The 136,855-nt window shown below is 39.0% G+C and overlaps 22 protein-coding genes and 1 non-coding gene across 32 annotated transcripts in view; 12 read left to right on the plus strand and 11 right to left on the minus strand.

Annotated features, from left to right (window-relative positions):
• Positions 1–236: 236 nt before the first annotated feature.
• On the minus strand, positions 237–2,457 carry LOC140773940 (lecithin-cholesterol acyltransferase-like 1). Its single transcript, XM_073116731.1, has 2 exons — positions 2,016–2,457; positions 237–1,245 (listed from the first exon to the last, which is right to left on the minus strand). The coding sequence occupies exons 1-2, from the start codon at positions 2,396–2,398 to the stop codon at positions 327–329; spliced, it is 1,302 nt and encodes a 433-aa protein (XP_072972832.1). The 5' UTR covers positions 2,399–2,457; the 3' UTR covers positions 237–326.
• Positions 2,458–4,991: 2,534 nt separating this feature from the next.
• On the plus strand, positions 4,992–9,846 carry LOC140774553 (serine carboxypeptidase-like 7). The gene is made up of 14 exons (XM_073117591.1): positions 4,992–5,321; positions 5,393–5,538; positions 5,697–5,773; positions 5,864–5,986; positions 6,141–6,243; positions 6,618–6,655; positions 6,872–6,973; positions 7,051–7,134; positions 7,213–7,362; positions 8,181–8,252; positions 8,995–9,113; positions 9,224–9,337; positions 9,419–9,464; positions 9,570–9,846. The coding sequence occupies exons 1-14, from the start codon at positions 5,143–5,145 to the stop codon at positions 9,651–9,653; spliced, it is 1,437 nt and encodes a 478-aa protein (XP_072973692.1). The 5' UTR covers positions 4,992–5,142; the 3' UTR covers positions 9,654–9,846.
• An 8,901-nt stretch (positions 9,847–18,747) lies between these two features.
• LOC140774153 (serine carboxypeptidase-like 17) lies at positions 18,748–23,176 on the plus strand. Its single transcript, XM_073117027.1, has 14 exons — positions 18,748–18,926; positions 18,999–19,144; positions 19,494–19,570; positions 19,654–19,776; positions 19,861–19,963; positions 20,439–20,476; positions 20,734–20,835; positions 20,920–21,003; positions 21,222–21,374; positions 21,507–21,578; positions 22,327–22,445; positions 22,553–22,666; positions 22,781–22,826; positions 22,907–23,176. Exons 1-14 carry the CDS (start codon positions 18,772–18,774, stop codon positions 22,988–22,990), a joined length of 1,416 nt encoding a protein of 471 aa, XP_072973128.1. The 5' UTR covers positions 18,748–18,771; the 3' UTR covers positions 22,991–23,176.
• Positions 23,177–24,490: 1,314 nt separating this feature from the next.
• On the plus strand, positions 24,491–28,890 carry LOC140773558 (serine carboxypeptidase-like 2). The gene is made up of 14 exons (XM_073116177.1): positions 24,491–24,829; positions 24,945–25,090; positions 25,547–25,623; positions 25,732–25,854; positions 25,979–26,081; positions 26,245–26,282; positions 26,510–26,614; positions 27,020–27,100; positions 27,201–27,356; positions 27,516–27,587; positions 28,029–28,147; positions 28,240–28,353; positions 28,489–28,534; positions 28,646–28,890. Exons 1-14 carry the CDS (start codon positions 24,675–24,677, stop codon positions 28,727–28,729), a joined length of 1,419 nt encoding a protein of 472 aa, XP_072972278.1. The 5' UTR covers positions 24,491–24,674; the 3' UTR covers positions 28,730–28,890.
• A 113-nt stretch (positions 28,891–29,003) lies between these two features.
• LOC140773559 (UDP-glycosyltransferase CGT-like) lies at positions 29,004–30,625 on the minus strand. The gene has a single exon (XM_073116178.1). The coding sequence runs from the start codon at positions 30,488–30,490 to the stop codon at positions 29,105–29,107; it is 1,386 nt and encodes a 461-aa protein (XP_072972279.1). The 5' UTR covers positions 30,491–30,625; the 3' UTR covers positions 29,004–29,104.
• A 3,946-nt stretch (positions 30,626–34,571) lies between these two features.
• LOC140773060 (serine carboxypeptidase-like 2) lies at positions 34,572–39,103 on the plus strand. Of its 2 annotated transcripts, none has more exons than XM_073115403.1 (15): positions 34,572–34,725; positions 34,805–34,905; positions 35,004–35,149; positions 35,274–35,350; positions 35,463–35,585; positions 35,686–35,788; positions 36,162–36,235; positions 36,831–36,932; positions 37,379–37,459; positions 37,528–37,686; positions 37,842–37,913; positions 38,183–38,298; positions 38,411–38,524; positions 38,642–38,687; positions 38,778–39,103. In XM_073115403.1, exons 1-15 carry the CDS (start codon positions 34,657–34,659, stop codon positions 38,859–38,861), a joined length of 1,467 nt encoding a protein of 488 aa, XP_072971504.1. In that variant the 5' UTR covers positions 34,572–34,656; the 3' UTR covers positions 38,862–39,103. The 2 variants fall into 2 exon arrangements, with proteins under 2 accessions (XP_072971504.1, XP_072971505.1); XM_073115404.1 differs by having other exon boundaries at positions 34,573–34,725; positions 36,162–36,199.
• A 715-nt stretch (positions 39,104–39,818) lies between these two features.
• On the plus strand, positions 39,819–43,535 carry LOC140773061 (uncharacterized). 5 transcript variants are annotated; one of them, XM_073115406.1, is made up of 6 exons: positions 39,819–39,960; positions 40,262–40,328; positions 40,400–40,633; positions 41,094–43,022; positions 43,125–43,171; positions 43,253–43,535. In XM_073115406.1, the coding sequence occupies exons 4-6, from the start codon at positions 42,782–42,784 to the stop codon at positions 43,388–43,390; spliced, it is 426 nt and encodes a 141-aa protein (XP_072971507.1). In that variant the 5' UTR covers positions 39,819–39,960; positions 40,262–40,328; positions 40,400–40,633; positions 41,094–42,781; the 3' UTR covers positions 43,391–43,535. The 5 variants fall into 5 exon arrangements, with proteins under 5 accessions (XP_072971507.1, XP_072971506.1, XP_072971508.1 ...); XM_073115405.1 differs by having other exon boundaries at positions 40,403–40,633; XM_073115407.1 differs by lacking the exons at positions 40,262–40,328; positions 40,400–40,633.
• Positions 43,536–48,659: 5,124 nt separating this feature from the next.
• LOC140773862 (calcium uniporter protein 2, mitochondrial-like) lies at positions 48,660–50,102 on the plus strand. The gene is made up of 2 exons (XM_073116635.1): positions 48,660–49,360; positions 49,485–50,102. Exons 1-2 carry the CDS (start codon positions 48,797–48,799, stop codon positions 50,004–50,006), a joined length of 1,086 nt encoding a protein of 361 aa, XP_072972736.1. The 5' UTR covers positions 48,660–48,796; the 3' UTR covers positions 50,007–50,102.
• Positions 50,103–51,251: 1,149 nt separating this feature from the next.
• On the minus strand, positions 51,252–52,499 carry LOC140774248 (pathogenesis-related thaumatin-like protein 3.5). The gene is made up of 2 exons (XM_073117163.1): positions 52,258–52,499; positions 51,252–52,184 (listed from the first exon to the last, which is right to left on the minus strand). Exons 1-2 carry the CDS (start codon positions 52,298–52,300, stop codon positions 51,391–51,393), a joined length of 837 nt encoding a protein of 278 aa, XP_072973264.1. The 5' UTR covers positions 52,301–52,499; the 3' UTR covers positions 51,252–51,390.
• A 1,146-nt stretch (positions 52,500–53,645) lies between these two features.
• Positions 53,646–60,993, minus strand: LOC140775070 (4-hydroxy-3-methylbut-2-enyl diphosphate reductase, chloroplastic-like). Its single transcript, XM_073118319.1, has 10 exons — positions 60,644–60,993; positions 60,358–60,554; positions 59,081–59,260; positions 58,849–58,980; positions 58,672–58,746; positions 58,459–58,564; positions 57,702–57,796; positions 54,600–54,785; positions 54,403–54,489; positions 53,646–53,886 (listed from the first exon to the last, which is right to left on the minus strand). Exons 1-10 carry the CDS (start codon positions 60,909–60,911, stop codon positions 53,821–53,823), a joined length of 1,392 nt encoding a protein of 463 aa, XP_072974420.1. The 5' UTR covers positions 60,912–60,993; the 3' UTR covers positions 53,646–53,820.
• Positions 60,994–61,460: 467 nt separating this feature from the next.
• LOC140773305 (serine/threonine receptor-like kinase NFP) lies at positions 61,461–63,324 on the minus strand. Its single transcript, XM_073115780.1, is given in 2 exon segments — positions 61,461–61,545; positions 61,547–63,324. Coding segments are annotated over 2 exon segments (1,863 nt in total).
• Positions 63,325–73,880: 10,556 nt separating this feature from the next.
• LOC140773321 (BEL1-like homeodomain protein 4) lies at positions 73,881–79,029 on the plus strand. 3 transcript variants are annotated; one of them, XM_073115808.1, is made up of 5 exons: positions 73,881–74,167; positions 74,284–75,503; positions 76,637–77,016; positions 77,692–77,752; positions 78,510–79,029. In XM_073115808.1, the coding sequence occupies exons 2-5, from the start codon at positions 74,418–74,420 to the stop codon at positions 78,927–78,929; spliced, it is 1,947 nt and encodes a 648-aa protein (XP_072971909.1). In that variant the 5' UTR covers positions 73,881–74,167; positions 74,284–74,417; the 3' UTR covers positions 78,930–79,029. The 3 variants fall into 3 exon arrangements, with proteins under 3 accessions (XP_072971909.1, XP_072971910.1, XP_072971911.1); XM_073115809.1 differs by having other exon boundaries at positions 74,296–75,503; XM_073115810.1 differs by having other exon boundaries at positions 74,304–75,503.
• A 399-nt stretch (positions 79,030–79,428) lies between these two features.
• On the minus strand, positions 79,429–81,970 carry LOC140773322 (type IV inositol polyphosphate 5-phosphatase 11). Of its 2 annotated transcripts, XM_073115813.1 has the most exons (8): positions 81,816–81,970; positions 81,447–81,606; positions 81,198–81,337; positions 81,000–81,076; positions 80,770–80,895; positions 80,409–80,599; positions 80,060–80,197; positions 79,429–79,949 (listed from the first exon to the last, which is right to left on the minus strand). In XM_073115813.1, exons 1-8 carry the CDS (start codon positions 81,845–81,847, stop codon positions 79,791–79,793), a joined length of 1,023 nt encoding a protein of 340 aa, XP_072971914.1. In that variant the 5' UTR covers positions 81,848–81,970; the 3' UTR covers positions 79,429–79,790. The 2 variants fall into 2 exon arrangements, with proteins under 2 accessions (XP_072971914.1, XP_072971913.1); XM_073115812.1 differs by having other exon boundaries at positions 81,447–81,951.
• Positions 81,971–82,651: 681 nt separating this feature from the next.
• Positions 82,652–82,725, plus strand: TRNAE-UUC (transfer RNA glutamic acid (anticodon UUC)). Its single transcript has one exon. It is a non-coding gene; the product is annotated as a tRNA-Glu (tRNA).
• A 362-nt stretch (positions 82,726–83,087) lies between these two features.
• LOC140773323 (agamous-like MADS-box protein AGL29) lies at positions 83,088–85,035 on the minus strand. Its single transcript, XM_073115814.1, has one exon. The coding sequence runs from the start codon at positions 84,439–84,441 to the stop codon at positions 83,758–83,760; it is 684 nt and encodes a 227-aa protein (XP_072971915.1). The 5' UTR covers positions 84,442–85,035; the 3' UTR covers positions 83,088–83,757.
• Positions 85,036–93,042: 8,007 nt separating this feature from the next.
• On the plus strand, positions 93,043–97,004 carry LOC140774835 (probable E3 ubiquitin-protein ligase ARI2). Its single transcript, XM_073117979.1, has 7 exons — positions 93,043–93,381; positions 93,618–93,650; positions 93,760–94,042; positions 94,560–95,040; positions 95,560–96,108; positions 96,181–96,350; positions 96,498–97,004. The coding sequence occupies exons 1-7, from the start codon at positions 93,169–93,171 to the stop codon at positions 96,611–96,613; spliced, it is 1,845 nt and encodes a 614-aa protein (XP_072974080.1). The 5' UTR covers positions 93,043–93,168; the 3' UTR covers positions 96,614–97,004.
• A 717-nt stretch (positions 97,005–97,721) lies between these two features.
• LOC140774584 (lycopene epsilon cyclase, chloroplastic) lies at positions 97,722–104,523 on the plus strand. 2 transcript variants are annotated; one of them, XM_073117636.1, is made up of 11 exons: positions 97,722–98,210; positions 99,173–99,344; positions 99,573–99,708; positions 99,801–99,911; positions 99,981–100,083; positions 101,753–101,896; positions 101,975–102,082; positions 102,604–102,700; positions 102,783–102,911; positions 103,877–103,966; positions 104,254–104,523. In XM_073117636.1, the coding sequence occupies exons 1-11, from the start codon at positions 97,899–97,901 to the stop codon at positions 104,292–104,294; spliced, it is 1,443 nt and encodes a 480-aa protein (XP_072973737.1). In that variant the 5' UTR covers positions 97,722–97,898; the 3' UTR covers positions 104,295–104,523. The 2 variants fall into 2 exon arrangements, with proteins under 2 accessions (XP_072973737.1, XP_072973736.1); XM_073117635.1 differs by having other exon boundaries at positions 97,724–98,210; positions 103,877–104,009.
• A 640-nt stretch (positions 104,524–105,163) lies between these two features.
• LOC140773982 (conserved oligomeric Golgi complex subunit 8) lies at positions 105,164–112,026 on the plus strand. Its single transcript, XM_073116785.1, has 12 exons — positions 105,164–105,470; positions 105,554–105,706; positions 106,590–106,738; positions 107,163–107,240; positions 107,365–107,458; positions 107,678–107,752; positions 108,612–108,908; positions 110,067–110,134; positions 110,235–110,289; positions 110,621–110,759; positions 111,030–111,214; positions 111,310–112,026. Exons 1-12 carry the CDS (start codon positions 105,285–105,287, stop codon positions 111,583–111,585), a joined length of 1,755 nt encoding a protein of 584 aa, XP_072972886.1. The 5' UTR covers positions 105,164–105,284; the 3' UTR covers positions 111,586–112,026.
• Positions 112,027–112,240: 214 nt separating this feature from the next.
• Positions 112,241–113,106, minus strand: LOC140774289 (STS14 protein). Its single transcript, XM_073117216.1, has one exon. The coding sequence runs from the start codon at positions 113,054–113,056 to the stop codon at positions 112,508–112,510; it is 549 nt and encodes a 182-aa protein (XP_072973317.1). The 5' UTR covers positions 113,057–113,106; the 3' UTR covers positions 112,241–112,507.
• An 853-nt stretch (positions 113,107–113,959) lies between these two features.
• Positions 113,960–123,570, minus strand: LOC140773752 (zinc finger BED domain-containing protein RICESLEEPER 2-like). The gene is made up of 2 exons (XM_073116471.1): positions 123,355–123,570; positions 113,960–116,263 (listed from the first exon to the last, which is right to left on the minus strand). The coding sequence occupies exon 2, from the start codon at positions 116,152–116,154 to the stop codon at positions 114,127–114,129; it is 2,028 nt and encodes a 675-aa protein (XP_072972572.1). The 5' UTR covers positions 116,155–116,263; positions 123,355–123,570; the 3' UTR covers positions 113,960–114,126.
• Positions 123,571–129,772: 6,202 nt separating this feature from the next.
• On the minus strand, positions 129,773–130,885 carry LOC140772895 (uncharacterized). Its single transcript, XM_073115137.1, has one exon. The coding sequence runs from the start codon at positions 130,803–130,805 to the stop codon at positions 130,353–130,355; it is 453 nt and encodes a 150-aa protein (XP_072971238.1). The 5' UTR covers positions 130,806–130,885; the 3' UTR covers positions 129,773–130,352.
• A 1,895-nt stretch (positions 130,886–132,780) lies between these two features.
• Positions 132,781–133,594, plus strand: LOC140774712 (pterocarpan synthase 1). The gene has a single exon (XM_073117801.1). The coding sequence runs from the start codon at positions 132,781–132,783 to the stop codon at positions 133,327–133,329; it is 549 nt and encodes a 182-aa protein (XP_072973902.1). The 3' UTR covers positions 133,330–133,594.
• A 2,262-nt stretch (positions 133,595–135,856) lies between these two features.
• LOC140772894 (uncharacterized) overlaps positions 135,857–136,855 on the minus strand; it is a 2,258-nt gene continuing 1,259 nt past the window's right edge. The window contains exons 3-5 of the mRNA XM_073115136.1: positions 136,738–136,837; positions 136,504–136,637; positions 135,857–136,380 (exon numbers count right to left, since the gene is read on the minus strand). Coding sequence (XP_072971237.1) covers positions 136,153–136,380; positions 136,504–136,637; positions 136,738–136,837 — 462 coding nt within the window. The 3' untranslated portion in view covers positions 135,857–136,152. The remainder of the gene's footprint in view (positions 136,381–136,503; positions 136,638–136,737; positions 136,838–136,855) is intronic.

The following is a 136,855-nucleotide window of genomic DNA, read 5'->3' on the forward strand; positions in this document are numbered from 1 at the left end:
TAATATCCATAACAAAAAAGAAATAGCACACACCCCACAAGTGGAAGATTATTTGACTTTGCCATTGGAGAGGGGTGCCCTGCCATTTGCCAAGATTAAGAGCATACTTACAGGTGCAGCTGTGGTTTGTGTTAGAATTGGGTCAAATTTCTCGAGCCATAACTTTCCAAATTCATTCGATATTAATTATCCATACAGTACGCGAGGGTGACACGTGTATCACGCACGCATTTAGATAAGGAGGTTAGGCCCGTGGTCTTACTATCGGCTCAAAATTAACAGATTGAAATGGGCCACAAACAAAGTTGTTATTGTTTGAGTAGGCATTAGGAAGTTGTTGTCATGCCGATAGAAGATGCTTCATAAACTTGTTTAATCACTTCCCTCAAGGCCAAATCATCAGTGAGGATGCCTTCGTGGGAGACATTTGGGAGCTTGACCATCTTCAACTCCTGCTGCGGCAAATTAGACCACTCTTTCTCCAAAGCCAAGAGGCTAACCAAATTAACCAGTCCATCACCGTCGCCATAAATAACCTCCTCTGGACCCGCATCGAATCCACCTTCCCCATATACCACCGTCTCATGCGTTTGGATCCCAAACCCAACGACGCACGTAACCGGAACTCCAGGTGCAGCACCCAAGTACTCCCGAACCAAAGGAAGTATCCGAGACTCGTAAGGCCCAACTCCCTCACTAAACCCGATTCCTCTCAGGAAATCCGCGATGTCGGATGCGGAGTATTTCTTATCTTTTGTCATCACGAGTAGTGTATCTTCTCCAAATACTTTGGGAGATGGCAGTAGCCAAAGGTTGCTGTCGAAGCTCCTCTTCTCTTCTCTTACTAGCAGGGGATCGAGAAAGGATAGCCCAAGTGGCGAGGCTCCAGATGCGAGCACACGCATCTCGACGACGGTGCCTCCCCACGGCGCGGATAACGCGATGAAACGATGAATAAATTTGCGACGCCAGGATAAGGGGCTGCAGTTGAGCATTTGAAGCGCAAATAAGCCGCCCAAGCTATGGGTCAGGATAATTACCGGCTTGTTTTCATTCCATTTGCTTGCTTTCTCGACGAGCTCTTTGAGGTCGTCAAGGAATTGAGAGCCTACTTTGGAGTTGTGGCCTTCAGCAGCTAGCCCATATCGGAAATCGTAAGGGGCACCGAAGAGGCTTTTGCCTTCTTCGTACCCGATTGCTTCCAACTGTTTCACCAATTTTTCCATGTAGATAAACTTACTCGTCCTGTAGAAGCAGCATATTAATTACTGCATTTATAATGCTGTTGTTAGGTGTTATGTATATACATGTATATGTTTGTATGTATCTAATATTCATAATTTATAACACACAGTTAAAAATAAATATTTTAATGTATTTTTAAAAATTACAATTTTAATCCAACGGCTATAATAGTCAGTTTTTATATCATTTTTCAGTACCAGATCCAAAATTACATCAACTAAAAAAAAAGGATATTAGTTAAGAAAATTTAATTAGGTATGCATATATACTCTTGAAGATCTTAACAATTAGATCTTCATCAAACTGATTGATAAACAATTAACTTTACGATACCGAAGAAGTGCTTATTTTTTTTTCTTCCGTTAAGATTTCTCTCTTAAATATAATTATACCTTAATCATAAGAGATATCATTTAATATTAAATCATTTAAATTTGATTATTTGAAGATAAACTTCAATTTAAGTATAATTCTCTTTCTCTATCTATTAAAATTTAATTTAAATCAATATTAAACTAATAAGAGATATATATAGATAATAAAAAAGAAAAAATATAATTAAATTTTTATTAAATTAATTATAAAAGACATCAATACCCCCTCGTGACTAAAATAATAGTCAAATCCAATTTAACAACCGGACACTCTATCTGGTTGATATTGTGTTGACAGCTGGCTTGTTTAATGTTCAATGAAGGCAAATACTTGCTACCAATTGTTATAAGAAAACAAAAAATAAAAAACAAATCTAATTTGACAATTGAACTTACTTGTGATCCGGATCGCGATAGCGAAATCCTCGGGTGGAGCCAAAGAATGGGGCTCGGGTGACGACGCCGGGTGCGTTGGAGTAGTCGTCCAGGTCGGGGCCGTAGAAGATGGTCATCTGCTCAGCGAAGCAGGGCCGGGCGAATGGATCCTCCAAGAGATTCGTGTAGTTAATCCAGAGCCTAAACCAGCCTTTTCCCTTGGCGGCTTCGCAGTTTGGCGCGGTGGACACGTAATCGTCGGTGAGACGTGCCATGAGCTGGTTCCCTCCTTGGCCCGGGATCAGCACGAGGGGGTGGGGGTCAAACGGAGTGGGAAGAATGCATTGTATCGGCAGGGGAGAGAGGAGGTGGAAGAGAAGCGAGGCCCAAAAGAAAGCTTTCATTGCTAGTGGGAGAAGGACTTCCTTCTTGTTGGGAATCCATCATATATATTTATTTGTTTATTTACTGAGCCGAGTCAGTGAATTCTATGACGAACATGTCATACACAGTAAAGCTATTAAATGCCTTTAGAGCAGCGGGGGCTTAATGGGACAACTTCCAGCGTCTCTGAATTTTTTTTTTCTTTGAGAAAGTCTTAAGAAAAAAGAAGAAGAGGGTGATCTGTGACGCCCCATCGAACGGTTAAGACCTTGACAGGTATCTATTACAACGGCCCACAATTAAATCCTCGCAATTTGTCGCTAATAAAATGCTGCAAACCATGGTTACAGATGATCCGCTCTTTCTGACAGCGGAGTTTTAGGCTTTTAGTTTAGACCATGCGTTGCAAGGAAATTAGGGGGCACATCCACATCCACATCCACATCCGGGAGTTATAGGATGGAATCCAATCATAAATAGTAATTATGGAGAAAAATTATTTAATAGATGATTGTTTAGTGGCTCGGCACAGGTACTTAATATGAACACGATCTGATTACTAAACACTAAACGTGTTGCATTTAATAGACATGAACATCAAACTAGCACAAACTTGATTACTAAACAAGTTGCATTTGATAGACATAAATATGACATAATTATTAATTGAGTAACATGACACGACCTGTTTAGTAACACAACAGTTTTAATAAAATGGGTTAATGTTAACACGACATGATAACACAATCCGTCTAAATCGTTTACTCGATATAAAATTTAAATTTTTCTTAAATTTTCCTATAGAAATAATATATTAAACAAACAAAATAACTTATTTGCAACTTAAAACTCATGTAATATAAAAATTACAATTTTAATAATTCACCATAATACAAATCCATACGATAAAATTTAGAGTTTAGAACAAAGTTTCAACTCGTAAGCCCAATTCTACAAATTGTATGAAACAAAATTTAGAACAAATCCATATAACAAGTTTTAGTTCCAACTCTCAAATCTAAATCCCATGATAATTAGAATAAAATTTAAAATTTATAATCTATTACAAATTACAAATAGTTTCAAATAAGTAAACAATAAAATTAAGCTTCTCATTTTACCGTCCAAAAATCTTAACCCTGTCAAAACGAACAAAAGAGAACGTAAAATTTTAAGATAAAAGAAATAGAGAAAGACAAAATTAAGATTCTCATATTCTTAGTTTAAATATGAAACTTGTACTTTAAATATAAAATTCTAATAATAATTTAAAGTTTTTAAAGTATATATTATAATTTACTTGTAATATTAGATTAAGTTATATTTTTGAAACATTGATCGAGGAGTTTTTATTTATATAAATTATCTCTAATTTATTTATATATAAATAATAATAATAAAATATGTAAATTTTGTAGTGTAAAAAATAATGAAAGTTATTAAAAATTAATTAAATTTGTTATTATATTTACGAAAGTAACTAATTACATATACTTTTTTCTATATAAGTCTCTCTGACCGCTCTTTTATTAATACAGTAAGAAACTGATTAGAGATACTTTAAATGAATAAAAGCTCTTTAATTAATATTTTAAAGACATAACTTAAACTATATTGTAAATAAATTATAATATCTACTTAAAAACTGTGAATTACTATCAGAATTTTATACTTAAACTATAAATTTCATACTTAAATTATGAATTATTCGTTCAGTTATAGATAGATTTCGAATCAGAAGAAACTTCGAATATAAAAGTTTTAGATTATGATGTTACAGATTTTATCCAATAGATTTTATAATTTTTGAATATTAGATGATTATCTTTTGAAATTTTTTTCAAAATTATGTCAAACTGAATTTTATAATTTAATTACGTAATTTTTATTTAAACTATGAATTTCATATACTTAAACTACGAATTCTAATTCCACGTAGCTTTGAGAAAAATAATCTCTTATATATTTGATAGGAATTAACATAGAAATAAATAATAATCACATCGAATTATGTTTTTAGTTATTTAACTAATTATAATTATATCATAATTATCTCATATTAATTTTTTATTTTATTAATTAAAGAGTAATTTAAGATTTGTATAAAAGAAAAATTAAGAGATAAAAAAATGAGTAGTAGTAAAAGAAGAAGATGATAATGAAATAGAAGATAAAAAGAAGAATTAATAGGGGCATATGAAGTAGAAGATGAAGATAAGTACGGGATCATTTTTCTCACTTTTATAATGTCCTGTCAATATCTAATGAAGCACTAAATAATAGAAAAAATACAATAGGAAGAAAAATAAGAAAAAAAGACTTAAATGCAAAGCTTGACTCGTCAAATCGAAAACTAAGTGAATTTTTAATGTAAAGAACTCTAAAATTATATGTATTTCATAATATTTTAATTATCAATGTCAATAATTTAATAAAAATAAATAATTTTAAAAAGTATTAACCTAAATACTCAAACATGAATATTTACATTAAACATTCTTAATAATATAAATCGAATACAATAAAAATATATTTATAAAATATCTTAGTAGTTAAAATACTTTTTATATGCATCACTCATTCAAGAATTGGTGAGAAGGGTCAGCATACTTCTGTTATGCATCACCCATCTGGACATGCACCATCGTTCAGCCATTCATTAATTTAGGGGCAGTCGGAGGTAGGTGGCGACGAACTTCTGCCCTCTGTATTATTAAAAGGGTGAAAAAGGTAGTATACAGCAAGCCTTCGATTCCATTGGAGTATGCATCTTCTTCTTCTTCCTCTTCCTCTTCCTAAAGCTAAACCATCATGGCTTCCTACTACACTAGTAATTGCGCTTTTCCTTTGCTTCTACGATCTCGGCACTCCTGTTGTTTCCACGTCGGTCGTCACCCATCTCCCCGGATTCCATGGCCGCCTCCCATTTCATTTGGAAACTGGGTGAGCTCTCTGAGTACTTCGCCCATAAACTTCTTGTTCCTAATATTGATAATTCGTACATATAAATTTAGGTACGTGAGTGTGGACGATGTGAAGGGTGTGGAGTTGTTCTACTACCTGATAGAGTCGGAGAGGAGGCCAAGCGAAGACCCCGTCCTCCTCTGGCTCACCGGTGGCCCCGGATGCTCCGGATTTAGTGGTCTGGCTTTCGAAATAGGTTATCGCGCTAGCTTATGCCATTGTTATATAATTCCAAACCTGCATGCGTCTCAAATTGAATATTAATTCTTCCGATGTACTACAAAGTACCATAAAAATTATTAAAAAAAATATATTGGAAAGTTGATTCTTTTTTCTTTTTTTTTTCATATTTAGGTCCTCTGAAGTTTGTGAGAGCCAAATACAATGGGAGCGTACCAAATTTGGTATACTTCCCACATTCTTGGACCCAGGTGTGCTTTTGATCCTCAATCGCTTCCTCTTGCTTTGGTTTTATATAATCTTATGTCTTAAACTAATGATCTGATGCTCGTGCCCTTCAGGTAGCAAACATTATATTCCTGGATTCGCCTGTTGGTACTGGCTTCTCATTCTCAGCATCTCCCGAAGGTTACGACGTCGGGGATATATCTTCTTCTATTCATGTCTATCATTTTATCATAAAAGTAGGTGCACATTCCAATTTGTCTACATCCCAATGAGTTGAGAATTTTACAGCTCGATCACTATCTCTTTTATTATTATTATTATTATTATTATTATTATTATTATTATTATTATTATTATTATTAATATTTTATTATTCAATTCGTATTCTAGTGGTTCATTGATCACCCTCAGTTCCTCTCCAATCCTTTCTACGTTGCCGGTGATTCATACGCTGGGAAGGTCGTTCCGGTCATTACACAAATAATTTCAGAAGGTATCTTTAGCACCTCTGTTTATGTCAACAGTGTAACTAGAATATTTTACCTTTTCATACTAGCAAAGTTGTATAGATTTGATACATCATTACCGAGCACATTTCTCAGTAATTTACTAGTGTTGATACTTCATGCTTCCGGACATAATGTCTTGTGAATCAAGTCGGTAGTTTGTCCTTCTAAGCTTCCTTTGTATATAACTTTACTTTCATAAGGCAAAATTTAGAATGGAAATTTATTAAAGCTTTAACGAGGACAACACAAGGCATAGTATGGAAGATCTTTATTGTTTCTATACATTAGGAGATCAAAACAGAGGACTTTTTCCTTTGAAGAGTATGCTAATGGTTTTCTCATTGTACTTCCTGTCCAGGTATTGAATATGGGAAACAACCCATTCTTAATCTCAAGGTAAGCTTTAGCCTGCTAGGTTTGGGTAAGAAGTTGAGTAAACGTCTGTATTCACCGTATTGTGATGTGGAGTAACTGATACATATTTATCTGTGTGCACCCAAATTGCCTGAATACATATGGGCAATTTTCTTGATGTCTCAAGAATTTTCTTCCTCACAGTAGAAAAAATGTGTGTATTTTCTGTTTGGAGCAATGATCCGTGCCTTCTTTCAGGGTTATCTGGTTGGCAACCCTGTAACAGGTGAAAAGATTGACAAGAGTTTTAGAGTCCCGTATGCTCATGGTGTTGGAATCATATCGGATCAAATATATGAGGTGATCATACTATTCTCATCAGCAGCCACTTTATGTTGAACAAAGAGTATTGTAACAAATCCTTTCTTATTTTGTAGTTGGCGCAGAAGCATTGTGAAGGAGAAGATTATGAAGAACCTAGTAGTGCACCTTGTGCTGAGGTGCTAGATATTGTTAAAAAGGTTAGGAAATCGTTTTTCACCAAACTCCCTGTTATGTCAAAGTTATGGTATCAAACTATTAATTTCACTCTCTTGTAGCATGCTTCAAAAATTCAGCCGGCTTCTATCTTGGAACCTGTATGTCCCGAGGACATGCCTAAACCAAAAGATGCAGCAGAAAGAAGGTCCTTAAAGGCGGACTACAAAGATTTGCTTCAACCGCCAGAGACTCCTCCCTTTAAATGTAGAGTAAGTGGATCTCTTCAGGCCACCCTTCTTTTGTTTGGTTTCGATTTTGGACTGTCCTTTACATGCACACTTGTCTTAGACTTAGACTAGCTAGTATTTTTCAGTTGGAAATTAACAAAAAAATTCAGATACGGATTCGGATACGGGTCGGATAAATTTTTCGGATTCGGATACGGATATCGGATATCCGTTTACCCGTATATTTTTTAAATGATTTACAGTTTTTAATTTACTTATTTAAATAGTAGTATTAATATTATTACTAATAATACATTATATATTATTTATAAAGATTAATTTCTCTAATTTTATATATTTGACATACAAAAAAATTATTTGTTGTAAAACTCTTAATAATTTTGTGTTAATTATATTTAAATAAAATATTATAATTATTTTAAATTTAATCAATATCCGTTTAAGATCCGATCTTTTATCCGAAAATTATCCGTATCCGTTTAGTTAGGATATGATTTTAAATTTTGCTATCCATCCAATATCCGTATCCGAATTTGCATCCGAACTAAAAATACAGATACGGATATGGGTTGAGCACTATCGGATCCGTTTTTACCCCTAAGTGAGTGTCATCTTGGCAAGATATTTTTATGACTAAACTATAGACTTCTTTCAATCAAACTATAGCCAAGTGGACAAACACATTGGCTTTTAAGTATCTAGTTGTTTTTATAACATAGAATATTCTCAAATTTGTAAGATTCGATCGCACATTTATTGATCTTCAACTTACCTTACAGATATATATATATATATATATTATCTAATACTCCACTAATGGTTGCTATATTTAATTGCAGAGTTATGTACATTGGCTATCCTATTACTGGGCAAACAACAATTCTACACAAGAGGCTCTTCACGTAAAGAAGGTAAAACTCTACCCTTTTGACCTAGAATAAAACAAAATTCAAAATACTGTTACTAGTCTCGAACTACCCATATGGCACATGCCAGCTCTTTGCCCGCTTGACCTGGCTCGAGAACCTTCCTGTTCGGCTCGCAACTAGGCTCACTCGTTCTACTACCGTTTTATATAGTTTTTTGCACACCTTTAAATCTTTTTAATATATTATTATATTTTTAAAATAGAGGAATATAAATATTTTTATAAAAATATGCTAATGGTAAAGATATTTCTAAAAATAGCTAAATGGTGGATCGGGCCGGGCCGGCCCGGCTAGCCCGATCTCTCACGGGCTGACAAGTGGTAACAGACTAGACTATTCTAGCTCAATCCGAATCCAGTCCGATCCGAATAATTGATAGATCGGATTGTGAATAAATACTTAAGTTCAATTAATCTGAAAAGTCTGACCTAAATTCAGCCCGGCTCAAATCTGGCGACTCGAGGATCACATCTATGGCAATGCCTTGCTTTGATATATATATTATTGGTCCACAACTACTGGTTATTTCTATTTAATCCCTAATTTTTTTTTTGTGACCAACTGTTGTGTCCTCTTAGCTTTAGTATATTCACGTGCGGTGTATAAGGGGCATGTGAAAGGTACTTTTAAAGGTACAGTGTACTTTCTAGTGGTTAAATTAAATATTTTGTGTACTATAATACTTGTTATACTGTCTGATATTATTGGTAGTTGTTGAAAACAGGGAACGGTGGAAGAGTGGCAGAGGTGCAACAGAGACATATCTTATACATATGAACTACCAAGTAGCATTAAGTATCACTATAACCTTACTAGCAGAGGCTACCGTGCTCTTGTGTACAGGTAAATCCACAAAACCAGACTTTTTATGAGATAGCTGTAATCACATTACTATGTGAAATACTTTCTACTTAATTCTGATAACATTTCATGTCATCTTCGATTCCACGCAGCGGAGACCATGACTTTGGCGTTCCATTTCTGGGAACAGAAGCGTGGATAAGATCCCTCAACTTCCCCATTGTGGATGACTGGAGATCTTGGAATTCCGGAGACCAGAGTGCTGGGTAAGCTTTCTCTATTCAGTATACATGCTGCATTGCTTGCTCTTTTCATGACTAATTTGTTTTGCTCTTTTTCTTTCATAGGTTTACTATTACGTATTCAAACAATATGACATTTGCAACCGTAAAGGTGAAGATACTTCAGTAACTATGCCTGTTGTATAATGTATATAGAAACTAATAACTATGAAAAGTGCTGTCATTGATGCAGAGTTTTTGGTTCTTTAAAATGCAGGGGGCGGGTCACACAGCTCCAGAGTACCGTCCTAAAGAGTGTCTGGCTATGGTTGATAGATGGCTATCTCATAAGCCCTTGTGATCTTCAATGTTTATCATATATAATTCTCATGTTCTATGGCAATACTAACCAACCTTGCCAGTTTAGAAGACAGCACTATCATAATTATGATCTTAATATAGATCTAGTTAAAAGGGTCTGAAACCATCAGGTTTGGAGTATATATATATATATACACACACTTAGACAGAGTGCATTGCAGTTAATTATTGGATATGCTTGATGTACGTGGAAACATTTTGCATTGTCCTCAACTCTCAAATTCCTCCAATTAGTTGCTCCGTATGAATCAGCAGACAAGCCGTGTTGAAAAAAAAATAAAACTCATTACATAAAATCTATGCATATATTCATATAAATATAAATTATATTTTAATAAAAACATATTAAAATATATAAAATATAAATTATATTTTAATAAACATATTTACTTATCATAATTTATGCATATATTCATACATAGAATCTAAATATAATATATAAATATAAATTAGCATGAGATTGCATGAGACCCATGGTTTTCAAAGAGATGCTTCTAGTCATTAATTTTACCAATTATATAAGTATTAATAAACTTAACACATATTTAGACTGTGATTGCAGGCCCAGGATGCATCCTTCCATCTTTCTCCAGTTATTTTGTCTTCACCTTTGGAATCAAAAGTACATGGTCTTAATATAAGGGTTGAACACGGATCGAATCGTGTGCACAATTTATATTCGTATTCATAATTTTATTTCAATATGGATATTAGACGAAAAATAAAACTTAAAATCATTGCATACCTAAATGAATACAAATAGAAATCGAATATGAATGGGATATTAATGAATACAAGTTAAATCTTAAACAAATGAAATCTAATATGAATAAAATCTTAATTAGACATGAATATAAATTAGATGAGGAAGTCGCCTTTTTAGAAACGGTACGTACTAATAGATGACTTAATAATTAAAGCTCTATTTATAAGCAATAATAATAAAAATATATAATGTTTTTTTTCACCTTAGATATATGAAAATTTTCTATTTTATTTGATTTTTTTTAATATATAGAAATTAAGTGTATACTTAAACTATATATTTATAAAATATAGAGCTCGAATTATAAATATTATAATGACGGAATGTAAATAAAAATGAATAAATTATTGAATCAAGAACTACCTCTGTTTACAAGCTAATCTAGGCTTTTATAAGTTACCCTCTAACAAACTAACTGCCCAATGAATGAGAAAAAGGCAGCTCTAATAGCCTAACTAACTTCATCTTAATACAGCTATAATAGCCTAACTAATTTCATCTTAATACTCCCCCTCAAGATGAACGGTGAAGATCAAGCACAACCATCTTGGATAAAAGAGAAAACAAAGTAGAAGCAAGTAATGCTTTGGTGAAGACATCGACTAATTGATGTTAGGAGCGAATAGGAAGAAGCTTGATAAATCTTTCAACAATCTTGTCACGCACAAAATGGCAATCTATTTTAATATGCTTGGTGTGTTCATGGAAGATGGGATTAGTAGCTATATGAGCAGCAGCTTGATTATCACAAAAAAGCAAAGCTGGAGCAGTTGGAGGAATATGAAAGGCTTGGAGTAACTGATGGTTCCAAACAAGTTCACTAGCACTCTAGCAGTTGAAGCAAGAGCATGATATTCTGCCTCGGTAGAGGACCAAGACAAAGTAGCCTCTTTCTTTGCTTTCCAAGAAATTAAAGAATCACCAAGGAAGATGCAAATATGTTAAAGAAAAGAATCTGATATGATCCCTTAACTGATTCTGTTAGTCAGCTATGATTATGTTAATAGCTATTAATAGATATCCGTATATGGTGGGATTTAAATCTCAAGCCATGAATTATGGATCTAATGTGTACACATCCTATATAAAACATGTAAGCTGATTTATTGATGAGATAAGAAGGAGAAATCTCTTTATGGTATCAGAGCGAAAGCTCTTGGAGGCCTAAAATCCTACACAAACACAATACTCCATGGCAAGCGAGGAAGAACAAAATCTTGCTGAACATGGCAGATCTTTGTCCTCTTCGAGAGTCTCAGAATCGTGGCAAAATCCCAACCATCCTTTATTTCTCCATTATTCAGATCAACCTGGTGCAGTACTCGTATCACAACCGTTGATGGAAGACAATTATACAACATGGTCTCAATCCATGAGTATGGCGTTGACAATCAAAAACAAAAAAGGGTTCATAGATGGATCCATTCATAGGCCAATTATCAGGCTTGAAGAACAACAACAGTGGGATCGCTGCAACACTTTGGTTAAGACATGGCTGCTAGGATCAATGTCAAAAGACATCTCTAGCAGCGTGATTCACTGCAAGGATGCAAGAGATATGTGGCTCGAGTTGCAAGAGCGCTTTTCCCATACAAATACTGTTCAACTATTCAACATAGAAAATAAGATCCATGGCTGTGAACAAGACACTGGCTCAGTCACATCATTCTTCACCAAACTCAAGAGTCTTTGGGATGAGAGAGATGCACTTTATGAGATTCCACCTTGTAGCTGTGACGCGGCCAAAGAGATCAAGGTGTACATGGAGAACCAAAAGACCATGAAGTTCTTAATGGGACTCAATGACAACTATGCTACAATCCGAAGCAACATAGTGGCAATAGATCCACTGCCAAGTGTGAATAAGACATATGCAATGGCATTGCGCCATGAAAAGCAAGCAGAGGCTTCGAATGGAAGGACAATTACTCAACCAGAGGTGGCAGCTTTTGTTGTTAAGAAGGGAGGTCGTGATTATGATGCAGGAAAGTTTGAAATGAGATGTGAAAAGTGCAACATGACTAATCATAGAACCAAGAATTGCAGGACTCATCTCAAGTGCACCTTTTGTGGTGGAAAAGGCCATACCTATGATTTTTGTAGAAGAAGAAAGGCTGCTATGGAAGGAGAACACGGAAGCTCAAAAGGGAACCATGTGGCTTCCTTGTATGACAAGAAATTTGATGGAAACAATTTTCCATTCTCACAGGAAGAATGCAAGGAGCTGGTCGAGTTGCTAAGTAAAAATAAGGCAGCCAAGGTCAATCATGTTGGTAATGTCCCAAACTATGATGAGCTCTCAGGTAAAGCTTTTTCCATCACTCAAAATGGCAAAGACAATGTCTGGATATTGGATAGTGGTGCAAGTGATCATATAGTTTATGCTCATTCTCTTCTCACTTCTTTAAAACCTGTTCATAATCGTCTTGTCAAACTACCAGATGGTACTATGGCTTCAGTCACTCATATTGGCAAAATAGTTTTTACTCCTGATTTCGTTCTCCATAATGTCCTATGTGTGCCTTTATTCTATTTGAACTTAATCTCTATTAGCAAACTGGCACTTGATTCATTCTATATCACCATCTTTCTTAGACATTTCTGTTTCATACAGGACCTACGATCGGGGAAGATGATTGGGACGGGAACTGAATGGGAGGGACTGTACTGCCTCAATCCAATACAGAAAGGAACATGCAACTCGGTTCACCGCCCTACACCCAACCTTTGGCACCAACGCCTCGGCCATCCTTCCACCAAAGTTTCTTCCTTATTTCCCTTCTTCATAAATCAATCTTGCGATGCAAGTCAGTGTCCTATTTGCCCTTTGGCTAAACAAACTAGGATGTCTTTTCCCTTACGTATTATTTCTAGTGTGTCTGCTTTTGATCTAATATATGTTGACATTTGGGGTGGCTATCATGAACCTTCGCTTACTGGTGCAAAATATTTTCTTACCATAGTTGATGACCATACTAGGAGCACTTGGGTATACTTGATGAAGCATAAGTCAGAAACACAAAACCTCCTAGTCAATTTCATTCAGTTGGTTGAAACTCAATTTAATCAGAAAGTAAAAATTGTGCGTAGTGACAATGGTCCTGAGTTTAAGCTCGAATATTTTTACTCATCAAAAGGAATAGTTCATCAAACTAGTTGTGTCAACACACCACAACAAAACGGTGTCGTTGAACGCAAACATAGGCATCTGCTGAACGTTGCTCGAGCGATTCTTTTTCAAGCCAACTTACTTAAGCATTTTTGGGGAGATGCCATACTCACTTCTGCATATCTTATTAATAGGACTCCCACACCACTTCTTCAAGGCAAAACCCCATTTGAAAAGCTTTTTCATAAACCACCTAATTACTCCCACTTACGAGTTTTTGGTTGCCTGTGTTTCATGTCAACTCACCCTTCCAAACCCACAAAATTTGAGCCGCGTGCAACTAGATGTCTCTTCTTAGGTTATCCTCATGGTCAAAAAGGTTACCGAGTTTATGATCTAACAGAAAACAAAGTCTTTGTTTCTAGAGATGTTGTATTTTTTGAAGATATTTTCCCATTTCAGTCCAACTCTCACTCGACTTCTCCAACTAATGTGCCTATCTTTCAACCCCAAACACAGTCACACTCCTCTGATATTGAACTCTTAGTTCCATCTTTTTCCAACTCTAGGGTCCCACTACCTGAACATACTCCACCAGATCCAGCTTCCGCTACTAACTCACCAATTCATTCTACTAGTGAATCCCTTACACCATTGCTTCCACTAACTCAAACAGCAGAACCACCTATCTCACCACCACGCCGGTCGACCCGCCCTACTAAGACACCAACCTTCTTGCAGGACTTTCATGTTGAGGCAGCCCTCCCTTCAAGACCTGCACCATCACCTTCACTGACCAAAGGTATAGTTCACTCCCTTTCACAAGTCTTATCATATGATCGCCTTTCTCATAATCATAGAGCCTTCACCACTAAACTTTCTATCCAAAAAGAGCCTACTTCTTATTCACAAGCTGTCCAAGTCCCACAATGGAGAGAAGCCATGCATACAGAGATTCAAGCTCTTCAAGCAAACCACACTTGGAGTTTGGTCCCTTTGCCATCTCATAAACGATCAATCGGTTGCAAGTGGGTGTACAAGCTCAAATTGAATCCAGATGGGTCACTTAATCGTTACAAAGCGAGGTTGGTGGCTAAGGGTTATAGCCAGGTTGAGAGGGTTGATTATAGAGAAACATTTGCACCAGTTGCCAAGTTAACGACGGTACGTGTGCTTCTTAGCCTTGCCGCACTACAAGATTGGCATTTGCATCAACTTGATGTTAACAATGCATTCCTCAATGGGGATCTTTCTGAGGAAGTATATATGAAGCTTCCACCTGGTTTCGGACGAAAGGGGGAGACTCGAGTCTGCAAGCTTCACAAATCAATTTACGGTTTGAAGCAAGCCTCACGGCAGTGGTTTCTTAAACTATCAACAGCCCTCAAATCAGCTGGATTTCACCAATCTTGGTCGGATTATTCATTGTTCGTCCGAAATCGTTCAGGTAGATTCACGGCATTACTAGTTTATGTTGATGATGTGATCTTGGCAGGAAACAATTTGGAAGACATCACTGATACCAAGCAATTTCTTTCAAGCCAGTTTAAACTAAAGGACATGGGGCAACTAAAATACTTCCTTGGCATTGAGGTTGCAAGGTCTAAGCAAGGTATTGCATTGTGTCAGAGGAAATATGCCTTAGAAATTCTTGAAGACACAGGTTTTCTTAGTGCTAAACCCTCACGTTTTCCAATTGATCAGAACTTGTCATTAACACAAACAAGTGGTGAATTATTGCATGATCCATCCCAATATCGGAGACTTATAGGGCGGCTAATATACCTCACAATTACGAGACCAGATCTTGTGTACGTTGTTCACATATTAAGTCAATTCATGGACAAGCCTAGACAACCTCATCTTGAAGCTGCACACAAGGTCCTGCGGTACATCAAACACACACCTGGCCAAGGGATTCTTTTACCTTCCAAAGGACCACTAGAGCTGAAAGCATTCTGTGATGCTGATTGGGCTCGCTGTAAAGACACAAGAAGATCTTTGACTGGATATTGCATCCTACTTGGACATGCACCAATCTCTTGGAAGACAAAGAAACAAAGTACAGTGGCGCGTTCAAGTGCGGAGGCAGAATATCGTTCCATGGCTACTACATGCTGTGAGGTAACTTGGTTACAAAGTATATTAAAAGATTTGAATGTGTGTCAAGCTCAACCAGTTAAGCTGTTCTGTGACAACCAAGCTGCTATACATATAGCTTTGAACCCAGTTTTTCACGAGCGCACGAAACATATAGAGATTGATTGTCATGTAGTTCGTGAAAGGGTGCAGAGAGGAGAAATTAAGACAGCATACATCCGTACCGGTGATCAACCAGCGGACTTATTCACCAAGCCATTGAACTCTACACAGTTTGAGGCATTGCTCAACAAGTTGAATGTAATCAATATACATTCCAACTCGAGGGGGAGTGTTAAAGAAAAGAATCTGATATGATCCCTTAACTGATTCTGTTAGTCAGCTATGATTATGTTAATAGCTGTTAATAGATATCCGTATATGGTGGGATTTAAATCTCAAGCCATGAATTATGGATCTAATGTGTACACATCCTATATAAAGCATGTAAGCTGATTTATTGATGAGATAAGAAGGAGAAATCTCTTTAGAATCACCAAGGAAGATGCAAAAACCAGTGACAGACTTTCTAGAGTCTAAACAAGCTCCCCAATTAGCATCAGCAAAGGCACGCAGCTAAAAACTAGAATCAGAAGAGAATAATAGACCCTGTCCTAAAGTAGACTTGATATGTCGAAGTAGATAATGCACGACATCCAAATGAGGTTGGCGAGATTGAGAAACAAATTGACTTAGTTTGTGCACAGCAAAAGTAATGTCAGGTCGTGAAATGGTAAGATATAAAAAGCAACCAACTAATCTTCTATAAACTGTAGCATCAGGTAGGAGATCACCTTCAAAAACGCTAAGCTTAAGCTTAGGATCCATTGGTAAAGAAGCTGGTTTAGTAGCTAAAAAACCAGTACCCTCAAGAAGTTGTAATGAATAATGTTGCCGAGAAAGAACAATTCCCTTCTTGGACCTAGCAAGTTCTAATCCAAGGAAATATTTGAGATTGCCAAGATCCTTCAATTTGAATTGGCTATGAAGAAAGGTCCTTAAAGAATCAATAACTTGAGAATCAGCTCCGGTGATTATGATGTCATCTACATACACAAGTAAGGCAACAAAGGATTTGGCAGATCCTTTAGTAAAGAGAGAATAATCAGACTTACATTATTGAAAACCATGGAGAATAAGAGTAGTGGAAAATTTTGAAAACCACCTTTTAGAAGCCTGTTTCAGTCCATAAATGGACTTATGTAAACGACATACTAATTTCTCCCCCTTAAGAGTAGAGCTATCTTGAAACTGTTTTCCATACCCCAGAGGCATATCCATATACACTTCTTCAAGCAGATCTCCATTTAAGAAGGCATTGTTCACATCAAGTTGAACAAGAGGCCAATTATCCTTAGCAACAATTGCAAGGAGAACTTTAACAGTAACCAATTTAGCAACAGGAGAAAATATTTCAATGAAGTCCAAACCCTTGTTGAGTGTAACTTTTTGCTACTAAGCGAGCTTTGTACCTTTCTATGATGCCATTAGACCGATACTTAATTTTGTAGATCCATTTACATCCAATAGAATGTTTGCCTTTAAGCAATGGCATGACAGTCCAAGTCTTGTTCATTTCCATAGCATTTAACTCATTGATGATCATGGCAGCTCTCCAATGGTCAAACTTAACATCTTGATAATAAAATTGTCGTTCAAAATTAGATGAGATGCTGCAAAGCAAAAAACTGTGTTGGGAGGTAAATGAACTATAAGATATGGACTGAGTAATTAGATAAGTTGAGGTTGTGGCAGGTAAAGGTGTATTCTCTAAGAGATTGCAATGAAATTCTCTTAGGTAGGATGGAGGCTTAATAACTCAAGAGATTCTCCTAGGAATAGGAAGAACTCGAGAAGAATCAAGAGCCAAGGATGACTCAGAATCTGGTTCAGTAGAAGAACTTTGAGGTGCAGTAGGTTCAGCAATAGAGGGAATTGGAAAATTTGTAGTCTCAGATAAGGTGGAAAATTGACCTCGAACTTGAGCAAAATTGTCAGACAATCCTATTAGAAAAGACATAACGTATTCCATGTGGTACTGATCAACAAGGGCTTTAGTACCTCCAGAGGAACATATAGCACAAGTACAAGCTGATCTATTGTTGCTAAGTTCTTCCCAAATTGTCTTAAGCTTAGTGAAATAGGCACTAACAGTCAATTGACTCTGAGTAAGATTCATTGGTTCACGTCTAAGCTGAAATATACGAGGTCCATTTCTCTGCTGAAATCTTTCTTTGAGATCAATCCATATTTCATAAGCAGACTCAGAGTATATAATAGATGCAGAAATGTCTTTGGATACAAAATTAAGTGTCCATGAAATCACAATATTATTTTTTCAAATCCAAGAATTAATGAGAGGATCAGTACTTACTGGTTTTGATATAGATCCATCGACGAACCCTAGCTTGTTTTTAACCGATGAGGCAATCAACATAGCTCTCCTCCATGAAGCATAGTTGTCGCCTATGAGATGTTGAGAACAAGCACTACACCAGGATTGTCTGAATGATGGAGAAAATTAAGGATTTGATCCATCTTAATGGTAGAACTACTGATCAAAGTATCAGTTGATTTGGATTGAAAAGGCGCGTCAATCGTCATAGCTAGAAATCTCCAGAATCAGCAGCAGAGAAGACAAATAAAAAAAGCAAGCAAGCTTGAAGAGAAACTCTAGAAGAAGAACGCAGGAAGAAGCACTCTAGTGCTCTAAATACCATATTGAATCAACAAGATATTAAGAGAAAAACTGAAAATTCTGTATTCGTTCTACCTTAACCTTCTAGCAAACTAATTGCCCAACGAATGAGAAAAAGGACAGCTGTAATAGCCAAACTAACTTCATCTTAATATAAATAACGATTCGTTCTGACAAACCTAGAAACAGAGTAATAGTATTTTATTTTATTTTTAATAAAGTTAGGCCTGGTTGACAACTGTATCACTAAAAAATATTAAGAACTAAAATAAAACAGTGGGCGACAAATTGACGCTTTTAAATCACCTGTTTTATTTTGAATACATTGAAGTTTAATAGACTCTTAAATACCCCGTCCCACGGCGATCAAAGTATAAGTCAACACTATGCCTCCTCCTCCTCATCTTCTCAAAATTAATTTGTCATGGCTTCCTCTAGTTCTGCTACTATTACTTAATCTCTTCTCTCTTGCTCTCTGCGTTTCGGTCATCACCCATCTCCCAGGCTTCCGGGGACGCCTACCATTCTATTTAGAAACTGGGTGAGCTCTCTCTCTCTCTCTCTCTCTCTCTTAACATTTTCTAATTCCTCATCTTATTTGGATCTGGCATAGGTATGTGAGTGTGGATGAAGAGAAGGGTGTGGAGTTGTTCTACTACTTCATAACGTCGGAGAGGAGTCCAAGCGAAGACCCCGTTCTTCTCTGGCTCACCGGTGGACCCGGATGCTCCGCATTTAGTGGTCTGGTCGACGAAATTGGTCAGTCTTCTCGATCTCTCTCCTAATGGAAAATATGAGCAATGAGACGGGATGGGAGTCCAAGATAAAACCATCTAAATTAAACCTCAACTCTGCCATCGTCTGGTTCAGTCATTCAGACTTATTTCCTTTCCTCCACTTTCCTCTCTCTCTCTCTCTCTCTCCCCCTTATTCCCGCATTACATATATATATATGTTAAATTTTAATTTAAGGCATGAATATATATATATATATATATATATATATATATATATAAATAATCCAGGTATGCTTTTCAAATATTTATGGACAAGCAAAGTGAAAGACAACCAAGGCACTTAAAGAAAACTCTCCACATTTGAAACGCAGGTCCACTGAAGTTTGTGAAAAGCCCGTACAATGGGAGCTTACCAAATTTGGTATATTTTCCAGATTCTTGGACCAAGGTGTGCTGTTCCTCTTCTACTTGCTTTGGTGTTGCATAATCTTTTGCCTTCAACTATATAATGATCTGACTGATCCCCTTCAGGTGGCAAACATTATTTTCCTGGATTCGCCTGTTGGTACTGGATTCTCATTCTCAGCGTCCCCTGAAGGTTATTATGTTGGAGACCTATCTTCTTCCATGCAAGTCCACTCTTTTATCATAAAGGTGGGTGCATATTTCAATTTTTGTCAAACTCCTAAATGAGAAATTTTTGCGGCTTACTAATTCTTCTCCTAACTCGTATTGCAGTGGTTCATTGATCACCCTCAGTTCCTCTCTAATCCTTTCTATGTTAGTGGTGATTCATATGCTGGGAAGTTAGTTCCGTTGATCGCACAAATAATATCAGAAGGTAGCTCTGTTCAAAACCTCTGTTTATGTCAATAGTGTAAGTACAAGAGATTGACTTCCATAGCAGCGAAAATCTTTTTGCCTACAGATCTGATACATTGTAACGACGGACATATTTCAATCATTTTTTGATACATCATGCTTCAAGATGCTACGTCGTTTTTTTTTTTCTTAAATGAAAGGAAAAATAAACAAAATACATGTAGTGTCTTCGGAGTCAAGTTGTTGTCTTGTTGATATGTCCTGCTATGATTTTGGATATGTATTAAGTAAATATGACAACAGAGAAACTTGCACTTCCTTTGTAGAAAAATTTACCAAACACATGGATATACACAAATTTCAATATACTTGCTTTTACTTATTTCTCTGTCACTCACTTATTATATAGCATATTCTTATTATCTAGAAAATTGAATAATACTCTCTCTTGTCATAGTTTTTCCTAACGAATTTCTAGTTGTACTTCCATCCAGGTACCAACTACGGGAATGATCTGGTTCTTAATCTCAAGGTAACTGTTATTATAAATTGTTTTTGTTGTGTGTTGCACGCACACCCAGTTGCCTATATACCAGACTTCTGTTTAGATTTACGTAAGATAGACACATTAAAGGGCGTCTTTGGGTTGCTGGCTTGCTGCCGATGTTGAGGTTCTTGTATGGTCTGATTTTCTTCATGGTTGCAAGAATTTTATTCTCCTCACAGGAGAGGAAGGAGATGCACTTTCTCTGTCAAGGAATAATAATCTGTTGGTTTGACTGCTTTCAGGGTTATCTGATTGGCAACCCTGCAACAGGTGAAAAGATCGATCAGAATTCTAAAGTCCCATATGCTCATGGTGTCGGAATCATATCAGATCAAATATATGAGGTGATTCAATTCTCACCAGACAATTGATTTTTTGAGAGTTAAGACAATTTTTTGTAGCGCACCGATCCTTTCTGTATTTTGCAGTTGGTGCAGAGGCATTGTGAAGGGGAAGACTATAAACATCCTTGTAATGTACTTTGTGCTAAGATGCTAGATACTGTTGAAGAGGTTAGGAAACTGTAGTCACCAAACCTCTACTATGTTAAGGATTATACTATCAGCAAAGAACAGCATGTGATAGAGTTAAACCTCGTTTGGTTGGTTGGTGTATAAGCGAAAGTATTATTATTTATTTATAAATAAAAATGTGCATAAATGTGGTCAATATACACTTATTCATATTAACAACTTATACACTTACTATTTTTTTTTATTCTCTTCTGTAGCTTATTTCAAAGGTTCAGAAAACTAACATTTTGGAACCTAAATGCCCTAGAGCATCTCCTAAACCAAAAAGTAAGGTCGAAAGGATGTACGTAGGAATCAGGTATAGAGAATTGCTCGGACCACCGGAGCCTCCTCCATCTTTCAAATGTAGAGTTAAGTCAAATCTTTCTCTCATCCCTTTGTCTTCTGCGGCTCTGCTCATTTTCATGCATCATTGTTTTAGCTATTTGCAGATTTCTCCTTATTCTCTATAACGCTATTAATGGTTGTTATTTTACTTGCAGACTTATGTTCATTTGCTAAACTATTACTGGGCAAACAGCAAGTCCACACAAGAGGCTCTCCATGTTAAGAAGGTAAACTCTGCCTTTTTGAGATATAACAAGAATGCAATAGATAGAGGAAGGGAAAAAGGAGAATAAGGAAATAATTTATTAGAAATAACAATTAGTGGGTTAGTTAAAAATAGTACCAAAGTTTCATGTACAAGCGCCTTGGAATCAGCATATCTAGCTAGAAGGTTGGTTGGCACCATCTGGAAAGAGCTCTTTCATAGCAATTAGTGAAAACACTTCTCATTGATATGCTCAAGAGGGGTCATAAATGTGTTTAAAAGAAGGCCAGACAATTTTAGATCACAAGGATATACGGAATGCTTATTTCTGAGGATAAAGATTTGAGGTGTATAGAAGCTATATTATAAAGGTTTGGGCATATTACATGTAGAAAATATTCAAACTGACTCTTTGTCTTTAGACTCCTTGGAATGTCTTGATGAACATAGAGAGAAAGATTGAGGAAGAAATTGGGAGGAAGAAGATGCTAAGTTCAAAAGAATTAGCTCTCTGATTGAATTAGGTCTATGAGATATTTTGTTTTATATTAGGCCTATGTTCTCTCCCACTCATTTGAACTGACTGGCCATTGGCGGAAGATTTTAACTTTATAGTAGGAAAGTGAACATTTGACGTATTAATCAAAGTTAATGTCCTGATTTGTGAACCAGCTTTGTCTATGAATAAGTAAAATGAATGGATATAAGACTTGTCGTATTGTCTGATTTTGTTGGTGACAAAGCCCTTAACAGCAGAGTCTGAAAAGCAGGGAACTGTGAGGGAGTGGCAGAGGTGCAACGATGACTTACCGTATACAAAAGACCTTCATAGTAGCATTAAACACCACTTAAACCTTACCAGCAGAGGCTACCGTGCTCTCGTATACAGGTAAATCCACAACCGGGCTTGGTATTGTATAGCTGTAATCACATTGTTATCTGTTTTTTTTTTTCTCTATCCTGATGTGGCTTCATGTATTCTTTTCTTCTTCGCAGTGGAGACCATGACTTAGTTGTACCGTTTCTGGGAACACAAGAATGGGTAAGATCCCTCAACTTCCCAATTGTGAGTGACTGGAGATCTTGGAATTTTGGAGGCCAAAGTGCTGGGTAGGCTTCCTCTGATGCAATCTACTATATATATATATATATATATGTCCAGCATTGCTCTTCCTGATATTTTCATGTAAACTTATCCAATTTGTTCTTCTCCTTATTTCATAGGTTTACCATAACATATTCCAACAATATGACATTCGCCACTGTGAAGGTAGAGATGCTTTGCTTCTTTTGCCTGTTTGTTTGTAGAATAGCGTCTCTGATGCAAAGTTTTTGGTTCTATATATGTAGGGAGCGGGTCACACAGCTCCAGAGTACCGTCCTAAGGAGTGTTTGGCTATGATTCGTAGATGGCTATCTCTTAAGCCTTTGTGATCTCGTCTCACGAGAACGTATTTGTCACCATTGTCATGTTCTACTGCAATATAACTGGGTGCCGTTCTATCAATGAACGGCCTTTGGCTAGCAATGAATGTGAAGAATCTTTTGAACCGGATAAAGGCTGTGTATGAATAAAATACACAAACGCACATATCTTTTTCTTATTGATTGAATTGCATACCCTCTTTTTATTTTTATTTATTTTTTATTGATATAGATTGAATTGCATATCTGAATGGGTTAACATAACATGTTCAGTCTTGAAGAAATGAACAAATAGAGGTGATAATGGCTTACAGATATCATTTCCAAACATGGAGAAATACCGGTGATACAAGAGGACAACATTACCACGAGGACTTCCTTTGGAATCGAGAGATAACATTGCATATTTTCCGTTGCATTTCAGTGCATCATCCTCTATTTAGTTGGAGCCGATCTACTTAATGTTCTACTGGTCCTATAATAGATTTTGCTGATTTTGCCTCCGGAATAAGTTTTGCATGGTTACCAAGTAAAAATGAAAAAGTAGGTATCAGAATTAGCTATACTAATATTTGATTTATTCTAATTTATTACTATCTTATTTTTTTTATAAAAAATATTATGAATTATGTTATGTTATGAGTGACTGAGACCATCTCTTGGATTATTGCACGACAGACACCTTCAATCTGCTTAAATGGAACGTTGGACGACAGTCGACAGAGGCGTTATCGCATCGCCATCATGTACTAGGTGCTCTTAATTATGTTTCCGGAGAATTGAGAGGTAGTTCGCTACGATTTAAGGATAGTCTGGAGTGTTTTTGTCCGATTCCAAACTTTTTTAAATAAAATAGGCTATACCGCAAAAAATCATATTTAAGGTTGTTTGTTTCACTGTTAGATTTTGAAACTCTAACCAATTAGCATTTATATAGTTAAATTAACGAAATAAAAAAAAACTAATTTTATTTTAAATTATATATATATATATATAACTCACTATTATTTTATTTTAAAATTTTAGATCAAACGCTAACAGATTTAGCTAAGTAGTCTTAGATTTTTTTTTTTAATTCATTTTTGTTTGTTGCATAGATCAAATGCGGATCAGAAAAAAGACAGTCGATTTTTTTATTTTTAAATTTCTATATTTTTAGATAAAATACTGAATAATTCAGTATTTTATTAACACTTATTTAATCTTAAATTTAATAACATGGTTCGCCGTCTAGATGGCAACACTTTTATCCCTCCATTAGTCTACGGACTTTACCATCACGGCAAGACAATGAACTAAAAGACGAGCAAATTAGACATCTCCGTCTCGTTCTCACCAACGCTTTCGTAGCGAATGATGTCATAAAAAAATGCAACGAACTCATTTGACATATGCAGCTAATGGAGGGTAACGATCAGTCATCCAAATATCCTAGAAATACAGAGTTACTTCCGTTACTTGCATAAATTGGCTACGACTTTTGGAACTTCGTTTAACCCTACATTTCCTTCTGGATCACTAGTGACCGCCGTAGTCATGTTATCTTCTATACTTTAGTTTTTGTGACCCCAAGTGCTTCCCAGCCAATTAGAGTTGTCCTTTTATATGTGAGTAATTTCCACACACAAGCAATATTTACTTAAATTGCTTCCGATCGACTACTCGGAGCTAGAGGGGGGAGACGAGAAGAATAATGGCGGCAGTTAAAGAAAAGACAAAGCTTTCTATGATCTCTCTGCTTATGAATTTATTGTTGTGTTCCTTACGGCAGAGACATGTGTCAGCTCTGAACACCATCGCAACTTTGCCGGGGTTTGAGGGGCCTCTACCTTTTTATCTGGAAACTGGGTACGCAAACGTTTTATTATAGCCTTGCTTACATCTCATCCATCGTGCATGCGTTGGTTTTGTGCTTTGCGCGGTGGTGATGATCATGTAAATAGATCTTCCTTCATATCTTAAGGTACGTGGAGATTGATGAAGAGAAGGGCGTGGAATTGTTCTACTACTTCATAAAGTCGGAGAGGAGTCCGGAGGAGGACCCTCTCATGGTATGGATCACTGGTGGACCCGGCTGCTCCGCCTTCTCCGGATTAGTCTTTGAGATTGGTAAGTGGAAAATTTCTTCAGAGCTCTTAACTTGTTCGAATATTCTATTTCAGTTTCAATTTTTCTTTTTCTTTTTTTTTTAAAAAATATTTATATTCATCAAACGTGAAAACTCGCTGTGTTAAGTTATTACGTACTATCATCGCATTTGCCCGGCTAGTTGGACCAATCGATATTGTGTGTGTGTGTGGTTGGGGGAGGATCTCTGAGTCTTCACTCAAGTCCAAAGGCTAAGAGTCCTGTGGTTCCTGCAAATTTTAAATCGTTATCGGAGTTGACGTAGCTATTTGTACCACAAGAAACATTTTGTAAATGTTTTTTTTATTTTATTTAAAAAAAAAAAAAAAAAAAAAAGAGTTGAGGAATCGGCGTGCGTTTCAGTTTGTGGGACAAGGAGTGGTGCAATATGCTAATGTCATTCCTATATCCTCCTAAAAATCAAACAATGTTGTGCAGGTCCTCTAAAATTTGACGTCGCAGGGTATACAGAAGGTCTCCCAACATTGATTTACAACCCATCCTCCTGGACCCAGGCTAGACTTCTCCTCTCAAATTAATTCCTACATATATTCATCCGATCGAGAAATAATTAAAAAACAATTTTTTTTAAAAAAAAAACTTATGTCGATCGTAATCCTTAGGCTAGCAACATCATCTTTCTTGATTCGCCAGTGGGGACGGGTTTCTCTTATGCCAAGGTGGAGGACGGCTACAAGACGAGTGACACCAAATCAGGACGCCAGATCCTCACGTTTATTACAAAAGTAAAAAATAAATAAAAAAATCTATCCCTTTACCATCTTTTTTCCCTCTCTATCTCTCTAATCACTCAATGGCGATTGATAGCTAGCACTAACTCTAATTTTATCTCCTCTCTTTGGTGTGCAGTGGCTTGTTGATCACCCCGAATTTAGGTCAAATCCCCTCTACATTGGTGGCGATTCCTACTCCGGCATTACCGTACCAATTGCTACAGTTGAAATCGCGAACAGTAATTTCTCCTCTCCTATGTTATTTGGTGATTGAATTGGAATTGGAGGACTCTTACGAGCAAGAAATTCTATTAGTTTTATTAATTAGGATTATCGTTAAAATTATTCTTCTGTTCAATATGTTCCATCCTTTCTATAACTATGTCACCTTTTTACGTGCAGGTTTCCAAGCTCGAGATGAACTGCATCTTAATCTCAAGGTCTGTTTAGACTTCCTTTACCTTTCATGGAATTTCGTGTACTCTAGTAAAAGAAGACGTCAGAGGAGTGGCCCAAAAATTGGCATCTCTGGCCATCTGTGCAGAATTATACTCTACTCAGATAGTTCAATTTCTTCTATAGTTATTCTTCATATATATATGCATGCTTTTTTCCTATTGTATGTGCATTACCCATTTGGGTTGTTTAAATAACATGGTTCCACCAGGGTTATCTAGTCGGCAACCCGTCAACTGATTTTTATGGATTTGATGGCAACTCCAAAATCCCATTTATGCATGGGATGGGACTCATATCTGATGAACTGTACGAGGTGACAATTAATTTCTAATGCTACCCTCTATTTTATCTCATTATCTATCCTTTGTGTACATATCTCCTTACGTACCGCTAAGATGCATCTTCAATTACCTAGATCTCTCTCTCTATATATATATTACATAATTCCGCTCCTCTAAATGGGTGCATGAGAAGAAAGAACAATTATTTCTGTCATGTATATATGTATATATATATATATATGCTAACTGATCCATCCTTAAAACTAGTGATTAACTTTTTGAGTAAAAAGCGAGATGTCTTAGATTTTTGAGGCTAGGCAAGGTAATATTTTTGTGAGCTGCTAACAACCAATTCTGTCTTCTTAAACTGTATTTATGCTCTTTTAGACTTGTGCAGTTCTATCAGTTATTTATTTCTCTCATTCTCCTTTCTCTAGTCAGCCAAGAAAACCTGCGGTGGGGATTATGTAACTCCTAGAAATGCTCCATGCTCAAATGATATACAAGCGATATATCAGGTGGGAAAGATATTTGATTCCAAAGGCATGTATATGATTTTAATTACCACGTAACTCGAATTGTTCTTCAATATATATATATATATATATATATATGCAGTGTGTAAGTGGCATCAACGTCGTTCATATTTTGGAGCCAATATGTGGCTATGCAAGTCCGAAGCCTTATGAAATTCACGCAAGCAAAAGGAACTTGATAGATGATCACATTGCACAATTGCCATTGTTAGAGTTAGGTCTCCCTGTGGAATGTAGGGTAAGTAAGGCGTAGCAAGTTTTCTACTCTCCCTGCTGATTCTTATCTTTCTTAAATTTAATTTTTTTTTTCTTCTTCTTTTCAGTTTTTTGAGAAAGGGTATCCTTCTCACCTTATTATGATTGAAAGAAAATAATTCAGTCTGACATTTTGCTACAGGATTCAGGATATAGACTCTCCTACTTGTGGGCAGACGATGATAGTGTGAGAAAGACTCTTGGGATTCACCAGGTATAATATCCTCACCTCGTGTTGCACTGAATGAAATTAAAATAGCACATAATGTAACAGCAAACTGCATGCGTACCACCCTTCATTAAAGTTGTAAATGAAAGAGAAGAAGAGCATTTTAGTCACACACACAATTATGGATGGAATTCTTCGTTTAATTTCTTTCAACCAAAATTCACTTAGGTAATCTTTTGGTAAAGTTGCAAAAATGAAAGAGAAGAATAGCATTTTAGTCACACACACACACACGCTAGGAACTATATAAAATATGATCCAATGAGAGGCGTATTTTTGCAAATATTCCTGAAGAGGGAGTCAATATGCAAATATGCCCCCAAGAGAGAGTTTTGACTAAAACGTAGGTGGCGTTATGCAGAGATAAAAACCCAACTTATAATTTCTATGTTAAGTGATTTAACCTGGAAGAAACTTGCTGTGCAGGGAACAGTACCTTCATGGAAGAGATGTAGCACTCTCCAATATTTCACAAACGATGTCCAGAAAAGTATAATATATCATTTGAATTTGACTAGCAGAGGTTACCGAGCTTTGGTATACAGGTTATATCCGTATCCCTATATGCCATTAATCTCTCGATCTTAGTGTATGCAATTCTTCCAGTTCCAATGTGTGCGTGCATTACTTGTTTCAGTGGTGATCATGACATGAACGTACCTTTTGTGGGCACACAAAATTGGATAAGATCTCTCCATCTCTCTATCATAGATGACTGGCGATCCTGGTGGGTAAACGGTCAAGTTGCAGGGTGAGCTCCAATAATTAATTGTATTAAACAATTTCACACATCAAGTCTCAAGCTCCAAAGAAGAATTTCAAATTTCAAGCTACTACTGACTGCCTAGAGCATCTCTAATGGATTTCTTTATCTTCGGTTTCGCAGATTCACAAGGAGTTACTCGAATGACCTAACATTTGCGACTGTGAAGGTAAAGCATACACCGTCGTTACAATTACTAGTAACAAGGAACTGTCAGCAAATTGATGCTGAAGATGATGATGCCAGTGTATTTTTGTTCTGACTTCTCATCTTCTTATAGGGCGCTGGGCACACTGCTCCAGAGTACAAGCCAAAGGAATGCCTAGCCATGGTTGATAGGTGGCTTTCTGGTCTTCCTCTTTGATGTGCTTCCCCGTTCCGTTCCCCTTTATTTTGTTGGCTGAATTTGTCACCAAACATTATAATATATATATATATATATATAGCTGCCTAATAAGCTATCCTTCTGTTCAAAGGAAAGGAAAAACTTATAATTTAATTATTCAAGTCAAAATCTAAGAGGTACGATTCTGGGTAAGAGTTCTGATGCATTGTTGTAAATAATTAAAATATTCAAAGTTCTTGTCTTATGCAATCTTCTCATGTCATTAGATAAGTTGGCTATAAATAAATTTAAGGAAAAAAAAAATCACATGACAGAAACGTAAATTTTATTATTGGAGCAACATTGAAAATTGGGGCAAAGGCACAATTGAAAGTGTTTTGTTACACTGTGGATTTAGCCATGAACCCTGAGAAGTGAGAGCCCCTCGTATGAGTTCCCACCCACAGCTACAGCCGTCAAAGCCTCCTCTCTCACCCTCCCCGCACTTGCCCGCAACTCCTCATCCTCCATCAACTTCCTTATTCCTCTACTGATCTCTTCTCCTCTCACCACCTCCTCTTCCGACTCCCAACTCCACTTCTCCATCCAAATCCCCAGCCCACTCCTCGCCACTACCTCGGCATTCACCCTTTGGTCCCCTCCTCTCGGCCACGCCAAGACCGGCACACCGTAGAAAGCCGCTTCGGTCACCGAGTTCCAACCGCAATGGCTAACGAACCCACCAATTGATCCATGTCTCAACACCTGTTCTTGCTCCACCCATTCCTTCACCACCAATCCCCTCCCCTTCACTCTCTCCATAAACTCATCGCCTAACAGAGCATCCAAGTTGTCCCCCTTATCCTCCTCTTTATCCACCACGCTGGTCTTAACCACCCACAGGAATCTACACCCGCTAGCTTCCAACCCATACCCCAACTCCTTGATCTGGTCCTTGGACATGGCCGTGCGGCTCCCGAAGCAAACATAGACCACTGACCGCCTCGGTTGCTCATCCAACCAGGGCAGCAGCGAACCACTTTGGCAGATATAACCAAGAGGTTGCAGCAATGGACCGACGGGTATGACTACGGGAAGCCCCGGTAAAACCTCCCCGCCATTTAGAGCTGTGAAGGTCTTGGGCTCTAAGGTTCCGAAACTGTTGACCAAGATGCCACTGGCTTGTAAGAGGGCTCGACCGCTTCCCACGAATTGGGTCGTGAAGAGGTGATCCGGGTTGTGGAGAGCAGGGATGATCCATGCCTTTGGTAATCTCTGCAGCCCTGGGATGTCAATGTCTCCGATGCCGGCGGTGGTTTTGGTGTCTTGGTAGACTGGGAAGTAGGCACAGAGAGAGAGCATCACGGCAGAGGAAGTGAAGAAAATGTAGCTCTTAAGTCCTAAACCAACGGCGACGGGGAGGTAGGTGGAAGCCAAGCTGATATCTATGATAAGAGCGGAGATCGGCGGCGAGGAGGAACCGAGGAGAGGAACGACGAGGTTTGCCGATTGTCTTATGGCCTCGAAGTGGACGAAGAAAGGGTCGACGGCGGCGAAGGAGGAGCTGACATGCGCGGGGAGGTGGAATTCGAGGGGATGTATGCGTGGAAAGGTGGCAAAGAGGTAGGCTACGAGGTGGGACTCGGCCGAGGACACTGTGGGTTGGAAGGAGACGAAGGAGACATCGCAACCGTTATCGGATAAAGCGACGGCGAGGCGGCAGAAGGGTATCAAGTGACCAATTCCGGCACTCGGGAGGATGACGATGTGCGGTGGCCTCTGCTCGTTCGAAGCTGCCATCTCCGGTGCTTGCCTGGCGCGCTCCCGATGGGAAGGATGGATGGAATCCCGAAGCTTTGGAGAGGAGATGGTAGTTGAAGTAATTATAAAGATATAATACGATTAATTGGTTTGACAGGTTGATGGGGAGGTAGCTGCAGCCTACATTCCAATCGGGCTCTAATTGGGCCTCCATATTTGTCCTATAATTTTTAAGTTATTTTAAAATTTTAATTTTTTATAATAATTTTTTATATATTATTTAAAATTGAAATGTTATAAAATTATTCAGATAATGCCTAAAAATATGAAAAATCTTAAAATATTGTCAATAGATTTAACGAATTGAATTAGATCGGATCACATTAAAAGGAGATTGGGCTCAATAGATTGAATATAATTATCTTATTTGTTATTTAGTTTAGTTAGAGTCTTTGTATACCAAGATTTTATTTAATTAGCTAAATTTAGCTCTTGAAAATATTCGTAGAATATTCTACACATATCCAAATAATATCAAAACAGTTAAATAAGATAGTTAACCTCGAGATCTACAACTTTAATATTCATGACTTCTTCAGATTAATCTATCTACAATGAAACAAAGAGTTAATCTGAAAAGATAAGGAAAACTGATTTTGTTGGTTTGGTTTTAACTTAATTGTTGATTTGTTAGGAGTTGTTTGAAGTTGTTTAACTTAGTGAGGAGTCCATATATATGGAGGAAACCTAATTAGAGTTTGTATGAGTATAACGATAATCATCTTATTATTGGAATTAATTTTAGCCTTATCTCATTCTCTTTATCTCTAGCCATTGACGCCCTCTCTCATCTCTGTTCTTCCACCGCTCAAGTTTTTGGTCGACTTATTTCAAGCTCTATTCTCCCTCTTATACAATAACTTCTTCCCCTTCACATCAATAACTGATCAGAGTTTTATAACCATATAATTTTAATTAAGAAACAATAACATTAAGATAATATATTAAATAATTCAAATTATAATATATAAATATATATTATATTAATTAAATAATAAAAATACAGAGTCCAGTGCTCTTTGCGCAGTGGGTAAAAATAATAATAGTAATAATAAAAATAGGTAACAATGATAATAAAGAGCAGTGGAGTAATTTATATACCGAATCATTATCACGTGTAGCATGCCTCAAACACTGACACAACCACCTACAATATTATACTGCAAATTTGTTAAGCCATTTAACCTATGTATGTTATATCACGTGTAGCATGCCTCAAACACTGACACAACCGTGTACTATACAAGATTCCGCTAGCTAAGCCATTTAACCAATGTTTGTTAAATATCATTATCCCTTTTCTTTTTATTGAACACCAGATCGATAGAGGTTCCCTATAGTTGATAATGACTTCTTTTTTAATCTCGTCATCTTACCGTTGGTTTGTATTTGTTTTTATTAGATCAAGGAATACTGCGACAGATGGATCGAGAAATTAACAGAGCTGTTTATAGTCCACATGTGATGCCTTGTTTATTACAAATTCACGTTGGTAGAAGGGTTGTCACCATCCCAATTAAAAATATCTCTGCAATTCAGCGTCCAATGATCTTTCATAATGTAAACAGAGGTAGGTATAGTGAAACGGTCAGGAGACGAAATTTCATTAGAAAATTGAATTACATTCAAAAGACAGGGTGAAACCAGCAGCCACTCCACAGGAGGCGGCACGCTTGCTAACAGCAAGCCTTGCTAGACAATGAATAACAAATCCTAACTAAGGGCTTACAAGACATCCACCTGATAAACTCTTTTTTTTTAACTATTGGATAAATTGTCCAACTAATATTTACCCGTATTCCATGCAACCATTCATTAAGCCCATACAGAGCAGAAGTGCGCTCCTCCAGGAAGATGGCCTTGCCCCCACACCTCCAGCTGCCATCCACCCAACCAATCACATCTCCTAGCTTTGGGCCAACAGATTCGTAGATTTAAATTTCGAGCCGGCTCGCTCAGGCTGGCTTTTGCCCGGTTAGAAAGCAGCCTAACTGCAGGCTATATGCATATATATATATATATATATATATATATATATATATACACACTTGAATACTTATCAGGTAATAAAGATGCTCATAGCATACTATGCCTTTGCCTATACCTATGCCTATGTATTATATGATAGAGTGCAAAGAGTTCTGCAGTAATAAATGTGATGTCAATCCCCATCACTAAGTAGAGGTCTAGGCTTGTCAAGTCTAGAGAGCACTTGTTTAAATAGCTAAGGAGCTCACCGTTCCTATTTATTTCGATGAATAATTTAAAAGAGAAAGCATTTATTAGTAATGCCCTCGTGGTTTTCCATTTCAATCTCTCCCTTCCCACTCCAAACTCCGACGGGGAGAGGAAACATTTATTGGAGCAGTGAGCAAACTTTGCATCAAAACTGAGAGCGACAGAGAGTAACGGATAGGGGTGTAAACGAGCCGCTCAGACTCGGTTCGAAATTACTTTTAAATCTCATAATGTTGCTCAGGCTCGAGAAGGTAGCGGCGTGGGCGGTGGCAACATGGACAGCGAGGAGGCGACGAGGAGGAGGAGGAGGAGGAGGCCGATGAAGAGGAAGGCATGGCGCCGTGGTGGTGGCTTGCCATCGTTGCCGATGGAGGCCGACAGGGAGGAAGTAGGTGGCGGCGCGTGGGGTGATGTTAGAAGTGGTGATCGGGTGGATGAGGATGAGGATGAGGATGAGGATGAGGATGAGGATGAGAATGAGAATGAGAATGAGGGTGAGGGTGAGGGTGAGGGTGGGTGAGGTGAGGGTGAGGGTGAGATGGGTGGGGGAATTGAGGATGGGGAAGGTGATGTGATGGGCAAGGTGAAGTGATTAATGAGGGGGGTAGGTGAGTGTGGGGGCAGGTGAGGGTGATGTGTTACGGGTGAGGATGGGTTAATAAGGGACACGTGGCAATATTTTTTTATGCCACGTGTCCTTAATTATAGGGAGTCAGGCTATTGAGCTTATCGAGCCGAGCCTGAGCGAGCCGGCTCCAGCTCGGGCTCGGTTCGATATTAATTTCGAGCCTATTATGATGGCTCGGGTTCGGCTCAGCTCTGATCGAGCTGAGCCGGACTCGAGCTTCACCCGAGCTGCTCGTCAAGCCTGACAGCCCTAGTAACAGAGAGAGGAAGAAATCAAAGAGGATAAAGAACTCAAGAGGCAAGACGTGCCTAACAAAATCTGCCTCCTCCTACTCCTACGATCTCCTCTTCCTCTATTGATCTTCTCCTCCTTCTTCGGCAAGTCGTCGCCACCGTCACCTCATCCTTTGATCAGGCTCAAACTCGGACTGACTTGGCTTGAGCTCGTTTCAATTTACAAAATTGGAGCAAGAGCCCGGTGCACTCCAAACCGGACTCCATATATATTAAAATAATAATATAATATATATTATTATATTAGCTATTTTAAATTACTTAATAGATCATCTTAGCGTTATTACTTTTTAATAAAAAATATATGGTTAGAAAACTCTCATCGAGATCTTTAAAATAAATTTTTTTTAGTTAAACGCCTTAATGTTTAATGTATTTCATATCTAATGTATTTTTATTTTTAATATTTATATTGGGGATAATTTTGAGTAATTATATTTTAGGATATATAATTTATTATACTCATTTTTATAAATAATAAAAAATTTAAAATTTAAATTACTTTAAAAATAATTTAATATTAGACTCATTTTTATAAATAATAAAAAATTTAAAATTTAAAATAACTTAAAAATAATTTAATATTATACTCATTTTAAAGGTCTCAATGAGACCTTTCCAATGATATTATTTTTATTAAAAACCGATTAGTAAAATTAATTATATATTCAGTTTAACTAACTAAATTATTTAATAAAAAATACAAATAAAATTAAAATTATTGAACATAATAATTATTAAATAATTTTATTATTTTTAGAAATTGAAACGTAAAATGGTGGGACTCCAAATTTGAAGTTCCACTATTCTCAGCTTTTAGAGTTGCTGTCGTATCTAAACTAAAATAGATAGGAACGAAAAAAGAATATCAAAATATAAACAGGGGTATTATAACTGACAAGAAGACGAACAATAATTTGAATGATGACCAATGGCAAATATTTCCTGGTTCGGTTCCCTACGTTAACGAGAGAAAGAATGGATCGATGAAGTTTTATCCCCAGCCGAAGACCCAACAGAAGTACTCATCCGCAACAACAGAAAAATCCCGAAAGGCAGCCACACCCACGACACCAATCGGAAGCGGAAACCATGGAGTCTCTTCCTTTTCTCATTTTGTATCTTCTGGTGCAGGCCTTGTTATGTTCTTCATGGCATCTGACTGTGTCAGCTGCGAAGACCATCACGAGCCTACCTGGGTTCGACGGGCCTCTACCCTTTTCATTGGAAACCGGGTAAGTTTTAGCTAGTTAGTTGTATGGTATGGTGGATTTATTGTTTGGTAGAAAAAATTTCTTAATGAATTGTACTGGTTTCATCTCATCTCTCTCAGGTACGTGGAGGTAGACGAATTGAAGGGGGTGCAGCTCTTTTACTACTTCATAAAGTCGGAGAGGGACCCAAAGGCGGATCCTCTGCTTCTCTGGCTCACGGGGGGACCCGGCTGTAGCGCCTTCTCCGGATTAGTCTTTGAGATAGGTAAGATGTGCCTCAATAATTTTCTAACAGATGAGTTCCAAGATTACAGGATCATGATCCACAACCTGCAGCTTTAGAGATTTGAACAGTCCTGAATGCTTTCTCCTGTTTGAAATTTATGCAGGACCGTTAAACTTTGATGCCCCAGGCTTCAAGGGTGGTCTGCCAACCCTACGCTATAGAAATTACTCTTGGACAACGGTTTGTAGTCTAGTCAGATCTCTCTCTCTCTCTCTCTCTCTCTCTCTCTCTCTCTCTCTCTCTCTCTCTCTCTCTGTTCTCTCTCTGGGTCTTGTACTTAATTATCTTTTAGGTGAGCAACATTATATTTCTTGATTCCCCGGTGGGAACTGGGTTCTCGTATTCCACAACGGAGGAGGGCTACAATTCCAGCGACACCAAAGCAGTGAACCACATCCTCATTTTTCTTAGGAAGGTAAGAGTAGATTGTGGACTGACCCCTTGTACATTTCTTGGATCATCCATATACAACTGGGATTAGTTTTCGGGCCGTTTGATGTTATATGTGTGTGCAGTGGTTTGTCCAACACCCGGAGTTTAAGACGAATCCCCTTTACATCGCCGGTGATTCCTATTCTGGCAAGATCGTCCCAGCTGTCACCCTTGAAGTTGCATCCGGTGATACTCTTTCTTCTTTCGTTGGTTAATCCAGTAGCTTTATTCCGATAAATCAAACTTTAAATGTCGTTCGCATCGTTAAATATTGTACTCAGTAGACTATGGCATCACATATATCTCTACGTATTTTAAGTTGTTAGACAAGTTGTTCTCTCGTGACATTTTTTTTTCCTACCCCAAAAGTGCACTATCATTTAGCAACATCTTCCAGATGTTTCAGAAAGAAAATGAAAAGCTTCATACGAATGAAACATGCTTTATGAGGTCTATGAAGAGTGAATCAAGCAAAGCGTTTATTTCCTTTATAGATAACCATAGAAACGCAAATCTGACTACTTTCTAACAGGATTTTTTTTTTTGCGTCTCTTTACAGGTAAAGCATCAAGTGATGAACCACTTTCCAATCTCAAGGTTGCAGCAACTCTCAAAAGAAAAGAAAAAACAAGTGTAGACTTGTCATTATTCATAGCAGATATAATGTGCTTTTTTCTCTACTCTTTTCTGTTATCTTGGTGATCACTTAATGGTCTGTTCTTTTTGTTGATTATCCTATACCATTTATTTCAATTATTGTGAAGAGGCGAATCAGTGACTGGTTCCACAACTAGAGTATCTCCAAAGTGTTTCACATAATAAATGATGTATGTTTCTGTGGGACTATAACATTAACATATTAATAAGACTTCTTGGCTTTCTGATCCAAAAACAGAGGTACATAATCTACCCAGATAACTGCCCGTGTAGACTTCTGCAAGCCCCTTTATGCTTAAATTTCTTTAGATTGAGAACTATGCCTATATAGCAGAGGACTACTCCAAGAATCTTTCATTAATGATTACAATGAGCGAAGTTATACTGCATTCTCTTAAGCGGTTTTATGATTTTAACACACTATAGGACTTCCCTTCTTAGTAATGATATTATTGCTCTTTCACTTTCATCTTCTAGGATTTTCTTGTGCTGTTAGGGGAAAAAACTAATATTACATATGGTTGGCTCATTCTTCTATGTTGGTGATCTCCTTTGATGAACATGATAACAGGGTTACCTGCTTGGCAACCCAGTGACTGATAAAATGTTCGATAATAATGGCAAAGTTCCATTTGCTCATGGGATGGCACTAATATCTGATGAACTCTATGAGGTGATAAGAACTTTTTATTCATTTTTAATGCATTTTTTTATTAGATACCCATTTCTGATATCCAGATTCTTGATGCTTTTTGTTTAGTATCTTGCTAAATGTCTTGAACAATCAAAATCCTAAAATTATTTGTGATTTTTAAATACATTGCTAAACCTTTCTTTTTGATTGGAAATTAGATGGAAAGGTGGTCGTGCATAACGTATACATATGCTAGTATACAGTTAAATATAATCCTTGCCATAAACATTGATTTTCCAACTGGGAAGCTGAACCCAATATAACCATAATAAGGGGAATGGTTTTTCATTAATTTCTATTTACTGGCTAGGTTTTTTTTTGCACTATAAAATATAATCATGAAGAAAATGTATTTTACACTCTTCAACTGTTCTATTACAGTACCTTTATACTTTATATTCAGGATGTGCACTTCTTTCTTGCAGTTAGCCAGGAAGAGCTGTGGAGAGCAATATAGCAGTCCTAGAAATGTGCGATGTGCAATTTACCTTCAAGCTGTAGATAAGGTGGGAAAGATCTTCAGTAGGCAAGTATCTTTTTCATATCTGTAACCAAAAGGTTTTATAATATGCAGTGTACTGAGGTCGTCAATGATGCGCATATTTTGGAGCCAAAGTGTGAATTTATGAGCCCGCATCCGGACAGAGTTGCTGCAGATAGAAGGAAATTGCGACTAGACCATAGTAATGAGTTCTCTTTATCAGAACCGGCAATTCCTCCTTTGGAATGTAGAGTTAATGCCCATCACAATCTCTCTCTCTCTCTCTCTCTCTCTCTCTCTCTCTCTCTCTCTCTCTCTCTCTCTCTCTCTCTCTCTCTCTCTCTGTGTGTATGTTTTGATGCTTTCTTGAAGAAAAACTTCTAATATCTACCATTACATGCTGCCAGAGTTTTGGATACTTGTTGTCTAAGTTTTGGGCAAATAATGATACCGTGAGACAGGCTCTTGGCATTCATGAGGTATAGCATTTTCAATCCTGCACTTAAGAATCAAGCACCAATCCATCATCGGATGTATCATGCATGCTGCTGCTATTCATTAGACCCCTTATTATTCTGCTTAATTGCAACAATTGACACAAGATATTAAATACACTGCACATTTCTTTCCTGCATAAATATATATATATATATATATTCTTCAAGTTGAATTGCTTGACACAAGAAACATGATATTTCTTATTCATGAACCAGAAGCTCAGGGACTTGGATTGATTGATTTCATGCAGGGAACTGTTCCTTCTTGGCATCGATGTTCTGATCTACCATATATAAAAGATATCCTGAGTTCCGTGATATTTCATCTCAAGCTCACCACTAAAGGTTACCCAGCTTTGATATATAGGTGAAATCCCTTGCCATTTATCTCATCTTCTTCACTGCACTTGCCATAAGAAATTGCTTTTTATACGCTATACCAAATGTCACTCTCAAGAGTTGCACATTGCCTCATGCAGTGGTGATCATGACCTTCTTATACCTTTTATTGGCACGCAAGCGTGGATTAGATCTCTTAATTTTTCCATTGTGGATGACTGGCGGCCATGGTCTGTAGATGGGCAGGTTGCTGGGTGAGTTCAAATTATGTGAATCGTTTCAGACATTATTCAGCTCCAAAAGCGAGTTTCAAATTCTTTTTTACCTTCAATTTTGTTTACCTTTCTTTCTACTTACTGTTGGATTCTCAGATTCACAAGGACTTACTCTTACAACCTTACATTTGCAACTGTGAAGGTAAGTGCTTTCATTGAGAATAACAATATAACGTAATAGCCAAATTGATGTGGAAGATGATGCTTCAAATTAAAGGTTTTTGTCATATAGGGTGCAGGGCACACTGCTCCAGAGTACAAACCAAAGGAATGTCTGGCAATGCTTGACAGATGGTTTTCTGGCGCTCCTCTATAATGGTGTTTCTTATATATGTTATTATTATTATTATCATTTCTTTTGTAATTATAAGGGGGCGTTCCTACCTTGCATATGGAGTAGGAAGATTTAAGAAGCCTTACCATTCTTTATGAACGGCTGTAATTGAAGCTTCTTCATGTATTCCTACGTAAATTTATATATCGAAAAAATAATTGTCTCCTTATCTAAGCTATAGTTTCCGAGCCCGTTCGTAATTAATGAAAAAAAATTACATGGAAGACTGGGTTATTTTTATTTTATTTTTAAGTGGTGGCAATCTTTTGACATAATTTGATAATATATTCATATTCCATTGTGTAATAAATTAGAAATGATTAATATCGCATTATTATACACATGAGATCTAAGGTTATCATGTTATTACCGGATTTCAGAGGGGAAACGAAGTGAAGGGGCAACTAGGGTGGTCACCCATGTAGGGTTTTTCTTAGCTTTCCCTCCTCTCCTCTCCTCTTATGTTAGCTTCCTCCAGAGGATGATCTCGTATCAAATTAAAATTTAAATTAATTGAAACTTAATTATTCCAAGAAAACATATAGCCCTAAAATAAGTTTATGAGCATTTAAATTTTGACGTAAAAATTTACATTATAAAGTTTGAGCTGGGAGTTTGATTGAGCCGCCTCATGATCAAACTCGGGTTAAAAATGAACTTTTAGCTTAATATCGAGCCGACATCGAGCGGTGGGGGCGGGGGAACTACTTCCAAAATCCAAACCCGAAATGAGAATGCCAAAATTGATTATAAAATATAGGCTGTTTAATTTGTAGTTATCTGATGGGCCTGCAGCCCACAACTCAGGAGTCAGGACCCAAAGAGATGGGCCGGATTTTATAATTTACAGGCCCAAAATTACACACAGGACGCGGGATGGGATCAGGATATCTCCTCTCCCTCCCTTACTTTCGACGGAATTACATCCGCCTACGAATAACTTAATAATAACCTAATGGCTCAGTAAGCGACAGGACGGCTCGTCGTTGCCTGGATGATGGAGAAGAGGAAAAGAGAGAAGCGGAGGACGAAGTTTCACGAGGCACTGCTAAATCTCTACCATCCCCCATCTCCTCCTCCTGTAAGCTCTACTTTTCTCTCTCTCTCTTTCTCTCTTGATTTCGCCGTTATTATGTGATCAGAGAAGTATTCTCCTTTATAATCCATGTGGGCGAGGATTGCGGTACCAATTGAGTTCGACTGACTGAAATATTCTCCCCACATATTAGATATATCAGGTGGAAATTTTTCACAAAGGAGGAAAAAAAGAAAAAAAAAAAAAAGGAGAGAGGGATCTTTTTATTTCATCTTTACATGTATGTTGCTGGGTAAATGAGTTGGTTACGTTGTTCTTGAAATTATGTCTGTTACGCATTGAATAGATAAACTTGAATGAAGAAGAATCAGTGCCAACTCTTTCTGAGGACATAAACCTCGATTTTGACCCAGGTATGGGAAGATATAGTAATGTATAAATTAAAAACCATCAGGAAACATGTTCTGACTAATATTTGGGGCAGAAGATGGTGATTATGTGGAAAAGGAATGTTCACCAAGTAGTGCAAGTGATTCTGATCCTAAAAAGCTCACAAGGGCTCAAAGAAAGCGACTTCGGAAAAGGAAGCTGAAGGAAACTGCGTTCACTAGAAGAAAGATTATTGGTCCACTTTTGCCGTCTACTTACCAGGGTCAGGAAGGCAAACATTCTGATAGCCAAAGGAAGCCTTTGGAGAAAAATAATTCAACTCAGTTAGGTTAGTAATCAGAATTCAGAACTTTAACTCAGTTTTCTGATGAGAAGTGTCAACATAATATTCTAATTTTGCTTGCTGTTTAGAACATAAGATAAAATATATCTAAATTCTGGGTTTGCTGGTTGGAGCTGCAATTCACTTGCAACCAATCTAATTTTGGATAAGTGATGTTTTATGCTGTTTCACTAATACCACTATTATATTACCCTAGTATTGTGTTTGTCCATGGTTTTGAGATAACTCTTAAACCAACAATAAAACAGTGGATATGTTTTTCTTGTAGCAATCTATGTTCTTGTTTGTGAAAAATTCTGAGTACTTTAAGTCATTTTATTTGCCGCAGTAACTTCTTATGCGCAAGGAAATGTGCTGTATTTATATGATCAGCAGAGTGGATTTTGTTGTATTATGTACTCTGAATTCTCCCATACATCGTATTATTTTGTGTTCTGATCTTCAGGTGTCTGAGAGGGGTTGGATGAGCATGTCCGATGCTGAAAGGTGTCTACTTGCACATGCATTGTTTGATGTTTGCAACAAGTGCTCCATCTTAATCATGCGTCCTGCATAACTTTTCACGATTACCTGCCAATACTTGAGTAGATCCAGGGACAGTTTGGGTGGTGAAGTTGATGATCTAGCCCTTTATTATAATATGAATGCAGCTCCCGAAATGGACATCACACAACAGCACAGGGTCTCAGTTGTTGGACATGCAATATTTTAACAGTGGAAAGCAAGAGATTCAAAAGGACTTGTTGCTGTGTTGCCAAAGATCATTTATTATCTGGAGTTTAAGAAATTTTGCAGGCCAGCCTGTTGTGTGCATTAGCATTATTTCCCCTTGCTGCTGACCATCAAATCACTGCATATTCTGGCTAACAGAAGTATTACTTTGGTGGATGTCAAAGGGTGGGTGCTCAACCAGCAATTTGTTGATAGTCGATGTCAATGAGACATAGACATTATTAATGAGACTTATTAAGGGATATGTTGTCCACAGATTGACTATAGTTTGGAAATATGTGCCCTCTTTGCCTAGAAATTTGGTTCTTGTGTTTTGATCCTCTTTTAGATGTAGCACTGAGTTGGCTTGGAATTTGGCTGAGAGGAAGTTAAGATGGGTGAGATGTGGCAAAGCTTTGGTCTCACTGCATCGTCGGAGATCTGCTTGGGCATTACTTTGCGAAATTATTCTCACCTAAGTGTTAGGGTCTTTTTTTTTGTGTGTGTAGACTTATTGCAAGTTTTTTTGTTGTTTCCTGGAATAGACATTTGAATCTCTCTTTCTTCGGGCATGTACTTTATTCGTCAGCTTGAGTATCATCTTTGACAAGATAAAACAGATTTTGTCCTGTTCTTTTAGAATGTGTGTTATTAACCTGTACCACAAGCTGAGATCTTCTAGGGAGTACTGGATCAGGTTTACTTCGGTTAGTTGTTTCATCATCTGCAAATGCAACTGTCTAATTTTGACATAACAGGGCCTCTATTTTGTATTCTTTCTTCTTTCTTTCTTTTTTTCTTTCTTTCTTTCTTTCTTTCTTTCTTTCTCCCTCTCTCTTTTTCTTTTATTTTATTTTTTATTTTCTCACTTTCTCAAAAGAAGAAGAGAGATGTTTTCCGCTGTTGACGTACTCACTGGGCTGTAATCTCAGTTAGTTTGAAGGTTCCAGCATGGTGATGTAAAGGAATTCGGAAGAACATAGTAGCATACATCACTTTCGAATATAGAGGCAGCCAATTGTAGTGTTCTGCCATAGAAGCTTGATTACTTCTATTGGTTTCGCTGTCTATAATTCTGTAAATAATTTTCTGTAAATTCTCCATTAGTTTTACAGACTGTTGAGAAGCTTTTTTATTATTTTTTTCGGTTGCAATTTGGAATATCTACATATTAGCAAAGAAATATTAGACAGGTCGATTCTGTGTGTCAGAAATTTTGTTTTTCTTTTATCAGTCCCCAATACGTTCTTTGTCAAAATTACTGTTATGTGAGGATTCAGAGACTCGTCTAGTAGTCTGAGATATTATTTGATACTATGGTAATTTCCTTTCTATCTGATCCACTTAAAATCTGAGATTGTATTGAATACTATGGTTGTTTCCTTTCTATCTGATCCATAAGTCTGTGGTCTAGCTTGGTGCATGCACCGATACCTTACTCTTGGTAGAAGAAAAACAAAAGTGGAGAGAGTGGAGGTGGGTGATCGATCATCCATGGCTCTGCCTCCTCATGGAATTCCACCTCCAGTAAAGGAGACAAGTCTCTGCAATCTCAGGCGACTCATGAAAGGAAATGAAATAGGCAGGAGGTGTCTGCTGCCATTATTAATATCGACAGCAGCAATCCCTGAAGTCAGCGAATCAAAGAAGGCCCTTCTCCAAGGTATCTACTGCAATCGAACAATGGCATGTTTCCAGAGTCAGTGGAGAGGAATATCGTGTGCTTGATCATACAAAGTAAACTTACCTTGCTTTTATCCTGTAGAGTATCTCAAGAGGTCTAAAGAAAATAAAGAAAGAAATGACAAAGAGGTCGGAGTTCCATCCCTTGTTTTGCATAAGATAATCAATCCACTTAGATTAGTAACTTACTGGTTGATTTATTTTTTCCAGAGGCTTGACGACTTCTACAAGCGGAACTACAAGGACTACTTTGGGTTTATCGAAGGCTCGGCAAAAGATAAGAAAGAGGAGCTGCTCTCTGAATCTGAAAAGGGCATCCTTGAGTGGCTTCGGAAGAACAAGAATTGATCCAAGTTTCTGATGCTCTCTCAGTAAATAGTTTCAAGTCAGATTGGTTCCTTTTAACAGGGAGGAGATATCTTCATTGGACTTGCGATGCGTACTCTTGTTATTGTATCTAAATGTTTGCAATAAATCTGGCTTTCTTTGTATCTTTCCCAACATCTCTCTGATTTTGCTAATGGGAAAAACCAACAAAAATGCTTTGCTCCGTCGTACATATATAGGTGGTAAGATAAACTTCAGATTCAAATGACCTTGCAAACTACACGAATTCACAGATCACATCCTTCATGTACAGCTCCTGGCAGAGAAATATTGGTTAGCAAGGTATCGTGTTATTGGAGTCAGCCAAGGAGCTCGAAGGAGCATGGAATTCCTTAGTCGATGTCAGCGATTGTGACGGAATTCTCACTCCCTTAGTCCATAAAGATACTTGCAGTGCTATTTGACATAGAGGACAACAAGCTTTTCCTTTGGTGCTGTATGAGTCAACCCTAAATAGCAGAGCAAATTGTAGAAAGTTTATATTCTCTGATCAATTAATCCTGACAGAGATATTCCCAGATCACGAATCCCAATACAAATTATTGTCATTGTATATGCTTAAGAATATAAGTTGCTGCCACTGAGGAATGTGGAGGCCAAGTCATAATCTTTACCGATTACCAATCCCTATAATGTCCAGCGACTTTGCTCCTTCACTTCCTCCGAGTTACCTCGATGGTATAGTTCACTCAAGAGTTCAAGGAGTAGATATTAATTTGCCCACATTGAAATACTTCCAACTTTTCAGATGGGAAGATGCATTAATTGATCTCAATAAAGAAGACAACACTGTAATCCATGAATAAGAATTAGCTCAGTATAGTTAGTGGTTTGCTTAGTTGCTAGAAAGTGGTGTGAATAGACTTTAATGGATTAAGTTACAGATCTTCAAATATATATATATATATATATATTGGTCCACGAACTACCTTCGTACTGCTACGCTCATATGATGATCTCAGGATTGAGTTGCAAGTCCAATCCTTTCAAGGAAAAGACAGCAAGATTTTTAGTCGAACTTGGCATGATTTCGTCCACTGCTTGTGTAACACAATTTCGGTGACAAAGTTGTCACGAAAAGGACTGCCACTTCTATTGCCACAAATTCTGGTACACTTCAATTGTCGAAGTTGTTGATTTCTCCTGCACCAAAGAGCTAGTAGCTCTTTGATGCGTTTCCGAACGAATTGGAATTTGGAAATGAGTCTATGCGCGGTTCGTCATCGCACTATAATATTAATGTAATGTAATCCATAGATGTAGGCCAAGATATCGTGGTATCCAGTTTGGCTACCCAGTCCTCTGTGTGGGCCGATCTCCTGTTCCCTTCCATGACGTGATGCAAGCTAGCAACGTAGTTAAATCACCCTTTGTATATCTAAATCTCATGAATCATTCCCCAACTAGGAGTATTACTTGAGCTTCTAACTGTTCTCGGCAAAACAAACCTTATCTGGAGTCCAACTAATAATTCCCCTAATTGTTTCTCCTGATAACTAAAGGGATTCTGGTATCATCCACTAATTCCACGTACAACTTTTCCACTTTGTTGGGAACCTGGATGCAGTAAAGCAAATGTAGTCAATTTGTATTTCCACAAGTAGAGGCTTCCAGGGGACGGTTTTAATGGCTAAGCTGTTTAGAGTTTGGGAAGGTGCCTTTCTTTAGGAAAGAACTTTAATTAGGGTATGTGCGATCTGCCAAACTTGCATTATTGAGAGCTGGTTACCCATTAATTTCGTTGGTTCTACTAGTTGATGTTTGGATAGCCAAGAAACTATATATGAACATGTAGATCTTAGTCCATGTCATAGTAGATAACCTAGCTAAGTGCTCAAGAAAATTTCCCCCTTAATGGCTTCTCTCCTCTCCCCCACTGCGTAGTCAAAGGCTATGTGGAAGAGGGAGAGGGTCTTCTTCACCGCCTTCGATGACTTCTCTATTCTTCCCTCTGTCTAGCAAAATGTTATGTGGAGAGGAGAGGGTATTTTTTTTTCTCACCCTAATGGGTTTGTTGGCTTCTTTGCCCTCTTTCTTTTTTCTTTCCTCTCTTTAGTCTCTTTTTCTCTCCGGTTACCATCCATCTCATAGCTTCTCTCTCACCTCCATCTCACCTTGGCTTCCTCCTTGGTTGTACACATCACCACTACCAAAGTCAAGCACCTCGAACTCGCCCTAATCCCCTCTTTAGTTGAATATTTAGCTTTTTCAAAACTCATGCTATTTTGTGTCGTTGACCGACAAACGAGAGAGGCTTGCTTCTAAAGCATCTCTTTTATCTCCACTATTATTATTGTGCTAAGTGCTTCTTTTAATACATGTTTTTATTATTGTTCGATTCCATTTCTTTTCTATTATACAAAGTTGTAATAAAAGTTTGAAATAAATGATAGGATGACTTTCCTTTTGTTTTATAAAAGAAAAACGTGGTTGTCATAGACATTCTAATTGAAGCATATTTGTCTTGATTCTCTACATAGTTTACTGTGGCCCGTGGATCGGCACATAATCATCTAAGATTAATTCGGAACTGCATACAGTTTCTAGCAGCTTTGTAAGCGCAGCTTATGGGGAAAGTTATGTAAAATAAGGTGAAAATTGAGCGTATTTTTAAAGCTTTTAGCATCTCCTTAAAACTCTAAATTAATCCATATGCCAAAGGATAACTGGGATGATGCAGCAATTCAAAGGTAGATGGACTTTTCATGCATAGGAATAGGATTTATTACACCTCGCACCTTTCTAATTAGCAATGCTATTTGGACTATCAGAATTCAGAAAGGGTATGAAGTGTATTTATATAATGTTATGGTAGCACTAACTAACAATGAATTATTATCGATTTGCCTCATTAATTCCTCGGGACACACTGTGAGACATTCCCTCCCTCCCTCCCTCCCTTGCCTCATGATACATATGCTCCACATATTACTTGCACAGTTAATTTGTTAAACATGCAGTTACATGTCATCTTTTAAGAAAAGTATTGAAGAACAACATAAATTAATATGATATGCCTGGTCGTTACCTTTTATTTTCATTGCCTAACTACACCTTCCCACTAGAATAAGAGAGAATTTTTGGAATTTAAGCTCAATTTTGTTTGAGAAGCGAAATGTTTATCTTTTTTTATTAACTTAGTTGTTGTCCTCAAGGCAATAAGAAGAAGAAGAAGAAAAATTAAAATTAAAATAAAAAGGCAAAAGTGAAGCGATAAATATCCGAGTAATATAAATGTATACCTCAAAAGCTGACGTCGATCGAGTTTATCGGATCAAGATCCAAATCCTATATGTACGCGTCCGACCAGGATCTGACTCAGTGGAGAAGTGAGAACTCTTCAAACTAGGATGGATCGACACGTCAAGAGGATAGACTCTCATTCACCTTCATAGTCAAAATACAACGTAGAGTTCACGTCATTACTATGTAATGATTGAGTATATAGAGTAATTAAAGCTTGAAGCGAGATGGAAGCACGCATCCCTGTTTCTTTCCTTCCGAGTTTCAGAAACCTTGTGGCTTGAAAAGAAGCTTCCTATCTATATAATTCAATTCCTATTAATTATCAAGAAAGATAAAAGAAGACACCTAGCTGGTTGTTGCATGTGATAATATTTATCACCCAACATAATTAATTAATTTTTTAAGCATTATCTGCCCTTAATTAATACTCCGTCTCTGATAGATGAGAGAATAACGGGGCATGCATCTGAAGACTAAAGCTAGCTGCCCAGTTTCTTGATAGGATTGGGTACAGCTGGGTCATCCTACCTAATAGACTATTCCTAAATGACGTGGAAACAAAGAACACACCCATACATACATACATACATATATATATATATATGCCCCTACCCACCCATATCAAAATTAGCCTATCCTTATCGAAAATATATAACTCATCAAGAATCTAATCTTATCGTTTTACATGCCCAATATATAGCTAGCTGGCCTATCCTTATCGAAAATAATAAAAAAATAAAATAGGAGTATAAATGCACTGTAAAATTATAAACAAAAATGTTGTAGGAATTACGTACGTGGTCGATGGATGGATTGGATGGATAAACCAATCGTAATATACTCAGGTACGTAGAACTCTTAGACATAAAGACACGATCTTTAAATCTTAATTGGATGGATCAGCTCTTCGAAGTGGACTCCACCAAACAAGTTCCAATTAATCTAAATACGAGTGAGCGACTAAGCATCTTATTGATCAATGACTGTCCCATAATTTTATATTCTTAATCAGTAGCCAAACCCCGTCTTCCCGTAATTTGGTTGTCATAATTCATTGGTAATCAAAGAGGGTCAAAATGTCTACTTCTCTACTCTTACTCTATTTAATAATGTATGCCGTAGGTCAAAAGTTCAAATTAGACATTGAGAGGAGAATATGATTGTATCCATCTTCTCGTTATAGTTTACAATAGAGTAGTAGTTCCATATTCGCGTTAAACACTGTTAATCGATTCATTTTAAGCCATAAAATTATACTATCAAAATCCCTAAGACCGAAACGATAATTACTCTGAAGTGTTGCGTCCCAAGTATGGCTCGCAATTAGTTAGAAGGTTGGTATTGGAAGTTTACATGACCAATCTTTGATCATCTCTAGTTCTGGGGGACGTTATATCTACGTGCCGCTGTTATTTTGAAATAACGCGTCGTCCTAGTAGGTAGTATATTATTGCTGGATATGTTCATAAGATTCCGGCTCACGAGATGTTAGAGCAATCTTTCTTCTCGCACTGAGTTCAATCGAAACGCGAGATAATACTATAGCCTATAGATAGGAAGGAAGGAAGGAACTCTTAATTGGCTTTGGTAAGTATCCTCCTATTCCTAGGTGTTTGTTACAGGCAAACACATTTTTGGCGTATATTGTAGTCGAACTGGGAGACGGTGGCAATACGCCACGTGCCATATCATAGATTAGGAAAGCAAAACTAGTGTTAGTTGGTATTATCTTAAATTCGTGTTGGAGTATTAATTCTTTGCATACTAATGAAGTACACGAGTTACACGACTCGCTAATCCCCGAGATATGCAACGAAAATAAGGTTTAATTTACCTGTGTGGCATTGTTGGCTTTTTATCGATGAGTTCTCATTGCATATAGACATATAGTAAGACCCAACCACAACCACAAAAACTTCCACTTGCTGGCCGGGTCTCTCTCTCTCTCTCTCTCTCTCTCTCTCTCTCTCCACTCGGGGTTCCAATATCTCTCCTGATATATTCGACGGATCGATCCCTAAATCCTGGAATACACTATAAATAGCCTTCCATCTTCTATCCCTTCCCAAGCAACCCCCCGAAAACTAAAGCCAAGATTAAGCAAGAGCTTGAAATCCAACAATGGCGTTCCGCAAAACCCTATCACATAGCTTCACCAAGATTTCTTCCTCCTTCCGGGCCCCAACTCTAACTCCTCGCTCATCTGGAACCAACTCCGCCCCCACATCTCTCATCAGGCGGCTCCTCTCCGACTCCGTCGCAGGCGGCGAGGACTCAGGGCTGGTCCGTCGCTTCCTCCAGCGTAGACCCTTGTATCACTCGACGGCGGCGGTTCCCGTCCCGCCAGATCGGTTCCCGGCTCTCCCGGTCGGCGACCAGTTGATGGATCGGATCCTGGAGCTTAACCGTGAGCGGATCCGCCTCGAGGGGATCGTTCCGCCGCATGGAATGCCGTCTCGAGGTATCACGGTGGTAGAGGCCAAGAAGGCCGCCAGGGCGGCGCAGATGGAGGCGGCACGTGCCAAGCTGAGGGATACGGGGAGGAGCTGGGTCTCTTATCCTGAGTTCGCGCAGATGTGCGGCAAAATCGCTGGCGCGGAGCAAGGCGTCGGCCTCGCACGTGAGCTCGACGAGTCCGGCGCCGTCATCGTGTTGCGCGACGCCGTCTTCCTCCGCCCCGATCTGGTAATCATCCCCCTGGGCCTGATCTCTTCCCAATTAGTTGTGTGTCTCGATTTTTGTAATTAATATCTGTTCTGCCTGCCATTTCAAGGTCTAAATTGGAATTAATGACAAAATCTATCTCCAGGTGGCAAAAGCAATCGAGAGCGTAATTCCTCTGTCAATGGCAGCATCGAGCGATCCACGAAGGAAAGAGCTGAGCGAGATGAAGGAGAAGAAGGCGGCAATCGACATGAAAGCGGAGGCCGAGGTGAGGAGAGAACTTTGGGCCGGCCTGGGCTTGCTAATGCTGCAGACCTTGGGCTTCGTGCGCCTCACATTTTGGGAGTTATCGTGGGACGTGATGGAGCCCATCTGCTTCTACGTGACCTCCTTCTACTTCATGGCCGGCTACGCCTTCTTCCTCCGGACCTCCAGGGATCCCTCTTTCGAGGGCTTCTTCCAGAGCCGCTTCCAGGCCAAGCAGAAGCGCCTCATGGATTACCACGGCTTCGACATCAACCGTTTCAAGGAGCTCCAGAGAGGTGGGCAAGCCCCATGGCATGCGTTGGACGAGGACTCCTCTTCCTCTTCCTCTTCCTCTTCCTCTTCCTCTTCCTACAGTGAAGATTGCCATCACCGGAACACCTTGTTTGGGACTGTACATTAACTATGTTAACGTCCATATGGAGAAAACAAATGCTTTATATTATTAACTTTAAAGCTAACACTACTAATATGAAGTTCATTCTTTTTTAAAAGACAATTAATGATCTTTGCTCAACTCATAAACAGACAGAGGATGCTCAGCTTATAACAAAGGATCGATTGACGATTCCCCAAAATTACAACACAACGATCTCTGTTGTAAAAGTCTAGAAAAATAATAATAAATCAATTCTAGAAAAGAATGCAAACCAGAGGGACTATGAACATGATCTCTGACTATAGTTGGTATCCCTAGATCATAAAGTAAAGTAAACGATTTATATAACTTTAACATTTTTAACATCTCGTCAACAAGCTAGAACTGAACAAAAGAGTCATTTTGGCATATTATTCTTTAAATGTATTGAACACCCAATTGTGATTTATCACTCTTTGTACTGTCAGCGCGTGTGCATGAGGAATCGGAGAATATTCTGCAAAAAATAATGCACAATTGTTCCTTAGACTATCTGTGACAGAAGAATACAAAATATTTATAAAATTAACCCCCCAAAAAAGAAAGACGATATGAAAGAGTAGCTAGCTAGTCTAATAGCAACTTCCCAAGTCGGTGCCTAAGCATCAATATAGGCGATAGGGGGGGCAAGAATAAATTGAGGACATTAGTGGCTTATATTTCTTCTGCCCTCTAGGCCGATAGAAGGGAATCAATTCCCAAACAAAACAGGATGAGCATTTTTCCCTCATGGATGAAATTATTTATTCCATGATAGATAGGGTGCGGCGAAACTGCTGCTGATCCTTGGACGGATGGTAGAAGGAAATCTTGAAATCAGAAAAGGTAACAAATTGACAACATCTACATTGCAATCAATCAATCGATCTACCGATGTGATGTCACAACGCGTGTGCTACATACATGCATTGCCGCCACCCTGAGGCCGAGGCTGAGGCCTTATCTCGTGACTCGTCATGCTCTTCTTCTAATTTATAAGTAATTAATTTCTGATAGAACTGCTTGGTTGATTTTCTTTTTTTATATAAAAAAAACTGTGATTCCTCTCAAACAATGCATAAACTGTGATACTTTTTATCTCTTTCGCCAGGGGAAAACCTTTTTCCACTTTAACGCCTATACTTGGTAAAAATACCAGTTAATAAATAGTTCATAGGCCTATACTTTTGGGCCTCTTCTATTGAAAGATAGGCTAGCCGGCCCATTTCGCAATTTAGCATTCTCATATCTAAACAATATATACAGACTACTATGCTTAACTACCCAATTACTTAATTAATATATTTTTTTTAAAAAAAAAAAGGTATCCCAATTGGATCCTCGTCATTTACGATCATTCATAACATAAGTCAGTTACACAACAATTAAATTAGGGATTCTTGTGGTTGCGAGGGTTGCTGGGCTGGGGGCAGAAGGTGATGAGGTACCGTGCGCCGGCGGAGCAGGTGAAGGTGCTAGTGGGGTCATCGTAAGCGTAGCTGTACGCGGTGGGGCAGGCCGCCTTGAAGAGCTGAGAGTACCTCGTCGGCCCACAGCTATTGGGCCCCGCGTGGGCCCCCGTGCAGCAGTACTCCGCCGTGCCGAACGCCTCGCACGCGCTCCGGCACGCCACCGTCTCCCCGCCGCTCCCCGCCATCCTCAACTCCGCCGGGCAGCGGTCATTCACGTCCCCCACGCACCCCGCGTATCCGCACGTCGACGTTGAGCTGTCTTCTTCCCCTTTTCTCGCCCTCAAAGACGTCGGCGCCGCCGCCGTGATCCCGATGCCGACGTTGTAGCCATCCACTAGGCTGACATCGTAGAAGTCCTTCTCGCTCGCGGAGGAAGCCAGCGTGAACTCCGCCAACGTCACCGGCGGAGTTCCGCCTAGGGTACAGCGGAGCTCGCCGCCGCAGTCGCCGGTGACGCACGTGCCGGAGCCATTGCCGCCTCCGGAGGAGGAGGCGAAGTGGCAGTTGGTGCGGGCCCAGAACCGGCCAGACCAACCAGGTGGTGCCGGGAAGGAGGAGGTGGCGTTTGGCGGCAGCTCGAATCCGCCGCCTCCGAGTAAGGCAACGCCGTTTCCGGAGAGCGTGCCGGGCCAGACGGTGTAGGCGCAGTTGTTGCGGAGGGTGAACACCGTTGTCACTGCTGAGGCCGGTATTGGAAATGTGCACAATGCCACTGCGACATAGCGAAATCAGAATATATTTCTTAGGGGGCCGGGAATTACCTTGGGAAGAAGAGTAACACTTACCGAGGAAGAGGAAGGAGTTGAGGAGAAGAGGAGAGTTGTCCATTAGTTAGGTTAGTTTAGGTTCGGTTAGGTTAGCTAGCTGTGAGTGGGTGCGTTATAAATGCTCCGATACTATACTATATAGAGATAGACGCAGCCAAACCACGTAACGACGTAAGGGACCGGATTAAAAGATACACCACCACTTCAGCATTTTCTTGACGTGTAGAGATTTTCTATCATCACTCGCTTCTAATTTCTGAATCATTGCAAAAGCATTTGAAATTCTAGAATCTCGTCCTACATTTTAAAAGCGTCTATCAATTGCACCTGCTTTTATTACTTTTACTGAACTGGACAGTGCAGTTGTAAATCTGGACGAACACACAATTCACGACTGAGGAGCATTTATTATTATTATTATTATTATTATTATTATTATTATTATTATTTTCTTTTTGGAGGTTGAGCCTTTGTTCGACGTAATTCACGTGAATTTATTTTTGTTTTTTTGTTTATTTTTGGCTGTAGTGTTGTCTCAGTCTAAGTATCAACTATCAAGTAGTAAAACAGAGATAAAGATAGATTAAGATGAGGCGAGTTATTGGAGCATGATTCGGGAGGCCTTGGTATTTGATTGCGCTGAGATGGCCGAGTGCGAGTGGTATGCCCAGGACGTACTAATTGGCAGTATGCATCACGTTCGCCCTCCTCTTCCCCCACTATTTCGCCTCACTCGGAGCGAATACTCCTTTCTCGGTGGTCTTTTCGTGACTAACATTTTCTACATATGACAACTAACAGGTCTCGCAGGTGGGTCAGAGAAGCTCAACTGCCCTCCATTTGAAATATCTTGTTTTACTTGGCTCGTCATCCGCATGCCAGCTTCTGGTAGAGAGTTCTTAAAGGTGCAAGCAAGATGGTAGGTGAGGATTGGTTGGGTACAGTTGCAAATAGCCTAAAGTTAGCCATTATGTCATCCCTTGACCCTTGTAGAGGAGGCCGTAGTGCACTCAAACTGCACCAGTTTCCTTGAAATCTGGCCTGAGTTCCTTCATACGGTTAGCATTGCTATCATTATAGAAAGTATAACGCATATTGGTTTGCACTCAACTGCACCTGGCACGTTTAGACCTATTTCTGGTAAGCAAACTGTGACTATAGCAGCTAACCAACCCCAACTTTTCCTTCAATTTGGAGTAAACTAACCTACCCAACTTGCCTAAGCCTTTCTTATTGCCACAATAAATGCGTATACCAGCGAGTCCTAGGCAGCCCCGAGTGCAAAGAAAAGGTCTTCTTCACTCCAATCTCATGCACAAGGAAGATCCAAACCCACCAATATTTTTGTAGATGTTCTTGTTCGAGGCTGATCAAGTTGAATATACTGACCGCTTTGCTCGGGGGACTACCCAAATAAGTGATCTTTCTTTCAATAACATATGCTTACATGAATTTGTATGACAATTTCAGCAGAAAGTAACACTTTCAAATACATACAATATGAAGGCATGAAGCCCTTATATCGCCCAAAAGTTACGGTATTGTACATGCAGTGTACACATTGTCATTCCCCACCTTATATTATGCGACCAGCAACGCTTCTTTACGTTTGATGTCAAAAACCTTATTCAGGACTTCCTCCACAACCTGCATCGATCAGGAGCCACAAACTTTAGCGGAAATTATGATTGCTATCTGTGAGTTGAAGGTGGGCTGTTCTTTCTTAGTGTAAATTTAAACATGCCAATTGGCCTGGTTATTATGATAAGCAAGAGTGCCGCCCATTAGAAAATCTCTTTTAGGTAATATGAAAGGGGTAAACTTTTTAAGTACATCTAACATGGGAAATGACTCTGATATCTTTCATGCATGTAATACATTTTGGCCTCATATTCTATACAATTTTCATGTATGTCCCTGAATTAACTATAATCAGAACACCACTTGGCAACAACTAACTTATAAGATATATAATTTGGCCCATAACCAACCCATCTTGGACAACAGGCACTAGGGAGTTTAACAACAGCTAAAAAGGACTATGAAATGGGAACATACAACTTCAACAGGATTATATCCCAAAACAGAATTTTTCAGATGAAAGCTATACAGAAATTCAACTATTGCTAAAAGATTATGACATTCATAGAACTAAGAAGTTACCTTATCAGGAGTAGAAGCGCCTGAAGTTACACCAAGTTTGATGGGGCCTGGAGGTAGCCAGTTTTCTTTCTCAACAAGCTCTCCATGCTGCAAACGGAATGAATCAAAGATAATTCAGGATAAAAAGGTTAAAGTGCCACATATAATAGCTACATGTTGATGACAAGAAGAGTTCATCTCAAAATTCAAAAGCTTACATTGAGCTTATAACTTATTCTATTCCCTGGTCCAATTCTGTCTTCACTGTCAATCCAATAAGATGGAATCCCACTAAGCTCTGCAATCTCTTGTAAATGTGAGGTATTACTGGAGTTCCATCCACCCACAACCAGCATAAGATCAATTTTTTCTTTCACCAGATTATACATTGCATCTTGTCTTTCCTGATGTGACATTGTCAAAGGGAAACAGAGCATCTCAGTAATACTTCTCAATGTTCTCATATAGTTGTAGAAATTACAGCTACAAATATACAGAAAAAAAAAAAAAAAAACTGTAGGCCAACAAACTTAATTATGTATACTATGTTAAAAGTAAGAAGGACGCAATAACACAAAGAGAACCACTAAAATTAAGATACACAAATCTGGGTTGCTTTATAGGATTATCATGAAAAACTATGCAGACATAACAATACTCTCAAATTAGTTAAAGTTATGAACATGCCTAGAACAGTTGCCACATGGATCAAAAATTCGCCGAGTATAAAGAAGAAAAAATGTGTTTGTTACAGTAGCAATGAGAAACAACATATTCTACGCAGAAGAGATTTTCACTACATGGCAGAAGATACTGTAAGAAGGGAATGGAGGCAGAGGGACTTATCAGATGCTGCTATTATAGCTGTGTTTAGACAAAGCAATTTCACATGGAATGTAATGTACGTCAAGATAAATTTCCTGGCATTCAGAGAAAAATTGAATGCTATAAGCATAGAGTATGTCTTAGAAAAAAAAAAAAAAGAATTGGGATCATATAGAAAGAGATCAGAAAACCTAGATACCCAAAGTATTTCCACAGATTTAAAAGTTGTAGGGATTGTCGAACCACCAAGTTTAACCATCAGGACCTAAACCAATCCCAATTATCTAGAAAGAAAAGTAATTGACAAAAAAAATTTCACGCTTCTTTACGAAACTGCAAGATTGATCAGTTGCCAACAAAGTACCTTGAGTTCCACTTCATAATAGTAATCTTAAAAGCAGGGCTGGATTCCTGTCATTGAGAAAGTGGAAAAGAAGCAAGCAGCTTGGAAAAGAAAGCTCTTGTCTTTGGGGGAGTGACTTTGGTGAATATTGTTATTAGTTCCATTAAACTGTATTATCTAACCTTTTTCACTATACCCAAGTGGGTTATCAAAAAGAATTGACCAAATGAGAAGCAATATCCTATAAAAAGGGACTAGTGAAAATGCCATTCCTATCATTTAGCTAATTGGAAGTGGGTTTGTAAAATAAAAGAGTTTGGGGTTCAGATGGTCCAAGTGTGTTATATATTTTGAAGTAATGGACATTGAACACAACTTTACTTGCAAAGTGGTGGTGGAAATTTATCAATCTATGAGAATCAAATTTTGGGTTGATAAAATTTGTCATAGATACTACAGGTATTTGAAGATGAATTTAAATTGTTGGTTTCCAATAGATTGTCACCTTTTCTAAGAGGGGCATTGCACCTTGAGACTCCTAAGGTTGGCACTATAAAGTTGTTCGGTAAATATTCTCCGGCCACTATATTTTCTAAATTATTTGTTATAATTTGGGATGAGAATGTTTATGTTTTTGAGTTGTGGAATGGAAACAATTGGGAGTTTCAATATAGGAGATTCCTTGATGATTATGTGAAACAAGAGAAGCATAAGCTTGTAATGAGTAATGAGTAATGAGTATAAGACTTCTAACAGGGTGAAAGATAAAACTAGATGGAGGTTTGATTTAGAAATATCTTTACTGTCAAATTCTTATATAGATTTCTAAAAAATGGTAACAAAATCTAAAATTATTCCTAGGTTGTGGAAGACGGGAACTACTCCCAAAATAAAAGCTTCTCTATGGCTTGTCTACAATAACGATCTTAACCAGAGATAATCGGACCAGAGGACACTGGCCCGAGAATAATTCCTCTTATTTTTGCAGCACAAGAGTGTTAAGCACATGGTTCACCGAATTGGCCGATTCCAATACAGATCGGCTAGGCCCAATCTGAACTCTCTTTCTTTCACTCTTTTTCTTTCTTTCTTTTTTTTTCTCTTTTTATCATATAACTATTGTTTTTCTTACGGAGAGATCTAGCTCTAACGAACTCTGATATATCATTTTTTAATTTATTTCTTTATTTCTCTCTCAGTTTTTTTTCATTTCTTTCACTCTCTCCCTTCTCTTCTCTTTTCTTCTTTTTCTTCACCACACTATAGTTTTTTTTCTTTTGTTTGATTTTGTTCCACTCACTCTTTTTCTAATCTCTTCTTTTCAATTTTTGTTGCACTATAATTTTTTTTCTGATTTTTGACAAACTTTTTTCTAAATTTTTAAAAGTTTTTCTATATTTTTAAATAATATTTAGAATTATACGTAATTAAATAGTTCGATCTGATCCAGGCGCCCGATATGGCCGATTTGGCCGATACGTATCATTTTTTTGAAAGGCCAATCCCAATCTCAATTTTTTGAACCTTGGTTAAGCTTTTTTTTTAAGTGTAGATATGCTAAAGAAATTCTAAAGATAGAAAACAGATCTAGGGTAGTTTCAGTCCAAAAATATTAAGGATGTTTGGACTTTATAGAAGTGTGGGACAGGAAAAAAACAGTGTAGAATGTGGATAGCGACATATTTTTGGTCTCTGGCCAGAAACTTTAAAAAAAAATGAACTCAAGCAACTTGCTAAGCTGATGCATTAAAGTAAACAATTTGTTTATTTGCTGGTCCAGCATTCAAGGGGATGGGCCGCAGAAGAAAGTCAAGCTCCAAGTCTATGGAAGGAAGAAGGATACTATTGAGTTGGATGACTAATTTGTTGATTTCTTATGTTCTGATGTTTTGTTTGAATGTGAGATTCCTACATTTCCTCATCGTTCTTTCGTTGAGTTGGATTGATACTAGGTTTAATTTGTGGTATATATGTTGTAAACGTTTGATACCTATTGCAAATAGATACTATTTTCGGTGTTTCATAATGAAACTGAGCTATTATTTGGGTTTTGTCAAAATAATAAATATAACAATGCATGCATACTTCGAATTTCACATATCATATTGGAGTTGCACAACAATATGAATAAAAAAGATTTCACTAATTTTACCTGAGTAGCATCACAAATAGTGTTGAAGCTAATGAAATGTTCATTGATATTCTCAACACCATACTTACGCATCATAGTCTTCTCAACCAACTTACCTGGAAATTAAATAAAAAAGCTCAACAGTGAGACTATATTGCATGTTAAAAAGGTCAAAAGCAAGAATCTAGAAGCTAAATTAGACTGGCTAGTTCAGATATTGACTCATCAACTGGTTACTAGCCACCTGAGCAGTTGGATAATCCAGACCGATCTAATATTAATGAACTCATAAATCCAGCTGTTAAATTGGAACTATTAACTCCTGCCACCAAAGCATACAATCTATCCATCATGGGTATGTTTTGGGCTCAAGAAAACTTTTGAGTGAAAAGAATATAAGATGAGGCAAGCAATTGATAAGGGTTCATTAAAGTGGGACAGAAGTGGTTGGACAGGATGGCAGAAGAAGAGAGCATAAGGTGAGTGAATGCAACCCAGAGTGGTCAAGGAAAAAGTGGCATCCAGATGGGAAAGCCCAAGCCTGATAGGAAGGGGAGTTTTGCAAACTGCACAAACTTCTAATTCTTACAGCAGTAACCATGGTTCTGATAGAATAGACTTTAGATTATATAAGTACGATAATAGTAATTTTTCCGCAATATGTAGTTCCACCATAATAATAACACACTTCAATTCAGATTAATTGTTGAATGGACAGCTTACTTAAGAACATTTGGTATAGAGAATCATCTAATTATAAGAAATGCATAAAGCATACCAATTTCTTCAGTTTCTCCCTTCAGCATGGTAGTTTGATTTGCAATACCTACTTTCAGTAAATCAACATCAGGGCTGAATCCTGAAGAAACCGCAAACTTGAATTTCTGCAACAATACAAGAAAAGTTAGCATATTGTTCTTTCTTTGCAGCATGTATACACAAAAAAAATTTAAAAAATAATAATAATAATAAAAGAATGGAAACACCACACCTCAAGGAACTCCTCTTTTGTTGAGCTAGATCCATCAAGATTGCCTCCAAGAATATAATCACATACATACATTGCCTGTTCATACGCAAGGATATAAAAAGAAGTTTTCACTGCGATTCCAAGATTAGTTCAAAGTTGAATATAGTCATTGGAAATGTGAATGCAACTATAATATACCTCAGTCATGTTCTTCACAACGATATATTTCCCTGCAAATGAGGCAGTGGCAACAGTTTCCTCGTGAGAATATTTACCGTGAATAATTGAAGTATAATCACCCTTCCTATGCTTCTCAACAGAGTTCCAAACCTTAAATAAGTAGTAGAAAATTGTAATTAATACATAAGACAAGTTAAATCAGGAAAATGAGTGATAAAAAATTAAAATGAATCAATATGCCTTTCTATACCTTTGACACCCATGGACAAGTTGTATCAACTATTTGCACTTTCTTTTCACTCAGAATGAACATCTCGTCCAGAGCAGCTCCAAATGCTGGCAAAATAACGACATCACCCTTATCAACAGCATCAAATTGTTTTACCCCATCCTGGATAGGAATATTTTGGACTTCCATCTCCTCCAACCTCTACATATCAAAATTAAATGCAAAAAACGTCAACAGACATATGAAACAATCCGAACCATATAGACAATTAGCAATTTGATAGTTAAGCAATTTCTAAAGGACATATTATCAAACATGAATAACTAGAACTGCAGAAAAGAAACTCTGATAATAATAAATTTCCTTTAAACTAAGAATATATAACAATAACCCTAAAATTTACATAAGGCGGTTCAGAAAACTTTCCATTTCCTTAAAGTGGCCATAATGTAATTACCGGAACTGGTAACATGGCCATCAACCGACAAAGTATGCTCCTATTCCATTTGATAGTTATTTGTTTGGGTTTCATTAGATGTTGAAGTAGTACACATGTCATAGGTGATCGGTGGTACTCTCACAATTACTCTATCATTGGAAGTGAAAGGATCTAACTATGAGCTTCAATTACGTAAAAAGCAACGACACTATATATATGTTTTACATGAAATCATTTTCATCCTAATATCAGTTATCCAGAGATGGTGTCAAGTCTTACAAAACCAAAATCAGGCAAGCAAGGGGTTTCCTGTTAGATGATCCACGTGATTTGAGGAAAAAAGTGCCAAATTGGCTATATACCTATACAATCATTAAAATCCAATTCCCACATCAGCCTTCTAATTTTCAAAGACAAATAACTTGCTTTGCACATCAGTCTGACCATTAAATCCTTTCCCTTTCAAATCAAATCCTCAGCAAAATAGCTCCTCCAAAACCTTGTCAGGTATAAGACTCTTTCGAATAAAGAGATGCCAATTTGAACCTGAGAATATTGATTGTATAGCTACTCAATTCGTCCAAAAACTACAGAAAGTTTCACACAATTACACAGTTAATTCAGACACCTACCCTAACATGTGTTTCAACTCAATTTTCTACAATTTCGTCAAGAAAGAACAAAAATAGGTACACTCTGCTTCCACGGCGCTTAATTGCTCTCCCTCTGCTGTGCATGTTGATTGTGATATCAAGAACACCTGGAGGTTGAGCTGCAATGTAACTCGTTTTTAATACTAAACATGTCCAATTTCGGATAAAACAACAAAAAGAAAGGAAGAAATTAACAATCCAAGAACCTTATTAACCGATGGATTATGAATGATTTCGTTGGTAATCCAGATCTTCTCATCTGGAAACTGCTTCCTGGCCTCGTACGCAATCTGCACCGCCCGCTCCACTCCCCAGCAGAAGCCGTACGCCTCCGCCAGCTTCACCGTCACCTCGCCCCACGTGTACTCGTAGTTGTTCTCCTTCAGCGTCTTCACCACATCGCCTGAAATAGTCACCCGAATCTAAACAAAAAAGAAAAGAGAAAGTGTAGCAAAGCAAATTCCAAAGCCTTTCAACTCCATAAGCGCTCACTCGTATACTCCTGGTTCATGAGCTCCAGCGTCTCCTTCTTGTGGCCGAAGCCCCTGCGGTTGTAGTTCTCGCTGCGTGTGAGGTTGTGGCGGAAGGCCTTCTTGTCGAAGTCGGCCTCGAGAGCGGCCGCGGAGGCATCTCCTCCGGTGGAGGAGGCGCTGCCACATCGGACGGAGACGGAGGGCAGGCCATTGGAGCGTGGCGAGATTTCGGCGGCGGAGACGAGGAGCCCCGGCGAGAAGCGACCCAATTGCATAGAAATCGCCATTGCAGTTAACGAGAGGGAAGAGTTAAGTGGAGTAGAGGGGGGAGCGGTAGCGGCGTATTTATCGCTCCCACCTCTTAGAATTCATTTTCTTGAAAATGTATTATTATTATAAATTTAAACCAGTGCATACTTTCATTAAATTTTGCAGGGTTATTGGAATCTTGCCCGAATTTTGTCGCTTTCTGATCCAGTTGATCGGATGGTGTGATCAACAACCGTAAGGCCGTAATCTTATATAAGCGTTGCATTAATTCTCATGTGGACCATATTATAAATGTGACACCAAAAACGAAGAACCGTGCAATGAATCTATAGAGCACCTCAACGGTCAATGAATTAGATGTGATCTAATAAAGGAGTTTCTTCTAACAGCAAATCGTGGAACTAATCTGCTACAGTGCAAATCTAATTCATTTATTACGATTTTTTAGTTGACAGACAAATGCATAACAAACTGAAATCTACGCATGCATCCCTACTCAATGCATCGTCGAAAAAGACTTGCTCAAACTTACCTACCTGCTTATCTACAGTATCTAATTCGCCGACTCAACGAGCTAAGATTGCATCATCTGTTATAATGTTTTCATCTGAATTGGGCATCCAAATCCTCTCAAATGAATCACTAGAGGATTTGAGCAAGAACACAAATTCTGAAGACAATCTCACCCATGCTTGGCCTTTCAGCAGAGTTCTCTTCTGTGCAGACCCTTGCTATGGTGGCCAAGCTAATCGCCCCATCAATAGGGTAACGGCCTCCAAGATTTGGATCCATCCATTTCCTCAGCCTCTCCCCCTTCTTCTCTTCGACTTGAAATACCATCTTTATCTCCTTCCGCAGCAGGACTATGTCGCCACCTTCTCTTGTTTCCATACCTCTCTTTCCTGAAAGCATCTCTAACAGGAGAACACCGAAAGCAAACACATCGCTGCTTGTTGTCACGCCAATCGTTGCAGGTTTCGCCATAGAGAAGTTCGATATCTTAGCCTTGAAGTCAGCATTGAGAAGGATGTTTCCGGCGCGAATGTCCCCGTGCACGATGCTCGGTCTCGCGTGCTCGTGCATGTATTGAAGCCCATTTGCTACATCCAGTGCTATTTTCAGCCTTTGCCTCCATGAGAGGAAGCTAACAGAGGTTGACGATGTCGGTTTCTTATACAACAACCACTTGTCCAGTGATCCGTTCTCAGCGAATTCATAGATCAAGAAGAAACCACCGTCAGAACTAGTAGAAACGCCAGCCAACTTGGTCAGATTTGCATGGTTGAACATTTGCACCAGTTTCAACTCCTCTGTGGCACCACCTTTAATGCTCTTGACAGCAAAGACGTCTCCCCCAAGGTTGGCTCTGTAAAATGAACTCCCAATTTTATAGCCGTCATCCAAATTCTTAGTGGCTTCCATTATAACACTAGTGTCGAATATAGCCGGCCGGTATATGAACTGGGAAACACCGGTCAAAAGTTTTTCTCCTGGTGCCTTTGGACTAGCGGCCAGATCATTGCGTGGTTTCTTCAACCAGAGAAGATCTCCAGTCTCCAGACTGGAACCCAGGCCAAGGAGAAGAACCTTTTTCTGGTGACTTTTACGGTAAACAAAGATTGAAATACACAACAAGATTAAGACCAAAATAACCCCCACCATACTCCACGCTATGATGATAGGCCTATGATATATAGATTTTTCTTGTACAATATACGCGGTGGTGTTGTAAAGCAGCTGCGGAAGCGACGGTGGCTTTGAAACTGGAATTAGTATTGGATGTGCCACTGCAGAACTGAAGTTTCTGTTGTTATTTTCAGTTATGATGGCATCTGCTGAAGAGTTCATTAACTTGCTCAGTTCAACGATGTCATCCCCTGCTTGCCAAACATAGGTTATGAGGAAGTTATGGCCTCGATCTAATTGGATATTTGTAGGACACTTACAATACAGTGGACAGATCACATATTGGCCAACCTTCAATTCGGTGGGTTCCAATGTTGGATTTAGGCCTTCAACGGCTTGGTAATCCGTGAGATTTTCAAACTCATGGACAGAAACTTGGTAGAAGCTATCTCCTGCCTTGATCTGGTATGTGATGTTTGCAAAAGATTGGTTCCCAGTGCAGCCACATGAAGTAGGGATGAGCAAGAGCTGATCTGGAAGAAGTATGCCTTCCTCGGACGTTAGATTGTTCGCTTGCATTATAGATAAGCGAGTAACTCCAAATAGGTCAGAGATGTGTCCAGAGTCCAACAAGTCTGGCGACCTGGTCCGATAAATAACATAAGTACTGCAGGAGGTGGATGAATTCGACGAGCACGAGAAGAGTGTGGTGTTGGTATTGGTAGCTTGAGTAGTGACTTGGAAGATGTAGAGGAAGAGAAGGATGAGTAAAGGAGCACCAAAAGAGAGAAAGACGAGTTCCATTCTGATTCAAACGAAGTTGCAGTAAAGAGGAGAGCTTGAAGTTAAGATTGATTGGGAGGCTACTCAGCTTTGTAATTGTGGTGCTTTCATTGAACATTAAAAAAATCAAAGAGGCCTAACAGCACTTTGTCCTGACATTGGCTTATTTGATTCTTCTTCCTATCCTCCTCTCCTCCCAATTAGATGCCATTACTTAGCTATCATTAGCTCGTATTGATCGTTTTTGTTGCATAAAAAAATATTTATTAATGATGGTTTAACGTAGCCAGTTTGGACGTGAGCCATCCAGAATAATATCGGAGTTTGCTTCTCTACTTTTTCTTTTGTTTTACAACGTCGTGGGAACGCCACCTCCATGGAAGGATCAGCGAATATTATGAACCCTTTGGGCATTTGTTCCAGATTTAATTTGTAAAGTTTCATGTGATTAGTAATATGATAAAAATAAGATATTTATTTATAAAAGAGTATATCTTTTTTTCTATTGTCACAAGTGTAGAAGAAATTTGGGAAGAAACAAAATTTAACTTTTGGTTCTGACCATTAAAAAAAACAAAGATCAGATCTACTTAGTTTTCTAGGGCAGTTTTGACATTTATGGAGGTGCTATAACTTGAGGTCTAACTTTAGATCATTTCTTCGGTGTTATTTCTGACTTTACTTTGAAACTGAGGAGAGATAAAGATTGCGGAGTTAGAAGAGTTCGCCACGAAATGTACTAAAATTATGTTGAGATCTAAGTCTTCGCTGCATCGATAGCATACTTGCACTTCTTTCCTAAGGAAACAAAAAACACGTCGAAGTTGTTTACAGGAAATAGCTTGAGTTGCTGTGCGAGTCGGCGGCAAGTCACATGTTCAGACAAGCAGGTTGATTAATCCAAGTCATGAAGAACAGAGCTAGGCTAAATAAGAATAAAGAAGTAGGCTGCTAACCTCGCCTCACCTCACCTCACCTCACCTTGTGTCTTCTTCTACACCAAATTCTGTGATACGTATGTAAGCAATGTTTCCATGTCATTTCCAGCGCTGACTGACTCTGTTTTCATCATATTGGAACTCAAATCTTTGTGGCCTGAACCAAAGACCCCGGCCTAAAGCCGAATTCAATCGTTGAACAATATATATATATATATATGGGGCCCAAGACTTGAAAGTCAAGGCTTGTGAGAAGAGCATCTTTGGGACAAGACGGACCTTTGCCCACCAGCCCATATATGCATATATAGTAATCGTGGGGCTGGGATTAAAAATTAGGCAGATGGGCCGTATTATGGATATAGGCAACTGCACAAGTCCAACAGGCCAGCTTTATTATTTCAGCTCTCAGGTCCTTGGGCCTTAACTGAAGCACACTTACTTATCTTCAATCAAACAATTATATATTACGAGTTGTTAACAAAAAGTAGTCACATGTAACGTCATGATCAACCGATAAAAGTGGCAGCTAGTCATGCTTGTTTAGATGACCGCATGGAATATTTTCTAAATGATAAGTTGTCTCAGTAAATACTTGCTACCTATCATCGTCATGGCACGTACGTACGAACGTACGTACTTGAGAATCCACTAATTAATCTTTAGTGCACTAAAGAGGAAGGAAGTACAGATAAGATGCAACCAATTTGATCAAATTAACTTTCTTATTACCTCGGTGGCATGGTAATTCTTATTCTTATGTAGATACTATCGCATGGCAACTCAAAACATATCCTCCTGATATTTATGAGGAGTAAGAGTAGAAGTAGGAGTAGGAGTAGAGTAGAAGACAATGAAGAAGTGGACAATTGGTTGCTATCCCGCACGACTTTTGTTGAGCACCAAATTCAGGGCTTGTCCTTTGAAAGCTGCATTCTGAGGTGATCAGTATTACGACTGATTTTACTGGTAGTGGTAGTGGTAGGGCTGGTAATTACAACAAGTGGGGAAGGATTGAAGAGAGAGGGGAGGGGCCCATCGAGGAGGACGAAGCAGAGAGAGAGAGAGAGAGAGAGAGAGAGAGGTGATGAGAAAAATGCAAGTTGTCCACAGTGCCACTGACCTGAAGACACAAGGATGGATCATCAAAAAAAAAGGGTCGGTCTTCATAGCTCATGCACTCATTAATCGCCAATATAAGGGGCCCACATGCCCACCCACCCACCAGCCTGGTGCCACTCAGCTCGAGCCACGTGTGCACGCGATTCGCCACAGCTGATCCATGGACCACGTGGCCCCAGAATGGGACCACCTTGGCCACGTGGCCTCGACCATCCCTGTCGGCGATGGGCTGCGACCTGTCGATGTTGTCCTCGCATTCATATCCCAAAGTGCTGTCAACTTTAATAATTTAACCGCCCCGCCCCCCTCTTCCTCTCTCTACGTCTCCATCGTCCACCTGCTCATTCTATCAAAGGCAGGCCATGGCTTAGGGCTTAGGGCTTAGGGCTTAGGACTCATCTATCTATCATAAACTAAATTACATATGTATATTAGGGTCGCTCCGTCCCTTTGTCAATCTATTCTTTCTCGCCCTCTCCATCGCTTTCTCCTCCTAGATATTCCTTTTGTTTCCCTTTTATATCATGGATTGGACTATGCAAAAAAGAAGAGACGAAGCACAGCAACCGAGTTACCCTTAGGCCTTAGCTAGTGGTCGGCCCCATCTATCAGGAGAATGTTGCTTGTGATTTTTATAGGTACTAGCTCTGAGTAGAAAGTGACTAACTAGAGAAGATGTTGGATCGTGCTTCGTGCATGCCACTGCCGATGAGAGACTAATTAACCCCAACATTAGATAGAAATTTTTATTTTTATTTTTCAAAAAATTAAATATAGAAAGAAGGGAGTGAGGCCCAATGATTAGGCATGGTGTATGTGGCAACACCGTAGCTCTAGCTAGCTATATATATATATATATATATATATGACTTTCTTCCTTTTGTTTGTTAAGAGTGTTTTCATCCAAGTGCAGCCGTAGACCCGACACATGAAAATAAAGCAAGAAAGCAAAGCAGGCAATGGTGGGGGCCAAATTAAAAGTGCCCTTTAATAAATAAAGTGCTACACTCCACTGCTTACTCATTCCATTTTTTTTATTTTATCTATCTATAAATCTATCTTCGGAGATGAGATGGAAGAACTGCAACTCCCGATGTGAAACTTCCACTTCATATTAATTTATATATATGTATGTATGTTGTACTGTCATGGAAAAGGTGTGCTAGCTCCATCCCACTTGCACAGTTAAATCCGTGAGACCTCAATCAATTAATTAATTAGCCTAAATTATATTGTCAAGGAGAATTGCTAATTTGATCGTGCTACTCTTTTAAGATTGCGGTGCATGGTTTTATCAACAATGAATCTTACACGTAACGCAGGCTATGTGATTGAGGACCTTAACATCGCCATATATATAATATTAAACAAATCATGAGAGATCCGTCTCAACTTTCTCCACCGTCAATGGGAGATCAGGAAGCTTAATTAGTTTAATCATACAACAAATATGTTTGGCAAGATAGATAGTCACCAACCAGCGTTAGAAAAAGAAGACATACGAAATGTGTGTGTGTATATATATATATATATAACTAACACTTGGTGATGGATAAAAGAGCAATTGGTCTGAAAAGAAGACTAATTAATTTATTCACACGCAAACAAGTAAATTAAGCAGATACGATGGATTGTGACTTATTCTAAAGTTGCAGGCAAATAACTGGATGCTCCTATTCTGACCTGATCAAAGCTTAATTTTAAAATATCCTACATTTGTGTGTGTGTATATATATCCAATAAGGATGTGCCTAATGGCACTAATCTCTCGACACAATATTCTATCTCAATGAAAGAAATTTATATTTAACATCCTATATTTTCATCTATTTTAGATTTGTAATCTATATTTTCTATATTTTAATCTAATATTATATTTTATCAAATATGTACTACAAATTTGAGTTAAGTTAATAGTAATACTATTTAGACATATGAGAATATTTTGTCCCTATAGACTATTATATTTTAAAATATAAAAGATGCCCTCATCTTTCTTTTTTTTTCTCTTTTTCTCTCTCTTTTAGGACACAATGTGGCTAATCTTCTACTTGCAACCTCAAACTTCTAAGGGAGATCAACATTCATGTGCCTAAAATTAAGGTGAGAATGTTATGAACCAGCTTGATCTGATTCGCAACGGTTCTAAACTTGATGAAATATGTAACTACCGAAGAGATTTGCAAACAATCTAACTAATGAATCTTTCTGAATTTTAGATATGTTGATGTTCTTCAAGAGAGCTCTCCAACAAATCCAAAATCACAGGATTTGGACGGTTAAATCTCAAGATATCGACTAAACAATGGCTGAAGATCAATTAAATCTTAGTTTGATAGCTCTCCAATGGCTAGATAGATGCTAGTTTAGTTCTTGGTGTGAAGGAAAAAAAAAGTTATTGTAGAAGAAGGAGGTTAGAAACTGGAGGATGTCGACCAAAGACTTAAACGGTGGAAGAAAGGAGGTGAGAGGGGGCGTCAATGGCTAGAGACAAAAGCCAAAACTAATTCAATTATTTAAGATAAACTCAAATCAAAGTTTTCTCTATATATTTATAGATGCTCACCCTGAGGATTTATCAACTGAGTTAAACAATTCTAACAAACCTTAACAAAACCCACACCTTCGTCGTAGTGCATTCAAATCTCGATTGGCGCATTCGAACACGAAATTTTAGTTCTTTATCGATGCGAACGTATGTAAGTGTCCGAACGACCGTATTCAAACGACCCGATTTCGTTCGAACGCATAATTTTCATTCTCTGTTTTTACGAACGTGTGCAGATGTTCACATCTCCGTTTGAACGCGGTTCTTGTAATTGAACGCTCCCAGCAAAATTATTTTTTATTACTTTTTAATAAACTCAATTAGATAAATAGGCTCAACCCAATAAACCCAATGCCGTGAGTGAAGCTAATATTGATCGAATCGTATTAGAAAAATCTTTTATAATTTTTATTTGTTCTATTATTCTGATCAGCCACATCGGTTCGAAAACTCATTTTCAGAGTTACTATCTTATCCATTGAGCTTGAGTTAAGTTGGTCATTGATGCATAGATTTTAGTTTGGTTAGGTAAATATTGTGAGCAGGGTAGGACAATATCCTTGGAGTTAGGCTAGAGTATTTTAATGATGTTTTTAGTATATATATTGACTAAATAGCTTTTAAACGGAGTCAAAGTGAGTAAATATGCATTGAGGAATGGAGAATTGTACCTTTGCAGGTTGAAGGCCCAAAGGAGAAATGGACAGTAGCTAGGAAAGATGGAGAGGAAAGAGGCAGTCCTGCTAAATTAATAAAAGGCTGGCGAGTTCTGAGGGGCTGACTAGCTAACACAAAATGAAAGATGAAAACGAATATGACGAGGAAATTACTCAAAGGGTACGGTCGGCTGACAATATTGTTTCAGCAGCAAATCGCTGTCTGAACACGATGTGACCTTATGCTACTCCCAATGTCAAACCTTCCAATTCCCCTTCTCCCCTACACCAAATTATAACTATAACTATATATATATAGATATATATATTCTAAACCCCAAACAAACACTGTACTATTTACTATATAATTATTCTAGTCTTATTTGATTGGCCAACTCGGTGGTATTTATATATATATATATATATGTAAATATTTTTGTTGTTTGGCAACAATTGTGAAGGTAAGTAGTACTGTATTGGTCGTTTGAGAGACATATTCCTGATTTTTTTTGATAAACGAACCGTGGACCTTTTGGACTCTTGTGGTAGCCCGATTATTATGGAATATACTGCTAGTCACCAAGGATCATCCTGCCACGGCTGCTGTTTGAATCGGAAGGTTTACATCAGATAAATTACACAGCTATGATTTTATCTCCGTAAAAAATTTAAGTAGGAGACAAAAACCCACCCTATCTACCTCTCTTTCTCTCTCCGCTCGCTCCCTACTTTTGCAGTCTGGTGCAACGCAAGGGTGAGATTACCAGATTCACTCTTAAATTTTCCTCTTCGTCATATTATTATAAGTCCGAGGGTGAAAGATCGATGTTATCCATCCTTCCACTCTTGGTTTTAAGTCGGAGTACTAATAATAATAATAATAGGCAGCCAACAAAGAAGAAGAATAGCATCATATGTGGCAGTATCCGGAAGATTAGCCGTAACGAACAAATTAAATAGTAGTTGGGCCGGGAATCTGATCATCAGAAATTAAACAACCCTCGTCAGTACCAGTGGCGAACACCCCCTCACCTATCTATCTCAAAGGCTCCTCCGACGAGGAATAAATACGGACATGCATCGTCTTCCAATCTCACTCTTTTTTTTGCTCAAACCTAGCAATCAATTAGCTATAAATTTGGATTCAGATCAAATCAATTAGTGAGTGTCTGTACATGCATTTTCCCGTTTGCAACTCCCTTCCTCCTCCTTCATTATTTTTAATTATTATTATTAATCTCTCTTTCTATTATTAATTATACTATCCATAGATTTCACTTATTTTTTGGGGCCCGCCAAGTTGTTAGGTTGCTGTTGAAAAGCGGTGTTGCATCGACACTTAATTGAGTGGGGGTGTTTGTGGGGTACGATCATGACGGCTCACCCGACGACCGCTTCAAATAACTACTGCGCTCAAATCCCATGGGCCTCAATGCCAACTCTACCAACAACTGATGCTTCCTCTCTCTCTCTCTCTCTCTCTATTATTTTTTTACTCTCTATCTTTGAAGGAATTTACAAAGTAGACCAACAAAATGCATGGCGGACATATTCATGAAAAATGGTTAGAAAGATGACATGTCTCAATCTGGACTCTAGTTCGTGAACTGTCGCATTCTATATCAAATATAGCTAAAGTAACCGGACACCTACTTTTTATTTTTATTAAAGAAAATTATAGTAAAAAAAAAAAAAAAGAGAGGCATATGAATGTGGAGATAGATAGAGAGACCTTTGCAGCATTTGGTTTAGTATGGAGCTATAGTAATTTGATGGGCGTGATTAGAAGCAAAGGCAATTTACATGTTCTGCTGCAGTGTACAAGGCTAAGGAGATATGGGCCATTGGACGCATCCAGAGGATGTGAGCCCACTTGGAACTGTTTGGGAGACCCTACCTATCCTAACAAAGGCGGTCGAAATATAAAAATAGATAAATAAATAAATATTTATATTTATATTTTTTCGCTTGCACGTTTAATCTACCGAAATGCCTTTGCGACCCCGTCATGCACCCAGGTTCTGACGCGCAGCTGCTGCTTCCATCAATCTCAGACTAGCCTCCCCTTATTACTTCATTTCTCAACTCCCCTTTCTTCCTAAATTGCTCATACCTCTCTCTCTCTCTCTCTCTCTCTCTCTATATATATATATATATATATTTATATTACTTTTTCTTAATCACAAATATCGATCCCGATAAGATAACTGCGTCTTCGTTAACTGCACGCAAAATCCAATAGTCCTCGATCTAAGTGATGCAACGTACTATTACTCAGCAAGTTACACTTAAAACATATTACAGCTGCTCGTGACCAAAAGCAAGATCTAGCGGTACTTTAAATGATTCCGGCTTTGAATAATTTAATTACTTGGATCCCATTGTGAAATATTCACCTAGCTAGGACATTGTACTACATGCAAGCACCTCCCAAATACTAACAGTGATCAATTAATAAAAAAGATGAACGCTAATGGTAAACAGTATGGAGGTGGTCCACCGTCCACGGCAGGGAGGCAAATGGCTTAGGAAAGGTGGGAGACGGCGGGGGCCGCCATTTCCGTAAGGAGGCGGCAAACGGCATCTCGCTCCTTCAAACAATGGGTCCCACACCAAACCGTGTCTCTTTCCCCCTTGTAGCTAGCTAGCTTTCTCCACCGGACCACCGAGGCATCTCTCTCTCTCTCTCTCTCTCTCTCTCTCTCTCCATCTGGGGTCCCACACCACCCATCAGCTACTCCTCATCCTCCTGACGCCGCTAAACTAAGATGGAGTTACAAACCTCGGAAAATTATGTAAAATTAAAGAAAAAAAAAAGGAAATGTATGGAGGGCTCAGTTGGAACTTGGTCGCTATCCGGAATACACGTGGCGCAACAATCGTCATACATGGAGGGTTAGAAAATTCCTCCTATTATCACGCTTTACAAGATATTTAGATGCATGCCTGTTGAAGTCAGCTTACTAACCAATAATTAAGGGAGTCGGTAAATCATCTCTTCCGCGGTAACTTCAAAATTTGCACAACTTGCCAATTTATAATTTGCCCAAATATGCTTCATTTTATTGAATTATCAAGCATCAACGACGTCAGACCAGAATAGAGTGTCTTATACATACAAAGGGGGGGGGGGAGGAAGAGAGAGAGAGTGCCCAACTAATTTGATTAATAACGATGATGTGTTTACGCAAACAAAACAAGTCATTTCAATTGTTGTTTGGATAGTTGAAGCTGATGGTTGATTTGGGGCCCCACCGGCGGAGCGGAGCAACTTGTTTAATTTCTAAGGCCCTTTTAAATTTCCCCCTTGTTATAAAATACACGGCTAAAACACTTACATATTTGGGTAGTGATAATGCTTCTTTACCCAACCATTTAAACAAACATAAAACTAATGTTGCCGTTCTGGTAAGCATACGAAAGCATATTATGTCACTTATCGTGATCACCATGGACTATTATTATTTAATAGACATTTGGTAACGCAAACAAAGTTTCAGTAGAAATTTATGGGCTTGTCGCACTTGTTCACAACAATAAGCTCCCAAGTCCGAACTGAGAACCAGTGAAGTCAGTCACGTAGAAATAAAAAAAAAAGACAAGTAAGAGCGTGGGAATGGATTGTAGTCATGGAGATTGAGAGGGCGTACGTACAAGGAGATGGGATTTTTAATGCATGGGTATAGCAGGTGGGTAGGGGAGAGAGCCGGAGAGGTCCGGTTCATAGCTAGCTAACTAGCTGAGCCTGGGTGTAATTGGTTGCCTCGATCGATCGCCTGATTTTGATGGATGGATGGACGTACTTACAAGTATTAGTAGATGACTGATTAGATGCGATAAGGCGTTAGCTACAGATTTGGCTGAGGTCCATGTGACATCACCTCAAAAGGTTGGCTGTCATCTATCAATCCGTTACTTGACATCTTTCACCACACACAAACAGTTCAAACTTATCTCTGCTCCTCGTTCAAGGTTAGTTCTCATATTATAATTCGCATAAAGGAAGTGACAAACCCACCCGGCCTGGCCTCTCTCATTTTCATATATATATATATATATATATATATATATACAAAACTTGTAGCCCTAATTCGATCGGAGGTAGCTAGACGAAGATAAGTTACTGAGCTGTATTAATTGCACTTGTTAGTGGTGTTATTGTAGAATTACAGTTTACGGATGTGATGGATTCCTCAATCATGCATGGAGCGAGGATCAGTTTGACACCATGCTTTTAAGAAAATTGGAGGGGCCACAGAGATTATATAACATGATCAAGTTAATTAGAGATCCAAGATCGAGCCATTGTGAAATCTAAATGATAACAGAGCTCAATAATTGATCAGGACGCAACTGGATCTTCGGCCCCGCCCCCTCCCCCGAAGGATTAGCCGACAAGATCGAGGATGGCCACTATCATAAAACGGGACCACTTGCATCAAACCATCAGATGCTCATCAGATGGCCAGCCTTGGTTACCATGAGCAAATCATCTCGAGGACCCAACACGATAACCCTTTTAATTATTCTAGTGACTAGCTAGTGGTGATTTGGGACTCACCCAACTTTATCTTTCCTCTTTAGCCTTCAAATCACAAAGGAATGTGACTCAATGACAGGAATGCCCTCGATCTCTTGCTCTTCTTACCCAGTTGGGCGTTAACTAAAGGAGTCTCCACCAAGTCAACATGGAAGCCAATCAATTGAAGAAGGAGAAAGGAGTGGCATCGAGTTTGCTCTTAGAATATTGCAAGTGGAGATCCGCTCCAGTCACTACTGGAGGAGTCCAATAAAACCCCAGCCGCTAACGATTTGCCACCGTACTCTATGACATGATCTGTTATCCGTGGCATGAATCTCGAGAATCCGAGTCCAGCAAGATTTGGATAATAAGTGTAAATCCAACCGCTCTCCCGATGCCACAGCATGAGACGTCCGATCATTAATTATGTAACTACGGAAGCAGGGCAGGATGATTTGGCAGTTTTACGGAGAAAAATGGTGGCCTTGTTTTCACTAATAAAGAAAGAGGAGCCACCAACCTTATTAGATTTAATAAAAGGAGTGGAGGTTTGGGCCCTTAACTCTTATTTAGAGTAAATATGAAAAAGAAGGGGGCCAGTTATGTTTAAACCATTTGGAATCGGAGTCAATTAGTAGAAAATTAAAGAAGAGATCTCTCTCTAGCTCCTCCCCTTTTATTTATTTATTTATTTATTTATCTCTATAACTCCTTGCCCCCCTTCTCCTTTAATTGCATATTGTATCTTACGAAATTAAACAAAGGAGAAGGAGCAGAACACGACAGCGACCTTTTCTTCTCTCTCTCTCTCTCTTTCCTGTCCGATATCTCCTCCCTTGTCTATATTTATAATTGCTTTTCTCCCTTCCTCTTTCCCTCTTTCCTTCCGGAAGGCGATTGTAGACGAAAGGGAGTCGAGAAGGAATAAGAGAGAGAGAGAGAGAGAGAGAGAGAGAGAGAGAGAGAGAGAGAGAGAGAGAGAGAGAGAGAGAGAGAGGTTCTTGATTTAGCCGGCGGAAGTGCAACGTTATCTTCCGGGTGTAGAGTCTACCCCCCATCTCGACCCAACACGTGACAGGTAACACACCTTCCATGACTCGTTAGCGGAGGAAGAGATAACAATTTGCTCTCTTCCCTTCAATCTTCTTTATGCTTTCATCCAATTCTCTAAAGCGCTACTGGTTTATTTCTAAGTACTACTAATAGTACCACAGGAAGAAGATAGAGTGATGTCGCCATGGAAATAACGAGGCGGTTAACTACTCCGCTCTCTCGACCCGAAGAAAACCGTATCAAGACGCGAAGCTGGGCCTAATTCGCCGAGTTCTATGTCCCAAGGCTTCGAGAGGGGAATCTACAGCTACTCCGATGGGTTTGACCGATCTAACAGCCATGAGCTGCAGCAGCAGCACATAGCCCAGCAAAGCCGGAGGGACAAGCTAAGGGTGCAAGGTTTCGACCCGGACGGTCACCCCCTCGTCCCAATAGAAAGTGACATAGAAGACACCGCCATCTATAACTCCACCCCCGCGGTGCCAAGCAACATGTTGTCCGAGATGTTCAATTTCCCGACTCCGCCTCCCTCCGCCTCCGAGCTGCTCGCCAACCAGATGTCTACCAGCTACCGCTTGGCCCCGAGGCCAACGCCGATGACCGGCTTAGCGGGAGATTGGTACACCAGCAGCCGACAAGGGGTGGTACTGGGTAGCTCTAATTTGAGCAATTTAGGTGAAACCTCGTCCAAGCAGCAAGCCATGCCAGGTCTGAACTCCGACTCGGCGTCGGCGATGCATCTCTTCCTGATGAATCCACAACAGCACCAACAGCAACATGCGAGGTCCGCTTCCCCTCCTCCCTCTCTCCAACATCACCAAGCGTTCCAAGGCTTTGGAGATGCTACCACTTCTTTCAGTACCGGAGGTGTAGGCGAAGGCCAAGGCCTATCGCTATCACTATCCTCGTCCCTTCAGCAGCTTGAAATGGCCAAGGCGGAGGACTTGAGGGTGAGAGACGGGGTGCTCTTTTTTAACAACCAGCAGCAGCAGCATCATCAGCCGACTGCTTTACACTTGCAACAGGGTCATGGTCAAGTAGGTCAAGGTCAGCAGATGCACATAGGCCACTACGGTTCCATGGGGGTTATGAATACCCTTCGCAATTCCAAATACGCAAGGGCGGCCCAGGAGCTTCTTGAGGAGTTCTGCAGCATTGGAAGGGATCAAATGAGGAACAGCCGCTTTGGCCGGCATCGCGGTGCCTCGTCAAACCCTAATCCTAGTACCGCCGGCGGAGGAGGTGCTTCAACCTCGGCTACTGCAGCGTCTCCATCTGCTAAGGACCTCCCTCCTTTGTCTCCTGCTGATAGGTTTGAGCACCAAAGGAAGAAAACCAAGCTAGTCTCCATGTTTGACGAGGTCTTCATCTCTCTCACTCACTATATATATAAGCACAGTTTTATACCAGAAACTAATTTTCTCTGCTAGCAAGCTGCTCCCTCTTCTAGCTCAACCTTTTCCAGTTACGAGATTAGCTAGGTGAGAATTCCGGCAAACCTATGAGATACTTGTTGCAATTTAGGGAGAAAAGAATCGGTGGGCAGCTGAGTTACAAGCTGTGTTTATCTGCACACCGAGGTGGTAATTAGGTTCGAGCATCTCGTAATTTTTAATTAAAAAATCTTTGCTAGTGTTTGTTGTCCTTTGGATTTCGTGGGTTAAATTACACTTAGTGGGTGGCACAATGAGATAACCATGGCCCCGTTTGATTCGGCGAAATAGCTATCGGAAAGTTCCAGTCTAGTCCTCTTCCTTCCCTTGGGCCTTGGCCAATAGCACGCAGCAAAGGGTTGTTACATGGATGTTGCTATTCCCAAGAGATTGTTTTGCTCACTATAGCAAGTAACAACAACCCTGTTGATTCCTATGTGAGTTGACCTGCTACCTATCCCTTTCTTGCCTCATTCTCGTTTCTTTATTATTTTCACAACCCACAAAGGGAATAGGTACGTCTATAGCATAATATTTTACAACACACACATGGATTCTACTCGTGTGATAGCCCGCCGTTTCTTGCAACTTCCCTCTCTGGATCCCTTGAAGGGCTCGCCACCTCCCTCATCTCATTCATGCATGCACCTAAGAGCTAACTGCTTTTCCAGTCTAACCTTGGGATCATCTAATTCTCCCCCACCTCCTCAGTGCCCCCTTTAGCTACTATAATGGGAACTACTTGGCAACTGTTGCTGGGTTTCTACAGTAAGAAATAATCATATGGTTAAGAGAGAGAGAGAGAGAGAGAGAGAGAGAGAGAGAGAGAGAGAGAGAGAGAGTTTTCCACTTTTATGCCTCCAGTTGCATCAAGATAATTCCTTTCACCGCGACCCATCCCCAGACAATAGAGAATATATCGTTAGTGGGGTCTTATTTTGTTCTATCGTCGCTACCATTATCGCAGCACCTACACACACAGCATAGTTTCAAGTTTTTGTTACGACGGTATATTTTCATCATCTTTTCTAAGGTCGGCTACTTTTGATCTGCACATGCAGGTGGATAAAAGATACAGTCGCTACTGTGAACAGATGCAGATGGTGGTGAACTCGTTCGACTCGGTGATGGGCTTCGGAGCGGCGATGCCGTACACAGCCCTGGCCCAGAAGGCGATGTCGCGGCACTTCCGCTGCCTCAAGGATGCCATCGCAGCGCAATTGAAGCAGACGTGCGAGCTCCTGGGCGACAAGGATGGCGCCTCGGGGCTCACCAAGGGGGAGACGCCGAGGCTTAGGTTGCTCGACCAGAGCTTACGACAGCAGAGAGCATTCCACCAGATGGGCATGATGGAGCAAGAAGCTTGGAGGCCGCAGCGCGGCTTGCCTGAGCGTTCCGTCAGTATTTTGAGAGCTTGGCTGTTCGAGCACTTCCTTCACCCGTACGTCACGTCTATATATTTTTCCCCAATCTTAGATATCATAACTGAGTAGCTCATCAGCATTTAATTCCTTCTATCTTCTTGTCAGATATTGTGATCGGCTAGCTATTATTGCTCTGATGATTGATGTCGTTACTGAAGTTTTTCTATTTTCTATTCTTTTCTTTTGAACAGCGCGCATTATAACAGTACTCTCCCTCCCCCCACCCCCTTCTTAGTTTGAAAGCATAAAACACAGTTTAACCAAAAAAAGAAAAAGCATAACACACTGTTTCTTACTTGCATTAGTGTTGATTAGAAGTAAAATGATTAGCACTTTTTGCAATCTGTGTTTACTTTTATCTAAATATTCTGCACCACATTGTCCTTAAGGTATTATCTTTACACCAAGAAAAGCTGCCAAAAGCTTCTCTCCTGTTCTATCCTTTTATATGGATTCCATGCTACGATTGCCATAGCCATAATATTGCGTCTTTTAATTGATGCAGTTTGTCATTCGAATTTTAATGAAAATGATCTTGAAGCCTTTTCTGGCTCTACATGATTTATGAATTGAGATAGATACTGTAGATATTTTTTCAGGCTTTATTTCGTTTCCTGAGCGTCATTTTATTATTATTGTTAATTAATATTATTGGTATTATAATCCTTTTCTTTTTTATTTTTTGTTCTCAGGTATCCAAGTGATGCAGATAAGCATCTATTGGCGAGACAGACAGGTCTATCCAGAAATCAGGTCTGTCCTCTTCTCTCTCAATAATAAAAGTGTTATCAGCTTTTTGGACACCACCAATAGTTTCTACCGGGAGAAAATAATTCTCCTTGATATCCTCAATTGGTCGTCTCTTTGTGTTCTTTTTATTCACACCTCTCCTCCTATCCTACTTCTGCCCAGAATTGAATGCACAGTGAAAGCACCCTATGGAACAGTAAATGTAGTGCTGAGGTGCTTGCACATGCAGATTACTTCTGCGCAGGAAATTACTTATCTTTGTTCTTCATTTACCCCCATTCAAACTGCGGTAATTAGTTATTTATTATTCTTAGGGTTTGGCATTTTGTTTTGTATGTGTCATTGTGGAGTAACCAGAGTAATTAACTCCATCGCCTCATTATTCTCCTGCCAACGAGCAAGTCCATTTTGTGTTTTTTTTTTCCAGAGTCAGCAATCTATCATATATTGTTCTCTCTATAACACGATTAGATGATCTATTCACCCCTATACTACTCTCCACCCCAAGCCAGAACTATACCCACCCAGTATTCAATTCCCTCAACTGTTATCATGCTCTCTCTCTCTCTCTCTCTCTCTCTCTCTCTCTCTCTCTCTCTCTCTTCATTGCATCTAAGGACGGCTCTTTTACTATCTGACGCATAATTACTTACATCTATCCAAGCTTAGATGGCATGATGATGGTGACGATGATGATGATGATGATGGTGCTGCCACACTTCATGCACGTACCTACTAATGAGTTATATATCCATTTCAGGTATCCAATTGGTTCATTAATGCAAGAGTCCGGCTATGGAAGCCCATGGTGGAAGACATGTACCAACAAGAAGCCAACGAGCAGGCAGAGAGCAGCGATGCTAACCACCAAAAAGCACACTCACCACAACAAAACCCTAATTCACAATCCAAAGACCAAACATCCCCCGCCCCAACTTCCATAGCTCACTGCGGAGGTGATGATGCCGCCCTAATCGGCATCGACTCCCCGGAGCTCCTGGATGCCGAGGCGCACGCGGCAGCCACCGATGAAATGTACCGTTATGGGACTGCGGCGGCGGCCGCTCGGATGCGGTTCAGTGCAGCCGGGGACGTGTCGCTGACTCTCGGGTTACGGCACGCCGGAGGGAATGCGCCGGCGGAGAACAGTCGATTCTCGGTTAGGGACTTTGGTGGCTAACCGTGTTAGAATGTTATGGAAAATTATAAGCTCCATGAAAGCAAAGAGTTAAAGGAAAACAAGAGAAGATTAATAACAGAGATAGATCTTCTTATCTTAATCAGCTTAATTAATATTCCTTCCGTTTGTTATACATTATGGGGAATATATATATATATATAAATACATATAGATTGTTTTCCAGGATCCTGTCTATTCTTTTCTACCTGTAAATTGGAGAGAACATACGTAATAATGTTATCTTGGATGAAAATTTGGTATGAAATTTAACCGAAGTATGACATTGTAGGCTATTCGATTCCCTCTTTAATCTGATTTCATTTTCTCGAGTCATCAATGCTAGAAAAGGTAGTTGATCGACGGAAGAAAATGACAGATGGATATAATTGTGAGACAATTAATGGCACACCATATACAAATAGCCTCTCTCTCTCTCTCTCTCTCTCTCTCTCTCTCTCTCTCTCTCTCTCTCTCTCTCTCTCTCTCTCTCTCTCTCTCTCTCTCATCTTACTTTTAAAGTCTGCCTGCGAGACCAGACCAGTCGACTTCCTCTCGGGGTCTATATGGTTGACCATGCCAGACAATACTTGGGCCAAAACCAGTACATTATGAGGCATAACAGAACATAAGCGGGCCGGTCTTGAATAGAAAGGGATCGGGCTTAGAACCAAGCCCAATCTAAATAAATGCTCGAGACTCACCTCCCTCCAACTACTATCGACGAAACATATTACCTTTTGTTGCATAATGTAGAGATATTTGAACAATTGTCTATGATCAGATAAATTTACAGCGGACATGGATAAATATATTAATTGTTACTACCTATAAGTGTCTTTGTGTACCTATTTGCGATACATTTCACATATTATTCAATTTCAAACAAAGGTGAGCTTTAACGGGCTTGTGATCAGAGCTGTGAATTTGATCAACTGATTCATACGAGTGCAGCACCGCATCGAGTCCAGAGGTTGCATCGATCTTGAATAACACTCTGTCAGTCCATGAGGGTACTCTGATCTGCCAAACACATATAAAAGAAATCCATCATTCCGCGGCGAAATAATCTTAATTTGCATACTATCGTACTATATATATATATATATATATATATATATATAAATTTCTACCTTGTAGCTTGTGTCATAATTGCTGCTCCCAACATTATACTTGTATGTAGGCTTGAATGACAAAGTCCCCTCGCAATAGCCATTGAATACTTCTCCTCTTTCTGCCTCTTGTAGCAGTTGATCTTTACTTATTAGCATCTACAGTGGTCAGAGACAATATCAATTCATTACACATTACACATTCCTCTTCTTTTTCTTTTTCTTTTTTTCAAAGTAGAAGCATCAGAGAGAATTAGTTAGTAGGCGCTACTTGGGCCTCTTGTGGATAGATATCCTCTTCATGCAATGCAACACATGTACAGTAAACAATATCAAATCTAGAGGGAATTAATGTTGCTAGCTTGCTTACGTTGTGAAGGTTTTTGTGTATGAGGCTTCTCGCAGGCAGGGTGCCTATACCATGTATTCTGTAATTGAGATCTCCAAGCCACACCGTCAAATGAGAGGGCGTTTCATATGGATATCCCATCGCCTTTGAGAACATTGCGTGAGATATGTGCCTGCACTGTGAGTTCCTCTCCTCCACATTATGTGCATGCGCTGCATAAATCAACGCCAGATAATCTCATGTAATTTAAACAATCTACCCTGTTTGTTTCCTGTCTAATGTGTACTGATCACAAAGCCAAATAGGCCAGACATGTACGGGCTAGGCCATGCTAATTGTCTTTCCTGGATGTCATTTAAAGATATATGTGACAACAACTCACCTGAAAGATGGCAGGTTATGAAGACCACGCGTATTCCATTCATGACCAAATAAATTCCCACAGCTCCCTTCTTCCTGCCTATTAATCCCCCGCATCCCCCAACAGCATGCTTATCTATTCTCATCTCTGCAAGCTATCAAGTAGGTGCAATGAGGCAGAGAACGGCTTTCTCCCAATTAAGGAAACAAACTAACTAAACTGGGGGTCGATCATGGTGTCATGCATCTCACCTTTTGCTTCAAGCTCCATGTTTTTGGGGCCGAAGACATAAAGCTGAAGAGATTGCATGGTGGATTCTCCCAGGAGACTAGAATAAAAATTCAAATTCATAAGTAAACCTTCATAATTCCTCAGTGTGTATAGTTTTCATGGAATTGTCCAATGATAGAAGACGAAGCCCATGCCCAAGGATTAATTTATTATTGAACCTGTGTGTGTCGACCAAAGCTTCCTGCAACAGAGTCGCAACGTTGTCGTTGTGTACTCTCGGGACTTCCTGCAATCCCACCGCCAGTAGATGAAACCTTCGATCCCTGCCAATTAGCTGCACCAAATCCTGCGACGAGGCCTTGGTACACGGATTCGACTATCTCAGTTTCAACTATGAAAAATATTAAGAGAAGACTCTTAAATTTTTGCCTACATTATTATCGTGATCATCATCAGATCCTGCCTACCTTTCCATTCATATTCCATGTCACGACGCACACACACACAGCGGAACTGTTCCAGAACCCGCAAACCTTTTCTAACCCGACTCGATTGATTCCTTCACGAAGTTGCTGATTATCTCCAACTCCATCCAACCTCTGCCCATCTACCTCCTCCACTCTTTTCCTGTATGCATACACACACACACACACACACACACACAAACACATATATATATATATATAGAGAGAGAGAGAGAGAGAGAGAGAGAGAGAGAGACAGCACTACTGTTTATTGGGCCGGCTTAGTTATGCTCGGTATGATGAAGAAGAGCATAAAAACAAAACAAAAAACAAACAAAATGTTCCTTTTGGAGAGGAGGAAGATATACCTACCTACTACGCGCAAGACTCGTACAATTACCCATGACTCCTTGCTCCCTTCTTCCATATAACACATGCCAACACCATTAATTATCCTTCTCTTCATATACAACTAAATAAATTATATTAAAATTAGTTTTGCCTCCGCACCGTAACAGCACTCTCATATTAGGAAAAGGCAAAATCGAACTCTTAATTTGTATGATGCGGATTATGGAGCACCAAAAACTTATATAAACACGGAAAGTGGAACAGTCCTTTGACTCGTACGTGTGCTTAACTAGACAAATCATAGTTTTTTTCTTCTTTTTTCTGGCGGTGCACATCTCCTTCTTTCCTCTCATCCTCACCAAATTTAGGTGAAGGTTGTTGACTTCAAATAAGAACAAATCAAAGTTGGAGATGGCCACATCAAAGCCTGCCTTAATTTCTTTGTAAAAGTCAGATGCTTATATATACTGGTCTCCTATTCCATGCTATTTATTAATTTGCTCACGAGTCACGAAATTAGAGGCCAAGGCGAGGCTTGGATTCATGCCGGTGAACAAACCACACGAGGGATTGATTACACTTCGTTGATAGGGATGGGCTCATGGTGTATAATGAATTGCACAATAGCTTGTCATTGTTTTGAGGTAACCATGAAGAAAATTTGATGGATACTTACCGACCATATGATCGATTTTGGATTTTGTCAATGCATGGAAAGTAACAACTTATGTTACACGTAAGAAAACCACTCTATTGATGACACTTGTGATCCGGAACTAGTGCACATTTAATTGCCTGTCTTAATTTCGTGATAGATATAGAGACAAATAAGATAATATCCTTATCGTTAGTACCCTTCCATTGTCGTCTAGTCCGGTTAGGATACCTGGCTTTCACCCAGGCGACCCGGGTTCAAATCCCGGCAATGGAATTCTTTTATTTTTTTTGCTTTGTTAACACTTTTCTTTTACATATCTCGTACCAAAGCAATCCACTATTTCGTCATTTGTGAGAAACGAATCTAAATCCAATCAGATATGGGTTTGTAGATGAGTATTTGGTAGTTTTAAAAAGAAGCTTAATCAAGATCTCAGGTTAAGGCACCCAAGTCATATTAGGCGTATCAATGACCATCAACCACTCCACTGCGTAGAAGACCTGCCACAGCAACAGATTAATTACTCTTCTTCTACATGTCCATATGGACACATATGGGTATATCCCTCTATGAGGCAGGCAGATATTGACGTCTCAACCATCCTATATCCTCTCTTCTTTCTTCAACGCTGTCCTCTCAGAGCTATTCCTCTCTACCACAACCACTTACACCTTCCACATGCACATTACTCCTTATTCCCCCTTCTTTACCGCATCTATTAGTTCACATATGTATATAATACTCAGTCTTTGTGCAGAAAATTACGCAGATCATATGAGTCTATCTAGCTAGGTGCGAATGTGATGTTGGAATGGCTCAATCAAAGCAGCAGCAGCAGCAGCAGCATGCGCATGCATCTCCGATGCAATAATCAGATTTGATTGAGCCGTGCCAATATCACAATTTTTGCTTGGCCTTGTCGCTATATATTACCACAAGGGTTCATCAGAGATCGATCCAAGGTATGTATTAACCATGCGTATTACGTTTTGACATGATTTCATCAAATTGTAGTGAGTGGTTACTACCTTCTTCAAGAATTGAAAACTCTTACAAATTTGATCGTCAAAATCTATAGTTGCATGACCTCAAACATAATCTTCATACTGAAATCAAGATTAAGAAGAAATACTTTTATGGTAGCTAGGATCTTAAGTCTTTAAACAGAAGGCGGATGATCAGATAAGAGTTTTCCTTACTGAGTAATACCGATCAGAGAATCATATATATATATATATATATATATATATATAGATAAAATATTCAAAGAATTAGGACGACAATTGATGAGAAAGTCATTATTAATTAAGACGAGGCATGATATAGACCGTGGGCATATCCGAATCCAGATCTAAGAGAGACAGAAGGGTTATTGAGCACCACTTCCTCGTTCTTAACAGGTAACTGAGCTTCTCTCGCCATGGTTGTAATAGTAGTAGTGTAGTAGTGCTTATTCCTGGCCAAGGCCTCGTGCAATAGCTGGTCGGCCCTCTTGGCTACGGTGTTCCGCAGGTTCAACAGAGCCCTCTGGTAGTCCTCCAACTCCTCGAACCCGAGCCCTTCCACGTTGGCATCCCACCAGAACGCCTTCCCCGCTCGCTCCCTCTTCATGCCCTCCTCGATCGCGTCGCGCTTCTTCTTCTCCATCTCCAGCATCCCGTGAAGTTCCATGTACTGTCGGTTCAGCTCGCGCACCGTGCCCGCCCCTCGCCGCACGTCTCCCTGGTTGCGGTGGTCGTTGGAGAATTCAGAAGAAAGGAAGCGGTCGACGATGGAGTCGACCGAGGGGTGTCCGAAGGAGAAGGCCTTTCCGGCAGGGGAGAAAACGACTACGCCAATGTCAGCGCCGCAGAGGATGGATAGCTCGCTGGCCTTTTTGAAGAGGCCGGTTCGGCGCTTGGAGAAGCACACCTGACGCGCCTCCTCGTTCTGGATCCTCTTTATCTCGATCTTCTGCCGCCCCATGCTTGGCTTCCTCCGCAGTACCATTAATTGCTTATCACAATACAGACACGATGGATCAGAGGGATTAGAATGGAGAGAGGTCGATCTAGGAAGGATGAGGAGGAGGAGTATTTTTATAGAGGTTTTCAGGAGCTTGAGACGTGACGATTAATTAAGGAGAGGTTTTAGGATGCTGAGTTGGGATGTTAATTTGGGTGTTGAATAATATATATATATATATATATATATATATATATATATATATATATATATATATATATGAGGAAACTTTTCATTCTTGGTAGGTGTTGTAATCTTGGAATTATGGACAAGGGGTTTTTATAGTGGTTTTCAAGAGAGACGATTAAGGAGAGGTTTTAGGATGCTGAGTTGGTATTTCAATTTGAGTTATGAGGAGAACTTTCACTTTTGGTAGGTGTTGAATCACATTCCTAACTGTAATGGTTCAAGAGTTGGAGGGAAAAGAGGAGAGTTAGGGAGACAATAAAATAGCTTCCTTATGTTTCACTCTCTGCTACATTGCCATCCATATATTAGCATCTTATATTGGAGCTTGATTTTAATTATATCCCGCAAATGACTTGTACATGATTCATTAATTATTTTCCCACAAGAGATCCTGTTGCTCTATAAATAATTACATACTGATTTTCTTCCACACCTCACAATGATCAAATAAATTCTTATATATACTCGGTACATTACCTTCCAATTAATTTAGAGCTATTAGGTTTCGTTTGTTTCTCTTCGAAAAAGTGTTTTGTGTCTTACAATAGTTAGTGCTTTTGTCTTTTCATTACCCAAAAGCATATTAACGAGTACAAATTCACCGTTCTTTCCATGTCATTTGTCAGATTTGTGTCATTATTGAAACGTAACATCAACAATATTAGGCATTTAAAACGGGTGAATGATCCTAATTACTGCAAGGTAAATTTCAATACGGTGAATATTTGCAGTATAACTTTACTACCATAACAAAGTTACGTTGCATCACTCTGTAATTTCCTTTGGTTTTGACTTTTTGCATGATTGGCACAGACAATCTATAAAGGAGTTTACCCTTATCACATACATTGCCACCGGAATATAAACTGCTTTAGTTTTTTTATTTTGGAGAGAGAGAGAGAGAAGCTGAGCTCAGCTTGGCTTACGAACACTCCGGCCAAGGTAGAAGCCGAATTGTCGAAAAGGAGTAGGCCACAAGGTTCCAGGGGGGTACCATAGCAGGCCCCAAGACACCTCGTTGGGCTGCCTTCAGCCCTTGGGTGGTGGCCCAGTCTGCCACCCGATTGCCTTATCTAAAAACATGGCTAACAAAGTCCTTAATGAGGCTAAAATAGTCATTTAACACTGACTTTATCCTCCACGGGCAGGATTTGCACCAGAAGTTGTGAGTCTATCTCCATTATTAGAAGTCTACACCGTGTTGCTCCTAACCAATTGAAGCCCCAGCCTCATGCCACAGGCTTCTGAAGCGAGAGCGGACTCATTTGGTGTAGGCTCCTAGGCTAACCACTAGCACTCCCCGTACCGACCTGACCATGACGCTAGCCCCGCTCTGATAGCATCCTGACGAGGCCGCCCCATCGGTGTCGAGCTTAAGCCAGCCGGGGGCTGACGGCTTCCACTTTACTTGTACCCTCAGCCTAGGGTCAGTAAGGTGATTTGTGGCCACCCCATACTCCTCGGCTAGGCATAGAGCCCTACGGACCACCAGGCTCGCGGCTTCGATAGTCCCTTCGAAAGCCATCGTGTTGTGTTGTTTCCAGATCCCTATGGCGTGGTGACAATCATCTCTTTTATCTTCACATCTAAGCTCGTATTATCACTACACGTTGCTCCCAGCCAATCCATAGAGACCTCCACCAGCCTTAGCTATAGCTAGCAGCCAGCCTCCACTGCGGCCTAGACCTCGTGGTAGTAGTGATAAGAGAAGAAGAGGTGGTCCGCCATCTCCCTGTGTATGCTGCAGAGACTGCAACCCTCCTTTGATGCAATACTAATGCTACACAGGTAAGCCTTTAGGGGAGCCGATTCTAGGCCAACTTTCATACAAAGGAATGTACCCTCAGTGCCACCTTTAGTCTCTAGAGGGTGACCTAGCCAGGCTAAACGTTAGCGGTTGGAGGGAGGAGGAACTAGTAGATTGAGCTTGCTCGTGGCTCTCCTTTTAGGTAAACCCACCAGCTCCAAGAGTCAACAATGGTGGCTTCCCCAAAGAGATAGCCGACACCTTGAATGCTAGCTCAAAACCTCCCTCCTTTAGTAGTCTTGGTGACCCACTACTAGTCCTTGGTAAGGTTCGCTACCGTGAGGTCATCCTGAAGCAGTGAGGGGTGGATGACTCTCGGCTACTAGAGAATTGCCGAGCACCATGGCTCTCGAATAGCTTCGGTGTTACGACCTCCCCCCGTCCATTTGCGTCAATCGAGTTTCAGAGTAGCCACCATCTAACAGATTGAGTACCATACCCCACGAACAGTTTGCCAAATACTTAGCCTCCTAGGGATCAAGTTCACTGTATTTAGCGCGAAGGATACGAACCCAAGGCACCTCCACCTTGTTGAATACTTTGAAGACCCGCTTCTCCATCAGTGTTGTGTGTGCCGGCTCAAGCTGCCTGACTCCTAAACCCCCAGTGGCTTTAACACTAGTAACCACATCCTAGCTGAGGAGATGAAGGCCTCTACCATTGCCCCTCTCCTATAGAAAAGCTCTAGCCAACTTCTCAATTTGGTTGAGAACGCCATTCGGCAGCCACGTGCATGCAAGCCAGTATGTGGGGATTGAGAGCAGTGCAGCATTGGTCAACGTGATGCGACCCGCAATGAAGATGAACCCCCTCTTCCAGCCAACGAGCTTGGCCGCTACCCTGTCAGGATGCCATGATGCTCAGCAACCTTGATGCAACGACTAGAGATCAGCACCCCTAGGTAGGTGAAGGGGAACTTGCCAACCCCAAGACCCAAGACCTCCTTGAGCCACCGCCTAATGCCCGAGCTAAGCCAGCTAGGTAGAAAAATCTCTGATTTGTTGATGTTGACACGTTGATTGGTGGTGTTGGAGTAGAGAGACATGCAGCTCCTCAAACATCCAATGTTTCTATCTATGGCTTGGAGAACTTTGAGGAGGTCATCTGCATATAGCAAATGAGTGAGGTGGACCTCACCGCTATTGTAGTCGATGAGGAGCCCACATGCAACCCAATTGTTAAGGATGCCAGTGAGGATTTGAGAGACAAGGATGAAAAGGTAAGGAGACAAACGGTTTCCTTGCCTCAGTCCTCGATGGGGTGTGATTTACTCTATGGCCACTCCGTTGATGAGACTGGCAAACGTCGGGGAGGCTATGCTGACTGAGATCCATCTGCACTAGCCTAGTAGAAAGCCTATCTGACGAAGCACGCTCAGCACCACATCTCAGCTAATCCTATCAAAGGCCTTCTCCATGTCTAATTTGACCAGCATGAGTAACGGCTGGTCTTTCTCTATCGACAGCGAGCGGGCAATTTGCTGTGCTGCAAGTGTGTTATCACTAATACAACTCTCGGTCATGAATGCAACCTGCTCTAGATTGACCAGTTTCGGTAGCAGGCCCTTCAATCTTCCCACAAGCACTTTGGAGATGATCCTATAGAGGACATTGCACAATGCAATCGGCCTATAGTCCTTGACTCTTGTCGGACGGTCAAATTTAGGGATGTGTTATGTAGGTGTGACCCTAGTGTATTAGTATGGACGAGTTGGTGAAGAAATGCATCACAACCTCACATATACTGGGGCACGCAGTCGACTAGAAATTTTGGTAGACCTCAGTTTGGAAGCCATTAGGGCCCGGTGCTTTCCCAAGTGGGAGATTCCACATTGCAGCCTTGATTTCCTCCGTCATGATCTATATCATCAGCCCCTCACTGTTCTCTGACGAGATGGTCTCCAAGGTTGGCCAAGTTAGCCCGTCCACATCACTGCCAGAAATTGGCCCCCATAGGTCACAGTAGACCTCCATGAAAGCTTTGGCTACCTTGTGATGATGATATGATTTGGACCTCACCGAGTCGTCTCGAGCATGAACACGTCCTATGGGAGTTTTCTCTTATTATGTCTTAGTCGTTTCTTTTAAAAAATAAAGATTCTGTATATCGCGCTCAAACATGAGAGGGTCGCGTTCGAAATCCCCTTGAGAACGCTTGCAGGCATTTATATCGACAAAGAATATAATTTGTGCGTTCGAACGCACTGACCTTATTCGAACGCCAGCATGCAAATGCCTGCATACGTTCACATCGGCAGAGAATGCGAAATCCGTATTCGAACGTGCTTGATCCCGTTTGAACGCGATCAACGAGAATTTATTATTTCTAAGGTTATTATTTATTATTTTTGGTTTGTTTGATTAGCCTCGTAAGGTGTGGATGGCAACCAAAAACATTATAATGAATGAATATTGAGTTCTATCCATTTCCATCATCTCTACCCTAATCTTCCTTCTTCTTCGTTTAAGCCTTAGTCGTGCACCATCTCGATATCGGTGATCTTCTAACCTTCCTTGTCTGTCGATCCTCCCTTCTCTTTGGGATCTCGACTCCTTTTCCGACCTCTTTCTTATCCCCTAAACACCACAATCCATCCAACCCATCGCCATTATCACCCCTCACCTCATCATCACCATCACCCGTCACTTCCAACATCACTCTCATTTTTACGTATTTTCGTCCTAATTGCAGTCAAAATCTGCGAGAGGCGTAAATTAAAAAAAACGTAGATTATGAAGTTATGGATCGACCACCACTAGTTTTATAATTTTCAGTCTACAATAGAATATTTGATGATTATTTTTGTCTGACTGTGTGGGCTACTTTCCTACATTCGATCTGGATTGGGAAATAAACGTTTGGTTCATAATATATGACCTTGCACCCATTAGTCCCCGGGCCCAGGCATCCTAGAGATCTAACTGCGTTTGTGCCTTAGGGTCTCCATGAGGTGGAAGAACTTTGTGTTCCGGTCACCATCCCGCACCCAACACAAGCGGGACCATTGGAATCATTCAGGTTCAGTTGGAGACTAAGGGTGGTCTTGGTTATAAAGACACTTGAGCTACCGCATCCTAGTATCGTCCAAGCTCATAGTGGCATTTAGGCCTTTTAGTCGTTGAATCTCCTCCCTAGCATCCTGCAAGTTGGCCTTTATGCTAATAATCTTTGTCTTGCTCCAAGTGCATAGGTTATTTCGAAGAGCGCTAGTCTATGCACCATAGCCTACATCAAGTTACTAGTGGCACGTTGAGCCCAAACCTCATCGACCACCCTTTGGCACTTGTCATAATCAAGCCACATAAGCTCAAAGCGGAAAGGCCTCCTTGTACTTGGATCGGTCACTATGAAAGGAGAGGGGTGTAGTCAAACGCCGACTGGTCCAGGTGCTTAACCTTGCTGAGGGGTAAGGAAAACATCCGATCTACATTAGTTGAAACCCTATCTAGCCTGATCCACATGCTCCGGCTACCACTTTGGTTGTTGCACCAGGTGTAGGGAAACCCTTCAAACCCAACATCATAGAAACCAGCATGACGGATGAACTCTATAAAGGTCGCAACCTTTGGCTCAAGTCTGACTTTGCTAGAGCACTTCTCCTTTGGGATTGTGAAAGAGTTGAAACTGCAAGCAATAACCCAAGGCATACTGACTGTGGTAAGCAGGTTTAGCTCCTCCTAAAGGTCCTTCTGCTTGGGGAAGAAGTTGCTAGTGTACACCGTCGTGAACAGCCCAATGCCTTCGTGCATGGGCGTAATCACCAGATGCAAATTTGGATGTAGCAATCACATCTACACAACCAAACTCGATTATCCGTAGGGAGAGGATGCCACCAGAGGCCCCCACCATCCATATGGCAAACCAGCTCCAACAACGGCCTAGAGCCCTGGCTATCACTTTGGCCTTGTCCTAATCTGTATGGGTCTTGAGAAGGCAGATCATTCCATCTTATAGTCCCTATTCATTTCCCTACATCAATCAAGGACCTACTTTTCTAAGGCTTCCTTATAGTTCCAGAAGATGACCTTGATCATCAGGACATCACAAGGTATTATATTACTCGCCCCTGCTTGGAGGAGGATGCCTGAAGATTGTCTTCTTCGTGCCCTACTATTAATGATGCCCTACCAAACAAGACAATTGTAGGAGGGCAGTCAACCCCCACTTCTTGCGCACACTTTTTTGAAATATCTCATTCCCAAGCTTTTGCTCCTAAATCTTCTTACATGTATGACTCTATCCTTAAAAATGATTTATCATGCTACTTGCACTAAGGTTATCTTTGATCGCAAGCGAATCAAACTAAGTTAAGCTGAGTGATATTTTAGCTTAATCAATAAAATTGAAATAATTTGAATTCAAGCTTGATCACAATTATGAATGTGATTTTGAGCCTTTGTTTCAATGAAGTGTATTGATATATATTTTAAGACTTGTTGCAGCCTGTGGTATTTTAGACTCTTTTTAGCTTGTATTAATAAGTAAAAATATTGAGTTTTAATTCTATATATTATTTAAAATATTGACCAACTGGTTGCATAAAAATCATATGAATTTTACCTACGTGAGAGATATATGTATTTTGAGGTGGGTATTTCAACCCCCTTTTATCCACTGTTTTTCTTTATATTTGTGTTTGTGTAGGTGTAATTTCTAACTAGCCGGATCCTTTGTGGTCATGACAAAATTATCGAAGGTTAGATCTTTTGTACTGTTACCAGCTTAGGTAGGGGTGTTAAAATAACAAGCGGCTCAGGCTCAGCTCGGGCTCAACTCGGCTGAAGCTCGGGCTTGGCTTGGTTTGACTTGAGCTAAGTCGAGCCCGAGTCTTATTTTAAGGCTCAATTTAGATTTTGAGCCAAGCCTGAGCTAAAGCCTCCTCCTCAGGCTTGACTTGATAGACTTGGCTTAAGTATAACATTATTAATATTATATATATAAATGTATATTATATATAAATTAACCATTAGATCTTATTTAATAGCCATCATTAAATCTTTGAAATTAACCATGTCTTTATTCAATGGCTACCATTAGATATTTGATTATACTAACCCTAATTCTAAATTTGATAAAAAAATTCCAACAAACCCACCCAATCTCCCCATCCTCCTCCTCCTCCTCTATCGATCGGCTACTCTAGCCTCTTTCGGCAGCCTCCTCCTCCTCTTTCACCTCATTCAGCCTCCTCGTTCTCCATTAACAAGCTGCCGTCACCTTCTCCTCTCCGTCGGCCTTGCCTCCTCCTCATCTTCCTTCGGCCTTGGCAAGCCACCGCCTTCTCTCATTAGGCCACCTCATCCTCCTTTAGCCTCGACATGCCGTCGTCCCCATCGCTCTCTCCTCCTCCTCCTCTAATCAAGCTTGGGCTTGGCCCGAACTCGATACGGCTCAATTTGAGTTGAACTGAGACAAGCCTAAATATCTTTGGAGGGCTCGAAATTAATTTCTAGCTGAGCATAAGCTAGAGCCCGCTCTTTCAGGCTCGGCTCATTTACACTCCTAATCTTAGGCTATATTCTTAGCTTATTTCTGGGTGTCATTTGGGCTTGATGCAATGTAATTTGTTGTGCGATTATTTTTTGCCTAGTTATGTGGGGCTTGTTCAAATTATTTCTCCCTTTGTGTATTAGACTTACAATCGTATGTTTGAATTAAGTAAATGAAATATCTATCTTGTGAGTTTTTTCTAAAAAATAAAAAATCAACATGCCCGTCAAATGGGCATCATGAGTAAAAATGAAAACTTGAGTAATGCAACTGGATCTTTTATTCTCTCTACGTTACTTTCTAAATATTAATTTAGAGCTATTAGTTTGATAATTTGGAGGTATCATTTATTTTTTTTTCGTTTTTCCTGAAAGAAGTGTTTGTCTTACAAATTACAATGGTTAGTGCATCCATAGATTTTCCAAATCTATATTATTTGGAAGAGAGAACGTAGTTCTCAGATTTTTCATTACTGAATAGCATATTTGCGAGTATAAATTCATCGTTCTTTCCGTGTCATTTCGTCATATTTGTGCGACTATCGAGTAACATCAACAAAAATAGATACTTTAAAAGGGGTGAATGATCCTAATAGTTGCAGAGTAAATTTCAACGCGGTACAACAACACAGTAAGATCGCATAATTGGACGTATCCTTCCGTTGCGACTTTTTGCGTGAGTGGCATGGCACGGACAAATTCAATAATGGGGTTAGCCATCATCACATACAAAATCTACACAGAATATGAACTACTTAAGTTCTCAAATGTTGTACATTTTCTATATTTTTTATGAATTTAAGAATCATGGCTGTGCACGATTATACAAGCAATATGGTTCCAAGTCCAAACTAAGCAAACCATGTTGTTATATTTGAATATGGGTGGGAGTCTCTCACTCTCTGACTCTCTCTAGTCTAGTTGTTCAGTTCTACTCGGTCGGATCTCTCTCATGATTAGTCCAGTCCAAAAAAAGGATTAGAAAATGCTATTGCTATTGGATTCGGCGACCTATTTCGGGTTCAAGGTTAAATAAGTGGTATCCACGGTCTTGGATTTCTACGTGGCATTGTCGACGAACGAATAGATATCACTCGCCCCCCTCACCCCCCACCCCACCCCGGCTTGTCTCTTCTTCTTTGGTCGGCGAACCTTGATACAATGCAACCGAATTAAATTGATCGAGTCTATATTTTTCCTTCCGTCAATTTATTCGTTTTCTCTCTAATGGCGAGCGATGACGGCGATTTCCCATCGTCGAGCGATCTTGAGGAGGAGGAGGAGGACGAGAAAGAGGATTGCTACTTTAGCCATCTGGAGGAGGAGGTGGACGAGAAAGAGGATTGCTACTTGAGCGATCGAGAGGAGGCTTTCGAGGAGACCGCCCTCCAAGTCATCGAAGACGGCGCCGAAGAAGATTGCCTCTTGTCCGTCTCATCCGTACGGCGATCCCTTCTCTTCCCCTCGTTCTTTCATTTTCTTTTACTTTCCTTTTAGTTCTTTTTATCTTTTTGGGCCTTTCGAGGGTTTCTAATGCTAAAAAGTTATGTCGCGTTCTCGTTGTTTTTGCCCTTTTTGTCCATAATCTCGTTCTAGTAATTGCAATTTCATTCCCTTCCTCCATCATTTTAAGTTTTACAGTTTTTGTTTCATCTGAACGATTTGATTGCTTGTAGGTTATCACAAAGGATTCTCTTTTGGGCGCGCAGGTAATCCAATTCTTGCCCTTTACCTGTTGGGATGAATGCGGTAATTCTTTTTTTTTTTTTTTTTTTGCTTCAATTGATTGTTTCTTGGATGTTTTCGTGCATCTTATAGAAGGAAGATTTGCGGAAGGTAATGGATTTGTTGTGCCTACGCGAGAACCACGCGAGGACGCTGCTGATTCACTTCCGCTGGGATGTGGAGAGGATCTTTGAGTTGTTAGATCAGAAGGGAAGGGAAAGATTGTTCTCGGATGCTGGTGTGGCTGTCGTAGAAAATAAAGTTCGCACCTTGTCTAGTACGTCATTGAATCTGTTCACCTGTAATATATGTTTCGAGGAGGTCCCTCCTAATGGAGTCACAGAGATGGATTGTGGGCACTGCTATTGCAATGAATGTAAGTGCTCTCTCTCAGTAATAAATCTTCACAATCTCTTGCCTACCACTTTGTCAGCTATGACTAATGTGTGTATAATTTTCACTCATATTCACTGTTACGATGTTCTTTCATGAATAAAATAAACATATCAGCAGTGTTTGACATCATTATCAGTTCTTAGTATGTGGCTGTAAGGAGGAAAATAATTGTTAATCACGCCTCATTTATCTTCCATGGATTGGTTATAGTTTCTCAGAGATTACTCATGAACTCCTACAGAAGCACAATGTTTGTGCCTGTATACCAAGCCATTATCTCTTTCCTATACCATCTCTCAGAGAACAAGAGCTGGGTCATTGTTCTGACAAGTGACAAATTAACCAATTTCTTTTACTGTACTGCCTTTTACACTGCAGGAGCTTTTGTAGGCTTTGCATGTAGACTTGAAACTTTGCGTTCATGTTACCTTCATCTATTTCCAATTTTGTGTTTTTTCCTTGAATAACCACTAATTTAGTGACATTCTGTTGCTTAGGTTGGACGGGACATTTTATTGTGAAGATCAATGATGGTCTGAGTCGGTGCATTAAGTGCATGGCCCCAAAGTGTAATGCTGTTTGTGATGAGGCAGTAGTTAGGAATTTGGTCAGTGCAAAGCATCCGGATATTGCAGATCGTTTTGAACGATTTTTGCTTGAATCTTATATTGAAGATAATAATAATGTTAAATGGTGCCCCAGTGTACCACATTGTGGAAATGCAATCCACGTTAAAGGTGATACTTATTGTGAGGTGGAATGTACTTGTGGCCTGCAGTTCTGTTTCAGATGCCTGTCAGAAGCACATTCACCTTGTTCGTGCTTGATGTGGGAATTCTGGATTAGGAAATGTCAGGATGAGTCAGAGACTGTGAAATGGATTACAGTTAACACTAAGCCTTGTCCCCACTGTCACAAGCATGTTGAGAAGAATGGTGGCTGCAACCTAGTTGCCTGTATCTGTGGACAAGCATTCTGGTTAGTCTTTTATCCTTTAGTATACTTTGTTCTCATTTTCTTTAACATAACCAATTGTATTTTCATCAAGTCAGGTATCCACGTTCCTGTGTATCTCTATCTTGATAACAGTCTGTGTTCCTTGAATTTTGATTAATAATTCCATTGTTACTGCTGCATGCTTTCCATCTTTATTATTCTTTTTGGTAAAATTGCATCATCATTTGATTCCTCTAGAATACTTCTAGGACCTTCTTAATGGATTGTGTGCCTTCCATTCAATACTACTTCGCTCCAGCTAAATTATACATATATTCTAGGTTGAAGTATCTTTTGTAATGACAATGTTGGTCATGTGCGAGAAAATGAAATTGTCTCAGTTTTATGACAAAGATAGAAAACTTCTGTTTTTAATGTCATATGCAAATATCGAACTCAAAATAGTTGTTTGCCTGGGATGCTCCAATGAGAACTGCTTCGTACTTGCTGATGCGTTGTGCATTAGGTATTGGCTTTCTGAACTCTTTCGTGTCAATGCAGTTGGTTATGTGGTGGTGCTACAGGGCGAGAACATACATGGTCAAGCATTAGAGGCCATAGTTGTGGACGATTCGTAGAAGATCAGGCAAAGAAGACAGAGAAAACAAGGCGAGATCTCTACCGGTACATGCACTATTACAACCGATACAAGGCTCACATGGATTCTCTTAAGCAGGAAAGCAATCTCAAGGAAACTACCCAGGGAAAGATATTTATTTCAGAAAACAAGGAATCCAGTGTCAAGGATTTCTCTTGGGTGACAAATGGATTGAATAGGCTCTTTAGATCAAGGCGTGTACTTTCATATTCTTATCCATTTGCATTTTACATGTTCGGAGATGAGCTCTTCAAGGATGAGATGACACCAAAGGACAAAGAAATGAAGCAAAACTTATTTGAGGACCAGCAACAACAACTAGAATCAAATGTTGAAAGACTATCTAGCTTCCTAGAGAAGAATTTTCATGATTTTTCAGATGATGAGGTCATGGACACAATGAGGCATGTCATCAACCTGTGTGGTGTTGTTGATAAGATTTGCAAGCAGATGTAAGTAAGCACTTAATAAATTACTTTCAATATGTTCATGTGTTAGTAATACTGATACTATTGTCACTGCAGGTACCAATGCATTGAGAATGAATTGCTGTATCCACTCCGTGCAACTCATAATATTGCACCATATAAATCGAAAGGCCTTGAGAGGGCATCAGAACTTTCCATTTGTTGGGATGCGAACCAGATGGTAAAAAGCAACTGTGCTCAATCAGAGTCAACTCTGGACAGAGATGGTATGATTTTACCTTGTTGCTATTGAGAATTCTTGTAAATCCCGTTTGTGTTTTTGTTTCTCTTGATTTGTTTTCTTAGTTTTTATATTCCAAGATTTTTCCATGGAATTGGAAGCTGCTAAAGAAACTTTTCAATATGCTTCACAGGGGGAACCAAGCTAGGAAAACATTCTATTGTTCCCCATGTATCTTCAAGACCGGATGAGAGCAGTCATTCTTCTCATAAACGACGCAGGAGAGGAGCTCATAGAGGCTACTATTGATCTCAACATGCCAATATATGTGTTTGACAAGATCTGAGACCACTCCGATGTTGCATCCTTCGTTATTGTACAGCTTTAACTTGAGCAGCTGCGATTACAGGGAGTAAACTTCCTGCTAGTTCTGATAGAGTTTTGGTGTTTCTTTTTTCCATTTTTACCTGGCAACAGGACCTGGAAATATAATTAGAAGCGTAAGCTTTCTTCTTTGGCATATGATGACGGGCACTGAGATATGTTCATAGCTTCTAACTTTCTATAAAGTCAATTCATATCTTCAGAAAGTGAGGAACATTTGAAACCTTGGACTTTTTCTACTGTAAGGAATGCCCGGCAATTTTGAATGCCTTGTATGATAGGCTAAGCTTATGGTAATGAATTATTTTATGTGACTGACTACTAATTTTCTTTTCTTTCTTTTCTTATTTGTTCATGAACTTATGAGTTATCTTATTTTTCTTGCTGGCTATCAGTGTTCTAAGTTGCTGTTTTTGTTTTTTTGTTGTACTTTTTGCAGACTCATTTTCTTTATGAGTTATTTTCAAATATGAATATGAGAATCATTCATCAATGAAAGAAGTGATTTCTTTCACTATTCATTTGGCAAGTTCGCCAGAAGTAATAGCTGATTTAGCTAAAATTTCATACTAGGTTTTTAGAAAGGGGTATACCTTGACTTTGGTATATGTTGACAAGCTTTCTTGATGCATAAGAATATCCTCATGCAACGTCTGGCAAATAAGATCTCCCTACCAATTTAGTCAAATCTCTCTCCACAGATTGGTTCTTGCTTTATAACGTAGAGAGGTAGCCAGTTCACCCATGCCGTTGACTCTCGCTCATATTCTGAAGAAAATTACGCTCTTATTTAGTAAAGTCTAATAAACAGCGAGACTAGCTCCCATGCAAGGCGACACTTTCAAATAAACAGCGAGCTCTTCCCTTTTCCTCTCGTTTATGTCGTGAAAAAGTCTTCATAAGGGAATCCGTTTCCCTGGGGAAATTAGGACCCGTAGTCCGATTCTGCCGAAACCGTTTCCCCAACCATATCCGGAAACCGCGCCTAAGAGGCCGTATAGCCAGTCTCCTACTGCCGCGTGTACCAGCTATGGATGGAATCAACCGCTCGTTTCCTCCTCCTGCAGACGACACTTCACCCCCTCCTCTGCTCACTCTCCTCACGCTAAAACCCTCCCCCGTCGGATCCTTCACCAGCCTGTTTTTCTCCTAGGTCTCAACTGAACCCTAACCCTAGAAGTGGAAGCGGTGGGAGGAGGAGGCGGGGACGATGGAGTGCCTCGGCCGCGGGAGCTCCGCCGCTATCTCGGTTTCGTTCGACGCATGGAGGTTTAGGAGGCGGAGAACGGCGGAAGATCGGATCCTTTACGAGAGGAGGCGGTCTTTGGAGCTCCTCCGGCCTCTTAGGGTGAGAGCAGCCAGTGGAGGACGAGAGAGCTGTGCGGCAACGGAAATGGCGAGCGTGGCGGTGGAGGAGTTCGCCGACGATGAAGATTCCATAAAGGCTGGGGGAAGTGAAATATTTTTTGTCAAAATGCAGGAGAAGAAGCTGATGGAGAAGCAAAGCAAGATCGCCGACAAGGTCTTTTCGTGTTCCCTGCTTTGGTATAACAGGCATTGGGATGCTCTCTTTATAACTGAATCATATTCCATTTATTTACACACCTGATGCTTCGTTTCTTAGATTGACCTTCTCTCTCACTAGAAATGTGAAATGTTGTCCCTATTGCATAATTCCTTGCTTCTTTTTGTGTCATTGTCTGTGTTAACGTGGAGTAGAAATTATTTTGGTTTATGCTTTTCATAGCAGATACCTGCTTGAAATTTTACACATTTTCGTATAGTCCAATCTTATCTTGGGTTTCTCTCTAATAAGACCCCTTGATGTATAAGACAATTGTATTGAGATATTGAGAAATAAAATATGGCAAGAGATTGAATCATTGGATAATACGAGAAAATGAATGATGGGCAATTAAGCAGAAATGAGCCTTGATATATCAGTTGTTTTTCACTATTTGTCAATTTATCACTGTTCGTCGTACAGAGAACTATCATGATCAAAGTGATCTAAATAGTCCTGTGGGGATCTTTGCTGTGAAACATGTTTTTTCAATTGAAACAAAACAAGTTGACTGGATCCTTAATTGCGGAGCCCTCTTGATCACTATAAAAACAAGAGGAAATTGTATTTTGTTCCTTTTGGAAACTGTTGTTCGTCATGATTTAGCAGTATTTTAGAGCTACCTAAGTTTGGGTTCCGGATATGTGCTTCTGGATCTATTAACAACCCAACAATGGCCTTGAGACCAAACAGGCATGGTATATATGATTTATATGAAATTATAAATATTTTAAAGATAGTAAAACAAAGTGTATGAAAAATGTTTGAATAGCCTTTATCTTTCCTAATTACCTTTTCTACATTATAATTTATGAACTACTTTCTTTATTTCAAGAAGTTTGATCAACAATGCTTTTGATTTGGGAATTTCAGCTAGTGTAGAGACAACCACTCTCAAATTTTATTTATCTTTCTTGCAGTTATCTCCTATATCCACTGTGGATTCCATACTAGATTTGGTCGTGATTGGTTGTGGTCCAGCTGGGCTTTCTCTGGCTGCGGAATCGGCAAAGAAAGGACTTAGTGTAGGTCTTATCGGGCCAGATCTTCCATTTACAAATAACTATGGTGTATGGGAGGACGAGTTTAAAGGTAATTTGATGATCTGCAACTGCATCCAGATATTCTGTTTATTGATGTTATATTTTATTCTTTTGTAAAAGTATATTGGAAAATATGATTGGTTGTTTTGCAATTTCCATTTACAAGTAGTACCACATTCTCATTTTACTAATGTCAATAACTTTTCATAAATTTGAGAATAATCTTTCATCCATTTTTTTCTTTATTTCTCAAGGGATTAATAAACTGTTATTTTAGATCTTGGACTAGAAAGTTGCATCGAACATGTCTGGCGGGATACAATCGTATACCTTGATAATGATGATCCTATCTTAATTGGTCGTGCTTACGGTAGAGTTGACAGGGATTTGTTGCACGAAGAGTTGCTGAGGAGGTATGTTATCTTAATGTTTACATAAGTTAGAACGGCATTTGGTCCTCATGTGCAGAGATTTGGTTCAAATTATACCTGTTTAACATTTTCAGGTGTTGTGAGTCTGGTGTCACATACCTCAATTCGAAAGTGGAAAGGATAATTGAATCAAGTGAGGGATGTAGCTTAGTTTCTTGTGAAAGTGATTGTATGATTCCTTGCAGGTAACATCAAAGTTCAGAGTTCAGAGAGCTGATAGCTTAGTGGAGACTATCTAACTGTTGTCAATACAGGCTCGCAATTGTTGCATCTGGAGCAGCATCTGGTAAACTTCTCGAATACGAGGTAGGAGGTCCTCGTGTTTCTGTGCAGACAGCATATGGAGTGGAAGTTGAGGTAGGAAGTATCTGTTCATGTTCATTGAATATGTTTGTGGTTATTGTAATGCTTCTTTACCATATCTTTTCTTCTTAAGTTGGAATTATGGTCCTTTTTGTTAATCTCACTTGTTTAGCTGGCACTAAAGTTTTCTCTACATTATGTTTAAATATTTCTTCCTCTGGTAATTCTGCTTGTTACGTAAACTCTGACTAGAATTTGTGCATAAAAGAACTTAAGATAGTTGGAGCCATTAGATCATATGACATGTTTCACTGGTTGAGAACAACATGATAGATAAACTAATGTAGATATCCTTATCTTTGTAAAGAAACCATATGAATGTTATTGAATCATTGGTATGTTGTCTTATGCCGTGATGGACTTTATAGTTTATAATACACATAACTTGACAATAATTTTATTAAAGGTGCATAATGTACATTTTTTTTTTTGCATAGATACAGATGCAGTATGAATCACAACATCCTGTCTTCATATGGGACTCACATGTTTTAGCCTTGCCCAGCATGTAGTGGAGAGTGTGTTGTTCATGCCGAGTGTGTTTCATCTTGACCTACAAGTTTTTTAAGAGGTAGCATGCTTCAATATTTTAGAAAATTATGCAACCATGGATGTATTATGCCAAATTAGAGAGGGTGGAGGGGCTGCTCAGTCTTTTCAAGATTTGGAAGATTCTTGTGTTTGAACATATAGGATTTCACTCATCATATGAACTGGACAAACTGCTGATATGTAAAAGGAAACTTCAATTTTCGAAGTTGAAAGTTGAAACATATCAAGTACTCTAGTTTTGCAAATATGGTATGTATGGCCAGAACATTCTTTCTCATTATTGGAATGCAGTACATATCTATCCATAACTATTGTTAATGCTAATGGATCATACCATGATCCACAAAACCAACTACCTCTATAGTGTAAGCTTAGTGGATGAGGAATAAAAACATGTTATTGAGATGTTGCTAGAAATTCAGTTTGTGGAATACAACTAAACTAATAGGAGATCAAGAAGAGTCGATGCTTCTTCACCTATGTATTCAATAGTTATCTAATACTTTGCTGAAGTAATGAAGAAGGGTACCTTTGCTAGACAAAATTGTATGGAGGAAAGGACCAATCTACTAAATTTCAGTATTTAATAGTTTGAAAGATATGTCTAAGTTGTTGTGGTGGAATTTTTCTTACTGAAACCTAAAAAGTTTTTGAAAACGACATTGGATTTTCTTGCTCCTTGCAGTTAGTAAATCTACTAATTGACAACTGGGTATTGCCATGCATATGAATCAAATTTATCCAATATGCCCGAGTCAAGCAAGAATACTGTTATCTCTGTGACTGCAGAAATGAAAAGGGTGAAGGAACAAGATTCCTTCTAGCACTGATAAGTGATACCTACTGTGAACATGAAGATATATATATACAGAAAAGTCTTACGCTCATTCCATTGTCTTAATCATTTTATCCCTTGGCATTGTATCTTGACTAACTATATCAAAACATGCTCTCTTCTGGTTCTTCAGTTAATTGACGATGCATTCTTGTTTCCTAGTTATATGCAAAAATAAAATTTGTAACTTATACTATTATTCCTTGAGAAAGTTTCTAGCCATTTTATTGTTGCTTTCAGCTGTAAGTTCTTTTCAGAATGGTTTTCAACTTTCAGGTGGAAAACAATCCATATGATCCCAGCTTAATGGTTTTCATGGACTACAGAGATTATGTAAAAGACAAAAAATCATGTCCTGAAGCGGAATATCCTACCTTTCTTTATGTCATGCCCATGTCATCTACGAGAGTCTTCTATGAGGTTGGTCAGAAACTAAGCAACACTCTTGTGAAATATTTTCTCTCCTATAACTAATTACTGTTTGCAATCTGATGATAGGAAACTTGCTTAGCTTCGAAAGATGCAATGCCTTTTGATCTTCTTAAGAAAAAGCTAATGTCTCGCTTGGAAGATATGGGTGTTCAAATATTAAAAGTCTATGAAGAGGTAAGCTATTGAGTATATCTCCAAGACATACGATATTTTCCTCCTTTTTATGGAATTTAACTTCTCTAATCTGAGTGCTTGCAGCAACCTAACTATCAATTAAAAGTAAAAGGGGAGACACAATGAATGTAGAAGCCAGGAATAAAAAGCTTTGGTAATGTAGGAAATAACTCTAAAGAAGAATTATACCAATTAATGCAAATACATAATTACATTTTGTCTATTGTCATTCCCTTGTCTTCTGACTGTGGTGAGATAAATAAGAATTTGGATTTGGATTTGAACTTGCCAGATCTATGCTAACATTTTACACTTGTTGGCATGTGTTACCCCAATTTGTTGGGGAAAGTCTTGACAGTGATGTTTCTCTTGATGTGATACATGTAGAAGTTCATGCCTCTGAGATGACTGACTTCATATCCCATAATACACCTAAAAGACACTTATAGCAACTTAGATTTTGTTTGTGTTGCTAGAACCATGTACATTCTGAAGGATCTGAATATTAATTTCTTTCAAAGGAATGGTCCTATATTCCAGTTGGTGGTTCCTTGCCAAACACAGACCAAAAAATTCTTGCATTTGGTGCTGCAGCCAGCATGGTCCATCCTGCTACAGGCAAGCCAATCCCTTTTCTATATTTCAATCCTTTTCATTTCTTTTAAAAGAAAATTCTAACGATGGCATAGCTGCTAAACAGGATATTCAGTAGTGCGTTCCTTGTCTGAAGCTCCCAGATATGCTTCTGTAATAGCTAATATTTTGAAGAAAGGCAACCATTCCAGACAGAATTTACTGGTTGGAAGTATTCATAGTCCCTCAATGCTAGGTATGTGAAGGCTGCTTTTTACTTGCAACAAATTGGCATTTCAAGAGTGGTTGATTTCATATAGAATTTGCAGCGATATGAAGAATCACCTAATGTTTTCTAAGAGAACTTAGAAGAGGGAAACCAAAGTATAAAAGAATTTAAAAGCACTGCAGGCAAAGAATTTACAGCAGAGAAAAGGCACCAATAATTTCTATTAATAAAGATTGAACGCTCCAATGTAGTTTTGGACCTCCTCACCCCAATCAAACAATTATGTCATCATGGAAGAAAAGAAAATAAATCCTGGTAGCAGTTCACATTTGTAAGAACAGCAATGAACTGTTTGCAAAACTTCAGCCTATGAATGCTTCATGGGCCTGAACAGGTAATATATCATGCATTTATATGATTCCTCCTATGAGGAACATGAAATGGTCGAAGGGAATAGAGGGTTCCTCCATATTAGTTCTCTATGGGCAGAGAGAAACCATCTGAATATAGTACTGGTCTAGAGTAGAGGTAAGAAAGTGATTTGTTAGTGGTGATTATGCAACTGGAAAAATCTTAAGTGACTTCAAGTGATGGACTTGGATAAGCATAAATGAGCTCATCACTGGTGGATTCTTCCACATCTTGGAAGAAGTGACGTTTGACTAAAATGTGTTTTTATTGAAGGCAGGTTGATTTTTCTTTTCTTGTCGTTTTGGTTAGTCTCACCATGAATTACATTTCTCTTATCTTAGTGAGTAAATTTAATCGGACTACCATATCTTTTAATAATAAAGAGTTGCAAAAACTTTTCTGGTCACTATAAATTGCAATTAATAAAACATAGCCTATATAATGTCAGAGCACAATACTTTTATGATAAGGAACTGAACTAATAAGGAAGTCCTGGAAGGACTGTGCTACTTATGTATAACACAACACAATTATCTAGTTGATGTTGTTATCTGAGTTTGTTCATTATTTTGGTGTTTCAGCATGGAGAACACTGTGGCCTCAGGAGAGAAAACGTCAACGGGCATTCTTCCTCTTTGGGCTGGCACTGATACTACAGTTGGATATTGAAGGCATCAGAACATTCTTCCAGATTTTTTTCCGCTTACCTAATTGGTATTTCAAATTTTAGCGCTTCCTACTCATGTTTAAAGAAATGGCTGAGGACATTAATGGAACAATGCCTGCATATCAACTTGATTAGCTTGCTGTTGATCTTGTAATGTTTGTAACTTGAAGTCTTGTAGTGAGTAAAATTTAGTCACCTGTAAGACAGTGATTATGTGGCAGGGATTCCTTTCGTTATTTTTGGCATAATAGTTGATTAATTTCAACTAACTCGGATCTCTTTCCTTCTCAGGATGTGGCAGGGATTCCTCGGCTCCACGCTTTCATCTGTAGACCTCATATTGTTTGCTTCCTACATGTTTGCAATTGCGCCAAACAGCCTGAGAATGTGTCTTGTCAGGCATCTCCTGTCTGATCCCACTGGGGCGATTATGATAAAGACATATCTTGCACTGTAATTTATTACCTCGTTGCTCTGCCAGAAAGGGAAATTTTTTCCCTAGTGTGTAAGTTTTGACAAATGTATATATTGTAGAAAGGAACTTAAGTTTGTTGGTTTAAACGTTGTTGCTTCCAATAATTGTGGGCCATTTCCATGTAGATTGAATGTAGTAGTTTGATTGTAAGAACATAGTAAATAGGAGGCCATATTCTGCATTTCTTAAGGCCATATTCTGCTTCTATGCCCTTATTATTTTAGTTATAGTCTTAAAAATGTGCTGTCTTCTGAGGTCGATTCATTTGCAAATTACAGCTTAGGTCCTGAACTTCTGTGTTTCTTTTTGCCTTGTAATGATGCATTCTTTATTAACATGGTTTTGGGCCCAACCATGGTAGGCCTGGATAGTCGGCCTAATTCGTGGGGGGTAATTGTTACCCAAAGCCGAGCCCAAAATATTAAATTCTAACGTGTACGAAAATTAATAAAATGAGCCCTACATTTGGGTGGGTGCGACTGCAGGTGCAGACTTTGAGCTATTGTAAATTTAGTTTTTTTCTAACAAAAAAAAAGAAAAAAAGAAAAGAAAAAGATGTATTGCTAATTTTAGGTAGCAACTCGGTATTTGTAGCATTCCACCACCATTTGCTACGTAGGGCCAGGGGCACCACAAACAGGCTGGGTCCAGGCCCATTCGGCCTATTGCCCCGTAGACCGTAATGGCGCAATGTATAGCAAAATGCAACCGTCCTTGGAATTACAGCAAACAGTGTGTGAGCAGGTTGGGGATATTTTTTATTTTTCTGTGGATCTTCGATTGCTCGCTAGACTTGCCTTGGCAGATCTAAATGTTCGACGAGTTTCTCAGACTTATATAGAAGGAAATGCTCGAGCCCCATATCATGGAGATCGACAGGAGGATTCCAGTTGTACGGGTGGGAGGCAGAAACGAAGAAGAAGAAGAAGAGGAAGACGCCATGGCGGCTTCGGGGCTCCTCCCCCTCGCGGGCGCTTCATACCAACCTTACGTCTCTGAACTCCTCTCCTTCTCCATCGAGCGCCTCCACAAGGTAAAGGATCCCATCCTATTCTCTCCTCGTTTCCCTCGATCCTCCTTTGTGGAACCGATCTAGATCTGTTGGTGGAACCGCAGGAACCGGAGCTCCTCCGCGTGGATGCAGAGCGCATCAGTAGACAGATGCAAGAGGTGGCCGTGGAGAATTATGGTGCATTCATTGCTGCTTCCGAAGCCCTCTCCTTCATCCGGAAGCAGCTCGAGGATTTTGACCACCATTTAGAGTCTCTGGTGATTAACAATCTTTACTTTCTGGTCAAAAGCTTTTATTTCGGATTAAATTGTAGCCACGCTGGGTGAGGAAATCTGAAATCCTGCGCGGGATGTCAGATTGGTTAGTATTTGCCATTGTATTGTTGTTGTATATGATAATAACCTTTAACAAATCAGTCATACGAGACATGGCTTTCAATCGTCATGCTAATCTGTGAAGTTACATTTCGTGTTTAATAAACCATCATAAAATTTGCACCTTGCTGTTTTAGGTCTTCTAACCTGTTCTTTTTTTAAAGTACCGCAATAAGAAACTTTTTGCTGATAAACTTTTAAGTATAGTTTTATCTCACAGTTTGCTCCTCAAGCTGTCCATCGTTGTTGTTTACTGTTTACCAGGAGCCGAATGCAAATCTGTTGGTATTACTGTCCGGAATTCTATCTTCTTTACCTTTGCTTTTGTCCATCTGGTCTAGCACAAGATATAAGGTTCATTTGAGTTAGGAGTGTTTTTTATCTAGATGGGGAAGTTATCAGCAATATGAAAAATGTGTTGACTGTTGAGTGTTCAGATGAGTTTGTACACCAAGAATCGAGTACATTGCCCTCATTCATTTTCATTCTATCATAATAAAAATACTAATGGAACTGTGATAGTTGGTAAGATGTAATACTTGGGAGTTGGGACTCATATCCTGGTGTATAATACACAACTGGATAATTAGGACATCGCTTGACCCATGGAAATTGTGATATCATCTTTCTCTGTTCCTTCTTTTCCTAATGGTTGTCATCCCCCTTAATCTCTTATCTATATTACTCATGATTATCCATTTTCGGATAGATTGTCTTGAGTGCAGCGATTAGATATTTGACCATATTTTTCTCTTTCTTATCGTAGATAGAAGAGGTTCCAAATCTTACATCTGGTTGCACCGAGTTTATTGAATCTGCACAGCAAATTTTGGAAGAAAGGAGGCTTAATCAAACATTGCTAGCAAACCACAGTACCTTGCTTGACTTGCTTGAAGTTCCTCAACTGATGGACACGTATGTGCTTGTTTCCTATACTTGAATACTGCCCAAGGAATGATATATTTGTATTTTCATGTCCACTCTATCAGTCTGATCTACTTGTTCTTGTTACCACCTTTTCTCATGGTTATACTGATGAACTTTTAGGGTAATCAGGCCTGGCATGTAAGTGGATATAAGTAAATTTTACTTTCAAAATTATATATCTGCAATATATATTTTCCAAGGGTTATCTGCATTGAAAAGCACTCTTTATTTACTAGCTAGATCATGATTGCTAATGTCCCTCATCAACACACACTTTAATCCATTTGTAACAGCCATTTAGCTTTATTTACTAGCCACTTGTTTGCTCCTATATCAGTTATCTTAGGTCTTTAATTGAGCTTTTGCGGAGTACTGATATGTTACCTATGAAACTATTAATCCTTATCTGCAGATGTATACGGAATGGTAATTATGATGAGGCACTTGATTTGGAAGCTTTTGTTAGCAAATTATCAAAATTGCACACTGAGTAAGTCCTATATGAGTAAGCTCAGTTGTCCCACTTTATTACGATTTTAAGTAGATTACTAGGAACAGTGGATACCAGCTACAGAGTCCATGTTGACAGTTTGCTTTTGTTATTTGGATTCTAGGTTACCTGTCATTCAGGCATTAGTTACAGAAGTGAGGAAGACAACACAGTCTCTACTCTCTCAGCTTCTTCAGAAACTTCAATCTAACATCCAGGTTAGACTGGTAGTTCACTATAAAAGCTGTTGTTTGTTCTGCATAGAAAATACAAGCTTTCCTCCAGTTGCTGCAGCATTTCGCTTCTGCGAAGGAGTTATATTATATACATATTGGGATGCATGCACATATAGATCATTCAGGATGTCGGTTAAAAGTGTATCTTTTATTTTTGACTGTAAAAAATTACTGACTAAATTGTGAACTGGTGGTTTACAGTTGCCAGAATGCCTTCGAATTGTTTCACATTTGCGGCGTATAGGAGTATTCAGCGAACCTGAATTGCGCTTACAGGTATATGTAATTTGTGTGCATCTTTGTGTTTTGCTATTGTCTTCCCTTTAATAGATCCATATGGATGGATTTCCTTTTGATGCCAATAAATTATACCAATTCATATATCAAGTAGATCTCTACCCACCCATACTTAACAACTCTTGTTGATTGCAGAGCATGTCATGAATACGATTTTTTCTGATTTTCAAAGAAATTTACTACTTAACTATAATTTATCTTTGGCTACTGAAGTATTTTCTTAAGATATCTACTTAACATATTCTGAAGAGTCCATTATTGACTTGACAAGTACATGATCTACATTGATAGCACTCTCTCTCTCTCTCCTCATATCATACACACACACAGTATTGTGAGTATTGTGCAAACTTGATTTAAGAATATGTTATGGATGATATAGCTGATAGCATGCTATTTGTCCTGTGGCTTTAGAGTGAATAGGTTTTCTCGTAAGTGCCAAATACTAACCCATTTTATGGTAGCTGAAACTTTATATTTGGTGGTACTATTTTGTTACTTGAAATTTTGGATTTTTCTGTTTAGGTATCTGTTTTAACACAGTACATACCGATAAAACTTTATGCAGTTGCTACTGATACATATAATGTAGTTCTAATAGCTGACAGTTGACAAGTCCCCATATCTGACCACCTTAACCAAATGCTTGCAATTGAGGGTGTCTACTTATCTGGACACGTTAAACTGAAATATAGGCAAGCTTGACTTTTGATCTTGGTGCATTTGCTAGTCTATATAAAAGAAAATGGCCATTGATTTATTTTTGCATCTGAGTCATTTTTACAGTATTTGTCACCTTCTGCATCTGCACTATCTAATGGTCTAACTAAATCTCTAGTTCTTGAGGTGCAGAGAAGCATGGCTTTCAGGGATTCTTGATGATTTGGACCAGAGGAACGTTTATGAGTATTTAAAAGGAATGGTGCATTGCCATAGGATGCATCTATTTGATGTTGTTAACCAATATCGTGCCATATTCAACAATGATAAATCTGGGAGTGAGGAGAACTATGATGGTGGACTTCTTTTTAGCTGGGCTATGCATCAAATTGAAAATCATCTAAGCACTCTTGAAGCCATGCTCCCGAAGATTTCTGAAGGTGGATCTTTGTCTAATATCCTTGATCAATGCATGGTGAGCATTATTATGTTTCTTTTCTTGTAGTTGTTCTTTTTAGTGTATTGAATGATAAGCAGAAATGTGTCAGCGAATGGCTGGGGGACGCCTTGGTGGAGTCCCTAGGCGCTAAATAGTGGGCCAAGCAAGTCAGCTCTTTGGCTCGCTAATAATCTAAGTGGATAGTTTAGCGGGTCGGGTTTTTTTAGCGGTTTGGGTTTAATAACTAACTTATATATAAAAAAATCCAACACGATCATTCCTCTCTCTAGCTCACTGCTCTCTCTCTCTCTAGCACACCAGCAAACCCTAAAAAAATTCCTTCCATGGTCAGCGACAACAAAGGCGGCAGTCAGTCTTTTGAACAACGAAGTCACGAGTGGCTGGCGACGGCGGCAACACTCTCTCTCAGCCTCTCTGCCACAACGGACGATACTCCATTGCTCCTCTCTCTCTCACTCCCTCTCTCACAGTCTCACCTTATCAGTCTATCACACCAAACGATTTTTTTCATTTTTATTTTCTATTGATCAATTCTCTCTTAATATGTTAGTTCTTAACTTTTTATTTCCTAATTGAAATTGGTCAGTATCTGTTGAAGTAATTAATTTAAGTAATTATCTGTTGAAGAAATTAATTGAAGTAAATTAGTAATTATTTATTAATCAGTATATATATATATATATATTAATTTTTTATATTAAAATGCTAGACCGCTTTGTCACCCGTCTTGTCGCCTGCCTTCCACTCAGGTGCTAGGCGGTAAGGTGACTATCGGCCACCTGCGACCGCCTTTCAAAACATTAGTTTTTTTGGATTCTAATGACATCAAGTGATAGAGCAGAAGTCGTAACTAATATGTTTTTGCTAGCTTTGCTGCTATAGTATTTGTTGAATATGCTCAAGACTTGTTTGAAGAATTTCTTTAGTTTCCTCCCTTCGACTCTCTAAATGCACATGCCATGACTGCATGCTCATGCATATCTAGCGGCAAACTATCTATATATATTGTATCAACTATCATCATCGTCATCATCATTTATACTACAGAATACTTTTGAACACAACCACTTATACAACAGAATGCTCACTCTTAAAGAATCACAGTTGTTATTAATAAGACAATCACCACCTTTTTTGTCTGTGTTGATAACTGTTTTGTTACATTTTTTACAGTATTGTGCAATGGGTCTTGGCTTGGTTGGATTGGATTTTCGGGGCTTGCTTCCACCACTCTTTGAAAAGTGAACAGCACCTCCATATTTCCATCTTTTATCTTTTATTGCTCATTGATACATGTTGTAACTAGTCAGATTGTATCTAAATTTATTTGTCTATCTCCAGTGCAGTTCTTAATTTGTTCTCAAAAAATATGAGTGCAGCAGTTGAGAATTTTCAGGTATGCATGAAGCTGCGTAACATTCCTTGTTGTATTTCAATATCTTTGCTTTAACTTCAACTGTTGTTGAGATCTCACTTCTCTATATTGTGGGCTAGTTATCTACTACAACATCAAGTTGTTGCCCTTCATGTATTATTTGTTTTATCAGTTTCTCTAGCTTATCATGGATAATTTTAACTTTCTAATGCCTAAAATGTACCTAACATCTCTTTGTTTTTCATTCTTGGCCACTTTAAATTCAGTCCTCTTTCAAAGCCTTGCTGATAATCATTGGTGATACTGAACGATTTTTAACATTTTTATAGTTCTTTCTTTATGTGCCGCATAGGTTGTCTTAGATTCACATCGTTGGGTTCCCATGCCATCTGTTGGCTTTGCAACCAATGGAGTAATTGATGAAACACAGGATGATGTGACTCCACCTTCTGTCTTAATGGAGCATCCTCCTATTGCTGTGTTTGTTAATGGTAAGAATTGTGAATTCTATATTTGATATCTATTGCAAATAATGACTAATCTGATTGTTCAACAGCCAAGGACTTGATCGATGGCCTAAGCTACAAATTAGCGAGATGTAACAATTATGCTATGTTTTCATTTTCTGTTAGAAAATTTGGAAAAGGCAGAGAGCTTTTGCTGTGTTTTATATTTTAGGCTGTTGGAGTGAGTAAAACTGTTTTGCTGTTTGGTTTAGTATCTTCCAGCTAATATGTTACTTCACTGTTGCTTCCATACAGGTGTTTCAGCAGCTATGAATGAACTAAGACCCTGTGCACCTGTAAGTTTGATGCACATTCTGGCACAGGAGGTTGTGAATGGACTACAGGCTGTTTCTGACTCTCTAGTTAGGTATAATGCTATGCGAATGCTCCGTGGGAATGAGTCAACCCTTTTCCTTTCACTTTGTCAAGCATTTGTAGAGGTCAGAGAAGCTTTGATTTAGATTTTAAGTTCTATTCACTTGATACTGATTTTCCACTGCATGACTAGTTCCCCTCCTATTTTTTGAACTTCTAGGTCGCTTATCCTTACTGTGCAACTTGCTTTGGCCGATGTTATCCAAATGGAGCATCCCTGATCATAAAATGCAGAAGCACATTTGATGGTGCCAGCCAGTTATTGACAGTCTCGCCTCTAAGAGTCAACAGCTCTGCAGATAATGTTGATGGAAAGCAATCGGCTGAAAACGGCAGTACTGAGATAGTTGATAATGGTCCTTCAGTCGATACACAAGAATCAGAAACTCAAACTGATGTATCAGTTGTGGAGACAGACACACAGAGCAGTATATAGGTGTTCGTTTGGTCTGCTGATTTCTTTACTCCTTTGTAAGGCTAGTTTTGCATCAATGAAGTTTTCCTCCCTTGAGTTGTTCAGTGCGCCATACATCTTCAAAAGGAAGCAGATGTACTGCTGAATTCAGTCTAGTAAGCAGTGGAATGATCAGAATCTATGTGGACCAACCATTTATACAGTTTTCCCTGGTTCTTTAGATAAACAAACAGTTCATACAGGATCTTTCCCTTCCCTCTTGTTAAATCAAATTAGATTATTTACATTATCATGTGCTACATCAATGAGTTTACTTGTTTCTCCAATATACTTCATCGCACACGTGGAAATTCTTAATTGTCTTGTCCAATAGTATCAATTGTAATATGACATTTGTTCCGATATATATGGTTGCCACGGCAAACGACGTTTGCTGATATTATTGGCATGGCCTTGCTACAATGCACAACCCAGCAATCAGAAAGGTGATGGATTTTTTTGGCGTTCTAGGTCTTTTAGGTTGATAGTTCGTTCGATCACAACGTCACAAAGTTTACTTTTCTTGTGCCTTAGGTATGAGAAGAATGGAAAGAACTTGTGATTTGCAAGGGATTTCATTAGTAATTTTGTGCCTTTAAAGTCAGATTATACTGAAGATTAGTTAGTCTCTTTCAAGGTGTATGACATGGAAGTAGTAGTATTTTACTGCCGAGCATCTGCCTCGCTTGAACTGAAAAGAAAGACACATAATTTTAGACCTAGATGGAACGTAGTGTTGGGCTCTTGTAGTTAACTACATACATGATGCTCTCTCTCTCTCTCTCTCTCTCCTCACTTATTAATTCAGTCGAATAATGTGATCAACCATTTGCAAAATAGAAGGAAAGGGCCGGGGGCCGGGGGTCGGGGTCGGGATCTCAGCAATCTTATTAATTCTTATAAACTAGTAGGGGCTCTGCCCCTTCACATTCCCATGGGGGTAGTAGAGACAGACGGTGATGGTGGCCCCGCCCTTGACGCACGTGGCCTGGGCGCACCCTAACTCCGCCGTCTTACGCCACACCACCTGGGTGTACGTGCCGCAGTCGTGCCCCGCCGCGCACGTGTTGTTGGCGTGGTAGTAATACTTCTCCTCCTCCACCCACGACCCCACCACTTCATCCGGCCGCGCTGGGTAGCTGCTCCAGCCCTGGTTGGCCCCGTAAAGGCTCGAATCCAAGTCTGCGAAGTCGCAAGCCTTGTACTGCTTCTGGTAGCCCACCACTTTGCTCGCCTCCGCCACCAGCTTCCCGCTCCAATTCAGGGGCCCAACCCCTACGGCGGCGCGGGCCTGGTTGTGGGGAATCAGAAACTGAGCCGTCGCGTTAGGCTGGGCTTTCGGTGGGGCGGCGGGGATGGCCCTGCTCAGCACCGGAGAAACGCCGCATAAGGCCATAGCCACGACCCAGATGAGGACGAGAAGATGCCCCAGGGATTTCTGAGAACCCATCATTCGTTGCTAAGAGATAGTAATAGCTTCGGTCACTAACTCTAAAATATGGTACAAGATATATATATATATATATATAGAGAGAGAGAGAGAGAGAGAGAGAGAGAGAGAGAGAGAGAGAGAGAGAGAGAGAGAGAGAGAGAGAGAGAGAGAGAGAGAGAGGTACGACCTTACGCGGGAAGGGTAGATAGATGGGTATTGTATATAAAGACGAGTTTAATTAACGTCGATCTCTAATTTACTGCGAGCTAAGCTGTTGATGAGATGGATCTTAGTATATATAATTTACTCTTGGATAGAGTGAGTGATGGTCAACTTGGAAAAACTCATCACTCCTCCCTCCAAGTTCCTGATTCTAGATTTAGCCGAGTACCCATGTGAAGTCATTGAGTTTATCACGAAGGCGCCCACGCTTCACATGCAATTGTTCAGCAAAAATGGAACACAGACTTCGGAGCAGACACCAATGCATCATCTATAGAGCAGAGAGTCCCATGTGATTGTGTTCCTACCAGAGGGAACACAAAACCCCTTGTTTGAAAATTTTGATCAGTCATTAGTTCTTTATTACTGACTAACAAGTTGCCCTCAAAATTCATTTAATATCCTAGAGCATATGCGATATGAGATAGGTCGGCAAAGAAGAGAGAAGAAAACAGTTTAAAGTTCTAAAAACCCGACGTCATTCTTTCCTTTCTTTCCTGGTAGCCCAGCCCATTGAAGATTAGCAAGCTTCGAGTAGCACTCATTAAGAGGGAGAGGGTGAAAGAGTGACCTCATCATGGGCCTTGATTTCCTCATGAAGAGAACAAACGGACCTTAATTGATAACGTTAGATGGACGGGCATCACGACATAAATTGCCCATTGAAGTAGAAGCATTGCCTACCATTCCATACATAACCTGTTGAAAATTAAGTTACTACATCGACATATCAGGGAAGTAGTACAGAGCTGATGTGAACATACAAAAACGTAAGTTAAAGTCCTGCTAGATAACATGACAAAAATAGAAGGAAAAGAGGATGGCCTGCAAGAGCCTAGAACTTTAATCACTACTCCAGTAAGCATTACTTAGAATTCCATTTTAACAATTGATGTTGACGGTGGCTCCGCCATGGTGGGCAGATACTGTAGCCAGTCTTTTGCGCAGAAAAGTGCCTCCACTGTTTCAGGACTCAGCGAGCTTCGATACTCATCCAGCACTCTCCCAGCTCCTGTGTCAAATATAAAAGAGCCTGAGCTGACCATGGACATTGGAATGGCTAAGACATCCCGAACCAATTTGGAGAGTGTCGGAAACTTAATAATGTTGAGCTTCCACCAGTTCAAGATATCGAATTCTTGGATCCTTGGGACAAGGGACTCTTCTAAATACTGATCTAACTCAGATTTTGTTGGCTGGTTTACAGCCATCTCAGAGAGGTACATATCAAAGTCTAGAAGTCCATCACCGCCAGAGATTGGAGTTGTTGGCTGATTATTCTCATCAACATTCATGTTGTTGGCATCACTTTGTTCAACATAAGCTGGGGTTAAAGGAAGCGGCTGGGCAACATATTCGTGATAGAGCTCATGAATGCAATCATCAACCACCTTAACATACCTTACTGCATCTGCGCCATAAATTTTTGAGAAACTGAACTCAACAAGCCTCATCTTGAAGCGAGGATCCATTACCACCGCAATTGCCAAGACAAGACTGCAGTCCTTCCAATATTTATCAAATTTTTCGTGCATCTCTTTAGCAATGGTACTTACTATAGGGTCGTCGTTCAGTGTTGCAGTGGTCAGCTCTAGCTCAATTTTCCATGCTTCATGGAAAAATATATTTGCAGTTGGATCCGCTGTTGCCACAATGACGTTTGCAGAGTCATATAAGAGCTTCAAGTATGTGCAAACAACCTCCACCTTCTTCCAGTCATCTGCTGACGGTGCTTCATTGTAGTTATCATCACGTGTTTCCAAAGTAGTAAATGCTTGTTTATATTCCAAGGCAGCCAGAAGCATGAGGTAAGTCGTGTTCCACTGAGTCGTAACATCAAGAGAAAGGGTCTTTGTGCTAGGAATTTCAAGTTGCAAGGCAATCTCAGCAAATTTTTCTTCACGAGTGGGAGAAGCCTTTACAAATTTTACGCTTTCACGGATATTATATATTATTCCATGAATTGATGCAATCACATCCTGAGCAATTACATTCAAAATATGGGCATAGCAGCGGACAACAAACAACTGACCTTTGAGCATAAGTGTATGCTTGTTGGAGAGATGGTCTCTAAGATTTGCACTGTAGATGTCATGAGATGAGCAATTATTGTCCAAAGTGATAGTGAATAACCTACTCTTCATGTTCCAATCTGAAAGAGTAACCCCAATGGCTTCACTGAGAGCATTCTCTGAATGAGGAGAAGATACCATCAAGAAGTTAAGCATTCTTCTATGCAACTTCCAATCACTATCAATGAACTGTCCAGCAAGTGAAACATAACCAAGAGTTTGACTAGTTGTCCACAGGCCTATAGTAAGGCTAATTCTTCCAGGTATAGTGCCAAGCACTTGCATCAAATTTTGCTTCTCCTTCTGGTAGACAGCTGAGATTTCTTCTTCTATTGCACTGATGTCTACCATCTTGAAACGAGGTTGTAGACTTTCAATAAAAGATATGAAAGATGGTTGTTCAACAATGTGAAGAGGGTAGTCATGCACAATTATCATTTTTGCAAGATTCATGCAACTAAGATCCTGGTCAAATGCAGCATTAGCAAAGCCAGATAGTCTATAGCGTCTTTTAGGATGATCAATGTTACTCCCATCAGTATTTCCACCTGAAGCAAGTGCAAGCTGCTGCTGCTTCTCTTGGTTTTTTATTTTGGGACAGGAACCCAAGGCGATGTGCCTCTTAAGATGGCTAGTACCTGCAACTTTAGAACCAGAACTGTATGCAAATGTTTGCTTGCACAGTTTGCAGCAAGCCCGTGTACATCCTCCAGCCACAGCTTCAATGGTGAAGTGTTCCCAGACCATAGACTTCTTTCTCCTGCGCCTGGTAGCTGGTGGAGTCACTTCTGTGTCAACTGGTTCAGTGTCACTAGCTTCTCCCATGCTGGTTACAGGGAAAGATAGGACTCTACTAAGTACTAACAATGGAAGGTTTTGTTTGACAAGTGATAATCTTCTCCCAGAATCATGCAATCCTCATGCTGAATCACAGCTGCATGTTAATCAAATGTAAAACTGTTTAATAAGTATTGGGCCATCGATTATAGGGCCTTAATGAGTTAATGGAAAATGGCAACATGATCACCTCTCATTCGAAAAAATAAGTACCGCGATTTCAGGTTATTATATTTCTAATGTATGAATGAGGTCAGAAAAAATAGATCATTTAAAAATCCAAATAAGTCAATCATAGTAATTAAAAATAAAGGAATTCTGCTTTTATAATGCAGGTATTCCGACAAAATGATAACCAAATTAACATGATAGTACAGAAAGGTTATTCAATTCTCTTCCTCTGAGAAGAAGATGAATTCATGAGACAGATAATTTATAGGCATGGAGAAAATATTTGGAAAGGACACATCTGACACTCGATGACTCACCAAATTTATTCTAGTGTATGTTTGTCTTCTTACTTTCACTGTAAATTTCATATCAGCAATGTCAACACATCCATAAAATGCTGCTTAAATTTAAATCAGTCAATCTTAATATGTTATTTCCAAATTAGGATGTCGAAGAGGAAAATATTTCAAACATATGCTAGTTTCTCCATGAGAAATGAACTAGGCTGTATCACCTTCGTATCTTTCTAAATAAACTAAAGAAAAAGCAGTTCCTAAAGAACACCAGAATAACAAATCACCAGTGGTTGATAAGGATGAAAAGGGCAATCAAATTGGCCCTGCAACTTGAAGAAATCTATGCAGCCTAACAAAGTGAAAGGCATTAATAAGTAAGGAGAAGAAAACATACTGATGTACATAAGTAACAGAAAATGATAGAATGTACACTTAAACATACAAAAGTTTATCTTAAAAATTAAAAAAAGTTTAACTACTTCTGCAGCCATTAAATGAAACTCGAGATTTCAAAAAATCATCGCAAGATGAGAACTTTTTGAGTACTTTTCTTTCTTCATCTTGAGATGTGTTGTGAATCTAGAGGTGCGCACTCAGGCTACAAAAAATGTTAGACCTTTCTTCTTAAGGAAAATAAAGTAGGCAAATCAAATGATAGGGTACTATGATTAGAACATCATTTCTAAGAAGAATAACCAAGATGAGAAAAATGGAAACTCTATTAAGCTAGTAATAAGGTAGCAAAAGATGTTTAGTTTCTGTTAGGACAGAGTTATAACAAACTTTGAAAAAGAAATCTTACGAAACAATGAAAGATTATTAGATTTTTGCATCAACACAATATAGTTTTACCCATGGTTCGCCGGATCGGCCAATCCCAATCTTGGGCCGATCCGAACTCTCTCTCTCTCTCTTTCTCTTTCGCTATTTCTTCTCTCTCTCTCTTTCACTATTTTTTTTTTCTCTTTTTCTCTCCTTACTATATAGCCATTGTTTCTCTTACGGAGAGATCTAGCTCCAACAAATTTTGATATATATTTTTTTTATTTTTTTTTAATTTTTCTCTCAGTTTTTTTATTTTTTCCACTTGCTCTTTTCTAATCTCTTATTCTTTTTAGTTTTCACTGCACCATACTTTTTCTTTTTTTATATAATTTTTAAAAGTTTACTACATTTTAAAATAATACTTAAAATCTTACGTAATTAAAAAGTCCGATCCGATCCGATTCAGGCGACTGATATAGCCGATCCAGCCAATACGTATTATTTTTAGGAAGGACAATCTCAATCTTACTTTTTTTGAACCTTGGTTTTACCCTTTCTGGTGATTTGCGTACAAGGATAAGAACATCAAAACTAAATACATGATAGTAATTAAATCAGAGAAAGAAAAATTGTATCAAAAAGCAAAGAAATATAAAACCACAATTCTAATCAATTAATTATCGCAAATACACTATGGCAAAGTCAACTTAACCAAAACAATAGATTACCAAGGAGGGTCGAGGACTAGAGCGGTAGGCAATGAGTAGGATCAAGACCAGATCTTTAATATACCTACAATGACATATTTTATGACATGCGTCTGTAACACAACATTAAGGAATAACAGTCAGATATTGCAGCAAAGCTATTAGATGTGTACAATGGCTTGGGTCTTAACTTTGGAACAAACTCCACTAGATGGCCAAGAGAGTAACATTTTCATGTGAGTCAATTTTTTTCTGAATAAGATTTGGGTCAAATTAGCAGGTTATCATGATTGGTTGCTAATCGCAAGCAATTACTTTATCCACACTCAGTATCTCATCTGATAGCCCATTGAGTTTGAAAAGTACAAAAAGAATATCCAAAACAATAGGCCCCCCTTCACTTTAGAAATTATTTTTTTTTCAATTCTGGAATACAACTCCTTATTCCAGAATAACTAAATATTATAATAGCCCTACTCAGAAATATAATTACTATTCATCAAAATTACATTTTGTACTACACATTAACTCAATATTAATTTACCCTTGATATATGTCCTATCAATCTATTTAACATCAAATCAAAAGGTATTTATCATAATTTTATAAAGGATAAAATACCAATTTTTTCATCCACTTTACATCACATTTGTTTGTGTTTTTGTTATTTTCCGGGTTTTATTCTAGAAATTTATAGTAATCATGGCGTGATAGAATGATATCAAAGCCAAGGTTTTAGATCTACCTAACAAACTATTATGAAAGTTTAGTACCCAAAGTCCTTTAGATTAAATAGTCAAGATTTTAATCACAAATATTGTTTTATAAAAATATTTAGTTAAAAAAATTAGATCGAAATAGCTTATGGAATTTGTATTAGATCTATCTTAGAAATACAAATTTGAGGACTATGGAATTTGTATTCGATTTAGAAATTTTGGATGTATCTATGGAAAGATAATGCTTTTACATTTCTAACAGATTAGAAATATTTCAACTTAAAGGAATTTCATATTTCTAAAAATATTTAATATTACATTTTATTTCTAGAAAATAAGATAGAAGAGGAAATATTTATTTCCATCTATGAAGCACGGATACTTCATTTGGGCCTTCATACCAGTATCGGATACTGATATGACCCCAATACCAAGGATTCAAGTTTCGGCCTATCCCGATCCAGGCCGAAACCACCCGGTTTCTGCCTGCTGCAGGTGACAGCCACCTGCAGCAGACAGTAGTAGCTGTCAGCAGCAGCTAGAGAGAGAGAGGGAGAGAGAGAGTGAGGGAGAGAGAGAGAGAGAGAGAGAGAGAGAGGAAGGGAGAGTGAGGGAGAGAAAGGGAGAGAGAGAGGGAAAAAGGGAGAGAGAGTGAGAGAAAGAGAGGGAAAGATTAAAAAAAAAGAGGGTACGAGAGAGAGAAAATGAAAGAGAGTGAGGGAGAGGGAAAGATTAAAAAAAAAGGGGTATGAGAGAGAGAGGAAAAAAGGAAGAGAGAGTGAGTGAGAGGGAAAGATTTAAAAAAAAAGGTGAGAAAGAGAGAGAGAAAAAGATTAAAAAAAAAGAGTGTGGGAGAGAATGAATACTTTAGACTAATAGTTAGAAGGATAGAAAAGAAAAAAGGGAGAAAAAAAGATTTTTACTTTTTAGACTTTATATGTGAGTAATTATTATTTCTTATTTTCTTATATTTTTTCTAAATTTTTAAAAATTTCTTAACATTTTTAATAATATTTAGAATTTTATTTAATTAAAATAGTCCGATCCGATACAGACGGCCGATACAGCTGATACGTATCGTTTTTTCGGATGGCCGATCCCGATCCCGATACCGATTTTTGGAACCTTGCCCAATACATATCTAAGAAGTATCCGATTTAAAATAATTAATTTTCATTATTCGATATGACAGGAATACAACGAGATACGGCGGGGATACAATAGGGACACATTTTTTAATTATTTAGATTAAATGAATCGGGTCTGCAAACAAAACTCATTCAGAACCCGTTAATCTACTAACCAACCCGTTAGCATTTAACTAATAACACCAAAACCTAATCCACGTTCGCTCAGCTATTTCATTCCTCTCTCTCTCTCTAGCGACCTAGCCAGCAAAAAAACCCTTCTCTCTCTTACGTGCCAGCGACGAAAACCTTCCTACCTCCCTTACGCGCCGACGACGAAGGCCTCCCTCCCCCTGCAACGAAAGCTTCCATCCTGTGCGCGCAGCAACTCCCTTGGTAGCAACTCTCTCTCTCGTGACGGCGACTCTCTTCGGTGACTGAGATACCCTATTTCATCTTCTTCCCTCACGCACCTTCCTCCCTCCCTTTTTATCTATGATATTAGAAGTTAGGTTTTAATTTTGTTTTTAGAGGTTTTGATCACAATGAACTGATTGATAATAAATAACTAATTTAGAATGCTATGAGAGTAATCAGGATGCTAAATGATCACTGTGAGCTGATTGATATTTGTGCTCATTACCTCACTGTATTCTAAAAATTAGTTACTACCTCTATGCGGAGGAGACAAAGGCAGTTACTGCCTATATTTTTATTTAGATATTAGTTATTGTCTATATTTTTATTAATTTTTTATTGCTGTATACATATCCTAGTTTTTTAAATTTATCATATCCCCGTATCTTGTATCGATATCCATGCTTCACATATTCTCATATATTTTATTTATAGAAAATAAAATATAAGAGATCTTTATAGAAAGATTTTTTGAGCATAAAATATTTAACAAAAGATTATTTATGAGATGACAATTTTAAAGGATTAAATTTGATTATTGTTTATTCGAGTTTTCTATGCATGACTTATATAGAAGAAAGATATATATATTAAAAAAAAATTAATATCCTAATTTACGGATAATTTATGTATAAATTGTATTTAGAAGAATTGAGAATCTTGATTATATATTAATTATATCTAAAATTCAAAATGAATCAGTATAAATAAAGACTAATAAAAGTGAGATTCAGAACTCAAAATTTCAAGAGGATTCTAGGAAAAATAATCTTGAAATGTAATGCCATGACGCACTACCAAGTGAATTCTAACAGGACTAAAAATAAATTTCTAAATTTTTGTCCGCAACGATTCTAATCTTACTCAACAACTAGTAGATCAATAAACTGTTGAAGATGTGCCTATTACGACCCTAGTAGGACTGACTATCTGAAAAAATCTCAGGCGTCAATCCGATGGTGACTAGTAACGCAACGTGGTCATAGATCAGAATATCCAAAAAAGAAGAGACAATAAGACATATTTATCAGTTTTGACAGGTTATCATGATAGTACACTTTTAACAAACATCAATTCTTGTTATATTAATTTATTCAATATGAGATATTATAAGTGATTTATAATTCAATTTAGCATATATTAAACTTTAAGATGAAGTAAGAGATAAGAAAATTATTTATTTTTTAAGACAGCTTATGTATTTTGTTATGATTCATGCTCTATTACTATATGTAACATTGTTGATTTTTATTGTTATATGTTCATAATAGAGTGCGTTACTTATTGGATATCTAGCTCATAAGAACTTGCCTTTTACAAAAAAATCAAAAAGATAATTAGAGAGGACTCTAAAGGTTTAGTACACTTTTTTGTTAAGTCAATCTTCATTTAGGATCTTATCATCATTTGGATTTTCATAACTCCCCGAGTTTTGTTCTATAGAATTATAGTCATCATGTTCCATAGAAGGAAGTGACCTAGAGCTTGAGCACCATGGTCTAGTCGGCTGGATTGGTTCTAGCCGGCTAGAACTTTGAAGATCCTCATGCTTTTTTAGTGTAAATTTGGATCTACCACTTGACTAGAGGATGGATTTGTGTTTTAATGAGAGTTGACTATAGAGAGGACTCGAGGATTTGCTTAGGAGATAGGCCAAATAAGCGAAAGCTCTGAGCTGACCAAACTAGCTGGATTGACTAGAGCTTTGAGTTGGTTTAGGCTCTTAGGAAGCAGTTTAAGGTTGAAATTTGGCATCGAAGTGGGTTAAGATCTTAGCTAGTGTTAAAGGTAGGGTTTGGGTTAAGAAAATGGTCATGTTAACTCACAAATTATTCTAAAAGCTTAAGTTGTTAGTTAACAATAAATTTTTATATTTTTATATTTAAACACTTTTCCTAACTTTTTGGATGAGACATTTTTTATTAGCCCAAGAAATGAATTTAATTTAATTAAGTGAAATTTTATATTTTTAAGTTGGATGTGATATAATTTGAACCTAGAACTTTGGTTCTGATACCTTGTTAATTCACCGACTACTCTAAAAACTTAAAATGTTACATACCCGTGAAAGATCAGGGCGTCACACTGACTACATGAACTCCAGCAACTTTTACTAAATATTCCAAGTACATGAGATGAATGCCAACGAGACGAATGATGATTCATCCCAAGAATGAATGCATTAGAGGAAACATGTAACAGTTGCAAGAACCAAAAAGATAGAAAGTTTTCCGAAGCGTCCTAAAGAATTAAAGCGGCGGAACGTCTATTAACTTAGAATTGTTTCAGCATGATACCAAATATCTTCTGTCTCAGAATTCGTTTTGCTTATGACATCGAAAATCTACTGTCTCAGAATTGGTTCAGCATATGACGTCGAAAAGTAGATACTCGTGAGATGGCTTTCGAAGTCCAAAGGATGCAGTCTTGTTAAGAAGATTTAGCAGAAAAGGATTCAATCTTGGGCTGTGTGGGTGAATCCAGGGAGGGAAAAATAATCTTTCATTCGTCAGGCAATGGGTAATGGGCTTGGGCTTATCTGACAATGTCCATTCTTAGGGCCCACGTCGGCCCATCTTAGTGGATGAAAATTACGAAATACCTATTTGGGATTTTATTATCCCTGACCGGTGGACCTGAAGCCCATCCCTCAGGGAAGATTGACGAAAGGGCCTTGCCATGAACAGATTCCGTCCTTGTTTCCGACTAAAACCTTGGGCAGCAGATCTACCCAAAACCCAAAGAAAAGAAAGGAAGTTCTTAAAGAAAGAAAGAGCTCGAGAGGGAGCCCAAGAACTACTGAGTCCCCCTCTGGAGCGGCCTAAACAAAAAACCACTAAAGGGGAAATTCACAAAACCGAGCATTCCGTCTAAAAGAGAAATTCGACAAGAAGGCAGAAAACTCCAAAACTAATTTCGTAACAAAACCGAGCGAATTCATCGTCAAAGAGAGAGCAAGGTGAGTTGGGATTGAAGGGATTCTTACCACAGATCTGAAATCGGTGAGCGATCTAAGGAGCAATAGCGATGGGTAGAGATGGCGACCTCTTCGAGCCAAACCTTAGGGCATAAGTGGAGGCAGGGGAGTCGAAGATCGGGCGATGATGGTGTTGGGGGTGATGAATTAGGGCCTCCTGGGGAAACCCTAGAGGAAAGTGGGGAGACGACGATCTATTCGGGAGAGGGTTTGTTTGTCTATGGGCTCCTTAGCCCAATGGGCTTGATATAGTGACATGCTGTCCAGGCTGGACATGATGCATTGTGGTTGGCCGATGCCCTCAAGTGGGCCAGGCCTCTTGACCGGATTGGCACTTTGATCTAGGGCTCTGCACATAGAGGGAGGGGGGGAGAGAGAGAGAGAGAGAGAGAGAGAGAGAGAGAGAGAGACTGACCTAGCCCATCTAGTCCTGAATTTGATTGGACCTCAAATACGGCCCCGCCCCCCCACCCCCCACTGTTTCCTTTGGATCTATATGGCCTATAGAAACTTGGAATTGTGATTCCTCGTGGCCTAAACTGCCACCTGTTTCTGGACCCTGCATGCACCAAGCCCAACCAAGCAACTGCGCTTAAGTGTGATTAACGTGTATAATATTAAATGATAATTTTTTTATTCTTATTTAAGACTTATAGACTAACCCAACAAGTCCTAATTATCTTAACTCAGGAGACAAGGATATCGACCTACTTAAGCACATAAGTTCGGTTAACTAACTAACTTGTCCTCAGATCAAACCTGAATTAAAGTTAGGGGCGCCATCCAAGTAACGGAAATATTAATTTCTTCCTCATGATATTATCCGTCATATAAGCACCGGATCGCGTTCAAATGACTATATTATATTAACTCGATAACATGTAATCCCCAAGGTGGCCGTGGCTTCCATTCGATAGCAATCATTTATTACGACTTAGAATGGAGAAGCCATTAATATATATAATTATTTTCTTACACGGCCACTTTAAACTTTTTTTTTCCTTTTATTCTTCTTGCTCGAAGTATAATTTCCTTACCAAGCTTACCTAGAGCTCAATATATCACTCTCTAATAGTAAATTAATTTGTGGGGATGTTGTGGGTGGCGTTAGTGTGGTGTTCTGTATGTATCGGAATGATCTTCTAATCTTAGAAAAGCCTCCTTTCAAGACTATTGTTGAAGTGCATCGGTGCATGCCTTCCATGCTGAATCTAAAGGGATAAAACGAGCTGATAAATGTGGTGAGTTCTATCTCGGCTGGGCTCTTTCAGTGACTCTCTTATATATATATATATTTTACACAAATAAAATTAGGGAATATATGATGATAATCTTAGAATAGACTCCAAACTTGGTTGAGAGCAAACTGACCAATAATAAAGTCCAAGATATCAGTATGTAACAATACAAGTGTTCAAGCAAATAAATTAAGTGGAGGAGATAGGGCATCAACCCTAGAACAAGTTTTCCATTTTGCCTACAAAGTGTAACACCCCGTCCCATAAAAAATGTGAGCACATGTGCCTGGCACATGTGTTGTCGTACCAATCTCTCCCTCCCCTTATTTTTCTTCTTCCCTCTCTTTTCTTTTCTCCCTCACTCCACAGCTATCATTCTTCCCATTTCTTCTCATTGTGTTGGTGCTTGCTGTTGCTGTGGAAATGCTCGTCAATCAGTCTTCTTCTAACTTGTGAAATTATATTAGCCATTTTGTTTGCTTTTTCCCTTTTCTCTTCTTGTTTAGTCTCATCAAGCAATTGGCCGGCCGTTGGCCTCATGCCTTCCCGCGATGACCTTGGTAGATTCCTCACGTTGTCCTATTGCTATTGGTAATGGTTTGTTTCTCCCATCAATTTAGGCTACGCATGGTAGCCTCTCATTGATTGCTCAATACTTTTTCGGTCGCCATGGTCAATGTATCCCCTTTTTATTGGGTTAATTGTGTTCCTCTCCTTCCATAGGAGCTAAGCAATCATCTAATGGGGCTCTCATGGCTTGGTGGTTGTAATAGCAACCTCCATGGCCGCTAGCCATGGAAAAGGTTTCTCGTCACTATCGACCACGTTGGCCGGCCAACCATTGGTTCCCTTCGACTTCCCCTTTCTTTTATCTTCATTTTTCCTTTGTTTTTTTTCGTCGACCTTCTTTTGTATACCATCAACAACCACTTCTTTGATAGTATTGCCTTGGGTGAAGAAGGAAAGGAGGTGTTGTGGAGTTAGGCTAGGTGCAACCCAACACAAGTGGTGGGTTAGATTGTATGTAGCCAAACTCAAGTTTTTGGTGGGTTGGGCTGCAGCCTAGCCTAACAAACTTTTAGGCCTAGTTACCTTAGGGCTTTAGGCTCAATCTTAGTGGGTTTGTGTTTAGCTTTGAGCTAGCTCAAGTAGATTAGTTACATCTTATTCATTATCTTATCAATTGAGTCTCAAATAATTAGCATCTTTAGAGGGTAGTCTAGTTAGCCATAATAATGATTATAAATTAATATTTTAATAAATGAGGCAATGATATGAGAGTACTTCTATGAATTTGCTTTTAATGAGGATTTTGTTCTAATTGGAGTTTAGTAATTCTATTAGACTTGCATCTATATGCAATAGAGTAAGTTAATCAAATGTAATCTATTTTATTTATTTTGAATCGATAATAATTGGTAAAACGATAAATATAATGATAATTGTATTAGGAACTCTTAATAGTACGTTAGACTGTCATAACTAATATACCAATTCTACATGATTAATAAATATAAGAAAATCCTAAGTGGACCTATCCAAATATGTAATGGTTGTTAGTAAGATTATTTAATTAATTAGTGACAAATGTGCTTATATTATTATTTTTATTATTAAAGTAGATTTAGTACTGTGTAAGGATAATCACGTGGGGTAATTGGAGTTGGTTAATTTGGAAGCTACTTTAGGCAAGTGAATCCTTCATAGCATAGGAATAGTATAATATTGATATGATGCTTGATTTTATGAATTCATGGCATTAAAATCATATGTATGCCGATATTTATTTACTATTTAGTATAATTATATTTACTTTACTGTTATTCATCGATTCTTTGCGCATTCTTGAGTATAAAAACTTTGATGTGCATATCATACGATTGATAATGTTGATAATTATACTATTTGCACGTATTACCACGTAATTAAGTCTTAATTAGATAGTGCCTCTATTAACTCAGCTTGGAGTTAAGAGTAGAGTTTGTTATATAGTGCTTATAATATAAACGGTCTACCCCTAGGGTTATTAGCATATATAATTTTCAGGCAATCATACTAACTTATTAGAAACTAGACATTGATGATTTGAAACTATGATTGAGAGGTAGGAGATAGTAAACCTATCAATATCCAATGATGTAGAGTCGAGGCGTTCATGAGCTATATGCTATTGATTTTTGCTATGTGCGATGATGATAGAAATGGGGGTGTGAGTTTACGATAGGGTCCTTAGTTTGTTAGTCATAGATAATCAATTATATGTAGCATCATTAGGCATGCACAAACGGCTAGATGTCTATCCATTCTTAATGTGTGAGATGATATGTGAGCATATATTTATTATATGGTGGAGCTATAGCTTGTGTGAGCATAAGAGAAAGGATTGATAATTTGAATGATGCATATCATATGTTTCTTATTTATACATGTGAAGTGTAGATATGGACATAATAGATATATTGCATAGACATATTATTATGTTGTTATTGTAAAATAAGTTAAAGAATTGTAACTTGTTATGGCTTGTGATATATTGAGTCTTACTAGGCATTTATCCTATTGAGGTGTATAAATATATATAAATATATAATATATATATATATATATATATATATATATATATATATATATATATATATATATATATATATATGGCTTGTTATGGCTTGTGATATTTTGAGTTTTAATTGTTGTATTATTTGTAGAAATGCTAGGTCTTAAACTTATATATTATATAAAAATATTGACCAACAGATTATGTAAAAACTACATGGATTTTACCCATGTGAGGGACACGTGTATTTAGTGATGAGTGTTTCATAAAGGCAGCAGCACAACAAGAAAGCTCGAATACAATAGACTTGAACCAAAGCACATCTTATAAAAGGTCGGAATCATATGACTATTTTTGTCCAAATTAAACCCAACACGCACACAGACTAGTCAACCCAATGAACTACCACAAAACCAATAAAACAAACCATCTTGAGAATATGGGCCAACTCCTTTTCAACTGCAATTGACCCCTGTAGCAGACCCACCAACAATAGGGAGGGAGAGCTTTCTTAGGCACAAGGGTAGCTAGTCGTGGCGTAGGGAAGTCGACAAAGAGGCTAAGCAGCGGGCAATGTAGAGGGTGATCGCCCATGGTCGCCGACTTAAGCTTCAAACAGACTAGAGGAACCGACATCTATCTAGCTAGGGGAAGCGGAGGAGGTGGAGAGAGAGGCCAATGATGCTAGCAATGAGAAAGGTAGAGTCAAGGAGCAAGACACATTTGGTTGCAGTGGCTAGGGAGGAGGCTAGCTGGGTTGGTGGTGGTGCAATTGAGAGGAAATAAAGGAGGCGAGATTCGATAAAGGCGGAGATGGGTTTGGGGAAGTAAAAGCAAGGTAGAGGTGCGGGGATAGGGGTTTGGGCTCTAAATGATGGTGGGGCTTGACTTTGTCTACTCAGGCTCCACCATCCTTAGAATTGGTTGCATGAGGGGACCGGCAAGCTCCAACCACAACTATGGAGAGAAAAAATGGAGGAAGAAAAAAAGGAAAAAAAAAAAGAAATATATCTCAAGTGAAGAAGGAGCCTTTCCCTTCCCCTAGTACTTGGCTAGAGGAGGGGAGGGAACAACTTCTATAAAAAAAACCCCTCACGAGGGGAGAAAGATGGCAGCCAACCCTAGCAAAGCTAGGGTCGATGATAAGGAAAAAGAGAGATGGTGTAAGATATGTTAATAGTTTATGAATATATGGATAGGGTAATTCTTTTTATTTTAAGAATGCACTACTTGATTGACGCTGTACCTTCTATCAAGGTCTATTTTATTCGAAAGTGACTTTGCCAGTCATGTTGTCCATTAAAATCTAGACTGGTTCACTTAGCGACCATTTTTATAATCCAACAATTAACGAATCTTAATCTACGAGCATTTATTTTAGAAAAATGTAAATTAATTAGAGGGTTATCATTGGAGAACACCATGGTGAGATATATAAATAATTTGAATATGTAGTATTCGTAGAATATTTAGTTACTTGATTTTGTTAATAGGTGTACAATTTCGACTAACATACAATAATTCATTTAGACTTGAAATTCATTTTTATGGTCTTCCTTCGTGCGTGTTTAATTAATTGATCTTTTATATATATAATATATATATAAGTAGTGGTGGAGCTATATAATGATGCACTGATGCACATGAATGACAAAAGGCGAAGAAGGTAATAAAAAAGAGGTATATCCAGTTGTAATGTCTACATAAGCTGAGACCCGAGGGATTCTTCCCGTGACAACTGCGACGGTTCATCCAAAACGCATCAATCCGTATTAATAATTCAAGTGGGCAGCCTAATTATAATGCATTGCGAGAAACGATATGGTGGTTTAGTATGCAGATTCGCTAGCTAGCTTGCAAGCTCTTTCCTCCTATTTCAGGTTTGGTGGGCCCTCAACTGTTGTGCCAGCTTGGTTCATTAAATGCTCCATCCTAGTCAGTTTCGTGCACATACGTGGCGATCTCGTAATTTGAAGAGCATCAAAATTAGGCTATTTAGCCAAGGAAAATGCCGCGCATGCACCTCCACCAAAACTTTCTCTGGCTATACATCATTCCATCTATCTTAGCTAACATCATACTAGTCCTTCCTTTCAACGGGGATCCAGCAACAGTGATCGATGCCGAAGATAACTTGTGATCCCTTCATGGGCATAGAAATGCCCCTTAGCTAATTAACCACGTGCAAATTAATATTCCAACGACAGTAGGACAGGAATCATTGTTCCGCTATTTGGTTTTCGTCCACTTGTGATCTAGTTTCAGAAACAGAATGATTTTATTGGAGTTCATGCCTTATAGATTTGTCGCATATACATTGTTCATATCTTGAATTTGGGATCTCTTTTCTTCTTGTATCTTTTTTTTAGTATTTGGTTCCTTATGTTTGATGGCTTCTCTTTTTCTTTTCTTATATTCAATATATCTTCACCTCAAGTCATTTTTCTTATACGTGATACCTGAGGCGCTGTCCCAGACCTCTCCCGAATGTATGGCACAAGCGGACATTTCAATGTTGGAAAGCTGTTGTTGCTATCTCCTCTGTCATGCTCTTTTCTTATCACCGTGCCATTGAATTCTATCATTAATAATTCATTGCGAGCTCTATCGCTAATAATTCATTGTGCTGCTGAAGAAACAAAAAGTGACAGGAAATAAAATAATTAATAAACCATATTTAGAGTCCAACGTTACGCTCCTTCCACGAAGTCTCGTAAAGTCGCTTTCATAACAGGAATTCCAAGCACTCTGTAGTGATTTTTTTTTTTTCAAAGATTAATATGAGTGTTTGTTTTTTCCTTTTTTCTAAGAATCGTGTGCTTGTTTCCCTATGATCATCATCGATCAATATTTACAAAAGGTTTAATTACAGAACTTTCTCCTTCGCCCCTCTCTGCAACTTGACTGAAGTGAGATTGATAAAACATGCACCAAATAAAGTGAACCTCATTCACTCTTATCGGTATGTATAGATTTCTTCCGTTTTCAAGACCGACTATGTTGTGATATCATTCCGATATTAAACTAATTCCGGCTAGCAGCACTTTAGATAGCATAGCATATTATACCAATATACAAATGTATATGCAATGCAACTTGGCTATCGACGGAGAGGCGGAGAGCCCATCGTGGATCCTTATCATGGCTTGGATCTGCTCTATCTCGAGTGCTCGAGGTGCATTTCTTCGTTCGCTTCTGTGTATTGACCCTCACGCCTATTCCGGGATAGCGCTCAACCTGGAAGCGAAATCACGCCCCTTGGCACAGCCCTTCTTGGATCTCCTCGTCGTGATCTCCGCCCCTCCTCTCGTCTTGGGCCCCGAGTAGGGGAACACTAACGGGCCTTTGTGGGTTTCTACGAGGGCGGCGCTGGCCTTGACGGCGAGGGCCGCTATCTCGTCAGCGTGGAGCGGCCGCTGCAGCATCGAGACGGGGAGAAGGAAGTAGAGCTGCCCGGGCTGGAGCTCTTCCTCAGCGCCCAAGGCGGAGACGAAGTCGTCCAGCTCCATGTCGTCGGAGCTGCATACGAAGCACGTGGAGTCATCCTTCTGGAGTACGTGCGACGCCTTGACCGGCCCCACGAATTCCTGCAACCTTCCGTCCAACAGCACCACCTTGGCAGTGGCTGGCGCGACCGCGGTTGCCTCGCACGAGTTGCAGGCTCCCATCGCCTTCTCGTCGTCGGTAAAATTGAGAGGGGTGCGCCGATCTGTTAGATAGACATACAGCGAGCGACGGGGGAGAAGATGGCGATCGAATATATGATATATAGAGAGAGCGAGGTGGATGGAGGGATCAAGACGCGTCGTCTTTTTTGTCGTCGAGGGATGGGATGGGATGACAACCTGGAGGTTGTTGTGCACAGCTTGCATGGGTCAGTGAAAGGAACAGTAGGTCATGCGAAATGAGTCTCCTTTTTTATTGTTATTTACAGATCGGGGACTGGAGATCTCGGAGATGTTCAAAATAATAATCCATCGACACAGCTTCGTCTGTAGGGTGGCTAATGACGGGAATAACCTTATAGTTCGGAGGATGGATAAGGTGGGGGAGGCCAAGCGCGAGGCGTCGTGACTTGTGAGGGAGCTAGCTAGGTTTCTCACGTACGTGCATCTCCATCTGTAAATTTTTTTAACGTTGCGTCAGTTCATTTATTAATTGATAATAAATGAAATGGACATCTTGTTTGTAGAACTACACAGGTAATAGCATTAATTCATAGATGGTCTTCACTCCCATACACGTACATTGGATCTATCTACTCGCTGGACATTATTGGAGTTAGAGCATTAATACCTAAGAAATTAATCCATATATTCATGATAGTATCTTATATATTCTTGCATGGATCTATAGTGTGTACACGTTATGACATTGACATCACTAAATCCTTATTCAAACCGTTAATCCAATGGATAATCCGATAGTAGTTTTATATATAAATTCTCATGGACACTACTTGTCAAAAAAGTATTCTATATAATTAATCATATATTTGTTTACTATTTGGCCTTTAATTCCTCTTGTATCTTTTATTTTATTATCTTCATGATATTTAATTTGGGTTAATTCCTAAAATTTCTCAAAGAAAAAAAAAGGTAGTCTACTATTTGCAATGTGATCTACTAAATTCATCACATCAACGCATATTAAAATCTACTTCATTGCACTAATGAATTATAATTTTGATAGAAAACTATATATATCTATATATAGCTTTTCATTTTGTTAGGAAACAGTTATTAAAATGGATAGAATATCGATAGGATGTATTAAAATACTAACACGTGGAATCTCTTAAACAGGCAGCGGCTCTCTGTTTCCAAGGGAGACCATCTCATGCATGCACCTGTATATCGACTATCTCTAGCTACCGCGAAGCTTGGGCTGGCGCACGTGAACCATGCTGTGTCGTGTATCTTTGGGTTGGGTATCGGAGAGAGAGGAAATCCTCCGACACAGTGTCCTCAGCTGATCTGGGATGTGGGGTTGGAGCTAGCGGAGTGGAGACCGTAGATTCTGCTAAATAACCCCGCGAGATTAAACTAAGCCTATCTTGTCGCTCGCTGCTCCTCCCCCTAGAGTTGGTCAACTGAATCATTGGCGTTATTATTGGACGAGACGACAGCGAGAGCAACCTTCCGTTGAATTTTCAGATGCCACTTTGATTCCATTAGATAGGTCTCTTGGTATGTATCCACGTGCAACCAATACATTCCATGACTATCCCATTAGATTTGGACGGACCCACCCTATTATGGTTTATTGGTTTAGATCTGACGGTCGTCATCTAATGTGCGTGACGACGGTAAGTACTGTTTAACATACCTGGTCAATGGATGCAATATCATGCAATGGTTATATATTATTCGACGTGGTAACTTCTATTCAACGGCTTCCATAAAAAGCACGCATGGATCGATCACTTTTCTTCAGAAACCATGAGATCAGCTCACCTAATAAGTCGTCCCTATGCATGGTAGAGGTTTTGGTGATTAGTATATGGTTTAGTTATGACCTAGTGCATCAATTAATTTTTAGTTGTGGAGCAAGTATAGGCAGTGGAACAATTTTAACTTTTTCATGGTATAAGAGCAGATTTTGTGCCAACCAATCAAGGCATTTCCAGGTGCTTGACTTACAATGTTATCCAGGGTCATATTCTTTGCAGCAGCTTCAGCTGCCATTCTCGCCGTCGTACTCCTCGCTACAGTCTCACCGCTCCCCAAGAAGTCACGGCAAGAAAATTCTAAGCCTTGGCTAGCCATCTCCTTATACGTTCAGCCTCGTCCCCAGGCACATCCTAACCAGCAAGGGAGCCTGCGATCAAACAGTGCATTCATCTTCCACCATAATCTCACACAAGGGCCAAAGAACACGTCTCGAGTTATTGGAAGAGCTCAAGGCTTCGTCGTTCCGGTAGAGAACTCCGCGCTCTCAGCTTTCAACATCGTATATTTGACCTTGGATACACCTGAGTATTCTGGTAGCCTTGGCCTAGAAGCCAAGCAGGCGGGACATGGAACCAGAGAAGAGCTCAAAGTGGTTGGAGGGACTGGATCCTTCGCCTTTGCCCGAGGACTTGCAGTTTCTGCTCCGACAGGTGGATGGCTGTCTAATGACGATGACGCTATGTACCATCTGAAGCTCAGGTTGCGATTCCCGGGGGAGTCTCCTACTACTCCCGGATGATTATTAATTATCTATTAACTATGCTGTCTTAGATCAACGCGTCGGTGAGCTAGCTAATCAAGAGTTATAATTAATTAACTTCAGAGAGAGACGGGATATTTTTATTCAACATTTTTATCTTTCTTAATTTAGGCGTACGCACAACGCCAGTTAATTTCTATATGTAGCTACTATGCGACCCTGTTCTCATAATTTGTCGCGGAAGCGAAAGGGTAGATCCAGATCGCTGAGCACTCAGCTAGATCCATGAGCTACTTTTCAGAGATCTCAATAAATCACACATTAATGTTAACCATGTTACCGTGAGTTTCCTTTGACGTATAATATACTGCATCATATCTCTTATGTGTATTTTCTGAAGAAAAGAAAACCACATCCTCCTCCTATATCTTTCTTTTGATTATAAATCATATGTTATATTTAAATTAGAAGTATTCATTCCATCTGTTGATTAACCATCCGTGGCCTGGAAGCATGTTACTTGACCAAAATGAGCGCCCGCATGTTTGAGAAAACTTGACGGCGTTTGTTTGACTCCCATCTATTGGATTGAATGTCGTTAAAACGGACATCTTGCACAGTTTGTGTAGGCATGCTTTTAGGGCCGCCTGTTGTGAGCCGCTAATGGTGTTGAAGATTGGTTCGAACTAGAAAAGTTGTTCGAAATTTATATTCCAGCATTTGAGACTTTGCATCGCCCGTGAACATAAGTATATTATCGAACTACGTAAATCTCATATCTCTTATTTTATTCTTTATGATTTACTTATATTAGTGTTCTTATTCGTGGTTAGATTAGTTGATAGCTATTACTCTATCATTGGCAGTTTATTTATGATATTCTCAATTTGGTATTGCTTTTTATCTATTGCTATTCAATTATTGTACCGTGGGTGGTTTAGGGTTCGGTTTCGTTGTCCTCCACCTTATGGAATTATCCAAACAAGCGGCAAATTTAAGAATATCATGTAAATCAAAACTCTAAATTCGATCACTACGTATGTGTAGTGGTACTTTCTTTATGTGATGGATGCTCTTCTAGTTTGAGAAAAAGAGCGAAGAATTTTTTTAAAAATAAATAAATTATTCTTCTATAATCCTATTATTGATTTTCTTGTGATTTTGGTGAGAATTAGTATGCTCACATCTGCTGTTGTTATAAAAAATTTTGTTACAATAAACTCTCTCCAAATTGTGGGTTAGGTTTTGGTGCTCTACTACCACAAGCATACAATATTCTAACGAGAACCCTTCTTGTCTGACTCTCCCTTAAATAAGTCTTGCTTGTGGAATGTTCTAACCATCATCAGTCTCCAACCAAGTTTAGAAACCATAGATTAGCAAGAAGACAATGAGAGCAAATTTTCAAATCGCTCACTTCTCTGCACCAAAACTAGAGAGCAAGTGAGAAACCTTCTCTTGCTTACAACACACTTAAATTTAGGTAAATTCAAGTTCTCCTGTATATCCTTCCAATTAACTCAAACTGTGTAATTAAACTCAAACCATTGTAACTCACTCCACGGGTTTGTTAAGCTAACCCAAATAAAATTGTAGTTTGAATAGTGAATTAGATAACACAAACCCACAATCAAACTACCAAACTCAAGGACCTTACCTGCACTTGAATGCTCCCTTGCGCTCTCCTTTTCTCCTTTCTCCTTATTGTCCCTCGAACAATTGTTCCAACATATGGGTTTTGATTAATGAACTATACTTGAATTGTTTGTAAGGGCACCGTACCGGATATTTCCTTTGGTTCAAGCACCTTCCTTGCGAATAAAAACCTCTATACTCTATAGGTCATGCAATCTCCTCAAATGGTGATGTTTAGCTTGCACGACAAAGGCTAGAACCCTTCGAAGATTGATGTGTATTTTCTTAGATGCTGGCCTAGCTTGCAAAAACTTTCTAGATCGGTAAATGGTGATGTTGTACCTTATTACCTTTCTCCTTCTCAATCCATTGGCATCCATGTTCTGAAGTACTCTCTTCATATATGATGGTCCTAAATATTTTGGACTCTTAGCACAGACGTCAATGATAAAAGAAAAGTTTGGTTTGTTCTGAATGAGCGAATTAAAGATGTCCTGAATAAGAATTGTCTTGAAATTCCATAAAATAAAAATGCCACCATGTTGCAGTAGAGCCATTCTTCTTTCTTGTAATCTTTCAAAATTTTTTGTTTCTTAAAGCTCATGTCTCTGGTACTTTTCTTTTTTTCCTTTAATTCTTGACCGGTCCTCATGTCTCTGGCAATTGGATATGAAATTCCTCTGATAATTAATGTGTATTCAGGGTTAATGTGATTTACCTGCATCCGATCATATGTTTGGTGGTGGGAGTTGGCCTTAATTAGAATGTAGAGAGGCTAGACCTGGAGTACGTGCGACACATTCAGAGCTGTTTTACAGTTAATTGTTTATTGGTGATAGGTGAAGTGAATAATTTATGTGGGAGTTCTTCCCTACGTACCGTCAACAATTTAGAACACGAAAGGAGAGAAGTGGACAATTGTATAGGAAAAAGAATCGTCGCCAGTAACATTACTTTCTCATAATTACAGTACTCAATTCCCCATCTGCATGGGGGGTTTCTACGAATTTCCTGAAAGAAACTTTTCATCCTACATTCATTCTATCTTTATCGAAAATTAATGAATCCTGTAAGAAATTTGAGCAAACAAAAACGTAGTCAGGTAGATGATCTTCGGGCATCACTGCATATACAACTGGGAGGCATCGTCGATCCCCTCCCTTATCGAGCTGCTTTCTCTTGTGAGGATGCCATAAGTCTCTCTCCTACGTGTGGAATTCTATTGTATTAAATAGACATACTTCTGCTTGGCATCATCGTGAGTTTTGAGAGGAGGAGAACACAAGCTGAGAAGACGAACACTGCTCCCGCAAAACAAGCGAGATCCAATCCACTAACCAGGGGCACATTCTTGAACTTGTCGAGTACACCTCCTTGAAGTATCAACAGTACGGCATGCGCAATTCTTGATTTTGCTTGCGATATTGATTGCATCTCTATTCCCTCTATAAACTTCTGAAATGATACCGGCGCTATGTATTGAGATTTCCCGGTAGAAATTTTGAAAACAACAACGGATATATATATATATACAAATTTCAATTATATACAGGCCAAAAGTAACAACTAATTAATTACCTTTAGACTGAATAACCCAAAGTTCGATTGAGCAGTCTGCCATCGATTTTTCTTCTTTATTTCTTTCGAATTTGCAAACATGACGTACAATCCCATACCAAAAGTAAGCAGAGCAGTGCCCAGAAGAAACATATCTGCAGCAAATTAATTAAGAAGAGCTTAATTAAGACATGCAGTCCGGGCAGCTATTGGAAGTTCATTAATCTTTTGGAAAAATATCAGAACTTTACGAACCTATTGCTTCCACAAGCAGTTTTATGATTTCCCCATGATCGACCCTTTGTGACAAGGTGCGAAAATATTGGGAAAAGGATTCCAGAACAAGGAAGCAGCCCTATAACCAATTGAAGCC

Source organism: Typha angustifolia, chromosome 13 (assembly GCF_048772165.1).
Source record: "Typha angustifolia cultivar Huaian chromosome 13, ASM4877216v1, whole genome shotgun sequence".
NCBI lineage: Eukaryota > Viridiplantae > Streptophyta > Magnoliopsida > Poales > Typhaceae > Typha > Typha angustifolia.

Excerpts from the sequence above, each read along its gene's own strand:
- LOC140773940 (XM_073116731.1), bottom strand. The coding sequence starts at position 2,398 with ATGAAAGCTTTCTTTTGGGCCTCGCTTCTCTTCCACCTCCTCTCTCCC. Across the intron at positions 1,246-2,015 it reads TATCGCGATCCGGATCACAA|GACGAGTAAGTTTATCTACA; the intron begins GTAAGTTCAATT and ends CTGCTTCTACAG.
- LOC140774553 (XM_073117591.1), top strand. The coding sequence starts at position 5,143 with ATGCATCTTCTTCTTCTTCCTCTTCCTCTTCCTAAAGCTAAACCATCA. Across the intron at positions 5,322-5,392 it reads CCATTTCATTTGGAAACTGG|GTACGTGAGTGTGGACGATG; the intron begins GTGAGCTCTCTG and ends ATATAAATTTAG. Across the intron at positions 5,539-5,696 it reads TGGTCTGGCTTTCGAAATAG|GTCCTCTGAAGTTTGTGAGA; the intron begins GTTATCGCGCTA and ends TTTCATATTTAG.
- LOC140774153 (XM_073117027.1), top strand. The coding sequence starts at position 18,772 with ATGCCTCCTCCTCCTCATCTTCTCAAAATTAATTTGTCATGGCTTCCT. Across the intron at positions 20,477-20,733 it reads ATCTGGTTCTTAATCTCAAG|GGTTATCTGATTGGCAACCC; the intron begins GTAACTGTTATT and ends GACTGCTTTCAG. Across the intron at positions 22,446-22,552 it reads TACCGTGCTCTCGTATACAG|TGGAGACCATGACTTAGTTG; the intron begins GTAAATCCACAA and ends TCTTCTTCGCAG.
- LOC140773558 (XM_073116177.1), top strand. The coding sequence starts at position 24,675 with ATGGCGGCAGTTAAAGAAAAGACAAAGCTTTCTATGATCTCTCTGCTT. Across the intron at positions 26,615-27,019 it reads TATCTGATGAACTGTACGAG|TCAGCCAAGAAAACCTGCGG; the intron begins GTGACAATTAAT and ends TCCTTTCTCTAG. Across the intron at positions 27,588-28,028 it reads AGACTCTTGGGATTCACCAG|GGAACAGTACCTTCATGGAA; the intron begins GTATAATATCCT and ends CTTGCTGTGCAG.
- LOC140773559 (XM_073116178.1), bottom strand. The coding sequence starts at position 30,490 with ATGGCAGCTTCGAACGAGCAGAGGCCACCGCACATCGTCATCCTCCCG.
- LOC140773060 (XM_073115403.1), top strand. The coding sequence starts at position 34,657 with ATGAAGTTTTATCCCCAGCCGAAGACCCAACAGAAGTACTCATCCGCA. Across the intron at positions 37,687-37,841 it reads TTCCTCCTTTGGAATGTAGA|AGTTTTGGATACTTGTTGTC; the intron begins GTTAATGCCCAT and ends ACATGCTGCCAG. Across the intron at positions 38,299-38,410 it reads TACCCAGCTTTGATATATAG|TGGTGATCATGACCTTCTTA; the intron begins GTGAAATCCCTT and ends TGCCTCATGCAG.
- LOC140773061 (XM_073115406.1), top strand. The coding sequence starts at position 42,782 with ATGCACCGATACCTTACTCTTGGTAGAAGAAAAACAAAAGTGGAGAGA. Across the intron at positions 43,023-43,124 it reads AAAGAAGGCCCTTCTCCAAG|AGTATCTCAAGAGGTCTAAA; the intron begins GTATCTACTGCA and ends TTTATCCTGTAG. Across the intron at positions 43,172-43,252 it reads AAGAAAGAAATGACAAAGAG|AGGCTTGACGACTTCTACAA; the intron begins GTCGGAGTTCCA and ends TATTTTTTCCAG.
- LOC140773862 (XM_073116635.1), top strand. The coding sequence starts at position 48,797 with ATGGCGTTCCGCAAAACCCTATCACATAGCTTCACCAAGATTTCTTCC. Across the intron at positions 49,361-49,484 it reads TCTTCCTCCGCCCCGATCTG|GTGGCAAAAGCAATCGAGAG; the intron begins GTAATCATCCCC and ends ATCTATCTCCAG.
- LOC140774248 (XM_073117163.1), bottom strand. The coding sequence starts at position 52,300 with ATGGACAACTCTCCTCTTCTCCTCAACTCCTTCCTCTTCCTCG. Across the intron at positions 52,185-52,257 it reads CAACTCCTTCCTCTTCCTCG|TGGCATTGTGCACATTTCCA; the intron begins GTAAGTGTTACT and ends GCTATGTCGCAG.
- LOC140775070 (XM_073118319.1), bottom strand. The coding sequence starts at position 60,911 with ATGGCGATTTCTATGCAATTGGGTCGCTTCTCGCCGGGGCTCCTCGTC. Across the intron at positions 60,555-60,643 it reads CATGAACCAGGAGTATACGA|GCGATGTGGTGAAGACGCTG; the intron begins GTGAGCGCTTAT and ends TGACTATTTCAG. Across the intron at positions 59,261-60,357 it reads ATAATCCATCGGTTAATAAG|AGGTTGGAGGAGATGGAAGT; the intron begins GTTCTTGGATTG and ends TTTGATATGTAG.
- LOC140773321 (XM_073115808.1), top strand. The coding sequence starts at position 74,418 with ATGTCCCAAGGCTTCGAGAGGGGAATCTACAGCTACTCCGATGGGTTT. Across the intron at positions 75,504-76,636 it reads TAGTCTCCATGTTTGACGAG|GTGGATAAAAGATACAGTCG; the intron begins GTCTTCATCTCT and ends CTGCACATGCAG. Across the intron at positions 77,017-77,691 it reads TTCGAGCACTTCCTTCACCC|GTATCCAAGTGATGCAGATA; the intron begins GTACGTCACGTC and ends TTTTGTTCTCAG.
- LOC140773322 (XM_073115812.1), bottom strand. The coding sequence starts at position 81,650 with ATGTGTTTGTGTGTGTGTGTGTGTGTGTGTGTGTATGCATACAGGAAA. Across the intron at positions 81,338-81,446 it reads CATGGAATATGAATGGAAAG|GCCTCGTCGCAGGATTTGGT; the intron begins GTAGGCAGGATC and ends CCGTGTACCAAG. Across the intron at positions 80,896-80,999 it reads CATGGAGCTTGAAGCAAAAG|AGATGAGAATAGATAAGCAT; the intron begins GTGAGATGCATG and ends GATAGCTTGCAG.
- LOC140773323 (XM_073115814.1), bottom strand. The coding sequence starts at position 84,441 with ATGGTACTGCGGAGGAAGCCAAGCATGGGGCGGCAGAAGATCGAGATA.
- LOC140774835 (XM_073117979.1), top strand. The coding sequence starts at position 93,169 with ATGGCGAGCGATGACGGCGATTTCCCATCGTCGAGCGATCTTGAGGAG. Across the intron at positions 93,651-93,759 it reads ATTCTCTTTTGGGCGCGCAG|AAGGAAGATTTGCGGAAGGT; the intron begins GTAATCCAATTC and ends TGCATCTTATAG. Across the intron at positions 96,109-96,180 it reads GATAAGATTTGCAAGCAGAT|GTACCAATGCATTGAGAATG; the intron begins GTAAGTAAGCAC and ends TTGTCACTGCAG.
- LOC140774584 (XM_073117635.1), top strand. The coding sequence starts at position 97,899 with ATGGAGTGCCTCGGCCGCGGGAGCTCCGCCGCTATCTCGGTTTCGTTC. Across the intron at positions 99,345-99,572 it reads ATGGGAGGACGAGTTTAAAG|ATCTTGGACTAGAAAGTTGC; the intron begins GTAATTTGATGA and ends CTGTTATTTTAG. Across the intron at positions 104,010-104,253 it reads TTTTTCCGCTTACCTAATTG|GATGTGGCAGGGATTCCTCG; the intron begins GTATTTCAAATT and ends TTTCCTTCTCAG.
- LOC140773982 (XM_073116785.1), top strand. The coding sequence starts at position 105,285 with ATGCTCGAGCCCCATATCATGGAGATCGACAGGAGGATTCCAGTTGTA. Across the intron at positions 105,471-105,553 it reads CCATCGAGCGCCTCCACAAG|GAACCGGAGCTCCTCCGCGT; the intron begins GTAAAGGATCCC and ends GTGGAACCGCAG. Across the intron at positions 105,707-106,589 it reads ACCACCATTTAGAGTCTCTG|ATAGAAGAGGTTCCAAATCT; the intron begins GTGATTAACAAT and ends TTCTTATCGTAG.
- LOC140774289 (XM_073117216.1), bottom strand. The coding sequence starts at position 113,056 with ATGATGGGTTCTCAGAAATCCCTGGGGCATCTTCTCGTCCTCATCTGG.
- LOC140773752 (XM_073116471.1), bottom strand. The coding sequence starts at position 116,154 with ATGGGAGAAGCTAGTGACACTGAACCAGTTGACACAGAAGTGACTCCA.
- LOC140772895 (XM_073115137.1), bottom strand. The coding sequence starts at position 130,805 with ATGGGAGCCTGCAACTCGTGCGAGGCAACCGCGGTCGCGCCAGCCACT.
- LOC140774712 (XM_073117801.1), top strand. The coding sequence starts at position 132,781 with ATGTTATCCAGGGTCATATTCTTTGCAGCAGCTTCAGCTGCCATTCTC.